Source organism: Rattus norvegicus, chromosome 20 (assembly GCF_021556685.1).
Source record: "Rattus norvegicus strain SHRSP/BbbUtx chromosome 20, alternate assembly SHRSP_T2T, whole genome shotgun sequence".
NCBI lineage: Eukaryota > Metazoa > Chordata > Mammalia > Rodentia > Muridae > Rattus > Rattus norvegicus.
Window position 1 is genome coordinate 54,617,514 of NC_141553.1, and position 144,179 is coordinate 54,761,692.

Sequence of the window (144,179 nt, forward strand, 5' to 3'; positions counted from 1 at the left end):
TGTCCCTCTGCTTTTTTTATTTTTACCACAACAAGTGGGGAACGAATGTTTTAGGCAAGAATCCACTAGACACTGAAGTTTTTCAGCCTGAGAAAGCTTTATTTTCTGTGTGAAAAAGGACTGCTCCATGTTGAGTCAGGTGATGGTCCCAGCACAGGAACTTTAAACAAAGGAACGGAGGGGGCAGTCTGTTCACAGTCTCTAGGTCCCCTGCTGTTCAAACTACAGAGTTTATCTGAATCACATGGAGATTTTACCCATGATTTGGAACAAGGTAGAAATAAATGAAATTCTGCAACACTAGGCAGAGTGAATACAGACATATCTTATAGAGTTATCAATGAATAAAATCTGAGGCTCCAAGTGGAGAGCTTAACAGATAGATGGTATAAAAACATAATGCTCTAATAAGTCTTATAGGATACTCATATTCTTTCTAACGTGGGCTCCATGGGAATTTTGGGTTAAAATCCTGTTCTGAAAGTTGCCTGCTTTCTAACGACAGGTATTAATGGAAATTTGATGAAATTTGTTTTTACAGTTAGAAGGACAGAGAACAGAGTTTTTCTGAACCATATTGAGATTTTTATCCATACTTCGAAATTTAGATAGGGAAAATTAGTCACTGACTCCAAGCAAAGAGTGGTGACATAAGTCTGATGCTCCAGGCAAAGAGCTTAATGGACATATTTTAGGCTAAAAAATCTTAGTTTGAGAGTTGCTTACTTATTGGTATTGGTATTAATAAAAGGCAATCAAATTGTTTTATGAACTACCCTGCTAAGTCCATATAGCTCGATGATGCCAGCTAGTGAGGGTTTGTGGTTATGTTGACATTTACCACAGCAGGAAGCTCATGTTCTCTTAACATGGAGTCCACAGGAATTTTTGGTTAATTTCCAGATAAGACAGATTAGAAAAGCCTAAACAGGATCATACACTGTTGTTTAGCTTACTTCTAAAAATAATGCTTTAATTTTCATAATGGGTGTGATTTTTGAGTCTGGTTATATTATTTCTCTGGGAGAGAATACAAGATACAAGTCTGGTTACAACCTAAAGAACCTAGTATTTTGGGAGAAAGGTTTTGTCTTTGTGTTCTTAAAAAAGATGAACAGGTTCTGGACACATTCCAGAGTAGGGTAGATTAAGTTCAATAAAGGGAGGCTGCCTGAAGTAGCAGATTCAAGAGAATAAAACAAAACAAAACAAAACAAAATAATGAACAAAAATTCATCCTAACCAGTGTATATTTTACACTGACAAATTCAATCCATACAGATATCTTGAAGATACTAATGTTTTCTTTAAAAATTATATATTACAGAATGTACAGTTTTGATGCAGTTGAATCCCTGATCCTCAGGATGCAGTCCAAGACAGACATCAGAAACTACAACAATTATCATTGTGGCCATCCTCCTCATATCCACCCCCACACATTCTAGATATATCAACACCCATAAACAGGTTGAAGAAGCCATTGAAGTGTCTTTGCCCCAATTCTCTGGACTTTGGTGGTCTAAAGGTGGTTAATCTAAGGTGGTTTTTCTGAGGAATTTAGAAAATTTAACAAAAAGGTATTAGCTCAAAAATTATCATACAGCCATATTATCATTTGGTAGAAATGATACCAGCTAAAGTTTACATGGCTACAGAATTTATTTGATACAAGTTTAGATTTTCTTTGATATAAATTTCTTATTGATTTAAAATTAATGCTGTTACTCTCATGTATAGGCAATGTGCCTATACAATACATTTAAGCATATAAGGCTTATACTCAGTTATTTACTGTTATTAAAAAACTAAACTGAGATGATTAAATATGTGGGCTAAGAGCCAGATATCAAATTCACAGCTCTGAGTTTATTGTTAGAGTGCTTACTAGATAATTTATTAAGATAATTGGTGAACAACAGTCCAGATAACTTACATAGTTAGATGGATTTCAAAAACATCAGAAATCTGACATTCAATGTTATTTATCTTTTGTTGAGACATGTCTCCCCTAACAGCTCCCCTTTGGTGGATTCAACAAAGAAATTGAATATATCCACCTCTGGGTGAAGTAATGTATGTGGTGAGACAGGCACTAAGCAAGAATTGCCTCAAATCATCTACAGACTAATACTGTTCAGAAAAGGACACATTACAGAAAGAGTTTACTGATAATTTCTGCCAAGCCAGAGTGATCCGTCCTTCGAAATTCTGTGTTTCAAAAGTCTGTCAGATGATTCTAGCCAGAAGGCTGAAGACTTGCTCTCATGCATTGCTGACAGGGGACTGTGCAAGCATAAAATTGTCTCTTTAACTTGCCTCAGTTCTAGAAGCTGTGTTAGGCTTCCTATATTTACAGATATATTGGTCTTTCTCAGATTTCTGATGGGGTTGAAGACTGATTATAGTCTCATAGCCTACTCAGGCTGTTTAACTTTGAGAATACATATTTTATTAGATAGTTACCAGATAGTTTACAAACTAGCCAGGATATAACATGGATTGTAAGCCTTTCTTAAGCTGTAATAGATAACTAAAAGTTCTGTTTAACTGATAAATGTTTTGCTAGGTGTTCAGTATATTTTATTCTTTTAAATTTTTTTAATTAGACAGAAAGGGTGAAGCATAGGTTGATGTCATTATGCAGGTGAAGGCAGGTACAGAACAGAATGAGGCCTGTCCTTGGATGAGAAGGAAGGATGAGTGGGAGAATATTTTAGAGAGGCAGAGAAGGCTGGAACGATGAGGAGGAAGGTAGCCGAGAGAACAGAGCAACAGATGTTAAGATTCTTCCCTGTACATTTACAGGTTACATTCTTCCCTGTACATTTAGAGGTTGTTATGACTAGCTAAATGAATGGATGTGTACAGGATTTCGTGTTTTCTCGATGGGCAAATTATATCTTATCTAGGTGGGTGGTTTACACCCTTATCAGTTGGTTTTAAGTTTATTGTGTTGATGTATTGTGGATTGAGAATTTAACATGTGAATCTGATTGTTGTAAAACTGATTCAACAGTTTGTTGAAATTTGATTTTACCGAGTGGCTGGAAGCAGAGAGTTTGCAACTAGAAGAGAACGGCTGGGAGAGATACTAATCTGAGATGAATTAGCCATAGTTCCAATGGCTGCTGGAGACAGAACTAGCGAGGGAGTGAGACTGCCAGGGTATGCATGGGAATGGCTCCGCTGCTTTTTTATTTTTAAAGCAACAGAACTAAATCATGAGTACCAAAAAAAAATGGGTACTAAATAAGCTAAGAGCTCTGGTGAATCATTAAAGTCAGGCTACCTTAAAGAAATGAAGATTAATATTTTTGCCTTAAAGAATTGATCCCTATTTGAGGTCATATGTATGATAAGTCTAACCTCATTTAAATATTGTACAATGTGTGCATGTGTCAGAACTTCCCAGGGTGGTACCATGTATATACAATTTAATGTTTTCATGTATCAGAAAACTTTAATAGGCACAAAGAAAATTAATTTCATAAAACTAGTAGACATAACAGTGCTTAGCACAGACTGGGGAAAGAAAGGCCAATGGAAGAAAACACAGGCTGGTCAAGAGCTCTCAGTCTCAATGAGAAACAAAGGTGTGTTCTGTCCTTCTGTTTTCCAGCAGGGTAACTGTACTGCAAAATAATTCCCTATGCTTTCCAGAAGAGTGACTAGAGGACTCGGAAAGCTTTTAAATGAGAAATGTGTGAGGTGACTGACATGCTCATTTATTTTGATCAGGTTGTTTTGTGTACATTTACAGAAGCAACACACCTTACACAATAAATATGCATATTTATTATGTTCCTTACAGCAAAAACAAATTATAATATTCTGGGCATCAAAGTTATACTAAACAATAAAAAATACACGTTCTTGCGGAGCAGTTTCATGCCCAAATTTAAATTCTCAGCTTCTCTTTCTGTATCTTCTGTCTGTCTGTAGGTTGTGGTTTCTGTCCTGTCTGTAAACATTCTATAGTATGCGTCTGGTCTGCCTTCCACAATTATCTGTCTGAATTACCTGTCTATCACTAACAAAGGATCTCACTCTGTCGCAATGAACAGAACAGACTGTATCAAGAAAGAATGAGGATTATTGTTTGTTTGTTTTACTGAGATATTTTAAAAAGTGTTGCATGAGATCATATTGTTTTAATGGACCACAACTAACTACAGGTGAACCCCAAAATAATGCACAATAATCTCATATGAGTGTTATTAATCAATAACCACATTCTGTTTCCTACAATTACAGTGGATTTGTTGTTTAAATTTCTTTGACAAAAATGATTGCCACAACCCCTCTTCCAATCTACACACATACACAAAAGAATCACACAGACAAAAGAATGAACACATAAGCTTAACGCTATGTATCGGCTTAGTTTGTAAAAAGCTGATTATTTGGTGAATCCAAGGCACAGAATGTTTGGTTACATTACTAACTTAATGGCATGTTGAATTTAAACAGGTTGAATACACAGTTGTATAGCAGACAGAATAGACAGTTCTAGAAAAACTCAAGACATATTATTGACTTGGCTACAAGTCCTTTCAAAGTTTCAGTGCCTTGGAAATCAAGGGGTCCTTTTTAAGGCTATCTTATTGTTCTGCATTTTAGTTCAATCCCTGCATTCATTCACACAATTTCAATATAACACAACTGAACTACTTATGCATTCACATTGTTAAATTTACTTTCGTATGTCAAATAAAATCATAGACAAAACAAAATACCAAAATCTCTGTGTTACACAGGCCACATCATTAGAGTAGGAATTGACAATGTTGACATAAGTTTCCCAGTTTAGAATTACTGTTTGGAAAAATCAGTTGCAAATTCTAAACAGAACACCTGTCTCTTGGCTTTCATATGTACTGTTTTGCTTCAAATGTCTGTTTCCCCAAACCTTCATTGTTGTTATATACCCCTGCCGTCTAATGAGATAATACTTCTTTTCTAATGAAGGAAATACAGGGTGGAGGCATATTCCACAGGAGGTCATTGCACTCCAGGAAGTATCATATTTGGTCAATTACTATAATTAACTGGGTTACATCTCAGAGGGAACGAGATTTAGGAGAGTTACATGTTTCATTCTTGATAAGGAATTCCAGGATCTTTTTTTTTTTTTTTATTAACTTGAGTATTTCTTATATACATTTCGAGTGTTATTCCCTTTCCCGGTTTCCGGGCAAACATACCCCTCCCCCCTCCCCTTCCTTATGGGTGTTCCCCTCCCAACCCTCCCCCCATTGCCGCCCTCCCCCCATAGACTAGTTCGCTGGGGGTTCAGTCTTAGCAGGACCCAGGGCTTCCCCTTCCACTGGTGCTCTTACTAGGATATTCATTGCTACCTATGGGGTCAGAGTCCAGGGTCAGTCCATGTATAGTCTTTGGGTAGTGGCTTAGTCCCTGGAAGCTCTGGTTGCTTGGCATTGTTGTACATATGGGGTCTCGAGCCCCTTCAAGCTCTTCCAGTTCTTTCTCTGGGAATTCCAGAATCTTATAAGCTCCCCTGCTTCTGTAGTAGTAGTAGTAATACTTGTGATGAATTATTAATTAGGTTCCAACGGCAGGACTCCTAAAAAAATCAATGTTTTCACAAACTATTACTTTTTATTAAAGATTTTTTTACCATTATTTTTTGCCATATATTTATCCTGTTCTGCTCAACTAGTCTGCTATGTTGGCTGATGTTTTAAAGAAAATAAACCTCAATTGTACAGTTTGGAAACATTATTTTGAACACAGGAAATAGATAAAAGAGGTATGTTTAAATGTGGAATTCCTCATGTAGGTAGTAAGTTTGATGGAATGGACATTGTTATGTGAACTGGTGGAGGTTTTCAGCCAGCACATTTGAGAACAATAGCAAAACCTTAGCATATATTAAGGAGCCATATCATCTTCAATTCTTACTTAGAAAATATTAGACTGTAAAACAGTCTAAAGAGGTTTGGAAGTGCCAATGAAGCGTTTTAAATATTAAATGTGTATTGTAATAACCTTTTATAATTATTTCTGAATTTCATACAAGGCATTTTGACATTTATCCTTCTAATTTCTCTAAGATTGACAGTCCTATTCTCTAGTCACCAAATTTTGTTTTATGTGTGTGTGTGTGTGTGTGTGTGTGTGTGTGTGTGTGTCTGTGTGTACCACCAAATGTATTTTGTGTTTTCCATATCCTCCTGGTTATGTGTTTATTCGCTAGAGTACATTCGATCTAGTAAGTACCACATTCTTTTATTTTATTTGCCATAGTTTAATATCTTGTGAGATAATGAAATAAACAGGTAAAAATAGCATTTTGTAGTATTATTTTAATTTTGAAATTATTTTTATTATTCATTTTATATATTTAAATTTTAAATGTTATCCCCTTTCCCAGGTTCCATTCCAAAGTACCCTATCTCTTCCTCCCTCTCCCCCTACCTCTATGAGGATGCTTCCTCACCTGACCACCCACTCCTGCCTCAGCGGCCTAGCATTCCTCTATCCTGGGTCATCAAGTCTCCACAGGACCAAGGGACTCCCTTCCCAGTGATGCCAGATAAGGCATCCCTCTGCTACATATCCAGCTGGAGCCGTGGGTAATCCCTGTGTAATCTTTGGTTGGTGGTTTAGACATTGGAAGCTTTGGTGGGTCTGGTTGGTTGACATTGTTGTTCTTCCTATGAGGTTACAAACCCCTTCAGGCCCTACAGTCCTTGACCTAAATTCTCCATAGGGGCTCCCACGCTTGGTCCAATGTTTGTCTGTATATATCAACATGTGTATTGACCCAGCTCGGGCAGAGCCTCTCAGGGGACAGCTATACCACGCTCCTGTCAGTAAGCACTTCTTGGCATTAACAATAGTGTCTGGCTTTGGTGTCAGCAGATGGGATGGATCCCTAGGTGGGGCAGTCCCTGGATAGCCTATCCTTCAGTTTCCGCTTGACTTTGTCCCTGCATTCCTTTTTGACAGGAGGGATTCTGGATTAATATTTTTGAGATGGGTGGATGATCCCATCCACTGGGTATGATCTCTACAGTTTCTATCTCTCCTTTGTTGGATATATCAGCTGAAGTGCTCAATGTTTGGTCTTCTTTATTTCCTTTCTTCAGAGGCTTGAAGTTTTTTTTTTTTTTTTTTTTTATTAACTTGAGTATTTCTTATATACATTTCCAGTGTTATTCCCTTTCCCGGTATCCGGGCAAACATCCCCCTCCCCCCTCCCCTTCCTTATGGGTGTTCCCCTCCCAACCCTCCCCCCATTGCCGCCCTCCCCCCATAGACTAGTTCGCTGGGGGTTCAGTCTTAGCAGGACCCAGGGCTTCCCCTTCCACTGGTGCTCTTACTAGGATATTCATTGCTACCTATGGGGTCAGAGTCCAGGGTCAGTCCATGTATAGTCTTTAGGTAGTGGCTTAGTCCCTGGAAGCGCTGGTTGCTTGGCATTGTTGTACATATGGGGTCTCGAGCCCCTTCAAGCTCTTCCAGTTCTTTCCCTGATTCCTTCAACGGGGGTCCTATTCTCAGTTCAGTGGTTTGCTGCTGGCATTCGCCTCTGTATTTGCTGTATTCTGGCTGTGTCACAGATCTTTCACTTGATTGGTTAGCTTCACAACAAGATGTTTCATATGATTTGTGACTATTGTAAAGGGTATAATTCCCCTAATTTCTTTCTCAGCCCATTTATGCTTTGAGTAGAGGAAAGCTCCTTATTTTTTTTCAGTTCACTTATCATCTGGCCACTTTGCTAAAGTAATTTGTCACCTGTAGGAATTCTATTGTGGATTTTTCTGGGTCACTTATGTATACTATCATATCATCTGCAAATAGTGATATCCTGACTTCATCCTTTCCAAATTGTATATTTTTGATCTCCTTTTGTTGACTAATTGAGCTGGCTAGAACTTCATGTACTATATTGGATAGGTAGGAAGTAGGCAGCCTTTCCATGTCTCTGATTTTAGTGGGATGGCTTCAAGTTTCTTTCCATTTAGTTTGATGTTGGCTATAGACTTGCTGTATATTGGTTTTATTATATTTAGCTATGGACCTAGAATTTCTATTCTCTCCAATACTTTTAGCATGAGATCCTATTACACACACAACAAAACTGGAAAATCTAGATGAAATGGGCTATTTTCTAGACAGATACCAAGTACCAAATTTAAATAAGAATCAGATAAACTGTCTAAACATTCCCATAACCTCTAAGGAAATAGAAGTAGTCATTAAAAGTCTCCCAACCAAAAAATCCCCAGGACCAGATGGTTTTAGTGAAGAATCATATCAAATCATCAAAGAAGACCTAATACAAATACTTCTAAAAGTATTTCATAAAATACAGAGGGACAACTACCTAATGCATTCTATAAAGCCATCATCACACTAATACCTAAACCACACAATGATCCAACAAAGAAATAGAACTTCACACCAACTTTCCTTATGAATTAATGCAAAAATACTCAAAAAATTCTTGCAAATGGAATCCAAGAATACAACACAATGATCATTCAACATGATCAAATAGGCTTCATCCCAGGGATGCAAGGATGGTTCAATATACAGAAATCTATCAATGTAATCCACTATAAAAATGAAGTCAAAGAAAGAAAAAAAGAAGTCAAAGAAAGAAAAAAACCACATGATCATTATAACCATTAGATGCTCAAAAAGCTTTTGACAAAGCACCACACTTTTAATGAATTATTCCCCTTCTCTCAAAAGCCTTAAGTTGCTAATAGCTCCTCGCTTTGCACTGGGACTTCATGTCGAACTCTTCTCTCAATGCTGAGATTATTTTTTCTATTTTAAGTTTGTTTAGGTGTTATACATGCTGATTTAACTGGTATGAAATCATATGTGAAATTAATCTGTTATGTCTGAACAGTATTATAATTTTGGAGTCATTTACTACTCTAACTCTTATAGTCTTTCTTTTTCCGTGTTTTTAATGATTCCCAAGACATTAAAAGAGGTATTATGATATGGACATACTATTTAGGACTTACCATTCTGCATTTTCTCATTCTCTGCACTTGAGCATGTTTGGTTTTGTGTTAATTACTAACTACACTTGTGAGAATGTTTGAGTGTAGAGAGAAGCACTAGTATGTATGTATAAGGATAAATCACTGGGAGTTGGTCTAAATTTGTATGCATTTAGTAAAATAACAGTAGGTTTTTCTAGGAAATAACATTTTAACCTACATATTTATTTTTTCATGTAGATTTGCCATAGTTAAATTAAATTATTTTAGGTAATATTTAAAAAATACTTGATATTTTAGCTTTTGATATAAAGGAAAATAGTGTTACATGGGGGCCAGTATTGAGATCCAGGCTGTTAGAACTGAGGCCCAGGCCTTAGCTTGTACTGGCACATTACTGAAATCCTCTGGATATGTCTGTTATTCCTTTCCAGTGGTTTCACTGCAATGTGAGGGTCTGTTAACCCAGTCATTCAATGTGAACAGTAAAATATTAATATGAAAATAATGGACTAACTTAATGGAAAATTATTCTTTCTTTTGCTTGCTGGACGATTTTAAATAACCCAATAATCACAAGTTTCTATCAAATTCCTATACATTCAACTCACACACATAAAGATGAAATCTAAATCCACTTATGTACAATGAACCATAATTCCAAAACTGACCAGCTTGTATTCAAGTACATAACTTTTTTTTTTTAGCATTATTCATCCTCTAAGGCTATTGATCTCTTCACAAACCCTGCTTCAGTACCCCATCAATTTTCCTTTATCCATTTTCAACTGATAGACTGGAGTTGACCTTTGCTTTACTCTGTAATTTCATTTCCCTGCAATACTTATAACTGCATACTTATAACAAGTATGTCCATGACCATAAATCTCTTCTTGAATGTATTTCCTGAATTAACGATGATTTTAACAGAGCATACTTGCTTATTTATCAAATTTTCATTTTGCATACTTCTATATGTTTAAATTAATTCTATACTTTTTTTTTTTTGGCTCTTTTTTTCGGAGCTGGGGACCGAACCCAGGGCCTTGCGCTTCCTAGGTAAGCGCTCTACCACTGAGCTAAATCCCAAGCCCCTAATTCTATACTTTTAATCATTATCTTTCTACTTTTATTCATGGAAAATATCGGAGAATCACTAAATAGCCAAACATTTATAATTTCTGTTAATGTATATACATAAGATTTTGAGAGCTATGGAAAAGTATGTCATTATATAATATTAAATGTTTTATTACATCTTTTTAACCAGATGGCTTTCTATTTTTCATAAATATTACACCATATAATAGAAATCCATTTAGGAAGAATTCTTTTTGGAATTATGGTAGAAAAAAATTTCTGCAGCTAAATATGAAATTATACTTTATTTCTACGGTGTCTTGTGGATTTCTAAAGGCTTACTTTTCCTTGACGTTAGTCATTCAGTTTTGCAAACCAGCTCTGAGATAATAAAATTCTATTCGTATCCATTACAACCCAATATTAAAGGCTATTGTACCATTCAATTTTCTAAGCATTCTATAACTATTATCTGAAGATAATATTAAGTGTACTTTAGAGTTGCACAGGTCTGTTAATAAAGATACCCTTTTCATATTTTCTAACAACTCTAGAAACCTTACTAATATCTAATTTAAGGCACTTCCAAACATTTAAAGTAATATCTGAATTTATTATGTTTTTGATTTAAAAAACATTTTTCTGAATAGGACCACTTTTGACCATCACTCTTTGGGCACAAAAAGGTTTGAAATTTCATGGACTCTTACTGCTTTCAAAGGGAATTTTGAACATTTTAGTGGGAGCTGGTTCTAAACTACAGCCTGTGTCTTTTACTTTGGGTAAGAGATTTATATTCAGGTTTATGCTCTAATTTATCCAATTTCAATCACAAAACTATATTTTCCTTTTAGAAAAATAAAGGAGAGACAGTATCATCCAAGTGAAATACAGTATCTTTGGTAATGTAAATAACCAAAAATGCTCATAAAATTTAAGTATTACTCAGCAAGTATATCTAAGTCTTCTCTAGACACCTTCCATAAAATTGCTCAAGGTGATCTGAACGATGTGTGTCAGTGGAAGATGGTTGATGTTTAATGTAACTCACCTGCCTTTACCCCGTGGTAGCTGGCATAAAAGTATGTGTCAATACCAAACCCCCATCTCTGTATATCAGTATATCAGTCTTACTTACTGTCTTTAGTCACTGAAAGTTGTAGGTACTTTTCTGTGTTTATACTGCTTACTTTACCTCATTTTTATAAAAGTACTTCTTAAATTTGTTTTCATTTGCACCTACGAAACTCTCATAGAATGTTTTCTCCTTTTGAGACATCGTTGCACTCTGTATCTGAGACTAGGTTTGAAGTTGTAATGAATCTCCTCTCCTGCTTCCAAGGTACTGGAACCACAGGTCTCTGCCATCACACCCAGCATACAATGTCCTTTTGATATGACAAAACAGCTGAAAATTCAGGGATGTCTTCTCACTTCCAATTATTTCTTCTGCTAGTAATTTTTAAATTTTCAGAAAGACTTACTAACTTTAAGCCTTTTTCACTTTTCCGGGAATATAAAAGTACTAAATTATGGTTTGCATACTAAATTTCAGGTGGAAACTTTTCTAAATAGGCCACCTGAAACATTGCTTATAGCTATAATCAACAAAGTGTTTAAAGTTTAATTTATTTATTCGCTGTTTATGTGTGTATGCATTCATATGTGTGCATGTGCGTGTGGTAATACCCCAGTCACAGTAGCTACAATTGACAGATTAAAGTTCACCATATTTCTTCTCTCTCAAACCTTCTGTCCTTCAACATATATCTTAATACTTCATTTTCAGGACACAAAGTACCTTTTATATCACAAAGTAAGCTCAGGGATCTAAACAAATATTTCAGATACCACATTCTGGGCAAAAGAAGTTAGACAACATTTACAAAGTATGATAGATAAGTCCTTCTAATAATAATTCTACATTGTAAAAAATATAGCCAAATACCAATTGTTACATAAATCAGGAAGGGAATTTTTAAACAAGCTATTTAAATATTTTCCTAAAGAGACATCTGCTACTGGCGTAATCTAAAGCAATTTTGATTTTATTGATGAACATGGCCTCTACTTTGGGAAGAAAAACACGCTTTTATACAATTACTTCCATTTTTTATCATTTTCTACAGAATGAACTCCTTTTGATGTTTTATTGAGTTGATCCCAGTCATTTTGAATGATTCTTCCGTCTTTGATCTTGGGTTTATTGTACACATCACTCTGCTTTAATGTTTTTCATATTTGACTGGATTATCTCATAGATTTCTTCTCTGGTTCTATTTCTTCACTTTCCTCCTCATTAAAATCATCACCATCTCCTTCCTCATTTCACCATAATTGCCATAATCTCCATCCGCAACTACTCTCTGTGCACTCCTCGTCCTACTTCCTGAGGCAGTTCTCTTTTCCGAGGTGTCATGTCCACCTTCTCATTCTGCCTCTTCCTCATAGCCACTAGGTGCTTTCCTCCAGTGGGCATGGGTCCTGGGCCTCACATCAAACTTGAAGTCACAGGTAGCATATCTATACATTTTCTAAGAGAAGCAAGTGTGTTAAAAACATACTGATGAAGTTCCCAGTGGTTCCTTACTTGGACATAATACTTCTTCATAATTCATTCTTCTGCTCCTATGCTGTATAATTTATCAAGTCTTTGTCCCAAGACTCAATCATTCAATTTTTAATAATAACCAGTACTTATTTTTAATCATGATCTACCATAAAGTAAACATCTTCATGTGCCTTTTTTTAAAGCAAAATGATAACCTCAAAACGTTTATGGCTGTATTAATGGCAACTCTCATGGAACAGTGACACCCACTTTGGCGTGAGAGGAGAATAACTATCCAGTAGTCTTTGAAACAGGTGAATGAAATAGAATCATTTCAGAGAAGGTCCCAAAAATACCGTTGACCTTCCACTTTCCCTGTCTTTTTCAGATAGAAATTCACAGTACCAAAAGGATACCTTATCTTTTGAAGGATATTTATATCATAATAGAAGATCAGGATTGGGTTTATTATATGTTTCATCCTCCATTCTCTCATTCCTTGTTTTTCCTTGGAAGCTCTCATCTAACAAAACATATAATATTCTTTTTTTTAATTTTTAATGAAAATATAGGCACAACATACCCAAACTTATGGAACACAATGAAAGCAGTGCTAAGAGGAAAACTCAGAGCTCTGAGTGCCTCCAAAAGAATCTGGAGAGAGCATACATTAGCAGTTTGACAGCACACCCAAAAGCTCTAGAACAAAGAGCAGCAAATAAATCCAAGACGAGTAGATGGCAGGAAATAATCAAACTCCTATAGACCTGTTTCCTTTCAGCTGGATCTAGGAACAGAGAGCTGCTCCCGGGTTTGTGTGACCTAAAACCTCCAGGTGGGTTGTTTTCCTCTGCTCTCAGGTCTGTAGGTGCGCCTGTCAACTGGCTTTGACTTTCAGTGCAGGCAGAAACTGGAGGGGTCCTGCCTCTCTTTGCTCCTAGGTTCCTGTGCCCAGAGGGCACAAGGGCACTAGGCCGATTCCTCTTGGGTCAAGAATGTGGGCAGAAGCAGTTGTCTCCTCTGAGCTCTCAGGATTGTCTGCACTTTGAGGGTCCAGCTCTCCCCCCACTCCCCAGGATTTGGGTACAGAGGGCTGTGGGAGTGGTTCAGCTCCAGGCACAGCCATAAAACGAAAGTCCAGTGTGTGCAATTCTAAACAAAGAAATACAGGGATAGACCCAGTTCAGGCTCTGAGTACCCAGATGTAAATAGAAAGAATATAAGTAAAGCTTCTTGCAAGTTCGATTCAGTTGTATGTATGTATGTATGTATGTATGTATGTATGTATGTATGTATGTATTTATTTATTTATTTTGGTTCTTTTTTTTGGAGCTGGGGACCGAACCCAGGGCCTTGCGCTTCCTAGGCAAGCGCTCTACCACTGAGCTAAATCCCCAACCCCAGTTGTTTTTAAAGATAGAATATGGTACAGATTTTGCCTAAGTCACATGAGGGATTCTGCCCACGGTTCAGTACTAGTGCAGGGAAAAATACAGTAGTTCCAGGCAGAGAGCATAAGTAAAAGCTGCCTGCTTCCTGTAAGCAGGTGTTAATAGATGTTTGATTTAATTGTTTTAAATTTTAATTGTTATAGAGATAAAATGTTCTAAAGTCTTACAGGGTACTCACTGGGCTCCACGAGAAGTTCAGGTTAAAAATCTTGGTTTGACAGATTAGAAAAGGCCTAAGATAGGCTCAGAAAGTATTTCATTTTCTTCACTTGTTTTAAATTGTTTAATTATCAAGATGGGTGTGAGTCTGAGTTTGGTGGTTATTTTATTATTTCTCTGGGAGAGAGATCAAGCTAAATGTTTTCTTGGTTACTTGCTAAAGGGTATACTAATTTGGGAAAAGGGCTTTGTGTTTGTGCTTTTAGAAAAGGTTATCAGACTCTGGACGACTTCCAGAGTTCTATGAATCAGATACGATAAAGGGAGACGCCCTGAAGAACTAGATTCAAGAGAATCAAACAAAAATGGTAATGATTCTTTGTGCCATCTTTCCCACGACATGAATGAGGACTTATGATTGGTTAATACTAAAATTGGCCCATAAAAAGACTGTCTTTCACATGTTCAAAAAAAAAAGCAGAATTTTATCCCAACTAGTCTGTACACCCAACACTGACTAAAACAATCCATACAGATATCTTGATGGTACTTAATTTTTGTATTTAGATTTGCATAATGCAGAATATACAGCTTTGGTGAGATTCATTGTCATACATGCTGAACTGACATGCTTGAACTCTTGATGTCATGGATTTTCAGACAGATCCAGTCAGAACACAGACATTAGAGATTTATAACCCAACTCCTCCACTTTCCCTACCCTCCCCGCTTCTTCAAAAATATCTCAACTGGGCTTGGAGCCCTGGAGGTGGTTATTCTAGGTTGTCTGTCTGGGGAATTTAGAAATGGTCATAATTTGAACATGGATTTCTACCAAATGAGGTTATTCCTTCACAATTCTAATTGTTACAAATTTGAAGTTATAATTTCTTACATTTGTACAGAATTTATCTGGATACAGATTTAAGGTTTTCCTTGGTATGAATTTCTTCTTTTGATACAAAAGTTTAAGACTACACAGTTAGACCCAGTTCTTCTTTTTTTTTATTTCTATATATTTTTTTTATTAACTTGAGTATTTCTTATATACATTTCAAGTGTTATTCCCTTTCCCAGTATCCGGGCAAACATCCCCCTCCCCCCTCCCCTTCCTTATGGGTGTTCCCCTCCCAACCCTCCCCCCATTGCCGCCCTCCCCCCACCAGTCTAGTTCACTGGGGGTTCAGTCTTAGCAGGACCCAGGGCTTCCCCTTCCACTGGTGCTCTTACTAGGATATGCATTGCTACCTATGAGGTCAGAGTCCAGGGTCAGTCCATGTATAGTCTTTGGGTAGGGGCTTAGTCCCTGGAAGCTCTGGTTGCTTGGCATTGTTGTACATATGGAGTCTCGAGCCCCTTCAAGCTCTCTTATACCTAAACCACACAAAGACACAACAAAGAAAGAGAACTTCAGACCAATTTCCCTTATGAATATCGATGCAAAAATACTCAACAAAATTCTGGCAAACCGAATCCAAGAGCACATCAAAACAATCATCCACCATGACCAAGTAGGCTTCATCCCAGGCATGCAGGGATGGTTTAATATACGGAAAACCATCAACGTGATCCATTATATAAACAAACTGAAAGAACAAAACCACATGATCATTTCATTAGACGCTGAGAAAGCATTTGACAAAATTCAACACCCCTTCATGATAAAAGTCCTGGAGAGAATAGGAATTCAAGGCCCATACCTGAACATAGTAAAAGCCATATACAGCAAACCAGTTGCTAACATTAAAATAAATGGAGAGAAACTTGAAGCAATCCCACTAAAATCAGGGACTAGACAAGGCTGCCCACTCTCTCCCTACTTATTCAATATAGTTCTTGAAGTTCTAGCCAGAGCAATCAGACAACAAAAGGAGGTAAAGGGGATACAGATCGGAAAAGAAGAAGTCAAAATATCACTGTTTGCAGATGATATGATAGTGTATTTAAGTGATCCCAAAAGTTCCACCAGAGAACTACTAAAGCTGATAAACAACTTCAGCAAAGTGGCTGGGTATAAAATTAACTCAAATAAATCAGTATCCTTCCTCTACACAAAAGAGAAACAAGCCGAGAAAGAAATTAGGGAAACGACACCCTTCATAATAGACCCAAATAATATAAAGTACTTCGGTGTGACTTTAACCAAGCAAGTAAAAGATCTGTACAATAAGAACTACAAGACACTGAAAAAGGAAATTGAAGAAGACCTCAGAAGATGGAAAGATCTCCCATGCTCATGGATTGGCAGGATTAATATAGTAAAAATGGCCATTTTACCAAAAGCAATCTACAGATTCAATGCAATCCCCATCAAAATACCAATCCAATTCTTCAAAGAGTTAGACAGAACAATTTGCAAATTCATCTGGAATAACAAAAAACCCAGGATAGCTAAAGCTATCCTCAACAATAAAAGGATTTCAGGGGGAATCACTATCCCTGAACTCAAGCAGTATTACAGAGCAATAGTGATAAAAACTGCATGGTATTGGTACAGAGACAGACAGATAGACCAATGGAATAGAATTGAATACCCAGAAATGAACCCACACACCTATGGTCACTTGATTTTTGACAAAGGAGCCAAAACCATCAAATGGAAAAAAGATAGCATTTTCAGCAAATGGTGCTGGTTCAACTGGAGGGCAACATGTAGAAGAATGCAGATCGATCCATGCTTATCACCCTGTACAAAGCTTAAGTCCAAGTGGATCAAGGACCTCCACATCAAACCAGACACACTCAAACTAATAGAAGAAAAACTAGGGAAGCATCTGGAACACATGGGCACTGGAAAAAATTTCCTAAACAAAACACCAATGGCTTACGCTCTAAGATCAAGAATCGACAAATGGGATCTCATAAAACTACAAAGCTTCTGTAAGGCAAAGGACACGGTGGTTAGGACAAAACGGCAACCAACAGATTGGGAAAAGATCTTTACCAATCCTACAACAGATAGAGGCCTTATATCCAAAATATACAAAGAACTCAAGAAGTTAGACCGCAGGGAAACAAATAACCCTATTAAAAAATGGGGTTCAGAGCTAAACAAAGAATTCACAGCTGAGGAATGCCGAATGGCTGAGAAACACCTAAAGAAATGTTCAACATCTTTAGTCATAAGGGAAATGCAAATCAAAACAACCCTGAGATTTCACCTCACACCAGTGAGAATGGCTAAGATCAAAAACTCAGGGGACAACAGATGCTGGCGAGGATGTGGAGGAAGAGGAACACTCCTCCATTGTTGGTGGGATTGCAAACTGGTACAACCATTCTGGAAATCAGTCTGGAGAATCCTCAGAAAATTGGACATTGAACTGCCTGAGGATCCAGCTATACCTCTCTTGGGCATATACCCAAAAGATGCCCCAACATATAAAAAAGACACGTGCTCCACTATGTTCATTGCAGCCTTATTTATAATAGCCAGAAGCTGGAAAGAACCCAGATGCCCTTCAACAGAGGAATGGATACAGAAAATGTGGTACATCTACACAATGGAATATTACTCAGCTATCAAAAACAACGACTTTATGAAATTCGTAGGCAAATGGTTGGAACTGGAAAACATCATCCTGAGTGAGCTAACCCAATCACAGAAAGACATACATGGTATGCACTCATTGATAAGTGGCTATTAGCCCAAATGCTTGAATTACCCTAGATGACTAGAGCAAATGAAACTCAAGACAGATGATCAAAATGTGAATGCTTCACTCCTTCTTTAAATGAGGAAAAAGAATACCCTTGGCAGGGAAGAGAAAGGCAAAGATTAAAACAGAGACTGAAGGAACACCCATTCAGAGTCTGCCCCACATGTGGCCCATACATATATAGCCACCCAATTAGACAAGATGGATGAAGCAAAGAAGTGCAGACCGACAGGAGCCGGATGTAGATCGCTCCTAAGAGACACAGCCAGAATACAGCAAATACAGAGGCGAATGCCAGCAGCAAACCACTGAACTGAGAATAGGACCCCCGTTGAAGGAATCAGAGAAACATATAATATTCTTATTTCAATGTGAATCAACATTTTATTTTGCTTTGATCAACATTATTACTTCACAGCTTCCACTAGTGAAGGTTCCAGAGTTCTATTACTCTTCACTACAAGATGATGCTGCAATTGAAACCTGATAAAGCATTTCCTTTTACATTGTGCAGTCCAAAAAATAAATAAAGCCAGGTCTTTCTTCATTGTTTATTTTATTATTGTTGGCATTATTTATTCATTATATCTACCCATTGTACACAGTACTATGTTGCATAAAGATACTTATAAAAAATTATTGTATTATAAGTATTTGTTAAATCTACAATTTACAAAATATGTATAAATAAAATGTGTAAAATTATACTTCTTTACCTGATCATGGATATGTAGAGTCTTTTTCTTTATCTTTGTCCTCCTACTACTATATCCATGACATTTTTATAATTTTTACTTATTTTGTTATTATAACTTGAAAGTATACAAATGCTAAATATTAATAAATTAATATATCTTGCAAACATGAGCTAGTACATTCCAGCTGTTCTTATTCCGGAGTAGATTAGTTTTCTACCTTTCTGTATTATATAACATGAATATTACCAGGTTTACTTTTGGTAGAATTAATTAAAGTGAGTTGAAAATGTTTATCTGGGAAACATATCAAAGGCTGTTCTGGGTCCATCTCTTCTCATCTCCATTATTCTTTCCATTCTGTTACTTTAAAAGAAAACTGATCAAAATCTTAGTTCAATATTATGGGCTCTAATACCCAAAGCTGTCCCTAGGAATTTTGAAGTCAATTTTAAAAAGAAGAGGAAAAGTTCCTCATCGTGTTCTTTAAGATTAAAACTCTTGAGCTGTTAGTTTTTCATCATTTTCCTCGCAATACTCTGCAAGAGAATGAATTGGTATATAGAGCAGTGAATGAAGTGTTCTGGAAGAGCTTATTTAATTTTGTTTCCTTGGTTTCTGCAGCCCAGCTGCAGCTTGGCTTTTCCTATGGATCTGGCTTCAGTTTTCTTGTCTATTATCTTAAGCTTTACCAGAATCCTTAAAATAAGCAAATTTTAGTCAACTTTGTGGGCTATAACCAGTATATGGAGATCCATGCTTAAGTTATCACATCCTATTCTATTGTAATTCAGCTCAGTGATGGTGTTAGTGGCTAATAGATTCTACATAGTTAATGTATCTGAATCTGCCTCCTTCTGATAAACTTGATGTTAATCTCAGCTCCACCACTTCAGAAAGTTTTTATAGCCAGACTTAATTTCTGACTCAAATAAGATAATGTAATTTTATTCTAGTTTTGTAAAACTGATCCTCAATTTTATTCAACTTGTTCTTAAGACCAAATATATCTTGCTAGATGCTAAAGAGTTGGCTCAGAAGTTAAGAGTGCACGTTGCTGTTGCAGAGTCTCTATTCAGTTTTAGGAAATATACCATCTTATCATGAGAAGATAGACGAAGTAAATATATATGAATATATATATGTATATATATACACACATATATGAACTATATGTGAAAAAACTTAAATCCTTTTAATTTGTAACAACCGAAGCTTAGAAAGTTAACATTATTAGCCCTTTATATTTCCCTTTCATGTATATTTATATATGAACATAAAGAATTTCTTTAAAATAAAAGATGCATCCATACTTTAAGAATCACGGACACTATATGTGGATTTTAGGCCATAAATTTAGTTATACATGCTTTGTTTGTGATAATATTTCTTTCATTTTTGTTTTTAATAAGTGACATAACAGAAATACCTCAATGATCATTTACGAGTTTTGAATGCATCAGTTATGAACTCTTGAATTTCCTCAGACTCTGTTTTTATGTCTCCCTTTTCATTTCTGACTTTGTTAATTTGGAGACTGTCTCTGGGCCCTCTGGTTAGTCTGGCTAAGGGTTTACCTTCTCTTACAATGGCTTTGCTGAGTTTTATACCGTTTCATAGCGCAAAGTTCAGAAATTTCTCTCCAGGTTCCCCACCCAGTTTTAAAGCCATTTTAGTGGTTAGTTTACTTATTTAACAAGAGAAGCTTAGGATTTTGAAAAGATCTCTTCTGGTTGTGTGCGAGTATTTAGGACTTTAAAACGTCGGGAATATTTTGCAGCAGAGATGTGCAAGGTGGTAGCGAGTTTATTATAGCAAATATCCAACCTTTGTCTGAAAAGAACTTTGTATCTTTAGAAAATCTGTTAATGTAGAGGAAACAAAAGCATCACAATTCTTTTATGGTGGTAACTTCATGTTGAAGGTATACTAGCAAAACCAGCAAACATAAAGGTTAAATTATCCATTTATTAGAACATGAATAACATTTGATAACATAAATTTAAAATTTATTTTGTAAAGGAACATTTAAGGCAAATTATTTTCAAACCTCTTTCACTTTTAATAAATTCATGAATTTAAAGATGGATCTAGGTTTGGTGGTGTGCATTTCTCTCCCGAGCACTGGAAGAAAATGCAGGAGGATCTCTGCGAGTTCCAGGACATCCAAGCTTACAAATTGAGAATGAGAACTTGTCTCAAAAAATAGTTATCACTTATGTGTTATCACATTTTTCTGCATCTGACTTGTGTTATGTGGTAGTTAAAGGCATATTACCTTTTACCAATCTACGACCTACATAGACAGCTTTTAAAATCAAGTGAAGAAAAATTGAAATTATGTGAATTAAGTGAATGTGGCTAGGTATATACTTTGTTTTATTTTCTATAAATGCCCTGTTTTGCAATTTCTGTTTGCGTTCCTTAAATTAACTCTTAAACCCTGTTTTCATCACTACTGCTCCTGTGAGAAAATTGGTTGAATGACTTTCTCATCTCAAGTTCCATTAAAAAGACATTTACTCAGGTGAATTTAATCAAAGGAAACAAACTCATCTTAGGACAGCTATTCTACAGAACAAAACCCAGAAAGGTTACTTCTCAGGCACCATGGTTTAATTTCCAACCCCTTCACAGCTGATATCCTGTCTTTGCAGCTTTAATTCACTGTCTAAATGACTGTATTTAAGTATTATTAACAGTGTTTATAAACATCTGCACTATGTTTCATATTTTATAGTGGATACATTGTTTCCCATTGACTATACAGCCTATGTAAAACAGGACTGCAAAAATAAAAATCAGTTGCTCAAAACATTAGATATAGCATGACTTAAACCTTTGTTCTTTGAAATAAAATCTGATGATATAGCTTAGAATAGTTTGTATTTATGATCCTCCTGACTCCACTTTCTGCATGCATGCTGCAATTACTCAAAAATGCTAAGATAAGTTAATTTCTAAAAGTAAAAACATACTCCCTCCTGGTTTACTTCTGTATGGTTTAATACTGTAGTATAAAGTTACTGCTACAATGAGATACTACATAAATGTGTGGTTTGTGATCACATAATATTTAAGAGTAAATATATATTTCTTAAATTTGCCCAGGTTTTAAAGCAATGTCTATCATTACCTATAAAAATGTAGACCAATAAAATAAATGCTTTATCTTTTCAAATTGAAAAATTCAGGATTTAGTGAGTAAGTGAAGAGTGGTTTTCTGATTTTCAAACATACTCTTTTCCATGGCTGACACGTTTCCTTCTGTAAACAGAGTCTCTTGGGAGTCAATAGCATAATGAATAATAGTCATTAGTATCAGCCTGCATTTATATGTGTGGACACATTTTTCATGTCACTGGTAATCTGCTAGTATTTTGCAACACAATGAAAACCTATTTGGGTAGAAAATTACAGAGGCAAAGAAAAGCAGATTATCATCTCCCGGGCAGCCTTTATTTATAAGGCAATTCCATCAGCAGTATCTCTCAGTTGATGAGTTTAATGCAGGAGTAGAAGAATAAATACTAAGTGCATTATGAAGACAAGGAGGGAGGTAATTATTGGGAAGCCTTTTGTTTTGATAATTAACTTCTCCTGAAAGGGGATAGTTATGAGAATAGTTTTGAAGGATGCAGAGTGCTGCAGGTTAAGAGGGCTTGGTATTTTCTGCTTTGCTGAAAGAGATAAAGGAAAAGGGCCTTGATGTATAAGGAAGAAACATTGTTTTGTTTTGTTTTGTTTTATTTTTTATTTTTTTGTAGCAAGTTTTCTTCCTTCATTAGGACAGAACATCTAAAGGTGAAGAAAGCAACATCTAGCTTTGTGAAATATCAGTAGTTTTGAAACTCTATGCACATCAGAAAGAGGTATGCTTAGGAATGCTTGTATGCTAATATTTAAATAGCTAAGCTTCTAGAATAAGCTGAGATTTCATAGTAATTGCTATAGAGTCTGTAATCTGATCTTTATAGCGTTGCCAGGAGAAAGCTCCACCTGTTTGAAGAATTACACAAGAGAAATGTATTCGCACTGTGACTACAATTCCAGAGAAATTCTGAAATTGCCCCAGTCTAGTTTAATAATGGTAAAATTAAAAATTCGCCTACCTCTGAAGAAAGCATGGTTGCTAACTGTGGATCAAGTGTCAAGAAAGAAAGACCAGATTTACTGTCACAGACTATATCCAAGGAAACAAGAAACAACATCAATTCTTGTATGTTTTTATGTCTGTGTTTCACGAACGTGGTTCATATGTAAAATAATAAATTGGTATAGAAACAGGAAAATAATCCAATTTTTATAGCCCATGGGAAAAGAAATGCTTTATTTCACTCTCTGTTTATAATTCTTTAAAGTATACTATTACTGTGCTTTCTAAAATGTACAGATAAGTGATTATCGTTGAGGAAATATAAGTATCAGATTCACATAAATAGTGCTACACATAGTCTCAATATTTACAAAATAAACGAATTGAGGGAATTCTCTTCAGAATTCATTTCACACAAAGGTAAAACATTAAAATGTATTCTGAGATCTATATGTATTTCAAATTAAAAGGTTTAATTTAAAATTGAGTTTGGTTGCTATCCTTGGAGGGCCTGCATCCTTCTGATGGAAAGTGAAGGGGTGGGGAAGGAGAGGGCGAGTAGTGGCTGCGTTGTAGAGATGGAGGGAAGCTGTAGTTGAAATGTAATATGTAAGAGAAGAAGAAATAAAAAAGAAAACCGACTATGGGTATAGCAATTTTCAACTATAATTTCTTGAAACAGAGATGCAAATTTAAGCACCAGGTAAATATTCATAAAGGTAGGAAGATCATGGAGGATATATGACCTCTTAGCAGCACTGACTGAAAACTTGAGAGACTCCTGCAGATTAAAGAGGAACATCTCCCACTGACATGTGAACCAGGAAAACACAAACCCCCACCAACCCAAGGGCACGGGTTTCTTTTAGCTTTTATCAGCTCAGAGCAAACTAGGGCTCTGACCTCCCCACACCCACTCCTGGAACACCTAGAGAAAGCTTGATTCCCAGGATCTCTGACATAACAGGACCTCAGGAGCTTGGCCATACCAGGACTTCAGTATCTCTAAGGCAGCCTGACTCCCTAAGATCACTGGTACTCTCAGGAACCCAGGATTACAAAATTCCAGGATCCCATGATCATAAATATACCTGGATTCAGAGGAGTTCTGACACAACCAGGATTACAAAAATCATAGGCTCCAGTAAGAGACAGCTAGTGCAGGCACTAAAGATAACCAGATGGTGAGAAGCACGTGCAAGAATATAAACAAAAGAAACCAAGGCTAGTTGGCATCAACAGAACCCAGTTATCCCACTACAGCAAGTCCTAGATACCTCATCACACATGAAAATCAAGATTCAGAGTTAAAATCATTTTGCATGATGATGATAGAGGACTTTAAAAAGGATATGAATAACTCCCTTAAAGAAATATAGGAGAACACAACCAAATAGGTAAAGGAGTTGAACAAAACCATCCAGGATCTGAAAATGGAAATAGAAACAATAAAGGAATCACATAAAGAGACCACCCAGGAAATAGAAGATCTAGGAAAGGGACCAGGGACCATAGATGCAAGCATCACTAACACAATACAAGAGATAGAAGAGAGAATCTCAGGGGCAGAGGTACCATAGGAAACATTGACACAAGAGTCAAAGAAAATGAAAAAGGCAAAAACTCCAAACACAAAACAGGAAATCCAGAACACAACAAGGAGAACAAACTTAAGAATAATGGGTATAGAAGAGAGCAACGATTCCCAACTTTAAGGGCCAGTAAATATCTTCAAAAAAATTAGAGAAGAAAACTTTTCTAACTTGAAGAAAGACATGCCAATGAACATACAAGAAGCCTACAGAACTCCAAATAGACTGGACCAGAAAAGAAATTCCTCCATCACATAATAGTTAAAAGACCAAATGTACAAAACAAAGAGTATTAAAAAGTCATGTAACATATAAAAGAAAACCAAACACAATTACACCAGACTTTTTAATAGAGACCATGAAAGTTAGAAGATCTTGAACAAATGTCATTCACACCCTAAGAGAACACAAATGCCAGCCCAGGGTACTCTACCCGGCAAAATGAGCTCTATGAATTCTGTATATCTATGCTCCAAAAGCAAGGGCCCCTACATTCATAAAAGAAACTTTAATAAAGCTCAAAGCATATATTGTACCACACACAATAATAGAGGGAGACTTCAACAGCCCCCCTCTCATCAATGGACAGATCATGGAGACCAAAAGTGAACAGAGACACAGTGAAACTAACAGAAGTTATGTACCAAATGGATTTGAGAGATATCTATCTGACATTTCATCCTAAAACAAAAGAATATACCTTCTTCTCAGCACCTTGTGGTGTCTTCCCCAAAATTGACAATTTAATTGGGCACAAAACAGGCCTCAACAAAAACAAGAAGATTGAAATAATCCCATGCATACTATCAGATCACCATGGACTAAGGCTGGTCTTCAATAACAACAAAAACAACAGAAACACATACACTCATGGAAGATGACCAATGTTCTACTCAATGATAACTTGGTCAAGGAAGAAATAAGAGGAGAAATTAAAGACATTTTAGAATTTAATGAAAATGAAGGCACAACATACCCAATTTTATGGGACACAATGAAATCAGTGCTAAGAGAAAAACTCATAGCTGTGAGTGCTTCCAAGAAGGAACTGGAGAGCATACTTTAGCAGCTTGATATCACATAGAAAGCACTAGAACAAAAAGAAGCAAATATATCCAAAAAGAGTAGGAGGCAGGAAATAATCAAGGTCGGGGCCAAAATCAATCAAGTAGAAAGAAAAAGAAGTATAAAAAGAATCAACAAAACCAGGAGCTGTTTCTTTGGAAAAAAAAACCAATAAGAGAGATAAACCCTTAGCCAGACTACCCAGAGCACACACAGAGAGAGTATCCAAATGGGAAAAAAAAAGGAATGAAAAGGGAGACAGAACAACAGAAAATGAGGAAATCCAAGAAAGCAACTGATTCTACTACAAAATCCTATACTCAAAAAACAAAAAGAAAAAAACTGGAAAATCTGGAGGAAATGGACAAATTTCTAGACAGATACCAGGTACCAAAGTTAAATCAGGATCATGTAAACATGTCTCACAACCTCTAAAGAAATTGAAGCAGTCATTAAAAGTCTCCCAAAAAAGAAAAAGCTCAGCAACAGATAGATTTAGTGCAGAATTCTATCAGATGTTCAAAGAAGACCTAATATCAATACTCTTCAAAATACTCCACAAGATAGAAACACAAGGAGCACTACCCAATTTGCTCTATGAAGCCACAATTATGCTTATATCTAAACCACACAAAGACCCAACAAAGAAATGGAACTTCAGACTAATCTACCTTATGACCATCAATGCAAAAATACTCAATAAAATTCTGCAAACAGAATCCGAGATCACATTGAAACGATTATTTACCATGATCAAGTAGGCCTCATCCCAGGGATACATGGATGGTTCAATATATGGAAATCTAACGATGTAATCCATACTATAAATAAACTCAAAGGGAAAAAAAACACATGATCATCTCATAGATGCTGAAAAATATTTGACAAAATTCAATACCCCTTCATGTTAAAAGTCTTGAAAAGATCAGGAATTCAAGGCCCATACATAAACACAGTAAAAGAAAAATATAGCCAAATAGTAGCCAACATCAAACTTAATGGAGAGAAACTTGAAACAATCCCAGTATAATCAGGGACTAGACAAAGCTGCCCACTCTCTCCCTACCTATTCAATGTAGTACTTGAAATCCTAGCCAGAGCAATTGAACAACAAAAAGAAGTCAAAGAAATACAAATTGGAAAGGAAGAAGACAAAATATCACTATGCACCGTTGATGTGATACTATACATTAGTAACCCCAAAAATTCCACCAGAGTGTTGGGCCCTACCTTGGGGTGTTTCCCTTCCCCCTCACTGAGCCTTTTAGCCTGCTATAAGAAGTTGTTGTACACCCTTGGCAGCTGCTTTCATCCCTGATTTGGGCCAGAGACCTTCCACGGCACCCTTCTCTCTCGCCGAGCCTTTAGCTTGTTGTTATTAAGAAATTGTTTACTCCCTGTTTTGGGGGCCGGGACTTTCCATGACACAGATTTTTCCTGTTCTCCTGTATTCCTGGTTGGGAATTTTCACCTGCTGTGTTATTATTTTTCCATGGTTTTTGCCTGTGGTATATAAGGAAATCTCAGTAAAGTCTTGGTGGCACTCTCTGAAAACGGGTGACCGTGTACATGTTTTCTTGCAATCCTGCAGACCTATGCCCGATATTCACACACTGGTGGCATAGGCATTGTCACCAGAGAACTTCTGCAGCTGATAAACAACTTCGGCCAAGTGACTCAAACAAATCAGTAAACTTTCTCAACTCAAGGGATAAACAAGTAAGGAAGGAAATCAGGGAAATGACAATCTTCACAATAGTTACAAACCATGTAAAATACTATGATGTAACTCTAACCAAGCAAGTAAAAGATTTCTATGACAAAAACTTCAAGTCTCTGAAGAAAGATATCAAAAAAGATCTCTGAAGATGGAAAGATCTCCCATGCTCATGGATTGGAGGAATAATATAAGAATAAGGCTCATTTTGCCAAAAACAATTCTCAGATTCAATACATTCCCCATCAAAATTCCAACTCAATTCTCTATAGAGTTGGAAAGAGGAGCAACTTGCAAATTCATTCATAATAACAAACAACCCAGGATAGTGAAAACTGTTCTCAACTATAAAAGAACTGCTTGGGGAATCACAATCCCCAACCTCAAGCTGTATTACAGAGCAAATATGATTTAAAAAAAAAGTATGGTACTGGTACAGATAGGCCAGTAGATCAATGACTTCTCAGGCAAATAAATGAAACTAGAAAAATATCTTCCTTTGTGAGGTGAGTGCACACATGGTCTGCACTCATTGATAAATGGATATTAGCCTAAAAGCTTGGAATACCCAAGATACAATCCAGAGATCACATGAAGCTCAAGAAGTTGGAAGACCAAAGAATTGATCATCAGTCCTTCTCAAAAGGGAGAACAAAATATTCACAGGAGGAAATACAGAAACAAAGTGTGGAACAGATACTGAGGGAAAAGATCATCTAGAGATAGCCCCACACAAGGATCCATCCCCTATACAGTCACCAAACCCAGACAATATTGTGGATACCAAGAAATGCATGATGACAGGAACCTGATATAGCTGACTCCTGAGAGGCTCTGCCAGAAATTGACAAAGGCAGAGGCAGGTGCTTGCAGCCAATTATTGAATGAGAATTGGGTCCCTAACAGAGGAATTAGAGGAATGACTGAAGAAGCTGAAAGGGCTTTTAACACCATAGGAAAAACAAGAATATCAACCAACCAGACCCCCAGAACTCCAATAGACTAAACCACCAACCAAAGAGTGCACATGGAGTGACCCACAGCTCCAGCCATATATGTAGCAAAGAATGGCCTTATTGGGCATCAATGAGGGGAGAGGCCCTGGGCACTGTGAAGCCTCAATGTCTCCATGTAGTGAAAAGCCAGGGTGGGGAGATAGGAGGGAGTGTGTGGGTATGTGAGAGAACACTTTCTTAGACCCAGGGGGAAGGGGGAAGGGATAGTGTGTTTCCAGAGGGAAAATAGGGAAAGGGCATAACATTTGAAATGTAAGTAAATATTCAATAAAAAAAGAATAAAACTGCATTATTTTAAACAAACCCACTCTACCCCTTCATTATACAAGTATGCTTATTTCATCTTAACTTCATTCAACTTAGAAACTAGAATAATGCTGAATTTACTTATTATTCATTCATTTCTCATTTTTTTATTTTCACTATTTGCACTTCCATGACCTCATATTTGCTATTTGTTTCGTTTTCTTTGTAAGTTAGATCATCTCACAAAATCCATGAATACTCTAAATTTCAGAATATGATCTTACTTTCAAAGAGATACTTTGAAATATTACTTAGGAGTTATGACATGAATCATTTATAGGTTTAAGGTGTAACCAAAATCTAGTGGCTGGTTTCTTCATAGGAAGTGGAGAGACTCAGATAGTAAAAACAATGACTTCAGGAAATTCGCAGACAAATGGATGGAACTAGAAAATATCACCCTGAGTGAGGTAACTCAGTCACAAAAGAACACACACGATATGTACTCATTGATAAGTAGACATTAGCCAAAGAGCTTGGAATGCTCATGATACAACTTACAGACCATGTGAAGCTCAAGAAGAAGCAAGAACAATGTGTGGATGCTCCAGTCCTACTTAGAAGGGGGAAACAAACAATCACAGGAGGTAAAGGGAGGGAGGGAGCTGTGAGGGAGAGAGGAGGGGGGAGGGAAAACAGAATAAGGTGTGGGAGGAGACTGGGGGAAGTGCAGAGGGTCGGGAAATTGAAAGGAGATGTATGATAGTGGGAAGTGGGTAACTGGAGATAGTCACTATCAAGTCCCATGCCAGGGATGCAAGAGGTTCCCAGGAGCCAACGGGGATTACATTAGCCAAAATACCCAACAGAGGGAAGATAGAACCTGTAGAGACCACGTCCAGTTATTAGGCACTGCCCCTGGTTGAGGGATGTGGCCAACCATCTGTCTGAAAAATATTAACCCCGAATTGCTCCTGTCTGAAGGAAATGCAGGGACAAAGAGTTGAAGGAACGGTTTCCCACAGATTACCCCACCTAAGGATCCATTCTGTCTACAGACATCAAACCCAGACACCATTGCTGATGCCAAGAAGCGCTTGCTGACAGGAACCTGGTATAGCTGTCCTCCAAGAAGCTCTGCCGCAGCCTGACCAATACAAATGCTGATGCTCAGAGCCAACTATAGAACGAAGAACAGGATCCCCAATGGAGGACTTAGAGCAAAGACTGAAGAAGCTGAAGGGGTTTAGAACCACACAGGAAAAACAGTATCAATCAACCAGATACACTAGAGCTCCCAGCGACTAAAACACCAACAAAAGAAGTACAAATAGAGGGACCATGGCTCCAGCTGCATATGTAGTTAATGGGAGGGGTGGCCCTTGGTCCTGTGGAGGCTCGATGCCCCAGCGTAGGGGAATGCTAGGGCAATGAATGAGGCAGAAACGGTTGGATGTGTAGGGGAGCACCCTAATAGAAGCAGGGGGAGGTGTTGGACAGGAAATTTGCAGAGGAGGATCTAGAACGGAGGATGACATTTGAAATAAATAAATGAAATAACGAAAATGGATGTAAAATAAAATGTCCGAGAGAAAGAAGGCATACAAAGGTAGCCTAATACTGAATTTTATACTCCTACAAACTCAAGATGTCAGGAACTATTACAGCTAGAAGACAAAAAGTTTCTTCCTAGAGAGATAGAGGTTTTTCTCGTCCCTTGGATTTGGATTTATGAGTTTGGCATCGTTTAAAGAATGAAGGTCCATTGTTTTAATTTTGCTGTCAACTCTTAAATGTTTGAGGCTCCTGTTTACACTAAAAAAGTTCTCTATGGACTTCCCCATTGAGCCTTGGTTTTTTGGTCTTACTGAGGATATGCTCATTGTTACATTTATGGAGACGTTACATCTGTTTATGGATTTGTACACGGAGATGTAAATTTTAATAAGTTTCAATATCTTTTATATTTCTTGAATCTTCTCTATTTTACATTCTTTCAATACTAATAATCTCTTTTTGTCTTTATTTAATTTTTGTATTTGTCTATTTTATATTAATACTCAGTAATTACAGCATTTGTATTCTTTTTCTGTACAGATGCTTTTTATGATGATTTTTCTTGTAGCTTGGATTCCAAAATTGAATGTCTATGGTTTTTCTTTTAATAAAAATAGAATTCTTTCATATGTCTTGATTATAGTTTTCCCTTCCTATACTCATTCCAAATCCTCCCCATATCACCTCCCATCTTTAGAAGCCCCTGTAGGTTTCTAAAGAAAAATGAATAAATAAATATTAACATGTTGGCATAGGACAAAAGAGTGAAAAGATGAGTCCAAGAAAAGTCACAAGAAACAAATATGGATACATAAATGCACTCATTTGCACACTCAGGAAAATCTAAAACTGGAAGCCATAATGTATACACGAAGACCCAATAGAATAAAAGAAAGAAGAAAATATATAAGTGAATTAAATTAAATAAGTAAAATTAAAACTAGAGTAAATATTAGATGAAGGAAATAAGCAACAGAAAAGAAACATCTCTTGTATGAAGTTATGAGACAAAGAATCTCCAACAATGCCACTAAATTTGTTTTCAATTGGGAATCCAGTGATTGGCAACCAGCCTATCCAATTGGAGAAAAAGAAATTTTCATTTTCAGGTTGTTATCAATTAAAGATTGCTTCTGCATTGAGGGCGAAGGCATATGTTCACTTCTCTTTTCAGCTCTAGAACTCCACCAGGTATAGACCTGAGTTTGATATGGGCTGAGTTGATATGTGATCAAATCTTGTTGATTTAGAGAACCCTTGTTTTTTTCCATTCCTCCTGACTCTTACACTTTTTGCTTCCTCTTTCTCTTTGTTCTTCCTTGTTCCCTGAGTTTGAGGGAATGGATCTGATGGAGACATCCCATTTACAACTGAGAAGAACAAAATTTTTCACTCTCTGCTTAATGCTTGTTCTAGAGAATGTGTGGTCTCTGTATTTGTTCCCGCATGTTGCAGGAAAAAACTTTTTAGATCACTATGCCAGCATGAGCTGTCATTTGTTTCATTGATCATAGCCATTTTGATTTTATAATATGAAATCTGAATAAAGTATAAATTCACATTTCCCCAATAGATATGTATTGGAATATCTTTAAGTGTTTATTAGCCAACGAATTGAACTTTTACTTAGTCATGTAACCAATCCATGCAATCAAATCATATGCACTGAAATATTTAACTCTGTGTATTTATTTGTTTCTATTTATCTTACCTTTAAGAAAAAAATGTAATTAACCTTACTCTATGTTTGATATCTCATGCAATCAACTTTTAAAAGTTTAGGTAGTTTTCTCCTTAAATTCTGTTCCTGATTGTTCTCAAATTTCTACTCTATGCACCTGACTCAGAGCAGTGTGTGTGTGTGTGTGTGTGTGTGTGTGTGTGTGTGTGTGTGTGTGTGTGTTGTAGTAACTTCATCTAAGACCACCCTAGAAATCAGTGGTTTTGATTCACAGAAAATGCTGAAAGCAGAGTAAATACTTAGGTTACCAAAATCTGTTCGTGGTTTTGATTACTCTTCTGGGTCAGTTAAGTTAGAAAATCAACTTCTGTTCTTGTAAGACACTAGCAAAAGATTAATTAAAACAAACTTCATTTCCTTTTCATAACATGATTAACATGTTGCTTGGTGAACAGAGAGAACAGTTCTCGGTTAGGAGCATTATTCTCATTCTTGATTAAACAATTCCAGGAATTGTGTCTTTTATGTAGAATGGCCACACTTGAGTGTCGGCATATTTACGTGCTTAGTGCAAGGAAAGACTACATTTCAACTTTATGGGAGGTTCCTGCAGAGATTTCATTAAACCTTAATAGTACATGTTCCAATCGTGGAAATTTTAATAAAAATTTGGAAATTTCTTAACTTTATTTACATCAGAAAATCTAGTTGCTCTCTTTCCTGTTTTTGTTCATTCTATATACATTTATTTTTATAAACGCCCTAGAGAAAACTTTATCACATTGTATATCCTACTTGTGGTATTATATGATTTGGCTTTCTTTCTGTATTGATGCCTAAATGCTTATATCTACGCATATACATGTATATATCAAGTTTAGTTTATCTTTTAATTATGTATGTATATATACCCATATAAATGTATAAATGATATATATGTATTATTAAATTGTCTGTTTAGGGCTACTATAAGATGAATGTGTTGGGAGTACATTAAATCATGAATAATGCATATATCTAGCTAACATCTACCTGCTTTTGAAATGTCTAAATATCATAGTAGCAATGTGTCTCTTCCCTTTACTTCTTCTCAGGGAAAGTCAAATGAATTTCCAACTGTCTTAGCCCATAATGTTAAATACATTGTGGCATTTCCCCAATAGGAGAGATAAAATACCAATTCTCCTTCCCAGAAGGCTGGGGATGTAGTCTGTTAACCACCTTATGACCTGTTTGCTATCTATGTAGGTAGATTTCACCTACCTTTTACTATGCAGCAAAGCAAACTTCGCCCAAATCCCCCAGAAAGATTATTCCAGAATGTTACCTTCCTAGACAATTACCCATCTTTAGGGGAGATGTCAAATGTACTTTATGGCCAGCTGGCCTCTGTGATGTATGTCAGAGACCACACTAGGTTCAAAGCTCTTTATGTATAGAACCCACCTTTATGGTTACATGTACTTTGAAAAGGGGTTTCTATGTGCTTATAAGTTAAACTTTATTGTTCACCTGCATTTGAATGATTGCTGCCTCAAAACCTTTTCCCAAATGAGAATGTGTCTGCATATGCTGACATTGAACTGTCTGGCATTAGACCCCCAAAGTTAGCTAAGTAAATTGAACCAGGTTTTCATTCTTATCCCTTCGCACCATTTGCTTTCTTTCCTGAATACATGGGGAGAAACTCTTGAATCATGATACCCCATGCGAAGCAGTTTAAGTATGTGGTTGAGGCTTTATTTCATGGCAACTGCACCGACTGACACTTTGCCCTAATCTGTTTCTATAAAAATGTCAAATGGACGTCTGTTGGTGGCTAACCAATTATTTCAATGCAATTGTTCTATTTCTTTTAAACATCTTTTAATTGTTAATGGTTCATGTACAATATACAATTGTGACAATTTTTAGTATCCATTAGATAATAAAATAAGAATGTGTATTTGTTGAATTTCAGTGGCATTAAAGTTTAAATTTCCTTTTGTTTCTAATAGTCTGCAAATATTCATAGGTACTTGACATAGCAAGAAGAACAGACATAAATTCTATGACTAAAAGCATGAATTCTACAGCACCTTTTTCAAAGAACAAACAAATGCATAACCAAAGGATTGAGGACTGAGAAGTCTTTTCATTATTGGTAGCCCTAAAATGTATTATAAAATTACTCAGATATATTTGTAATTAGTGAGTGTTACTTTTCTACTAAGCATATTATGTTAAACCAATCCTTCATAATTGAAAAGATAAAAGATAACATTTTAAAATACCATTAAATTTTAATATTCTTAAAGGATATAGATTACCTGAGTGATGGGAAAACCAAAAAACTTCTTGTTTCCAAGGTAACTAACCCAAATTAATCAAAACACTACAGAACTTTAAGATAAAGTGTAAAAGGTCCAATGTATAGATCAGACATTATGCCAAGTCAGACCTTAAGATTAATTTACAACATTTAAATTTTAGAAGCTTCAACTCAGAATTTTAATTTGGATTAAGTTGAATGAAGAGATTCTGGAGAAATGAAAATGGAGGCAGGAATATCAAAGGTTCCTTAATACGTTTGTTAATAATACATGTGTAATTATAGTCAACTCAAATTCCTAAAAGGTGTGGCTTTCTATTCATTTTAATTGTGTTCATCATTTTATTTGTATTTATATCTCACCAATCACCTCTCTTTTTGTGATGCTAAATTTTAGAGTTATTTTCACAAAGGCAGCAAATGTTTTATATGTGAGAATTCATCACATGAATTATGATTCTGGTGTCAGAATTCAAATTCTTACAGTAACGTCAATGAAAAATGTAGAAGGGTGAATTATTATAACATTTTCTGAATAATATTGTATGATTATATCAAAGTATGCCTGTAAAGAACGACTTTAAATTTTCTGAGTTAAATACTAACTTGAAATTAGTAGGGAGTAATTAGAAAGAAGTTAAACATTTTGAAAACCAACTTGTAATGCAAAATGTAGTCAGTCCAACATCAAATGTCCTCTTGGGCATTAATAATTCTAGCACTATAAATGTCAAAATTGCATAGGTACTATGAGCTAGTATAAAACAAGAAAAATAATTTACATTCTTCCAAGGTAAAATGGTACAAAGAAGTAAATATCCCAGCTTCATATGTTCCAAAGAAGAATACCTTATACATAAAAATGTATATTTAGTTCAAAGAGAACAAAAAGAGTTCATTATAGAAAACATCAAATTCTACAGCATGGTGTGTCATACTTTTAGATTATAATAAAATTATATGAGATCAGTTATGGAGTGGAAAACCAGTAGCTAATCCTGAAATGTTGCAAAGTAAAAAAATTTTTTAGGCCATGCCAAACTTTTAGACTTCTATAAGTAGGAGAGAAGCAACCAATACTAAGAGCATGGGAGCCTTTTTACAGTAAGTGAGTAAGTAGCTACACAAGCAGAATTTTGCAGCTATTTTTATGATCATAAGAAAAGTACGCATTGTGGGTTTATAGTCAGTTTCCAGAACATACCATGAAACATTTTATGGTTAGCAAAGTCTCTAAAAATACCTTGAAACAATAGAAATAGTGTATGATGTGTAAATCACAATGTTATAGAGGATGGCCACAGAGAATAAAACTTGACCACCATAGAGAGAAGTATAAAGGTAAATCAAATTCTAACATTATGTTTAACTAGGAAAATAAATTAAAAATGGAGTCAGCTTGCCTTTCCCATTCCTTTCCTGTTAAGGAAATGTCTAAATCATTAGAGATAGTTATTTTTAAGTGGAAATGGCCTCGAACTTTCATAGTGGCTACTCAGAATCATTAGTGTAACTGTATCGCAATGCTGGTTTATAAATTGTATAACTGCATTCAGAAGATATGGACTGAAAATGAGGGTGGGTAAAATAAGCAACAAAGGGACACCAAGGTTCTAAAAAAAAAAGGTTAATCATCGGGACTAGAAAGATAGGAACTCAGAAAAATTATGACTATTTGGACATAACTGTTTTCTTTCCTTAATTCTTTATTTAGCTAGGTTCAAGTTTCTTCTAACTATTCATGAGTGACTGGTACAAAAACACTGTTTTCCAAGAAGTAGGCTGAGTTCCTGCTTGCTACATGAAAAGAAGGTCAAGTCTCCTTCAATTCTCTAATTTGATTTGTGCCACTGAGTCCAGAATGGATGTTAGGTAGGCAGAGGATGTTTCTAGCTCAGATAGGTACGGGGATAATTTGTTGGCTCAAGAGCTTAAAGTTTTGATCACCAGTGAGAAGTGCAGCAGTTCCAAGTCCTGCTGATTCTTCTATTCCCAACCCTTTCACCATGGGTACCAACAGGTGGACTGCTCTGGTTGAGTGAGTGTGATGCATACATCCTTAGGGTTCTTGGCATCCTTCAGAATAGTAAAATGTTTGAAAAATCAGATAAACTAGAATGCAGAAATCAGAAGTTGTGGTAAAAGGGAGGGGATCTAAGAATCATCAACTTAATGTTGCCTAGACAGGAATTATCATCAATTGAAAGCACCAGTAATGCAAGAGCCAATAGTAATTAGCACAAACAAAAAGGCCAAAAGTCCTGTGATAGCGGACATCAGAGTGACTGCCTAAAAGGATCCTGGAAATGAATTGAGCACGAGTCATGGCACCTGTCACAATTATTTCATCTCAGGTCCCCCTTTTTTTATTTTTACTTTTACTTTTTGTCGTTTTGGTTTGTTTGTCTGTTTGTTTGTTTATTTAAGTACAGCCAGATTAAAATCTCAAATGGTTTCTACAGAAATAATTTTCTCTTAAAGCCATATAATACTTCCACATACTGAATAAATGAGGACAAATGCCCTATCATATTGCAGAACTATTTCAGTTAATGAATCTAACTGTTGATTATTCTGGCCCTACATTACTGTATGCCAATTGGCATTATAAAGTAGCCATTTTTACCCTATATGAGGGAATTTCCTTTTGACTTAGCCTTTTCAGCCTGTTAGGGGACAAGAAACAACCCGTTCTCCTCTGTAACTATTTCCATCTGAAAATAGGGTATTACTGGCAGCAACCAGGAAGGCCAAAAGGCTAGTCAAAGGCTGAGCAATTGGGCATTCATCAGAAACACCGGTGCGCTGAGCCAGCTAAAAAGACAGGGACCAATCACATGCACTGAAGTGCTTTTCATCAGCTTTCCACCAAGTCTAGAGCTCAGCAGTTTGTCGTCCCCTGGTCAATCCTGGCTAGTGTCTGTCAGCCAAGTGGAAATCAGCTGAGACAAATATAGAGTTAGGAACAGAAGGTAAAATTAAGGATTTGAAGAAAAATCTTACATTTGGAACTTTCTTGTCCAAACTCTTAGTAATTTGGGAAGAAGTGGAATCTCAAAGGCAGAGGAAAGAGCCCATTCTCGGGAACAGACAGTTGGGGAAACATAGACGGCACTTATCCAGAGCCTACTTGACAACTGTGATAGGTAGGATACAAGTTGTATGATTTCCTTGAATCCCTGAAGCTTACATGAATTATTCACTTACAAAAGGAGACAAAAGTTGTAGATTTACTACAATTAATCTTTACTGAACTCTACATTTTAAAAAGCTGGAGTACACTCATGCTTTTGAGCTCCAGCACGAACTATAGCTTTGGGTTTAAAAGCATGAACATTCTTTTTTCTTTTTCCAGAGAGTCAGATATGTTTTCAGCCTAATGAGAAACCACACTTAAGTCATTAGAAGACAACCATAAGACATTTAAAATTTATGATTGAATAGTAAGTAGTCAGTTCTCTACCAATTTATTAAAATCTCTATTAATTAATGTTAAAACTCTGAACCTATGCATTTTTAGTATAACAATAGCATAGTAGGGTGAGAAATCAAAAATATACTTTTAATTTTATATGCCATAAATCCTTTTGCTATACTATCAGAATTATATGCTAAAGTATGCTCTTTTCATGAAAAGTGACACCTGAAACTGAAAAAAACTAGCTCGATCCTTTAGTGTGAAACCTTTTTAGCAAGGCAATCCTGTCTGGATTTGCTTCACAAGAGATCTTGCAGTGTTAGATGAACTAAGAAAATGGCGGTGGGCTTGTGGAGAGGAGCGGGCTGCCTGGTACTGCCAAGCTGACAAAGCTAGAGTTTAGCCTAGTTGTCAATGCTGATATAGAGTTGAGAAGGATAAGTGGTCAATGTACTGATTAAGGTGACAAAGACCAGTCTATTACCTACATGGTCAAACCAGGCTCTTGTGGTCTTTGTAGTTTGTTTTAGGAACAGAAATAGCAGGTCAGAATCTTTCTTTGTCAACGAGACCTGGAAGATGAAAGGCTTTTCTGTGAAGGAGGAATATTGCAGGCAGAGGGTACTGGTTTTATTTTGTCTAGACAAAGTGGGGCATTCAACTGTTCTGTGTGCTGATTTTCCAGAGTTTGGGTAGGGTCCTAGTTGCAGGTCAGGCATTAGAAAAGTCTAGCCCAAAGTTTAGCCTTACCACAATCCAGTTGGAGTCATTATAGTGTCTCATCATCTTCTTGAAGACATTCGGGGGTCACTGGTAGGAACTGGGTCCTCTGTCATCGTAAGCTTAAATATCCTAAATTCCACACTAAGCAGATTTCTGAAAAGTTTGGAAAGCATTATTTATTAAGTGAATATGAGCTGAACAACCCTTGTTTCTATTTTTACTTGCTTAATCTGTAACATATACAAGAGGCTAAATTAAACGTTTTCCTATAATTAATTACATTAGTACTTAGCATGAATATAAGTGTAGGTCTGTACACATTAAAGAATTTGATCTTCTATGGGGTGGCTGACTATTAAGTTGCTTATCCTAATTATCTTTAGCAGCTTATAATATGTTAAAAGCTTGTATATTATTTGGATTTTATGACCTTAAGAAATCTGGTCAATGTGGAATTTAGGATATTTAAGCTTACGATGACAGAGGACCCAGTTCCTACCAGTGACCCCCGAATGTTTTCAAGAATGCATAACTAAAAAGACTGAGGACTGAAGAGTCTTTGCATTATTGGTACCCCTAAAATGTATTATAAAATTACTCAGATATATTTTTAGTTCATGACTGTTACTTTTCTAATAAGCATATTATGTTATACCAATCATTCATAATTGAAAATATAAAAACACCTTTTTAAAATACCATTAAATTTTACTATTTTTAAAGGAAATAGATGACCTGTTGGGAAAACTAAAAAAAAAAAAAAAAAAAAAAAAAAACTTCTTGTTTCCAATGTAACTCACCCAATTAATCGAAACCCTACAGAACTTTAAGATAGAGTGTAAAAAGTTCAATCTATAGGCTCAATCTGATAGGTCTGCCTGTATATGTTACTTCGCCTTTTTCTCTCACTGCATTTAATAATCTTTCTTTGTTTTGTGCATTTGGTATTTTGACTATTATGTGTGTAGAGAGCCTTTTGGGGCCACTTGCTTGTACACACTTGGAGGGAATTTGACATTACCAGGACAACAGAATTAAGTTAAAGGCAGGAATCTGACTTTGGACCTGGACTCAGGAAATAGGCCCAGATTAAGAACATTTACATTAGAGTTAACACAAAGCTCAGAGCAGGCTCAGTAGAGACCTGTGTGGCATTCCTTTTGTCTTGGTCATCTTGATTAGCCCCTTAAAAGGATTTTACAGGATTTTGTTTATTGTCTTACTTGTTCCTGGACTCAGAACTTATCTTATTATTCTGCATGTAATTAAAGTGGTATAAAAGAAGATTGGAAAAGAATAAATCTGCTTCAGCCACAGAACTGGCTGGAGTAATGTTATAGTTTTGTCAACTGTCTTTTTTCTTTCTAATCCTTACTCCTGCCTAGGAGAACCTATTGACTGACTAAGATGGCTTGGTCATTTCTTTTCTAGTCCAGTCTATTTGGAGTTCTGTAGGCTTCTTGTAAGTTTATGGGTATCTCTTTCTTTAGGCTAGGGAAGTTTTCTTCTATAATTTTGTTGGAAGATATTTACTGGCCCTTAAACTTGGGGATCTTTGCTCTCTTCTATACCTATTATTCTTAGGTTTGATCTTCCACTGTGTCCTAGATTTCCTGGATATTTTGGGTTGGAATCTTTTTGTGTTTTGCATTTTCTTTGAGGGTCGTGTCAATGTTTTCTATGATATCTTCTACCCCTGAGTATTGGTATTGCTAATACTGCATCTGTGACTCCTGATGTCTTTCCCACATTTTCTATCTCCAGGGCTGTCTCCCTTTGTGAATTCTTTATTGTTTGTACTTCCATTAGTAGATCCTGGATGAATTCGTTCATTTCCTTCACCTGTTTGGTTGATTTTTATGTTTCCTCTTAAAGGGCTTCTACCTGTTTTCCTGTGTTTTCCTATATTTATTTTAATAAGTTATTTATATCTTTCTTAAAGTCTTCTAACATTTTCATGAGTTGTGATTTTAAATCAAAATCTTGATTTTTCCAGTGTGTTGGGATATCCAAGGCTTGCAGTGGGAGGGGAACTGGGTTCTGTGGATGCCAAATGGCTTCTGTTGCTTAGTTTCTTGCTTTTGCCTGTTGCTATCTTCTTATCTCTGGTGTTAGTTGGTCTTGCTGTCTCCAACAATGGCTTGACCCTCCTGCAAGCCTGTGTGTCAGCAACACTAGGAGACCAGCTCTCTCTCCCCAAGGATCTGCATACATAGATCCTTGTATGCAGATGAACCTTATACAGGGTCAGCCCAGGGCACAAACAGAAACTGGAATGATCCTATCCAAGACTTCTCCTAGATTCCTGTTTCCTGAGTGCTCTGGGTGAGTTCTTCAGAGCAGAAGTAATGGTCTTGCCTGTACTTTCAGGTGGGGGTGACTAGTTTTCTCCCAGAGGCATCTGGGTACACAGAACTGTGGCACAGGGTCAGCTCCAGGCACAGGTGGAAACCAGCAGGATCCTGTCCCAGACTGCTCCTCAGTTCCTGTGTCCAGCGAGCTCCATGAGGGTTTCTCTTGGTCCAGGAATGTGAGCAGTAATGGTGGTCTCACCTGTGCTTTTGGGTGTGTCAGCGTTTCTGAGAAACCAGCTCTCTGCCAGCGGGATCTGGTTACAGAGAGCTGGGGCACAGGGTCAGCTCCAGGTGCAGGTGGAAACCAGAAGGATCCTGTCCCAGACTCTATCCAATTTTTTTAACTTAATTTTTTCTTTAAGACTCCAAAATTTCCTTTAAAATATGTTTAAAAATCTGTCAATGGTATGTTCCTTCAATAAAACAATGAAGTACTTTTTTTTTTACTTCAAGAGTGAGGTTAGAGGGCAAAACCATAATCTGCACAAGGCAAAACCAAGCCCCAACAGTGAAAACAATTCAATGCTCAGTATCTAAGATTCATTTATAATCCGCTGGACTTTCCCAAGGAGCTTGGGTCATTCTCTGACCTCACCCTTGGCAGTGTACCTGGCTTGCTTTGTAGATTCCAGCAGGTTTGATGATTTTTTTTTTATGTCTTTAAAGCCAATAACATCTGAGTCATTCTTATGTTACAAACTTGAGTTCAGCAAGGTACATACAGTCTTGTAAATGAATAGAGGTACCATTTTAATACAATTAAATAAGGACTGATTTTTATTGGATAGTTTATGTATTTACATTTTCAATGTTATCCCCTTTTCCAGTATCCCCTCTCCCATGCCCTTTTTTCTGCTTCTATGAGGATGCTCCCCCTCCCACCCACACAATTCACAGACAATCACCAATCCTTCTTAGAAGGGGAAACAAAATACTTACGGGAGGAAAAACCCGAACAAGCAGTGGAGCAGAAACTGAAAGGAAGGCTAGCTAGAAACAGCCAGCCCCACGTGGGGATCCATCCCATAAGCAGCCACCAAACCCAGTTACTATTGCTGTTGCCAAAAAGTGCTTGCTGACAGGAGCCTGATATAGATGTCTCCTGAGAGGCTCTGCGAGAGCCTGCCCAATACAAATGTGGATGCTTGTAGCTAAGCATCGGACTGTGTGAGGTGGCAAGCAGTGAAAGATATCCTGATTCCTGGTCGAGATGGGTCAAATTCCCTGAGGCCCTAAAAGGAATGGCAGGTGCATTCCCAGTCTTCCAGAATATTAGGGTGTCACATAGCTGTGTCCCCCAAAGACCCCTGTAGAGAGGTTTGAAGCAGACCAGTCATCTAAGGAACTGTCTCAAGCTCCTCCTCCACAGGTGAGGACATGAACACAAGTTACATAGGCTCAAGACAGTTGCCCAAGTCCCTCCTCCACAGATAAAGATGTGACCACAGGTCGAGTATGGTCAAGACAGATCAGATGTAGAAGGAGGACCAGTCCCCTGAATATGTAGATGAGGTCTTCCTAAGCTCTCAGGTCAAACCAATAGGAAGTACCTACTATCAGTCACTGACCCATCCAAAAAATATATGTAAGTGTCTTGTTTTGAATTAAATGTGTGCAAGAATTATTCCATCATCTGAGAGCTTTTATCATAAGAGCTGTAACACCGTCACTTGGGGAAGAGATCTGCTCTCCCAAAATTGCTGCCAGAAGCTCCCCTGCACCCTTCACCGACTAGTCTGTCTCCTGCTGGCTCAGCCTCGCCGGAGCAATCTAAGTTGCAGTCAGTGGCGGAAAGGAGCAAAACCAGCCACGAAAGCTTTTCCTCTTCCCTGCCTGAGTTTCCTTTTCACCTAAACCCACGCAGCTTTCCGGGCAAGAAATTGTGGTGAATAGCATCCTGGCACCAGGGGTCTACAAGACTGAGCATGGGGACCGCAATGGCGGAGTTAAAGGGCTGCAGGAGCTGAAGGGGTTTGCAACCCCATAGGAAGAACAACAATATCAAGGACTGATTTTAAATTCTTTTTTGTAGCCTTGTTTTAAGGGTGGGACAGGGATAATCATACAAAAATCCATCCCAACCCAAAATATTTGAAGACCTGTTGTTGTTTCCTTGGCTTACCCACATCATATGGTTGCCTTTAATCAGATGGCAATGAAGCCACAGAACATCTTCTCCAACCCTAGCAAAAATGGACGTCAGCTATGCAGACGCCTAAGGAGAACTGCAGACCACATGTTGCTTTTAAATATCACATTTTTTTAAGATTGCCTTAAGACAAAGTTTTAAAAACCCATCTTACTAGATTTATGTCAACTTTTTGCTACCAATCTTACCGATTTTTAACCATACCCAATAAACTTAACAAGCCAATCATCCCTCTAGCAGCTTTGCTTTACTCTTTCCTTCCTGTCATAGCTCTTGTTCCCAGACAAATTTTAAAACCATGGCTGGGTCTGCTGAGAAAGGTAGATGTATCCTAGTTTCAAACCCGGTTTTTCAATGGAGTAGCCCAGCATAAAGCAACTTTAGTATTATCCATACCGAAACGATGTTTGGATATTTATTACATTAGATGTAGTGGCCAGAAATCTCAGAGGTAAATTCTGAGCATGGGCAGCTGGCAGCAAGAGAAATGGTAAGCTTACTATTCAAGGAAACCAGTCACACAAGACAGACAGCAAATCTACACATTAAGTTCACACATTCAAGTAAGAATAGCCAGAAAACACATTATATTCATATGTCCAAAACAGACAGACAAACCTAAGCTTTTATGGCAATGAGAAGCTATAAGGACCAGTAGCTGTGTAACTGCAAGAGCTGCTATAGTAAGTGGCCTCGGGGCATGGTGTTGGAATTGAAGCATGGAGCTTCAGCTGCACTGGTTGCTAGAAAGAGTTCCAAGAGCATTCAGAGCCATTGGCCTCTGAAAGCACCTATAATAACATGCACCAATATCTCTCTCTCTCTCTCTCTCTCTCTCTCTCTCTCTCTCTATCTCTCTCTCTCTCTCTCTCACACACACACACACACACACATACACACGCACACACACACTTACTTGAGAGTAATAAATAATGAACATTAAAAACATTGACATAAATCAATAGTTTAATATAAATGAAGAATATTCCTTGATTAGGTATATGGAATTTATTTTATTTCTGGCAGTTCTAAATGTTGTGTTTCCCAATGTTGATATGTCTGTGCATGTGAGTAACATGTGTGGAACTGTGTGTATGAAATATGCTACCTATCACCTCTGTCCTCCATACCAGAAAATAAATGCAATCATAATAATTACATCTTAAAAACCTAGGCTTATCTCTAGTTGTTGACCAATTCTGTTTACATTTTTTCTTCTTATAGTTTCCTGTTGGAGATGGTTGATATTTACTTATGCCTAAGATGTTTTCAATATACAGAGAATCAATTTGCCTTCAGACATTATTTGTATTTTAAACAAAATAGATTTATTGAAATGTACTGAAATATTAAAACAAGTAAATACTGTTTACTTAAATAAATTTTATGTATAGAATATGCATGAAATCAACTATAGATCAAAATGATATTCTTGATTTGAGACCTTCAGGATTTTTAAATAGTATGTCTCCCTATTTGTTATCCTGTCAAACAACACTAAAATAATGTATAGCAATTATACACCACATCCATATATGTCTATAAAAAAATCAGAGAATTGCACGCATGTGTATGTGTATGTGTGCATGTACACACATACACACATCACGCATATGTAAAATTAAATTTAAAGGTCTGATTTCCTCAATCTATACTATTAATTGTATTTATGTTTTAAGATGATTAGATAGAATTGATTAACCAATTGGTACCAACCAAATACAAATACGTGCATGAATTTGAAAATGAGCATAGGCTATATGGGAATGTTTGGATAAAAAGGGAGTGAATAATTACATATTATATTCTAATCTAAAAAATAAAAGAAATAATTTTTCAGTTTTTGAGATTGTATGATAATTTGATATGAACAAAGAAAGATAATTTGATAAGAACAAATGTATCAATTTAAAGGGAAAATTTGATATGATTTGAATAACTCAGGGATACTTAATGTAAATAATATTTAATGGGAATGCATCAATCATTTGGTACATTGTAGATAACTTTGATATGGCCGAATATTAAATGGATTTATACATAATATGCAACATATATACAGCATAACTGTAGTACACATATACATTGTACCATACACATGCCATTATAAAAATCTTATGCATATATTTAGAGAAAAGCATTTGATTTAGGTAATCTTTGTCCAGGCTTGATCTATTTCCCACCTGTCATTTTTGCTGGTCTCTAAAAAATAAACAAGGAAATTATTTCTTAATTCTTCTGCCTGCTTACCATTCTCAGCCTATTTTCCTAATCCTTTCTTTATAACTACTTTGTGACATTCAAAAGCCAAGGTTGCCATTTTGCTTCAGATTCAGATAGGGAAGAAATTATCAGAATGCTGAGGAAGCTTTTATGTGATAATCTCAATTTGAGAGACAGGGGAGAAGCAAGGGAAGGGAAAGCCCGGATTCCACATCTCAATGTGTCTGTGACAATCATATTCAAAGGTATTCTGATTGCTACAGTGTCCCCAGAACAGAGACTTATTTTTTCAGCACATTATCATAAACAGCTTTGAGAAAGTGTGCTTATCCAAGTCTGTATTGAAATGTTTTGTTTTGTTTAAATACACTAGGATGGTGGTGACAGGGAAGGAAATTAAGAGTGGCATTATATAAGCCTATTAGGTAAGCCTATTTGAATATAAGCTGAGTATAAGTTGAGCAAACAAAATATTTTCCAATACAGAAAAAGACTCAAGAGTCTTTGTTTATATTTAAGAATGACAACCTACAATTAACTGTGTTTGTACAAAACAAACAAATGAAGACATTTTATTTTTTAAGTGCATCAAGAAACAGGTTTTCTTATGCAATTTCATGCATATTAAGTTTCAGCTTGGTCTTCTCTGGCTCTTCTTCTGCCTCTCCTGGAGTCCCACTCCTTATTCCCCTCCTCCACCAGCATTCTCTTTCCACTTTCATGTAACCTTATGTCTTGATGATTATCTCCAAGTAGTATTCATCTTAATAATCTATGAAGAGGTGAGTCTTATTTCAATAGATGACTGTGCCCTAACCCACAATAAGTGATGGAAAATGATAATATGATATTATAAATATATTATATTAATGTATCAATATAGTAAAGATAGCTCTTTGCCTCATACTTGTACTTATGAACAGCAAAAACAATAATGATATTCAAAATGTAAAAGCCATTTAATATTGTTAATCATTTCATGTGAACCAGAAAGTTTCCTGTGTCAGGATTGTTTAGTATTAAAAGAGATAATCATCAATTGTGAATTAGTGTTGATTTTGACCCATTCATGTTTAAGGGTGAGAAAACCTATACCTGAGAATCATAATTGATACATTGATTAGGTTGGTAATAGCTTCAGGGTGCAGTAGAACATGGGAGGACATGTGATATGAGAGTTCTTCCCAACCCTGCTGATGCATCATTTCCCATTCCTATTCTTCATGACTACTTCACCACACGTTCTTGTCTTGTCTGTTTGTTTTAGGTGTGTGTGTGTGTGTGTGTGTTTAAGAAGATGGTTTCCTCCCCTGTACTTCTCTATGCATAAATACTGTTTTTTTCCCTTATTTTCAATACACTCTCATAGCCATACCTAAATCTCTGATAGATATTGTGAAGTCTAGGAGTTATCTCTTCAGGCTTGCCTACCACATATATTATATAATTTGGGCCGTAACCCTTTAAACTTACGATAAAATTGGATATTCTGGTTGAGTTTCTGTATTCTGAAAAGTTGACAAATCAGATTATACACCACTCAGGCTATTCATGTTAAACATTCTTTTACCCTTCTGGGCAGGGCCTTCTGGTGGGACAGAACACCAGCTTGTCTGCTCCTCTGAAGACACCACAGTCTGATGGCCTCTGAGGAGATCTGCTGCATGCAGGGCAACTGACCAAACAGTCTGAAGGCCTCCAAGGAGATCTGCTGCAAACAAGGCAACAGACTCCATAGTCTGAAGGCCTCACAGAAGAACAGCTACACATAGGGCAACAGCTTGACAACTTCTCTGATAGCCCAACGGTCTGAAATACTCCCAAAAACGTCACTGCAAATATGTCAGCAAGTCACCAGCATACATACCCCTTTGAACCCCCTAATCTGAAGGCACCATAATTGTACAAGAAGCCTATACAATACCAAATAGACTGGAAGAAGAAAAAATACTCTCATCACATAATAATCAAAACACTAAATGCACAAAACAAAGAAAGAATATTAAAAGCTGCAAAGGATAAAAGCCAAGTAACATATGAATTTAGACCTATCAGAATTACACCAGACTTCTTAACAGAGACACTAAAAGCCAGAAGAGCCTGGACAGAGGTCATGTAGATCATAAAAGAACACAAATGTCAGCCTAGGCTACCGTACCCAGGAAAACTTTCAATCAATATTCATGGAAAAAGGAAAATGTTACAAGACAAAACCAAATTGAAGCAATATCTAGCAATCCAGGCCTACAGAGGAGCCTAGAAAGAACACATCACAAGGAAGTTACCTAAACTAAAGAAAAAATTAGATATTAATCATCTCACAACAAAGCCAAAAGGAGGGGATCACATGCACATAATGCCACTTACATCTCAGGAACTAGCAATCATTTGTCTTTAAAATCTCTCAACATAAAGAGACTGAATTCCCCTACAAGAAGACATAAGCTAACAGACTAGGTATGCGAACAGGATCCAGCATATTGCTGCATACAAGGAACAAACCTCAATGTCAAAAACAGACATTACCACAGAGCAAAATGCTGGGGAAAAAAAAGTCTTCCAATCAAATGGTCCAAAGAAACAAGGAAGAGTTGGACACCAGTATTGAATAAAATTGATGTTGAACCATAAGTTATCAAGTGAGATGAGGAAGGGCAAGTCATAATCAACAAACGGAAAATTCACCAAGAAAAAGTCTCAATTCTGAACATCTATGTCCCAAAGACAAGGGCACCCACATTCATAAAAGAAACTTTACTAAGGCTTAAAACACGCACTTGAACCATAAACAATAATAGTGGGAGTATTCAACATTGCACTCTCACTTACAAACAGGTCATTGAAACAAACTAAACAGAGATATAATGAAACTAACAAAGGACATGAACCAAATGGATTTAACAGATATCTACAGAACATTTCACCCCAAAACAAAAGAATATACCTTCTCAGCACCTTATAGTACCTTCCCCCAAATTGTCCATATAATTGCTCACAAAACAAGCCCCAACCAATACAAGATAATTGAAATAGCCCCATGAATCCTATCAGATCACCATGGACTAAGGCTGATCTTCAAAAACAACAGAAAACATGCATACCTTGGAAACTGTTCAACTCTCTACTCAATGATAACATGGTCAGAGAGAAAGAGTGTGTGTGTGTGTGTGTGTGTGTGTGTGTGTGTGTGTGTGTGTGTGTGTGTGAGAGAGAGAGAGAGAGAGTGAGAGAGAGAGAGTGAGAGAGAGAGAGTGAGAGAGAGAGAGAAATTAAAGACTTCCTAGAATTCAATGAAAATGATGAAACAGAATACCCAGACTTATAGGACACAATGAAAGCAGTGCTAAAAGGAAAATTCATAGCACTAAGTGTCTTGGTAAAGAAATTGGAGAGATCCTACAATAGCACCTTAAAAACACACCTGAGAGAGCTCCCAACTATGCCTCAAAATATGAGGACCCAAAATATGCTCCACTATTGCACAGGGGTACATGTTCCACTACGTTCATAGCAGTTATTAATGATAGCCAGAAGTTGGAAACAGCCCAGTTATCCCACAAAGGAAAAATGGATACAGAAAGTGTGATTCATTTACAAAATTGAATACTACTCATTTCTTAATAATGAGGACATCATGAGTTTTGCAGGCAAATGGATAGAACTAGAAAATATCCTGAATAAGGTACTCAGACCCAAAAGGACATGCCTGGTATGTACTCACTAATAAGTAGATATTAGGCAAAAAAGTACAAAATAACAAGGATTCCATCCACAGAACTCAAGAAGGTTAACAAGCCAAAGGGCCTAAATGAAGATACCTCAATCCACCTTGGGAGAGGGAAGAAAGCAGTCACAGGGGACAGAGGAAGGGAGGAATGTGGGTGAAAAAGGGGACAAGAATGGGAAAAGGAGAATAAGATTAGGTGTTGTAGGGGAGTGGCAACAGGACTGAAGTTCTGAGGGCCAGTAGAAAGAATGCTAGCAGGAAATGTGGGAGGGTGGGAGGTAGAAGTTAAGGGGACTCCATAAAATGTACCAGAGACCTGACAGGTGAGAGACTCTCAGGACTGAAGTGGAGGGATATTAGATGAATTGCTCTACAGTGGGGAGAGGGAACTTATAGAATCCACCTCCGGTAGAAAAACAGACACCAAGTGGAAGGATGAGGTTGCTATCTCACAGTCAAAAACTCTGACCCAGAATTGTTCTTGTCTAAAAGAACTGCAGGGAACAAAAATGGAGAAGAGCCTGAGGAAAAGGAGGTCCAGTGAGAGGCCCAAACTGGGAGTCAGCTTAAGGGGAGGACCCAAGGCCTGACATTATTACTGATGCTATGTTTACAATCAGGCATCTAGCATGACTGCCCTCTGAAAGGCCCAACAAGCAGCTGAAAGAGTCAGATGCAGGTAGTTACACACAGCCAATGGACACAGTCCATTGAAGAGAAGAGTGACCTCATAGGAAGACCAGCGGTTTCAACTGACCTGGACCCCGAGAACTGTCACAAACTGACCCACCAACCAAGCAGCATACACCAGCTGATATGAGGCCCCTGATACGTGTACAGCAGAGGACTCCCTGGTGTAGAGTCAGTAAGAGAAGATGTGCCTATCTCTTGAGATACTTGAGGCCCCAGGGAGTACAGAAGTCTGACAGAATTGGAGTTGGGTGATGAAGATATCCTCTTGGAGATGGGGCTGGGAAGGAGTTATGGGATGAAGAACAATGAGAGGGTGGACCAGGATGGGAAATAAAACCTGGACTGTAAAAAAAGAAGAATAAAAATATAATAACATTATATTTCTTTGAAAAAGAAAAATAAATATTTTTCCCTTCTGGAAAAAAAGTTCATTTCAATGAATCATATTTAATTCACTTTTCGAATACTAAAATATAACAGCAATTAACATAGCACTAACACCGTTCTCATATTTGTTATATATTTCTTCCCTAAGTACATTAGTCAGAATTAGTTGTTCCCTTATCCCTGTTACCTACACATTTTAACTGGATTGGTAACACTGTTAATCCTCTAAAAATTATTTATACACTGAATGAATAGCAGGAATAAAGTGATCATATATTCATTCAAATCCGTTGTGTTTTTAGAAATATGGTAGGACATCCGAATTGGACAATTGATATTTCCCAAAGCTAATGGAATTGTTCTCTCACTGTAATGTGTTTCTGTGACTTCTCAGGCAAGTTTCTAAATGGAGCCAGAAGACTCAACTCTAGAAACTGAGGAACCAAGGCAAATGCATGGAGATACTGTAAAATTGTAGTCTTTCCCCATGTTAAAATTACGCATTTTCTAAAATGTGCAGGTGGGTTCAGGACAAATGGCTCTGTAGTTAAGAACATTGACAGTTCTGCTAGAATACTGGGGTTCAATTTAGCCACCACATAAGAGATCAAATCATTTGTATCTTCAGTTCTAAGAAAATCTTTGCATTCTTCAGTCCTTCATGAGCTCCAGGTGCAGGTGTTTTACACAGACCTACCTGCAGGCAACACACACACACACACACACACACACACACACACACACACACACACACAAAATAGAAAATATTTGAAGCAAATTCATAAAGACATTGTAGAACATTTGAAAAAGATTGTAAAATGTGCTAATGAACACTATTATATAAAATAACCAGACTCTTCTTAAAAGTAATGCTAATAATATAGTTAAAGACTACGTAATTTCTCCAACGTAATTAAAAGGAAAAAAATTTAGAACATATAGAAAGAGGTCTGGAGACATTGGTCCCTAAGCACACTACTTACTACAATGAAGGGTACTTGAATTCAGATGCCAAATACTCATGTAAAAAAGTCTGGCATGTTAGTATATACCCGTGTTCTCAAAAATTGAGGTGGTCAGAGACAGGACCCCAAAGGCTTAATTAAAAGCCAGTCTAACCAAGATAGCCAATTCCAGAGTCAATGTAAAAATTTTCTCTCAAAACTATGTTGGAGATAAATAGAGGAAGAAACTTCAAGTCCACTCTGACTTACATACACTCATACATAACAAGCTTACCACATCCACTAGAGTACAAATATCATGTGTCATCTATCTACCTATGTGTGTTTATGAAGAGAGATATACACATGTGAAGAACTAAGCAATGATTACTTTCCAGTTGTAGACAGTTCATCTATGACCTTTGCCTTTCTCAATAGTACACTGTGCAACAAGTCTCATTAATTTGTATATGTTTAAATCTGATTACATTTTAAAAAACACCAAAATAATTCAGAGAATAACATGTACCAAGATAGGCGCGCGCGCGCGCGCGCGCGCACACACACACACACACACACACACACACACACACACACACACACACTACTTCTTATGTGCCTCTCAGGCACTCATGAGTCAATCAGTTCTATCCTTGAATCAAGAGTCTTTCCCCTCTTCACTACTAGAGAAAATCAATGAAGTCTTTGAAAACAACACAGATCAAGGAAATGTAAAACATCACACACTCTGATTCTACAGTGAGTTCTAAAACTGGAGTTTCTGTAAACCCCCTTTTCAACTTGTCGATAAAAAACCCTGCATCATTACCATATACTGATGACACTGAAGGATGTGACATCATAAACATTCATAGAAAATAGCATCTTTTTCTAAAAATCTGATATATGGTTGTCATTTTAATTATAAATGTATGATGCTAACATTTTGTTTATTATTGTATAATTTTTTAAAAAGATTAAATAATCTTATAGTTTCTTAGATCCTTCATAAACTGAAAGCCACATAATCAAAATGTTGTTTTCTTTCTGCATTTGCCCAGTCTCTGAATAAATTCTTCCCTTAATGTTTTGAGTTTGAGACTTGAGATTTGATTAAAATAAGTATGAATTTATTTATAATTTTATTCGACAAACCATCATTTTCAAAGTGAATAAGAAACTAATTAATTTCATACAAAAATCTATTATGTATCTGCTAACTTAAAGCATGACAGGAAAAAGCTGACAAGAAATAAACTACAACAAATAAATATTAAGTAGATATAAGAAAATGAAGATATTAGAGATGAGTGTGACTTTTCCCTACCAAAATTCATGTCAAAGTATGGCCCACAGAATGATAATAGTAAGGATATTTAGTTATTAATATGTTGTTAGTAATATGCCTGGAGGGATCATTTTGTGTCTCTTAGTAGTGTGTTGAATCCTAGCTAATATATTAACCCTTGACAGAGCCAGCTACTTTAAGGTGGGATCACAAAACATTTGTCCCCAGGCACATACTATTTTCATCTCTCTTCATTCTATGTCACCACTAAGCCAGGTGACCCTCAACAAAGGCACCAACCTACTTATTTGGACTTTAGATGCTCCAGAATTGTGAGCTAAACAAATGTTATTAAGCTTATCACCCAGTGCCAGGTATTTTGATATGATTATGAGAAACATATTGTTTTACTGTCGTCAACTTTCCTCTACGTCCAGGCACACAAAATTCATTTACTGATCTATTTAAATGTGTTCTTCAATAACACAGAGTTTGGTCTTTGAGATATAGGTTTTTCTCCTTTCTATTTGTATCAATTTGTTTTATTTTTGTTCCGTCATTTCTATTACATCAATGTCAATAAATGTTCCTCTTCCCATTTTTGTTCATTGATTTTTTTCATTTTACTTAAGTTCGTATAGATCTTATTCTGTGGAAAATCAAGTAGATACTGTAATTTTGGGTTATTGGTACTTATTTATTATGTTTAAAGAGTTACTTATGTTTTATAGCCTCTTATTTTTGTTCTAATTTTGAAACACTTTTCCCATTTGCAATATTATATTAATAGTTATATGTGATTATATGAATTGCAATGTAGTATTGCAGTATTATAAAATTCATTTGATTTTAGAATTCTAATTTACTGAGTCTAATTTACTGAGTTTGTCATTGCTTTTCTTCCTGTATGACTGTATTTCTTCTACATAATGCTACACTTCAGTTCATTCTCTTGCGTTTATTACTATTGTATTTATTTCACATGCACACACATGCACATGAACATGCATGTCAATTTTAGAGTCTCCAAAATGAACATCTAAAATTACTGACAGAGGCTGTTTTAAAGCCAACTTGGTTTCTAAAATTCAAGACTTATACACAATACATTTCATATAAACAATACATGATATATATGCAAAATAAATCATTATTCATGCTGTATGCAAAATTTTTCTTCATTATTTTTTAATAAATGACTCAACACTATCACGATTGACCAATAACCCTGCTTAACATATTTTGTTATATATATAATTAATACTAATACATATCAATTAATATTGTTATATTAAGGATTAAGTTATGGATTGGTATAAAGATGACAAATAAACATCTATTTTCTAAGTGCTGCTCTCACCATGTGTGCTGTCTGGATTAACTTCATAGCTCACACATTCTTTGATATTTGAGTTTGGCTTCTGAGAGCTCTGTCTAGAACTATATCCTCATCTTGGGCATTTTATCAGTCAATGAAATGCAGACTTTATAGTGCTGAAAGGGATCTAAAGGTATATTGGTTTTCTGTCTATTTTGTGAGAAAAAAACAATATCCAAATACAACTTGGGAGGAAAATGTTTACTCTTCTAAGAAGATAAGGGTCTGTCATGCCGAGAAGCCAAGACAGAAATTCAAACAGGGCAGGAATCATGAGGTTGAAACTAAAGCAGAGAAAATTTAGAAATTCTGATTACTTTTATACCTTTCGTGTTCATTTTTAAATAAATTTTTTATACATCCCAGAGTCACCTACCCAGGGAGCACAACAGCCAGAATAGCATGGGCACGCTTACATCAATTATTGGTCATAGAATTACCCACAGAGTTGGCTACAGTCCAATCTGATTGAGATATTTTCTCTATAGATGTTTTCTTTGTCCAATGATCCTGATTTGTACCACGTTGAACAAAGAAACCTAGTATTTAAATTAAATGTATATAACTCCAGGTTTTATTTTTTAAAATCTCAATGTTTGTGGTATTTGCAATAATAGTAAAAAAAAAACAAATAAACACACAAATAACAAAGAGAACCAGTCTTTTTGTGTGGGTATCCAATGGTCCATGCTTGGTGCCCATGACCATGAGACTCAAAAGGTCTGCGAAAGTACCGGCACGCCATTGTTTCTGACTGTTTCTTTTTATCCAGTTTTTCAGCATTATGTGCCTCACAATGTGGAAATGCTTTCTTTCTCTCATGCACATTCCAATTATCTCGTAGCTACTCGATGAAATAAAACTAATTTGAGAATACTTCACCTAATTAGCAGTTTTCGCCCTGGCATCACACACGGCAAGTGATGTGCCATTGACTCAAAACTATAAATATTGAAAACTGTGATTATCTCCCAAGGAATAATATATATTTAATATATATGTAAATGAACTCTGAATGAAGCATGTTGTGTTCACCTTATTTCTTTCCCTGATGTGCATCAGCGCTAGTACTGATTATGAACATCAAGATGTTTAACTTGCTTAGGTCTCACCCCCCAGTAATTCTGCTCATGAAAGAGCTCCCTAATGTTTCAAGCATTCTTACAAGTGCTAACAGACATCAAGCATAAAGAAGGCTGTATCCTCTAGACATATTATAATCCATATCATTATCAGGAGGGAAAAGACAGTTAAATTTTTTTTAGGTGTAGAAACTTTTTATTGTAAGGTCTAATTCAGGCTGTTAAAATAATTATGTATATAAGTAGACTTGAAAACTATGTATATTGGGATTTCCAAATAAATTCATAAGAAATGTCAGAAATTCCTTTGTTATTCTTTTGAGATTATAACATAACCATACATTTCCTTTTCCTCCAAACCAACCCATAAATGCATTTTAATTTACATATACATACATATATATGTATAGTTTATAGATATCATAAGTAAAATCTTTCCATTTAATTTTTTATCAATTTGGAAATTTCAGATTGAATATACAGGAAAGAAGAATGAAGCTTGATTTTTTTTTTGTATAAGAATCATTGTTTGATTCTAGGCTTCTTTGTCATTGATTTCCCTGTTCTCAATAATAGAGAAACAACAAGCAATTATTTTCAGCATAATTTCCATTGTACCAAAGCACATTAAATATTTACTTAACAGCTCATAGTCAGATGCTTAAACTTTATTCTTCAAAGTGGGCCATTACCTTCATAATTTCTATAGTCCTGGTGCATGGACTTAGTTGTTATGGTCAAGTTTTGTGATTTATTCTGAAGTACCTTCAGTTGAAGTTTATGCTTACAGTTGAAGTTATCCAATTATTAAACAAATAGATTAAATTTTAGAGCAATAATCTTGATAGGTAAGTTCTACATTTTTGCATGCATTTTTTGTGCTGAATAATAAAATCAAAAAGTTTAAAACCAGTGTGTCAACCCTGGTGTGTGAAGAAAACAGATTATACTTCTTACTGAAGTGAACTTTGGCCACAATTGATCTTGGATACGTCCTTTTGCCCTCTTTGGAGTGACATTAGCTATAAAATGCCATACGCTTCCAAGCTTTCTATCTCTCTTACATATCTTTGTACACATGAATGTATAATGAATATGTCATATGGAAGTTCTCATTGCTCATCAATATGCCTATTATTCCCATCCTTGTGTGTCTAATATTCTGTTTAATATCTTAAACCATCCACATCTTCCTGGTGAAATAAAGATCTAACCGTATCTCAAATGCAATAAATAAATATTAGATCATGCTTTTTTCTTTAGGATGTATCTGTTTTTAGGAGAATTACCACTCAACTAATTGTGTTAAGTAATAATAAATTATATAAATGTCTTTTGCATTAAATAGTGAAATGTTTGCTTCTCATATATTGAATTTCCCTAATTAAATAATTATTTAAAATCGGGAAATTTCCCCCATTGGGTGTTAACTGTATTGTGATCTTGCTGTCTTTCAGGTGACTTCAAGGTGATTTCAAGGGCACTGCTTCCTTCTGTGTTGAAGACAGAGACTTGAAGTAGGTAGGTCCTCTGGCTTTTACAATCATTCTAATCCCTCTTCCCAGATGTTCCCTAAGTGTTAGGTGTAGGGGTTATGTTGAAGTTGTATCAATTTTGGTGGGACACACTATAGTCAGTTATTCTCTGTGCTTTTGACACATTATAGCTTTCTATAATGTTCCTTATCTGCTAAAAACAGATTCATCTTTCTTGTGGGGTTGAAGAAATAAAATAACATTTTATAGATATATATCATTTAGGTACATGTGATAAAATAATTTAAAATAGATATATATCATTTAGGTACATGTGATAAAATAATTTAAAAATATAACAGAAATTTAAAATGAAATGGGGGCACATGAAAAAGAATGCTGGGAAATGACAATGAAAATTTTGTCAATTCAGTGTCAATGTATTAAATTCTCAGAAAGTAAAATAAATGTAGTAAAATAACCTTAAAGACCACCTCCAGCAAATAGGCACAGTCCTCAGCTGAGAGATAGGACCACCCACTCATCTCAAAGTATTTAACTCAGGAATGGTCCAGTCCAAAGGAAAGGCAAGCACAAAAAAGTGGAACTGAGACTGAAAGAAAAGCCATCTAGAGATCATTCCACCTAGAGGCCTAGAGATCCATCCCATCTGTAGACACCAATCTCCCACACTATTGCTGATGCCAAGAAACACTTGCTGACGGGAGCCTGCTATGCGTGTTCCCTGAGAAGTTCTACCAGCTCCTGACCAATACAGATGCTGATGCTCACTGCCATCCACTGGACTGAGGCATAGGGACCCCCAATGGAAGAGTTAGGAGAAGAACCAAAGGATCTGAAGGGGTTTTTAATCCCATAGGAAGAACAGCAATATCAACCAACCAGATCCCCCCCCCCCGAGAGCTCCCAAGAATTAATCCACCAACCAAGAGTATACATGGAGGGATCCATGGTTCCAGATACATATGTAGGACAGGATGGCCCTCTCTGGGAGGGGAGACCTATGGTTCTGTGGAGGTTTGATGCCTCAGTGAAGGGGAGTGGTAAGGAAGGAGTGAGTGAATGGGTGGAGAACCACCCTCAGTGAGGCAAAGTGGGGGGAGAAGGGGAGATGTGATGGGGGATTTGTGGAAGGATAATCAGGAAGGGTACATTTGTAATGTAAATGGATAAAATAATTAATAAAGGAAATAAATTTGAACAGCTACAACATGTTGTCAGCCATGTTTTCAGCCATGATGATGCATGATTCTCAGCCTTGGTTTAGCCAACGCTCCCCTATCTTTGCTGCTGTTTTCATCAGTAGGAAGCATTACACTTGATATCTATGACTGTTTTTCCTAGGGCTTCTGTTGCTATGCTAAAATACCAAGACAAAGGTGCTTGAGCTTGATTTTGCTTACAACTTTAGAGAAGTCAGTCAGAAAGTCAAAGCAATAACTTGGAGGTAAGAACCGATGCAGGAGCCGTGGAGAGTTGCTGTTTCCTGCCTTGCTCAATGTCACTTGCTCTTCCTGCTTTCCAGTAGTACTCAGAAGCATCAGACTATGGGTAGCACCACAGAGTTTGCTTGGTACTCTCCCATCAGCTGTCAATCGAGAAAATTCAATAAAAGCTTGTCCATAATCCGAAGTGAGAGTGGCACTTTCTGATTCGAAGTTGCCTCTTTCGAAATGATTATAAAGCGAGTCATTTGGCATCAAGCTAGGCAGCCTAAAGACATTCTTTCCTCCGTGGACCTGTGTGAATAAACAATGAATTCAATTTCCCAGAGTGTCCTCCAGTAAAATATGCATGCTTTATTTTCGGTGGTTAAATATTTACATACACTTAACTTGAGTAACTTCAGATAACTTTTATTCGTGCATAATTTCTGAGTAATGTATGGGGGAAGGCATTGAATCCCCTTTGTCACTCTGATCAGTAGAGGGTAAGGTCACTTCTCTGCAGTTAGTGTCCCTAAGAGCTCTTTAGTGTGAGAGGGAAGTTCATTCGTGGAGCTCAGTGGGTCAGCTGGGCGGTTACCTGATTCTATTCAATTTAGGGTCAATGTCCAAACTTCATCTTTCCAGCATGTGAATTTCAAAGTGGTAGAATATCTTAAATGGTTATTTTATGGGCCAAAAGCAAGCAAAATATTGAATAGGATAAAAGCTGCCTTGATTCTTATTGAATAGTGTGAAAATCCGTGTGAACTTCATGACTATCTCATTCTTTAGGTTACAAAGTAGTCACAAGTTTGCCCAAATTTAAGTGAAGGAAATCAAGCTCCTTGTCTGGTTGGAAGGCAAGTTGAAGAATATCTATCTCCTGAAAATTAATTCATTTGATTTATAATTTGCCATGATGATTTAATATTAGAACCAATCATCATATCAAAGAACTGTGAAAAAATTAATGTCTACTTCAAACATATTGTTTTTCAATATATTTATGAATTTATTTATTCATTCACTTTACATCCCTATCACACCCCCACCATCCCTCTTCTCCTCCCAGTACTACCCTTATAAGTCTTTCCACATATTACCCCTCCTCTTCTCCTCAGATAAGGGGAAGTCCCCCTCATGCAGCATCCCCTTCCTAGGACATTTGGTTGCAGCAGGACTAAGTACAGGCTCTCCTACTGAGTACCAACCAGGCAACGGCTTTAGAGACAGCTTCCACTCCAATTGTTAGTGGACTCAACCCACATCAAGACTAAACTACTTGACTGCTATAAATGTGAAGGGAATTTAAGTTCAGTCCCTACACGCTCTTTGGTTTGTTGTTCATTCTCTGTGAATCTCCATGAGCCTAGGTAACTTGACTCTGTAGGTTTTCTTTTGGTTCCCTTGACCGCTCTAGCCCCCTCAATTCTGTTCTCCACTCTTGTACAAGGTTCCTTCAGCACCTCCTGATGTTTGGCTCTGGTTCTCTGCATCTGTTTTCATTCACTGGATGGAGCCTCTCAGGAGACGGTTACACGAGGTTTCTGTCTGCAAGCACAGCAAAGGATCATTACTTGTGTCAGGAACTGGCAGTTTCACATGGAATGTGTCTCAGGTTTGGCTATGCATTGGTTGAACATTCCTTCAATCTCTGCCTCATCTTTACCCCTGTACATCTTGTAGGCATGACAAGTTTTGAATTTAAGATTTTTGTGGATGGGATAATTTCTTCTTCCCCCAACTGGAAGACATAGGTGGCTACAGGAGGTGGCCACTTCATTCTCCAAATGAAGGAGTCTCTGGTAGGGATACCCCATAGACTTTCCACAGTCTCCTCTACACCATGTCTCCAGCTAGTCCCAGGGATGTCCTACACTGATTTCTGTACTAACCCCTAGCCTATATTTTTGAGTCTGATATTTGATGCTATTGCCAAGAACCCTAATTTTGGATTTGACATATGATATTAAAAAATTACAGATTTGAATTATTTCAATGCTATGCCATTTTCATATTTATTTAGATACATTAGTTAAAATACTGTTTTTACTACTCCTTACTTGCATGAGTATTACTAGTACCAAGCAAAGAGATTAGAGAAAGAGAAGATTAGAGTTGGAAAAGGGAAGCATGTGTCCAGGTCAAACTATCAAGGTGCTAAAGAAGCGATACTTTTGACAGAGGAGGCCACTGATAAGCACAAGTTCTATAAGTTACTTTGTAACAATTAACTGTCACTCAGAATTAACAAGGAGGACCTTCTATGGAAAGAAGGGGAAATGGAGGCTCATTTTAATTAGTCAAAACCAATTTAACATCAGGAATAATGCTACTTACCCTATATTGGAATCAATGAACCCTTTTGAAAATTTAGCTGATTCGGTTAAAATTCGGCTGGTCAATGTGCTATCTTATAAATGAAAGCATTCCCTGAGATTTGTCTTTTAACAAACTGCTCCTGACATTGTCCTTATCTGGCTACCACAAGGGATAGCATCTTAGGTTTCAGGAGTATTTGATGGAAGAAATATAAACTAAGTATAAATTTAAAGATGAAAACATATATTGCTTTAAAGAATGAGATCAAGCTTCTATAGAGGGCTAGATTTTCATTTGAAAACTGATTCCTTTCTGTCCCCACACTAACTCAACAGTATATTAAAATTGGGTAGATATCCCACCCTGCTCATGAAAGTTATGGCAATTAAAAGAAATATGTCAAGGATGATGATCTATCTAGGAGTTCTTTTATTATCCAGAATTGTTTTAGCTATGCTGGGATTTTGTGTTTTTCTACAAGGCTAAAAATTGTTCCTTTAACATCTGTGAAGAATTGTGTTGGAATTTTAATGGGGATTATTAGATTGAATTTGTAAATTGCCTTTGGTAAGGTGGCCATTTTTGCTTTTTTTCTTACTCATTCATGAGCATGAAAGATTTTTCATCTTCTGATTTCTTTCAATGTCTTAAAGATTTTTATCATTTGAGTTACTCATTTGCTTTGTTAGAGTAAAAGTAGCATGTCACATACACAAAGAGAAATTAAAGTAGGAAGTAGGGAAGAAAAAGAATTTTAACAGAAATATGAGGATAAGCTGGCACATGCATATGAAAGTTACCAAAATATAGTTTAAAAATATATGAACTTGCTAAAAATCCAGAAAAGAAAAAGAAAGACAAACAAAAAACCCAATTCACATATACCTTCAAGTATATATAGCACAATTTAAATTTGTAAGTAAAATAACATAAATTTTAGAACCAAATGGTTGTCAGTAAAAAGCTTCATAAGAAAATGCTGTGAACTATATCTGATTCTATGAATTTAAACTTTATATTGCTTAAAAATCAGCTCATCCTAATGAAGATGTGATCTAAAACAAACACTCCTCCATTGCTGGTGGTAGTACAAACGTGAACATCCACTACGGAAATCAACATGACAGTTCCACAGATACCTGAAAATCAATCTAACTAAAGACCCAGCTATGCCAATTTTGGGACATAATTCATATACCGGACACTAATTCAGCTATGTTCAAAGTAGCTTTACTCATACTAGCCAGAAACTAGAAACAAGGTAGTAGTCCCTCAACCAAAGAATTCATAAAGAAGTGTGGCACATTTATACAATGGAGTATTTCTCAGATTTTTTAAAAATGAAATTATGAGATTCAGAGGAAATGAACTAGAAAAACTCATCCTGACTGGTGTAACTCAGATACAGAAAGACACATATAGCATATATTCATGTAAAAGTAGATGCCTGCTCTTAAGTAAAAGATAATTATTCTACAATCCACAGACCCATAAGGAAAGTAATAAGAGAGATCAAGGTGAGGACTAATAGAATTCCTTGGGAATAGGAAATATAATAAATACTGCAGGTAGAATGAGGGCAGGAATGGATAGAAACAGGAGGGCCTGGTTGTGGGGAGGGTGATGAGAACATACTGGTATAAACAACTGGAATTGGGAAGCATTTGTAGGGTTATGTGGAAACATAGTACAATACAATCTCACTGAAATCTACAAAAATGACCCTAGAAAAGGCTTCTATTAATGGGGAATATGGAGACTGTAATGGGCATCTTCTGTAATCAGATATGGCTTCCAGTGATGGGGATTAGAAACTTGCCAAGCCACAGAACCGTTGACCTAAAATTTTCATTAAAGGCAAAATGTTCTCAGGAAAATGGTAGCATAGAATTTGTAGGACTGTCCAACCAATGACTGGTTCAACTCAAGGGCAAAGCCAAGAGGTGAATCCAAAACATGGCACTGCTTGTGTGATCAGGAACCAGTGGCTAGATAATCCAGAGTCTTAGAATAAGCCTAAATACAATTGGCAAAAATACAAAATAAAATAAAGAAGGAGGAGGAGGGGATGGAGGAGGAGGAGAAAGAGAAAGAAGAGGAGGATGAGGAAGAGTGTGAAGAGGAGGAGGAGGGGAAGGAGGATGAAGATAAGGAGCAGGAGGAGGGGGAAGAAGAAGAAGAAGAAGAAGAAGAAGAAGAAGAAGAAGAAGAAGAAGAAGAAGAAGGAGAAGGAGAAGGAGAAGGAGAAGGAGAAGGAGAAGGAGAAGGAGAAGGAGAAGGAGAAGGAGAAGGAGAAGGAGAAGGAGAAGGAGAAGGAGAAGGAGAGGGAGAGGGAGGGGGAGGGGGAGGGGGAGGGGGAGGGGGAGGGGGAGGGGGAGGGGGAGGGGGAGGGGGAGGGGGAGGAGGAGGAGGAGGAGGAGAAGAAGAAGAAGAAGAAGAAGAAGAAGAAGAAGAAATAGTAATAATATTAGCAATAGTAGTAGTAGTAGCAGCAGCAGCAGCAGCAGTAGTAGTAATCATAGTAGTAGTCATTGAAATGATTTCTAGTGATGTTCTACTTTGTCTTATTGTAACTCGATATCAGTGATTGGTTGATATCCCTGGGATCCCTGCTCTTTTCTGAAGGAAACACAAGAGTGGATGTGAGCAAGGGAGGAAATAAAATAGATTTAGAGGAAAAGCTGTGATCCGTTTATAGTATATGAGAGAAGAGTAAAAGAAAGAAAATGTGCTGTATACACACATCAGAATTCCACTCAACTCCTGACTAAAAAGTAAAAATAAAGATGATCATAGAGATAAGAAATGCAACTTTGTGATTCCTATCAAGATTATTTTCCAGGAAAAGCCTTAATTTACTGAAAGAATTAGTCTAAGACTGTTTAATTAAGAACTAAGATCTAAGGAATTCAGATAGGAAATTCCAGACTCCTTAAAGGCTAGTGTAGACATATCATATGCTTGTTTGTATATTGATTGTGGAAAGAGTCACAGATTGGTTTTACTACAAGAGAAAGCAAGAAGGTATCCTACTTCGGTGAGAAGATGAAATGTAGATTTTGAAGTATGGGTCATTTTAAAGGTAAGTATGATTGTTGATTTCTTTTCTAATATGAGAAAATTAAAACTACTATTTAACTTGATAACAATAGAAACTAGATCCAAAAGTTCTGATGCCAGAGTCCAAATATTTATCCAAATATATTTGCTATCTCTGTAAAATACAAAAGCATAGGAGTCACTTTCCACTAAAAATAACCTAAAAGTTTTCTTCTAATCTGTATTACTAGTATTGTATTGATAAATAATTATGTAAATCATTTGTTTATGTGGCTATGAAAGCATATTAGAACAATTCACATTTATTTGTAGTCGCCCCTTGCACTGTCTTACATGAGATATTACTTTTCATGAAATACCTTCTTCCATACTTGGCTTATTTCAAGTTAACAAATGCCTGTTCTTTAGTTTTATTTCTTATTGCACATGATAGAATGCCATCCTTTTATATAGATCACATTTTTCTACTACTCATGGCAGACTCCTATGCTGATATCATATCTTGACTTTTGTTAATAGTGTTGTGCTCCTTAGGTATATATCTTACATATAATCCAATAGTTAATAGAGAATTTAATATTCTGCTATTTTACCTCATTCTTGCATCATTTTAACCTGTTCATGTTGCTAGATATTTTTTTTTCAAAATACAAAGCATGACTTCTTATCGTGAAATGCATATTATCTCTACAAGGTTTTCAAATAAAGTAATAAGGTAATAAAGGTAAAAAAACAATAAAGGCCAACTATAGATGACAATTATCACATACTGTCACTAATAAATCTACAAGTGTCCATCCATTAAGAACAGAAAGTAGAATATCATTGGTACCAGAGGCAGGGGGATTAGTGAAGAAAAATAAAGAGTTATCAGAAAAGGCCACACAAGAAGAATCAGGTTACAGTAATTCAGGAAAATATTTATAACATGAACACTTCAGTAGAAAGATTATGGGTAACAAAGACATACTGTCCTATAGTTTAATAAAATAAATTTTCTATCCTAAAACAATATTAAATCTTTTAGGAGATTAAATTGTATATACTGGATTATATATTTTATTATTTGCCTGTATAAAATATTATATAATACTCTGTCTACGGCATTATTATATATTTGTAAAGGAATTAAAAATAAAATAACTATTCATCAGAGACTATTGATAATTTCTTCTATTCCTTATTAAGTATTGAATCCCGGGCTTCAGCATGTTAGGATATAACTAAAGTGATCTTTCTGTTGACTTTTATTTTGAAACTAAGTTGCATAAGTTGGATGTAAACTGATTCCATAGTTCAGACTTCCTTCTACCTCATGATCTGCTTGCCTTAGTCTTTGAATGTTGGAATTACAAACTTGGGCCACCATGGCCTGCCTTGTAAAACATTAAAACTGTTGCTGTCTAAGCCAATCTCCTCTTCCCAGGCTATAGTGTGTTGAGCTCTGTAGGCATATATCTTACATGTGATCCAACAGTTACTAGAGAATATTATATTCTTCTATTTTACCTCATTCTTGCATTATTTTAACCTGTTCATGTTGCTAGACATTGTTTCTGTTCTTTCAAGTCACTTGGTGTTGATTCTAAACACTTAGATGTCTAGTAATATTAGAACTGAAATGACTGGGTCCTCAGGTTGTACTATGTCCAGTCATTTGAGATTTAATGTTACTACTACCTGAGGCTCCAGCTATACCACTGTAGGGCATATGCCCAAAAGATGCTCCAACATTTAACAAGGACACATGCTCTACTATGTTCCTAGCAGCCTTATTTATAATAGCCAGAAACTGGAAAGAACCCAGACATCCTTCAACAGAAGAATGGATACAGAAAATGTGGTACATTTACACAATACTACTCAGCTATTAAAAACAATGACTTCATAAAATTCTTAGGCAAATGGATAGAACTAGAAAATATCCTCAGTGAGGTAACCCAGTCATGAAAGAACACACATGGTATGCATTCATGGATAAGTAGATATTAGCCCCAAGCGCGGAATACCCAAGAAACTATTCACAGATCATATGAATCTCAAGAAAAAGGAAGAGCAAAATGTGGATTCATCAGTCCTTCTTAGAAGGGGTAACAAAATACTAACCAGAGGAAATAAAGAGACAAAGGGTGAAACAGAGACTGAAGGAAAGACCATCCAGAGACTGCCACACCTGGGGATCCAACTCATATGCAGTCACCTAACCAAGTCACTGTTGCTGATGCCAAGAAGTGCTTGCTGACCGAAGCCTGATATGGATGTCTCCTGAGAGGCTCTGCCAGAGCCTTACTGATACAGATGAGGATGCCTGCAGCTAAGCATCTGACTGAGCATGGGGATCCCAATGGAGATGTTAGAGAAAGGACTGAGGAGCTGAACCTCATAGGAAGAACAACAATCAGACCCCCCAGACCCAATCAGACCCCCAGAGCTCACAGGGACTAAACCACCAAACAAAGAGTGCACAAGAGGGACCCATGGCTTCAGCCACATATGTAGCAAAGGATGGCATTTTCTGGCATCAATGGGAGGAGAAGCCCTTGGTCCTGTGAAGGCTCATTTCGGCAATGTAGGGGAGGGATGCCTGTGCATTAAGGTGGGAGTATGTAGGAGTGGAAACATCTTCATAGAAGCAGGAAGAGGGAGAAGGGGAATGGAGGGGGGAAAGCAACTAACATTTGAAATGTAAATACCTAAAATCTCCAATAAAAAAAGAAAACAAATGGAAATGACTCTACAGTTAACACCTCTGGCTTTCAATTCAGTGATTATTTAGGATTTAATTTCTTCACTATCTCAATAGCCTGTAAACCAACGTTAAGGGTATTTAATATGTATCTAAATAATGACAATAAGGCTGTTTAAATATGTAAATATTTTGGATATTGTAATAGATAAGAATGTATCTATTGTTGTATTTTTACATGTCGTTAATATGTTCTGAAAATTCAGAGATGAAACTATTTAATAGTATATGTTGTTGCATTTACTTGGTTATTGTCAACATGTTGGAAAATGTGGTTGTTTACTTTCTAAAGTGATATATATATACATATATATATATATATATATATATATCTCATTAGACTCACAGTAAAGCTTTTGAATCTCACCAAATAAACTTTGTCCATTCTTCCATTCATTCGTTCATTCATCTACTTATTTATTCTTTTTACAGAAGAGGGTATAAGAGAGATCCACCTTTTTCAGTGTCAGAAAGTAAATGACCCAGCTCCCACCTGCAATGCAATCAATACAGGTAAGGTTCAATCAGCAAGTTGGATAAAGGAACAGAAAGACTGTAAAAACCACAAGACTGGGACATCATTTTGAGAGTGTTTTCTAGACATGAAAATGATGTAACACCCATGTCATATGAACAGTATTGCGTAAATAAGATCTGCTTAGTGAGGACAGCAGTCAGCATGTTAGTGTGGATGGGAAAGAAATTACAGGGCCCTAAGACTACATGAACAGTTCTAGGTTATCACGGTCTACAGAGATCAGGAGAATCAGTTGGTTTTTCTTTTTAAATTTTTTATTAGATACATTTATTTACATTTCAAATGTTATTTCCCTTCCTGGTTTCCTGTCCATAATCCCCCAATTCCCCCCTCTCCCTCCCCCATACGGGTATTCCCCCTATCCATCCCCCTTATTGCCCCTCCTATATTCCCAGGCACTGGGGGTCCAACCTTGGCAGGACCAAGGGCTTCCCCTTCCCCTGGTGCCTCAACAAGGCTATTCTCTGCTACATATGCAGTTGGAGTCCTGGGTTAGTCCGTGTATAGTCTTTCAGTAGTGGTTTAGTCCCTGGAAGCTCTGGTTGGTTAGCACTGCTGTTTTTATGGGGTTGCAAGCTCCTTCACTTCTTTCAACAGTTCCTCTAATTTCCCCCAAGGTGGTCCTGTTTTCAGTTCAGTTGTTTGCTACTAACATTGACCTCTGTGTTAGACATGCTCTGGATGTGTCTCTCAGGAGAGATCTATATCCGGTCCCTTTCAGCATGCATTTTCTAGCTTCATCGATATTATCTAGTTTTGGTGGCTGTATATATATGGGCCACATGTGGGCCAGGCTCCGAATGGCCATTCCTTGAGTCGCTGCTCTAAACTTTGTTTCCATATCCCTTTCTATGGATATTTTTCCCCCTTCTTAAAAGGAGTGGGAGCATCCACATTTTGGTCATCCTTCTTCTTGAGCTTCCTGTGGTCTGTGGATTGCATCTTGGGTAATTCGAGCTTTTTGGCTAATATTCACTTATCAATGAGTGCATGCCAAGTGTGTTTTTCTGAGATCGTGCAGTGTTTTTTAATGAAACTCTTTATAAGCTATCAGATTCAAAATGGTCAGCTCTAAAGACATGTTCACAGTAGCAACAGTAAATGGACTCAGTAGTAATTTTACACACACACATATAAACAAGTACAAATATATACACAAGCATACACACAGATAACACATAAACATATATACAAACATATTTAACAATAATAATAAGCAGGAGGTCATGAATTTAACAATGAGTTGGAGCTGGTGAAACATAGAAGTAATTGTAGTGGGTAAGAAGTATGGAAATGATGTAAATATAATAGTCACATGTAAATATCTAAAATTTGACTAATTAATTAATTAAATGTAAAGTAAATGTCCTCTTTCTGTTCAGGACTGAAAATCTTCCATCATAAAACTGGGATGCTTTACAGCAATAAGAACCAGAGAAAGAAGATTTGCTGCCATAATTTAAAGCACCCTCTGGTGACAACATAAAACCTAGAGCAACACAGTACAGTTGCAGATTGAGCAGTTTTTTTTCTTCTGTGTCTGTTTCTGTTACCTCTGCCCACAAAGCAAAGGGAAATGAAAAAATTCTAAGTAGTCTACATTGTGAAAACAGATTTAAAAGCATGAACATTGAACAATCTGGCTTATGTTATTATTTTATTTTTAAATATTTCAACTTAGCTACTATATTTCAAATAAACTAATACTTATTTGATATGAAAATAAGATCAAGAAATCATTATATTCTCCTGATTATGAGCAATGGGAATGCTTTTTCTACTGTTCCACATTTTCATTGGTTATGATTTTCACAAGGAAAAAAAGAAATGTCTCAGAAAGGAAAAGTCTGGACAGATATAATATAGTCAGTAATTTAAATTTTCAGTGATGAGTTTCAAAAACAATATTGCAGTTAGTAATGCACAATAGTCATAGAGTTTCATAAAACCATGATTTCCTTATTAATTTCTTTATTTTGCAAAATGACTGAATGGTTTTATTTTGTTTTTTTAAACATCTATGTTCACAAAGACTCCCCAGGGTAATTTAGAAAGCCACACCTGTGGTGAGAATAGAACAGGAACTCAGAAAAGATCTAAAAAGAATCACTGAACTTAAATGTAAACTTTACTTGATTTTGAGTAGCTTCACATAGCCCAGCCTGACTTCAAATCTCCTATGTATCAGGGAATGGATGGTCTTCAACTTCTGGTTTTTTTTTTTTTTTTGGATATTGTATTTATATACATTTCAAAAGTTTTCCCCTTTCCTGGTTTCCCATCTGGAAACCCCCTACCCCATCCCCTCACCCCTTGCTTCTTTGAGAGTCCTCCCTTACCCACCTACCCACCCACCTACCCCCAGCTCCCCACCCTAGCATTCCCTTACACTGGGGTATCAAGCCTTCACAGGACCAAGGGTCTCTCCTCCTATTGATGTCTGACAAGGCAATCCTCTGCTACATATGCAGCTGGAGCCATAGGTCCTTCTGTATGTACTCTTTGGTTGGTGGTTTAGTCCCCAGCAGTTATGGAGGAATCTGGTTGGTTGATATTGTTGTTTTTCCTGTGGGCTTACAAACCCCTTCAACTCCTTCTGTTGTTTCTCTAACTCCTCCATTGGGGTCCTGTGTTCAGTCTAATGGTTGGCTGCAAGCATCTGCCTCTGTATTTGTCAGGCTCTGGAGACAGCTATATTAGGCTTCGTTCAGCATGCACCTCTTGGCATCTGCAATAATGTCTGAGTTTGGTGTCTGCATATGGGATAGATCCCCCAGGTGGGGCAGTATCTGGGAGGCCTTTCCATTAGTCTCTGCTTCACTCTTTATCTCTGTATTTCCTTCTGTGAGTATTTTGTTCTCCCTTCATATCCATGTAATTGTTTTTTCAGGTAGCTTCTTGGTCACAGAGCATACAGTGCTTGATTAACTAAAATCTTGCCATACATGAAAATTTTTTTCCTTTTCTTTTTCCATTGGGAAATACCACATTATTTTTAAAAGCATAAAAAACAAAAACTTCATTACTTACACTAAAAATACTACAGACAAATGTCAAACTGAATTTTAGAAAACAGATATGCTGACAGATGAAAAGTGAAAATTAAAATGTTATACTCACTGATATGAGTAGAAATAACTAATACAACAGTCATGGACATCTAAGCACAAGATAGAAGCAGGAATAGGCTGGAATGATAACAAATACTGAGACTCTCCCAATTACTCAGTCCCTGTCTAGGGTCTAGCAATATTTTCTGTCTTTGACTCAAACAACTGTTACTAGGCATACCTTTCCAGCTTCTGTTGAATAACCTTATTCCAGGAAAAGTAGCTATTACCCTCAGAAATCAGTATCAACTTGAAAATAATATTTAGAAATGACACCATATGCTATCACAAGCCTGCTATATTCCTCCTTGAGACTACCTTAAGTGTACTTTGGTATGACCACCATGATATCTACTCTTAGTGACTTTTCTATCTATCAGTACCAAGTGTTGGACTCAGAGATTGTTGATATTTCCATAAAAAGGGAAAGAATGCCTAGATAACCAGGAATTAAAGACTGGATAGCTCAGAGACCTAAGATGGAGCCAAACATAACTCACTTAAAAAATCAATGAAACATTCTAATCAGAGACTGATAATAATAAAATTATATAGTCCACCTATGGTCACTCTGCCATGTACAACAATCAGAACAATTACCCCCCAGTGGATTGACAGACAACACAGCAGCTCCAGCTATGGGGTACTAACCATTCCTAATGCTGAAATTCTTGAACAGAGTTCCCCATATTGTAGTGAACCAAAATCATCAAATTATTTGTGTTACTACTTCATGTACTGTAATCTTACTACTGTTATGAATTATAAAATAAATATCTGTGTTTTATGATGTTTTTAGGTAATCCTGTGATAGGGTCATTTGCTAATCAATGAGGTTGTGACCATAGGTATAGAACCTCTGGCCTAGGGCAACACAGTTATTCATTGTTAGTATCCATACTTTTAAGCCTATAGATAAAGTTCTTGGTTTATATATTAATGCATAGGAATCTCTCTACCCCACCCAAGACTCTGTTCTTTGCTTTGTAACATGTCCATATTATTCCACATTCATTTCCATTGTCCTTTGTGTTATACAATAAGAAACGTGAGACAAAATTCTTTGTAAATTCTTTTTTAACTTATCTACCTTCTACATCAGAATTTTCTTGACATAATTAAAGTAAGTCAGTATACTAATTAACAGGGTTTATCCGCACGATGTAAGAAAATTTCTATCATAGAACAGAGCAACTGGTAGATCTCAAGCTACTCTTTCTTTCTTTCTTTCTTTCTTTCTTTCTTTCTTTCTTTCTTTCTTCCTTCCCTCCCTCTCCATATCCCTTTCCCTCCCCTTCCCCGCCCCCTCCCCATCTCTCTCCCCTCCCCCCTCTCTTTCTTCCTGAAGACCACCTGATTATTTGCAACTACCCAACATATATTGGAAGATATATACAATTTCTTGTATTTCTTTCTCATTTTATTTGGTTCTTTTGAGACATGGTCTCTGTATGTAGCATTGGCAGTCTTAGCATTCACTTTGTAGATCAGACTGTCCCAGAACTTACAGAGATCTGCTTGCCTCTATACCCCAAATTCTGGGAATAAAGGTATGAGCCACTATACCTGGATGAGATACACAATTTATGAGTCTGAGAACACCAGCATTATTCCACAAATTATTTTTTATTAAATTATTACATGATGTTCCAACAGAAGAAATATTAGTGTTATCTGACATTAAAAATTTGTCACAAATTTGTCAACTATGGCAAAAGTTAGACAGGAGGTGATGTACTTTCTGTGGCTCTGTTAGAAGAAAACAAAGTATCTTTTTTTCCTTGCAATGAAGAATTTTCAAATTATGCACATTAGCTAGACTTGAGAAGAAACAATTTTATATAGCAGATAACCATTGCTGACAGGTCTGACGCAGCAGGGTGGGTTGGGGTGGATCTCTGAAGAACTGCAGGCGTGGAAAAAGAAAGAAAATTAAAAAGTGAAGGTAGATTTATACTAAATAAAGAGAGTTTCTAGGGTACAGATGGAAAGGTAGAATATTGTGTGAAATATAAAAGGATGGTTTAATATTTTGTGACAGTAAAAATATCACACAATTAAAACTATTTTTGTTATGCATTAATTTTACTTTGAGACAAAACTTTTCCTATGTTACTGAGACATCATGCTCAAAATCTTCCTGCCTCACTATCCACAATGCTGAGATTGCATCCAAGTGTATCCATGACTTACTTATTAAGTTTCTTAATCAAAAATAAAATAAGTAATATGTGTGGACAATGTTGGGGTTAACCTTGTGAAGGAAAACGGGATAGAGAGTGAGGAACCACAGGCTCCTGTGACTCCTTAAAGAATCCTGATCTGCCACATAGGCCATAGATCTGAGATTGCTCCCGACGCATTAGTGAGACAGCAAAAAGGAACCAAGGCCAGGCCTGCATCTGCTTCCCTGTCTTCACAGATGCTCCTTGTCCCAGCTCTTTCTGAATAATCTCATTAGACAGCGTTTTCACTGGAGCATAGTGACAGTGTGGAAAGATATGATCAGTCAAGAGTATGCAGACTTGTGGTTGCCTCAAACACTGTATATCAGCTCATATGCTGGGCAATAAACTCAAATCTATACCCTGACTCTTGTTTATGGAGTTAAATTTTCCAGGAATCGTCATGCAATTCTGTAGCTTCTCAACACCCAACTTACAGTCCAATTCCCACAAATGTGCTGTGCAAATAAAGCTTTATTTGAAAATAAAGAGTGTTAACAATTAATGATAATATATAATTTAGGCTACATATTAATTTGTTTTATTACTATTTCACCTTATAAACACTTATAACATGCTTTAATTTATACTTTCATATGTTTCTTTAATTAGAAATAAATTGAAATATTTAATTGTCAAATTATTAAATATTCATACAGCATCATAAGTATGCTTTGTTTCAAATCACATATTTAATTCGTTGGGTTATTGTAACCTAAATTATTTTGTCCTTGGCATAATTTGGTAGGAAGCTTTTTACCTGATTTTTAAAAAATTAAGCATTTGATATATATCAAAGTTACTTGGTTAATAGCACTCAAACCATTATTAGGTATGCTCAGAGTTCTATAATAATTAATGCTAACATGCTTTATTGAGCTACTTTATGAATTATAGCAGAAGTATAGATGCTATATACCCATACATTAATCATGGTACAGATATATTCATATAGCAATGATGGTACAGATGTCACTGCACAGCAGTCACAAGACAGATGTGTAAGAACTGATTGTGGAACAATCCTCCTGTTCAGCAAGAGGTACACAGGAAATACTTAGGACTTGAAGACAAGAGAACTGTGACATCAATTGAGAATGAAGCAACATTCAATTGCAACAATCCACTCTGAATGTGAATGTGAGGGAAGCATGTCCACTTATTGCAAAAACCACGAGTAAAATATGTTAAACTCCATCTTCTCAGTGCAAACATCAACAATTATAGATGTCAGGAAAGTTGGCAATTATCCCAGGCCGCACATTACCTGAAGGAGTCTGGAAAAAACGGTTACACAGAAAAGAAATTTTCATCATCTTGGTTGTCAACTTTTAGAGCCCACAATTATTACTCAAACCCATAATGATCTAAGAATTGTTATAAAGCAATAATACCAGTACTGGAACCTCAAAGAAATTCTGCATCTGAGGAAGAAATATTTCAACCTCGTAGCACCATTATCTCCTAGCAGAAAACCAAGATCTTATTACTTAGCTGTACTTACAATGTGCATTAAGTCTTTCAACAGAAATAAAGATGGTTGGGCAACACTCAAGTATCAAAACCAGGAGTCTACAAATCTGTCCTAGCTTCCACTCTACTGAGAATAAGTACTCTCAAATGAAAAGCACAACATGATGTCCATGTATAGTTAAAACCAACACTGTATACAAAAGTGCTAACCAATATCCGCAAGTCCCAAGTGACCCTTCATATATATGTATAGGAGCACACATATATAGGAGCAAAAAACTGAATGTGTCTAAATGTGGTAAAGATACTAAATATTAAGAAAGAAGTCCAATGATATTCAAGAAAATACTCATAGAAAGTTGCAAAGAGTTATAATAACTCATGAAGCCAACAAGGAAACTCAGCCAACTCTTTGCTGTGTGTCGATGTAAACAAAGAAACATAAAATTGGAGGTGTTCATGAATGTCGAAGAAGAAGTAAAAAAAAAGAAAAGGAAAGGAAAGGAAAGGAAAAAATGTCAAAATTTAGAGACCATACATAAATGATAAAGAAAACTATTAGAATCACAGCCAAGTATATTTCTGTTTGTGAGAACACTATGGACATCCATGCACTGAAAGCAAATAGTATATCAAGTAGAGTTGATTAGAAAAATTACTTTTTTTCCATACAAGAATCAAGCCAAAAAGAAAAAGAAAATCAGACAGAAAAATCTAAAAAACAAAGGAAAAAGTCTCAAGTCATCAATTAAAAAAACTTCAATTTGACTAACAGCATTTTTTCTTTAGAAATCTTATACACAAGGGAATGGAATGACGTAAAACAAGTTCAGAGAAACATCTAACCTGACAATCAATAATATTATAGCCAGCAAAGCTGTTTTTCAGAGAAAAATCTTTTAATAGGTGCACAAACTCAGAAAACTTTGCACCCTAGGTTGACTTTCCTGAACATGCTTAAAAAGTACAATATTCAGAAAAGAGAAAACATCACATTCACAAGAAAACATGCAAATATAAACCCACTGTCCAAGACCAACTGCATAAGCTGAAGCTAAACTATTTAAACATGAGCAGCACAACAAACCAAGTGCAGGACAATGAGCAAAAGTGACTAGAAACTACACATGTGGAGACATTTACCAAAGTGGCATAGGTAACTATGTATCTACAGAGATCTTAAGTGCATTTAGACTTAATTCCTAAGTCACAAATCAGACTAGATGAGTGGAAGCAGAATATGCTAAGAGCCTGGTTTTCCGCAATGATTGGACCTGCAGGACAGCACTAAGTCTTCTGCATCCTGCAATAATTTCACATAGCCAATGGTAAATTTATCTACCACAAAGTGCCATTGTGGTTCATAAATAAGGCATTCATTTTGTTCTGTGTTTTTAAACTTTAGCTATCATCTTGATGCAACATTTCTTAATATATATAATATACATTAGATAGATAGATAGATAGATAGATAGATAGATAGATAGATAGATAGATAGATATAATTTATTTTCTTTCACTGTGGTACTGAGGGTTTTCTTATACATTCCAGATATAAACTCTTTATCAAAAATAGAATTTCGAGATATTCTATCCCAGTCATTAGATTTAGTGTGCCATTTGAGATCTCTAAAATCATGCTACTTAGATTTTCTTCTTTTATCTTTTTGCATTTTCCTGATTAACTTATCATTATTTTGAGTGACTGCTTAGTTTCTGTTTCATACTTACCTGTGCACTATCCAAAGGCTGTAGCAATAACTTTAGAAAACATATTCATGACCCATTATGTTACTTTCATCACCTTGGCAACAATATATCGACCACATTTATAGGAGTCAATGTCTAGAATTTTCTATCTTTTCCATTGTTCTGTATAGTAATCTTGTCAAAGTCACTTTCGTGTGGTTCATATTTCATGCTAACAATATGTCTAAAAATATTAAGCTTTTGTGTATATTTGTATAGATCTGCTAAAATAGTGCAAGGTATTAAACTACCCAAAATATTACACAAAAGAATGTTGAATCTGACTTATTTAACAGAAGAACTCCCCATTCCAAAAGTCATATAATGGATAAAGTATCAACTTTTGTCATTAATAAAATTGTTATAAATTGTCAAAAGTATGTGGATAATGAGGGTAGTTAATTGAACTAAGTGATTAAAACTGAATTACCTCTTATTCTGTTTGCTCGTGTTCTTCCAAGTGTACATATCAGTGTGGCTTTATTGAGTTTTATCTAAAGTAACTCTAAACTGTGTAACGTAAAATATATAAGCAATGAACTAGTAAAATGATGATTAATAGGATATTGTTCTTTGTTTAATAAAAGCTAAACGAATGATGTAAAGAAAAAGCAGCCATGATAAAATTTATCTTTCAACAGGAATCTTTATGAAGACATTTACTTTTTAAAAAAAAAATACTTCATCTAGAGCTCAGCACTCTTTCAATTTTGTACATGGAAAACTAATCTGTTTATTAACCTGTTTATGTTTCTCTTTTTTGTTCCTAGATATTTGTTAGTTTAAAGTCTCCTCTTTCAATCTTCAAGATACATTGTCCTTTCAGTTTTTAATGGTCATGAGTGGTAAAAAGAATCCAAGTACAAATCAGTGCTTATCTTAAACCTTCTGTCTTAAATCACTGTCTCTAGCTTGCTGAGTATATATCCTGATATTTAAATGTTACATGGTATTCATACATTTGTCTGTAAATGGAGTGGATGGGTTCAGTTGTCATTGCTCATAGCATCGGGTTGTGGTACATGAATCAGTATGTAGATATGGAGGAGGGATGAGTCAAATGAGAAAAAAGATAGGTGTGACTCGATACATTTAATGTTTGCAATCTTCATCCACATCTTTTAACAGAATGTGAGATGCTCTGAGGAGAGCTGTCTCCCAGCAACATTTTATAACATTTCAAAGTTCATCTAAGAGGAATCGCAGAGGCAAATTCAATAAATGGTATTTAAATTTTTAATCTAAGAAATTACTCGAAAGAAACCTTTAGTGAAATAAAGTATTTTCGTCCTTATTTTGAGCATCATGTTGCAAGAAAAATTTCGACCTTTCAGCGTGTGAAAACTGCTTTCAGATCCGATGTTTGGGACTGTTTTAGTTTATACTGAGATCAGATAGTGTTTGTGAGGAAATGCTGAGATTGTTATACCAAAAATTAAAATAACACATCTCTTTTTCTCTCACTACTCTTTACTTAGAAGCTTGTTCAAGGTTAACATTTAAAATAGTGATTTCCAAGCGTTGCATTAAAAAAACATATAAGGTGGTATAATTCCCATGTGTTATAAGCTTTCTTTTGTTCCACGTATGAAACTTTTGCTAGACATTATTATAGGATATGTGTGTATGTGTGTTTGAAAGTGTTTCTGTTTATACATGTATACATATTTTTTTTTCTTTTTTTCGGAGCTGGGGACCAAACCCAGGGCCTTGCGCTTGCTAGGCAAACGCTCTACCACTGAGCTAAATCCCCAACACATGTATACATATTTAAAACACATTATAATAAATGTAAATATAAAACAAATATATATTCAAAGAGGTATTTAGAGTACTTCAATGTTAATAAAATTTACTTATATTAAAATACTTGGGAAACAAATTCTGGTGGCAAGAAAAATGATTGCCAGTAGTTGCTAAGTCTCACCCAAGAGATTTATTGAAAAAAATACAAGAGGGCGACTGCTTCTGTCTACGGGAGAAGCAGCACAAAACTGAGCAGGAGTGTAGCTTCTATATGCTTTCTAGGAGTCGTGGTCTCAAGGTTGCAGATTTTCTTCACTGGGATTAGTGTGATGTCAATCCTAATAAACTCTATCTTTCTGAAATTTTAAGCCAAATATCTCCTTTCTTTAGTTTGGTATTTTATCTCAACATAAAATTAGCCAGAGACATTGCCACTGGTTATGGGATTGCTGCTACAGTAAACCTGATCATCTGGCCTTTAAGTTTTGATATGTAAAAAAAATTCAGAAGATTTTACAACTGTCTGGAATACATATTGAGGTTTATAATCATTTTTTAAAGTTGCACTCCAGTGAAAGTTATATAGAAGAATTGTGAGAGAAAGAGGCAGAGTAAAATTTTCATGACATTTTACATGTGAACAATTGTCCTCTCAGATATTGTACTTTGGGCTATTATTTTTAAAAAAATTGACAAATATGGGGGTACATTTACAAATATAATGAGAATTTGTATGAAATAGAATGAAAAGCAATAATCTGTCTTTCAGAGCAGACTTCAAGAGATCATTATTGTTGATTCTGTGGAATTGTTAATATCTAATACTCTTTTTAGATCACCAATATAAAGGAGCCAAAGTGAGACAGAAAGATTTTTTTTAAATGTACTAAAAAACAGGAAAAAATATATTAGGTAGCTGACGATTGTAGTTAAGTCATTTGCAGAGAGAAAAATGTTGCTATTGTTGAAGAGATTAGCACCGTTAATTAGTCATATCTTCCTCATCAGTGTAACAATAGGGCAGGTGATTTAAAGGAAACCCCTGCACCACAGCCAAGGCACCAGCTTTTGTGAGAAGAGCTTAAGTGGTTTGATGCCTTCAGAAAGCAAAACCTGTGCAAATGTTTTAATGGCTTTAACATCAGCTGCTGCAATTCTGTTTCAAGAGCGCCACATTTCATCTAATGATGGCAACAGAACTTTCCACTTGGTGCTCTTTAGGCCAAAGAAGTTTGCAATATGGCGGATCTGTGGATTATTACTCTTTAATTTCAGATGATACAGTGACCAGGCAACTTATGATGTTGTAGTACCTGAAAGGAAGCATCAAGTGGCCATTATATGACAACACTGGTTATAATTTAGATATCAAGATGTTGAAAATGCTTTATCTATGATGCCCTTGTCAAGATCTGTGGCCATGTAGTCACAGAGAGTGAAATAAAGCCACCAAGACATTTGTAATTGAAGCATTAGATACTGCACATTCATCTGGGGTTTGTCCATGATTTTGGTCCTGCTTTGGTCTAGTCCGTCTTCATTATGCTTCTATTGTTGCATTTTGGGATGGGAATGTACACTCTGTGCCAAGTATGTCAGAAGAAGTCCATATGAAATTTTCTTAATTGGGTTTACAGATAAGAGATGGTCTTACGTCCCAGAAGAAATTTTTGATTTGAAGAATATTGAGACTGTTAAAGTCTTCAGAGACTCCTGAGTTTGGACTACCTGCATTTTGAATGATGAGTAGGTTATGAGCCTAAGCGCACATACACCGGAATGCAGTAGTTTGAAAGGGAACTGTCCTCATAGGCTTGTGAATTTGAACACGTGGGCTTTAGGTGGTGGTACTTGTCAGAAAGTTATGAACTTATAATAAGTGGAGACTTGCAAAAGGAAGTTTGTTGTTAGGGATGGGTTTTGAGATTTTATAGTGTCCCCACACTTCTCGTCACTTTGATCCTGTTTGTAGATCATATGCGATCAGCCAATTTTTGTTTCTGGCATCATGCCTTCCTATTTTCATGCCTTCCCCACTGAGGTAGAACACATATCCTGTGTGGAACTATGCTCTAAAATATATCCTTCCTTCACTAAATTATTTGTGTTAAGGTGTATTTGAACAGTAACAGAAAAGTATTTACCAGGCATCCCTGATCAAATATGGTGATATATACATGGTATATGAATATATATATGTCAAGTAAAGGCTTGAAATAAGTTTAAGCTAAGCCGTGTAGGTCATTTATTATAAATAATATCCACCAATAAAATTTGTAAGACTATGGCAGATTTTGAATAAATTTGGGATGTGATGGTGTTGAGTATATGACCCAAAGGTGTCTCCTTTGGAACACTGACTAGCTTATGCTGATAGTTTTGAGATTTAAGTGTTTCATGAACTTTTCCTGAAACAGACCATAAAACCTCCACACATAAGCTACCCTATTCTACCTGGAGGAAAAGAAGAATCCTTAACTATAAAGATGAAGAGACATGGAAAAATACGTGAACAAACAGATCCTCGAGACTTTCTTTCATTATTTCACTATTAGGTGATATTCATCTTTTCTTTATTGCATTTGTGACACCTACAAATGACTTCTTCATTGAGTTTATTTTAAATAAAGTCCAAAAACAAACAAAAACAAAATGAACCTCATATGAAGCTTCAGGTCTCCTTTGTTCTCTATATTTGCTGCCACAGTACATATTAACAGTTTTGCATTTTCTTGATAATTTGTATTTTTTATATATTTGTCAGTAATGGATCTATAATAGGTAAGTGGAAATAAGTTTTTTCACTTTGTATAAAGCCAATGGAATTAACCTGAGGAGTTGTGTTCCATAATAATATGTAAGCACTTGCATGGAGGATAGTACATGTGGTTGGTGTTTTAAAGCAGGGCATTCTGATGACTGTGAGTGAGTTGATGAGAGAAAATGGAAGCAGTGCTTTCACTTTGAGTATAGTGTTATAATTTCATGTGATTTAATAATTAAAAATATGAGATGTCAGAGGCTCTTTCTTAATTTAAAAAAAATAGAGTGAGTAAGCGTCACTTTGAAAGCCTCCCAGGTTCATTTCCCATAATTACTAACAGAAAAGCATTAGTGGGAAATTGACAGTGTGTGTGAGGCATCTTACATTTGGAAGAGACTCTGAAAATCTCAACAATATGTGTTCTACAATCCTCTTTACTCATAGGTTAATAAAACTATGCATATAATCATATATAAAATAGTTTGCACTGTTCAATCCGGACAGATGACAACATGATAGTCTTACGTTTTTGAGCATAGCACTGGACAATGTAAATTATTAATAAGCCTTATCATCTTTATTGAACATGAAGTTCTTCCAAATTCACAGATTTTCTTAAAATAAGTTTAGACTGCACTACTGTAACTGCAGGAGAGTGCAATAGATTGAAGGAATAATGTAGTGAGAAGAAGGATTGTTTAGCAAGTATCCAGATAATTGATTTAGACGACTTGAAGAGTAGTAGTCAAACTGAACAAAAGTTTAATGAGTGGCAGAATATTTAAATAATCTCAAAGTTAGATCCTTTGAATTACTTTTAGTTGTGTGAAGAAGAGCTAGTTATTTTACAGTGACTTGACCAAGTGGTTAAAAATCTCAGGTAAATAATCAAAGGTAATCTTTCTGGTAATGAGACAAACTGACAGCATGTGCCACCTGATATAATGGGCAGCAGGGGATAGAAGCATTTATGGAATATTGCTGTCAGAAATACCCAATTTGAAAAAATCATTAGCAAGCAAAAGACAAACCGAATTGAAGAACATTGCAGAACATAAGAGGTCTAATTTTGAAAAAAAAATTGTTAATGTCATGATGGTCAAAGAAAGAAAATATAATAATAATTTTTACAGGTTAAGAGATGAGGGAAACATCGCAAATGAATTTAATCTCTGACATGATTTCTGTCTTATACTTAGAAAATATAGTTATTTAATTAGTTCATTAATAGAGAAACTCATGGAATAAGTGTTTTAACAAAGAAATACTCTGAAAAATTTCTAGAAATTTTGAAATGTATGGTGCTTACACATGCTTGGGAAATACATACAAACATTTTGGAGCAAAGGCTTCATATATTTACATACATTTCATGACATATTCATGTTCACCCACAGAAATAAATTCAAGCACAATACATTTTTGCTTTTATCAAGATATTTTTGGTGCTGACACACTAACAATTTTGAAAATGTCTAGTTTGATAAATAAGTAATGTTTTAATTATTTCCTTTTAATCTCACTAGATAAAAACAATGTGATCTGTAATCTATAGAATTAGTGATTGATAATTGGAGTAGTAGTGATTGCTTTACTACTTGTTAGTATTTCTTAAAGATTGGAACTGTAAAGAATGAATATGAACTGAACATAAGAATAAATAGAACAGAAATGAAACCACTTCATCTGTGCTCAATCAACTGCAAGCATTTGTTGCTGAGATAATACGCAGAATTTTGGTTAATTTCAGTATTTTTAAAATGCAACAATAGGCACATATATTTTATAAATCACTTATTGATGAACATCCAAATTATTATGAATGTGAGCTATTTAAGTGATTAGAATATGGAAAAATAGTTTACAGACTTTAAATTAATTGTACTAGATCTCCCAGATTTCAGTAGCATCATGGTCAAGCCTGCCATCTGTCATTCTCCAGTATCATTAACATGTCTTTCTATTTTCGCTGTGGGTTTTCTATACATAATAACGTGATTAAACCCAGACAGTGAACATGCCCAGCATTCTGTGCTTTTTAGTATTTTCATAGACCATTCAGGATCCATTCTTTTATATTTCATTTTTGAGATTATAATATCATAACATCTTTTATCCCTTCCCTTTGTTCCCTCCCAACCCTCCCACCTAGCACTCTGTCATCCTTTTCAAATGCACTGCTCCTTTTTTATAAACTGCTTCTACAGGCCGTTTACACTTTACATAGAGAGCCATTCTTTTAGCAATCTTAATTGCCATTTTTCTTTATCTATCTGTATAACTGCTGTGATTAATTAAACTTTAAATTACCAAAATGTAAAAAAGAAATGGTGTTGAGTAGAGGATGTGGCTTTCTTTTCCTTTCCAGAAGTCCTCTTCTCTGTGCTTACGCTCATAGTTGGGAGGTCTATGTGTCCTGATAATAATTGTATTCAATGAGAAAAAAATGAAATCTGTATAATGCTTCATGTGGTACATAAGTTCTAGTTCACTCATCACTTTTCACTATGATATTGCTCTGGCAACTTCTTTTCCCCAAGCCCATTTAAGAAAGAAGTTGAGTGTCTTGTATACAGAGTAGCAGCCTGACATTTGCTTGTGGTTCATACTTCATACCATCTATGTGAAGAATAGAGAAGTCTGTCCTTTTTGTTCCACATAATAGAATGACCACTCATCTCAGAAGGCATGTTCATATTCAAGTTCTCACCTGAAACTCTTCCCCCATCGAATATTTAATTATCTGACTGTGAAATAACAGCTGATCATACTTTCTAAACAAAGTATTGTTAAACTTAAAAATGTTTTCTATTTACTTAACATCATTTAAGGCACATTTTCTTTGATGTAAGCAGAAGAGTACATGGGGGATATCAACATATTTGCTTTGCTTCTTACTTAAAATAAATATTGTATTGTTTTCTGTTTCACCTTTGGGGAGGAGTACTTTCCCACTTCTCATCAAAACATCTGAGAGGCACGGTTTTCTTCTCACATTTTTCCCCTACACTTTTATCCTCTTTTCCTGTCCATATATTTTTAAGTACACAAGTCATATACAAAGTCCAAATAAAATGGGACCCCACTCACTTACTGCTCTGTCATAATTTATATTTCGGGATGGCTTCCTGACTTAACACCATTTAAAGAATTTCACATAGAAAACTCCAACTTAAAATGCTTTCATTAAAAAAAATTGGCTCTATAATCATGTAAAAACCATGCAATCTCAGTAGATCAGTACTTAAGATTTTAAGTTTGATAACAATAATAGGATAGCAAGGTTTAATATAGTATTGTTTGCAATGCTAGGCTGTGTCAGCACTTTATGTTGCTTTCCAGTTGAAGTATGCAAGTAAGGAAATAAACCCAGTATAAATGAACAAGCGTCTGTAGTTCTAACAAATATCAAAAAGCCAGAATCACACACACACTCGTGATTCTAGCAACTGGAAGGCTAAGACTCTGGGATTGTCATGATTCTGAGGCTAACCCGAGTTAGAAGAGCAATGGTAAGGGCTAGTTGGACTAAGTAGTAAAACCTGTCTCAAAAGAAAATTAGAGCTTTTAATTTGGATTGTGTAATAGCGACAGTATCAAAAGATAAGAATTTCTTATTTGAACTTCTATTAGCATATCTGAACTGAGAAGAAATGAAATACAAGAAATTATAAAAGTCCTATGATTATTTAAATTCATTTCAGAAGAACATAATTAATCATGAAAAATGGAATTCTTGCATATTTACATGTTAATCCTCATTTTATAATTAGGCTTACATGAATTTAAATTTGTAATTTCTCTGTTTCCAATAGTTTACCTTCTACTTCCTTACACAAATTGGGTAAGTAATGTGTTCTAATATTAATGAGATTGAGTTTTCAGAAGATGCTCATGTTTTACAATCCAGAGACTTTTGAACACATAATATTATATGCCTGAAGGGACTTCATAGGTGTTATTATGGTGAAAGACCCTATAATATGAAGATTAGCTATTTGTCTGGAACCAAGTCATACAACACTTTAATGTAGTTAGACAGAAAAAGGAAGACAGTGATTTCATGTGCTGCTGAGTGCCAAGTCAGAAAGAGTCTCAGAAAGAACCCAGAAAGAAATTATTGGCACTTAATGGAAGTAGGAGGGGTGTACAGCTGACGGATAGACCTGGAGCAGGGATCTCAGCCCTGAAAATTATAAGCAGCAAAATTCTACTGAAAAGCAGAATGGTGTGGGGGATTTTTTTCTTTTATTTTCATAACTTGACCATAGAGCCACAACATCTATGCAAGACTTCTGACTTGCAGAATAGCATGAGTAAAGTTGCAAACTTGTTCTTTTTTATAACGTGATAGAGTAACAATAGAAAACAAATATAGTTAATATAGTTACACAAAGAAAACTGGAGGGAAGCAAAGGCCTAAAGCAATTCAGAAGCTAGAAACAGAACAACATAAACATAAACATGAATGACTAAACTAGACCTGAACAGTTATGACATGAATGGACATGCTACCATGTTACTGGAACAGTTAAGGGGCCTCTACTATAGGAAAAGAAATGTTCAACATCTTTAGTCATAAGGGAAATGCAAATCAAAACAACCCTGAGATTTCACCTCACACCAGTGCGATTGGCTAAGATCAAAAACTCAGGTGAGAGCAGATGCTGGCGAGGATGTGGAGAAAGAGGAACACTCCTCCATTGTTGGTGGGATTGCAGACTGGTAAAACCATTCTGGAAATCAGTCTGGAGGTTCCTCAGAAAATTGGACATTGAACTGCCTGAGGATCCAGCTATACCTCTCTTGGGCATATACCCAAAAGATGCCTCAACATATAAAAGAGACACGTGCTCCACTATGTTCATCGCAGCCTTATTTATAATAGCCAGAAAATGGAAAGAACCCAGATGCCCTTCAACAGAGGAATGGATACAGAAAATGTGGTACATCTACACAATGGAATATTACTCAGCTATCAAAAACAACGAGTTTATGAAATTCGTAGGCAAATGGTTGGAACTGGAAAATATCATCCTGAGTGAGCTAACCCAATCACAGAAAGACATACATGGTATGCACTCATTGATAAGTGGCTATTAGCCCAAATGCTTGAATTACCCTAGATCCCTAGAACAAACAAAACTCAAGACGGATGATCAAAATGTGAATGCTTCACTCCTTCTTTAAATGAGGAAAAAGAATACCCTTGGCAGGGAAGGGAGAGGCAAAGATTAAAACAGAGACTGAAGGAACACCCATTCAGAGCCTGCCCCACATGTGGCCCATACATATACAGCCACCCAATTAGACAAGATGGATGAAGCAAAGAAGTGCAGACCGACAGGAGCCGGATGTAGATCGCTCCTGAGAGACACAGCCAGAATACAGCAAATACAGAGGCGAATGCCAGCAGCAAACCACTGAACTGAGAATAGGTCCCCTATTGAAGGAATCAGAGAAAGAACTGAAAGAGCTTGAAGGGGCTCGAGACCCCAAAAGTACAACAATGCCAAGCAACCAGAGCTTCCAGGGACTAAGCCACTACCTAAAGACTATACATGGACTGACCCTGGACTCTGACCCCATAGGTAGCAATGAATATCCTAGTAAGAGCACCAGTGGAAGGGGAAGCCCTGGGTCCTGCTAAGACTGAACCCCCAGTGAACTAGTCTATGGGGGGAGGGCGGCAATGGGGGGAGGGTTGGGAGGGGAACACCCATAAGGAAGGGGAGGGGGGAGGGGGATGTTTGCCCGGAAACCGGGAAAGGGAATAACACTCGAAATGTATATAAGAAATACTCAAGTTAATAAAAAAAAAAAAAAAAAAAAGAACCTGAGGCCACTTTTTATTGGGAAGAGAGGGAGAAATAGATATTCGAAAATTGGTTATCTAATACCAAGTGGTCTATCCTAATATCATGTAAATACAAGTAATGTCATATTAATGGACTGAACAGGTTCAATTTATATATTTAGGGAAACACACACACACACACACACACACACACACACACATACACACCTCCACTCACATCGCAGTTGGTGGAAAGGGAGAGTTTGAGGAAAGAAATCAAAAGAATAGAAATGATATAAATGTATTCTAATTTTAAAAATAAAACTTTTCTTCATTTTTATTAATTATTTTGTTTACATTCCAGCTTTTGATGCCCTCAGAGTCTCCCCCACAGTTCCTCACCCCATTCCCCCCCCTCTCTTTACAGTTGGGAATTTTGGCTAAGTTCACCCCCATTGAATGGTGAGAATCACTCACCTCCCAGGTTTCTGGGACTTTCTTGAGGGTCCTTACCTCACACCCCCAGAAACTGCATATTTCCATCCATTTTCTTGGTCCTCTGGGTTTCTCTTTTGTCAACCCCCACCCCCACACCTGATCCTATTCTTCATTTTTCCTCCCTTATCCCTCTCCCACCCAGGTCCCTCCATTCCTCTGCCTCCAGGAAATATACTAACAGTAACTAGCCTCACACCTGTGCTGGCTGTTACCTTATTGGTGGAAAATCAAGTAGAGTTAGGATCTCTTTGGGGGTCCTGACCTATTACACCTCCGAGGGACTCCACTAATATGTTTTGACATGTGTACTGCTATTCACTGCTAAAACTTTTTTCTCAAAATTTCTTTTCAGTAGCCACAATTGTTAGCGGTTGCCATACCTGATTTATTATTACTAGGAAAAAAAAAAAACACCAGATAACTACTTCCATACAGACAAGACACATGGAGAATGATAAAATTGATAATCTTAGAAAAGTTATCTGGTAAATCCTGGAAATAACAAGTAAATATTTCGTAGGTTGCTGCTCATTGCCAAAGACCCCTTTCAAGCATGAGATATTGCCCATAAAAATAATTAAATATAAATAGATAGCCATGAAAAGCCAGTTATATAACATACAAATTAGGAATGATTCAAACGATGAATGTGTGATTAGTGAAATCATCCTTTATATGAGGACATTTATCCAAGATCAGAGGCATTTATGAGGAATGTGATTGCTCAATCAACAGAAATTACAGATTTATCTTTCTACAAACCACCATGCAGAAATCATGCAGGACTTAAAATTCATTGGAAATCTATTTAAATGATCGTATTATATCGCCCTGGTATACATCTTGATTTAATACATGAATCTCAATTCATTATTCATTTACATTAAGATTTATCATTATGCTTAATATATACTGATATTTTTAAATTAAAATGCAAATGCTTATGTTGGCAATGTTTTTGAAACCTGAAATCTCACAATGTGTTATATCATTCTATTCTAGACTCTGTTTGCTATTAATCATCACACTGCAGCTTGGTCTTCATGTGTTTCCCCAAAAACTGAAGTGGAGCTATCACTAAATCTTTTACCTGTTTGTGGAATACATTCCCCTAACTCAGCTGTCTTGTCTGGCCTCAGCATGGAGAAGGGCCTAGCCAGGCAGAGACTTGAATGTGCTGAAAGGAGGATACCCAGAAGGTCCCTCCGCTTTCTCAGAGGAGAAGGGGAATGGGGATTGAGTGAGGAACTCTAGGAAGGGTTATGTGGATGGAGGGCAGTGATTAGGATGTAAAGTGAGGAAAAAAAATAAAATGTAAAGAAACAACATATGATGGAAGCAACATGTAGGCAATGAATAGAATTATTTAATTTTTGTTTGTTTGAGTTCTGAGTCAGTAGGTCCAGGAAACAAAATTTCTCTATTACATTATGAAAATTAAGAGAAGAAAGTTTCCTTACTTTCCTATGTCATATTTTTTTGTTAGTTTTTTTGTATTTTTGTATAGGTCAGTAGAGAGTTGTTTTGTCCAGGATGCTGAGATTAGAGTTTTTATATTAGAAGTAATAAGTCTCTTATTATTAGATTAGACAACTATTAGAACAGGAGAGACCAGTACTCTTCAGTAAAGAAGTGTCAAATTTAGTCTTCCTTCTCTTATCCAGGACTACCATTTATGCATAAACGTAAATATTGGAGGTAAAGAATATTTTTCATCAGTGTACATTTTCAAACAAATACTTTTAATTTAATAAAAGCAAGCAAGGAATGTCATACCGAAGAGAAGAAACACCAATATCACAGATATTCAACTAATATCTGTCAATGCAGGGAATTTAATAAGCATTTTCCTTACTCTTAAAAACCAGTATGAACTTACTCTTCCTTTAGGAAAAGAAAGCCACACACATTCTTGGCCCCTCCCTTCCAATCTTAGAACCTTACAAGGACAAATGATTCGGTTCTGTCAGCATATTGTGTCTGTAGAGAAAGGATGCCTGTGGGAAGAGTGCTGGACACTTAAAATATGTTTTATGATCATGTGTGAATTGGCCAGATGATTATAAGAGTGTGAAATTTTCAGATTAGCATTTTATTTTGTTTTTAAGAACGTAAAATATTAGAGTATATAAAAACTTTCTAAGAAAAAGCTCCCCCCCCAAAAAAAACACATTGAAAGAGTAAAACTTCTTTTAGAATGTTAAGAAAAACACTCAAACATTAACTATTAATTTTCTGACATATGTGCAGCCTGCTCTATTCTCCCAAGTGAGAGTGATTGCCTGTATTTGACTGACATGAATTAGGCCCAATTAAACCCCCTGAAAAAATGTAAAATCAAGGACTTACCTCCTGAATGTCAAATACCTAACTAAAACCATGTGTCTTGAAGTTGTCAAATGCTTCAATATTTAGAATCTTCTTCCAATAGCACCCACAGACTGCAACATTTTGAGGATATAGAACACAATGATTTCCATATCACTCTCCTCCATTATGATTGCAATTATTTTGAAAGTGACTTTATTATAATCAAATTAATTGATGCATTCAATATATTCAGAATATTGCTTGACAGATTAAATAGAGCATATGATTGTTAGTAAAAAGAAATTCATTTTAAACCTATGTCATTCTAGCATAAAGAGAGTTAATAAGTTTTAATGACACAGATTTATCGAAAATAATTTTAAAATATAATTTTCCTAACATGGCTTCTATTCACACCCATAAAACCTTTTCCATAAAAATGGAGTTTCCACTTAGAATAATATATGAACATGTTGTTTGACATTTTCTGTTTTGCATTTTCCACTGCTATATAAAGCCACCCTCTTATAGTTTACCGACTTTCAGGCACAATTTTCTTATGAATAATTTTTGAACTATATAAAATGGTAAGTATTATGAATCTGCCTGCTTTTGAAGGTTTATACAAGTGTGTTAATATAGTTTTTTTTCTTTGCAGGGCTAATAGGGATTTCTCTAACACACCAATTGCTGGAAATTCCTTCTTACCATAATAGAATATTTAGAAGCAAAATGTTTTCTTGGGTAGTCAAAGTTCCTGTTTACAATGTACCACTCAATTAGAACATGCAACTTTGATTTTATTGTAACTAATAGATATCATGTCATATTAATCTACATTTTTGTTTTTGTTTTTCTAAATGTACTCCAAAATATGAGTAAGAAAATCCAAACTCATAGCTTAGTACGGGGCACTTCTGAACAGCATAAACCCCTTAAATGTTATTTTTTAGCTTTGAAATGAGCAATAAAAAAATAGTTTGAAGATAAAGCATTTCTGCCTGATTCAAAGGCATGAAATTCTTAGCTCATGTAAAAAAGTTAAAATATTGGGATATGCAAAGAATAAAGAAATTATAAGAAACCTGAATTAAAGAGTTAAAATTTCAAAAAAATGAATAATTTAGATAAGTCAGATTTTAGTGCTTTCATAAACATTATGTACTCAAAAGACTAATATAACATAATTTATTTGTTTCCATTCCTCTTGGCTTAGAACATGTATGTAAGCAGTATTTCTACAGTTTTAGAATGTTCCCTCTAAACAGCTTTGCATCTCCGTAAGTAAATCACTCCATGGTGATCATCATTTATCCAAGTGAAATTGTATGAAATTCCTTAACATATCTATATTTTAAAAAACCTAATTATTAATCCTCAATAACAAAAACATATCACGATTCTTCCAAACCAAAAGTTAAAATGGCATGACAAATCCAAATCAGTCTTTCAAATTTGTTCGATGACTCAGTTATGGTACTAAATTTTGGCTTCGTATACTTATGTTTTGGGTTGCTTATTTTATTTCTGTTATTTCAATGTAGCAACAAGCTGTTTATAAATATTAACAATTGTTAAATTAATTAAAAGTGAATAAACTAAACTTTTTTGATTACTATTAATAGTGTACTGGTGGGGTTGGGGATTTAGCTCAGTGGTAGAGCGCTTGCCTAGGAAGCGCAAGGCCCTGAGTTCGGTCCCCAGCTCCAAAAAAAAAAAAAAAAAAAAAAAAAAAACCCTAAACAACCACTGGTGAGTGCATGGAGATCCTGACCAGGTGATCTGCAGAGAAAAGGAATTTTCTTGGATTGCCAGCTGTCTTCATGCTGGGCTGGGATCTCTGGGGTTGCAGGATTTCATTTGTTTTTTAATGAAACTGCATTTAAGCCATTCAGGCTCATTGCAAGTAACTCTTCTCACATAATTCTGTTCGAAACTCAAAAGAATACATTGGTTCGACAAGTTAGACTTTGATGCAATTGCTGTTTAATCTGTTATGGGTTCCCTTTATGGGGTGAATTAATGTGTGTGTGTGTTCATTTACTGAAGAAAAATCTATCACATTACACTAATAAACTATGCTCAACGTATTTTCATTCAGAGTTTTTCCCTTCCTTAATTTGTTCCTTGAAGATGCCCATATCTACTTGACATCAACCCTCATGAAAAAAAGAGTAACAGAGCAATTAGATTTAATTCATTGCACTTCAATTATTCTGTTTTGAAAACTTTACAGGAATTGATGTCTGTGTCAATAGATTTTTACAGGCCTTATAGAACTACATAAAGCCTGTACAGATATAGGTCCATCTGTTTAATTACTGAAGTAAGTCTCCAAGTATTGCAGAAGTATGAGCTCTCAAATCTTCTACTAGCACACCACTGGCTTTTAGCTGATCAAGTCAGCTGAAGTAGGGCCTACTGGCACTATTTACGCAAAATGATGAAAGCTTTCACTGCTTTTGTGTCTAAACTGGCTAATCTCAGATTAAGGAAAAGAAACCCCAAACCATCCACTTACTATATTTAAAATGTTTAATCCCCCAATAGTATGTGGAATTGAAATTTTTAGAGCCCCATTCTACTGTTTTGCAGGGAGTTCTCTTTCTGTGTCTTTCTGTGAATTCTGTGGTATGTTTCCTTAAACTTCGTAAAAGTAGTTCCAATCAGTTAATTCTGCTGCTGTGTCTATTGCTTCTAGCCCTTACACCTAAGATATTCCTATCTTTCCGTTCTTAATCTACAAGAGAAAATTGATTCAATACCGGCTTCTAGGTGATAACAATAACCTGGATTGTTATTTTTTAGTGTAATTCCCTTGTATATAATCATGTTAGTTGAATCTGTAAATTCCATGTTGCGTTTTTGTAAAAGGGTTCAAATGCTGAACCCCGTGTCTCTAAACTGGTAGAGGAAATGCGTTTGGACATAGGTGGCGAACACCACCATAAACAATAGAATAACACATAACAAAATTTGACTGCGGGATCCAATAAACTGAGTAGCTTGTACACAGTGAAGAAAATAATCATGAAGTAGAAACACAATGAATGCCAAAGATCTTTCGTTTAGCAATCTGAAAAGTATCAATGGAATAAAAATGGGCTCCAAAACCTTAAGAGTTATTGAAAACACAGGAGCAAACTGGGCAGTACCCTGCAGTGGTGCTGTTTCTCCCCTTCATATTCTGGTGTCAAATAGAAATCAGACAACGATATTATAGGGACTAAAGAGGTTATTACATTTGGAATTATAAATGTATATGCACATACATACATGCAATAACCATTACTTGAAAAGGTGAACATGAATTTAAAGGGGATCCAAACAGTTCATATGGAATGGATAAAAGGGAAAAAATGAAGGGCAGAAATGTGGTAATTAAATAATAATCTCAAAATCCCCAAAAGGAGACAAGCATCTCTATGAAACAGTTGGATTTTACCATCCTTCTCCATCAGGGTTTGTAAATCAAACCAAAAAGATAGATTTTTTTTATTCCAGAAAGAATCATGTATCAAAACAACTAAAATTAACAAATGTTGATGAGTCTTAGAGGAAAAGTCAGGGCCAAGGAGACTTAAATTGCTTCAGACACCATGCAGGCTTTATGGACGGCAATCAAAGCTCATTGATAACTAAAACTAGAGTTACCACTAGTCACAGCACTAGTCCCTAAACTAGGTCTATGCAAAATAAATAAAATTGACATGGCTAAGGAATGCTTTTTACTCTGAAGTTTACAGAGGCTAAGAAATGAAAATAAGCAATGGATCCTTCAGAGAGGATGAAGAGGATTGGTAGAGGTACACAAGCTAACACTAACCAGCCAGAGGAAAGAGGAAATCTTTGGCTTGCTACAAAGTAAGTGCTTTTCCAAACTAGATGAACGACAGGCTCATCCACTTCTCCCTCACTGTCTTCTAAGTTTACACATGGGATTTGTAGGAAATTTACTCAGAGTAGTTGTCTCTCACAGTGCTAATTTTTCACAAGTCTTTCCTAGACCTCCATTGATTAAGAACTTCCCCAGTTTGTCTAGAGAGTATTTGAAGTTTTTAGAATACACTTCTTGTGGCTAATTTTTGAATACATCTCTAGGCATCAGATTTTTAGTTAACATTTAATGACTTATTTTCATTATAGTTTCTATTAATATTTCATAATAAAATTAAATTTATTTTTGCATTTACTTTGTAGCATGCTCTACAAAACGCGTTCCGATAAACCCAAAGCTACACAGAGAAACCCCATCAACAAAACACAAACAAACAAAATAACAACAATACAAACAGAAAAAAATCTATTAAGGGAATCATATTCTTTGAATAAATAGGAGAATAATTCTTTTTATCCAAATATGCCTGGATTTCTATTTCTGCTTCTCTCAGACTCTCCTGTATTTACTTATTCTAAGGTTGATTCTTATCCCATTTTTGTAATGTTTTTGTTTTGACATCTATTTTCCACTAAAATTTATGCACATTTTATTAATAGCCATATTTCTTTTTAAAAAATTATTTACTTTATTATATGTAAATGTACTATAGCTGTCTTCAGACACACCAGAAGACGACATCAGATCTCCTTACAGATGGTTTTGAGCCACCATGTGGTTGCTGGGATTTGAACTCAGGACCTCTGGAAGAGCAGTCAGTGGTCTTAACCTCTGAGCCATCTCTCCAGCCTGTCATATTTCTTTTAATTTGCACTTTAATATTTCCACTTACATCTTTTCCAACTGTAACTGTTGACAAGTTTGCGACTATGCTTTGCATCCATCTTTTTTATTATAGATACATTTTTAATCGAAATATTCTGGTCTTGTTTTCCTTCCTCCACCTCTTCCCAGATCTCCTCCTTTGAGAGAAGAAGCTGGGTGTTCACGGCTGAGCTTTGTTATGACTCACACACTCTGAAACTGATTTTCCTCATTTGTTCTCTGTCCTAATGGAAATAAACTGCAGTAATGTTGATGGTCCTTGCATCAACTACAGACAATTTGAAAGGCTTTTCCCTCACAGGATTAGAAACCTAAGGTTCAGTTGTGAGAAATTGGCTTCTATGTATAAATCAAAATGAATAAAATTCCCTTTTAAATGATAAAAGTGAGATAGGTCTCAACATTTAGATTGAATAAAAGCAAAGAGTGTGCTGGAAACCAATGTTGAGGCAAGGCATCCTTTACATACATAGTTATGATGAATACCCATCGACACTTCGATGAACTGTCATTTTGACGAATTTTTATTCTAGGTAATAAATGTCACCATAAAATTATAATTTAGTTAGAAACCACATGTACCACTCAGATTTAGTTTAGAGTTTAGGTGGGAAATACAGATCCTACTGTTTTCAACTAGAGACATAATTGTGTTTAAATGTCTTGCAATATAACAAAAAATAATGTAAGAAAAAGTAACATTTGGCATTTAGTTTTCAAAACTTATGTACTAATTTCTTAATCAGTCGCATGCTTGCCTTGAATATAAACTTTATTTTGATTGACTTGAACTTTACACCCTTTTAGAAGCTTACTCCCGCAGAAGATGGGAATAAATGTAGAGTACCACAGTCACAAAACACTAGGGGCATAAGATACCTTGGAATATGCAATCCTAAATGAGGTACCTTCATACCTCTGAGATACCACTCAGACCCCAACCTGCAGAAGAAGATGCTCAAAGAAGTGTAAGAGACCGGTGGGAAGAAAGGCGTCAGGAGAACATGACATTCTAAATCTGCATGAGCAAAGCTTGTATGAAAGGTCCTAAATGAGAAAACATATGGGAAAGTGGTCCCTGATTCTTATGCTGTCTCTTGAGTTCTTTTCCTGTCTAATTTGGATAGTTTTTATTCTATGCATTTATTCTGTTATTTTTTTAAATGAATGAATGAATGAATGCATGAGTGAGACATGAACCAATGAAAGAAAATCTAATCACTAAAGTAAAATTAACAACTTAATGGGTATTTATGCTTAATGGGAGAGGAAAGATCAGTTTTCTGCAGTGGAGTGAAATAGAGGATATCAAATCAAGCATAGATCTCATGGAGTATTATATATTGGAGTAGTTGACCAATGTATAATTGATTAAACAGGCTTTGTTGTTATTGTTCTAGGTTTTTGTTTGTTTGTTTGTTTTTGCTTGTGATTTTATTAGGTTGCAGTTTGGCATTGTTTATTTTGTTTTTGTTTATTTCTGTTTGAATGTTGTTTGTTTTCTCCATTGAGGAGTTGTACTTTTTGTTTTGTTTTGTTTTTAGAAAACAATTATAATTAGGTGTGTAGGGAGGAGAAATATCTCCATTTAGAAAACTGGATGTGACTAAACAGGTCATGGGTCTTAGGAGAAAACATACTTCTATCATTTTCCTAAATAGGCACAAGATGAAATTGATTCCTGGTGATTTATTACTATATCTTCAATGTAGTGCATGTCTCAAATCTTATCGGAAGAGCATCTTTCTTCAATAGATGATGGTTAATTTAGAGACAAATAATTCACCATTATGGGGAGAATAAATGACTTCAAAAGTTTTAGTCTATCTGAGACATTTAAATCACACAGACACACAGACACACACAGACACACACACACACACACACACACACACACACACACTCACAAACTCATACACCTTCCCAAGTTCCCAGGACTCAGTGATTAAGTGATAATTGCAAAAGAATGAATAGAAAGATTTTAAGAAGCATAAATGGTGGATAATCACAAGGAAATTGTATATTCAATCAGCCTTAGGGTAGAGTATATTATTTTATATACATTTATTGATATGTGTGTGTGAAAGAAGAGTACTGATGTTTAGAATGCTCCAGTAATTTTTGAATTACTGAGTCATCTACATAGTATGCATTAAGATATTCAAATTTCTGTGAATACATCTGCTACTTAATGTACTAAAAAGAACAAATTTTTGTGAAATGTCAGTCATTTACTATTTATAAGTATTCATTTACTATTTATTAAGAACACAATAGTGGGTTTGAGTGTGGCTGTGTGCTATTATTTCCAAGGATTTTAAGTACATACATTTACAGAATACCTGTAACCTAGGTTATGAAGATGTTCTAAAGTCCTGAAGCATCTTTCTTCTCCCCTCTCCTACACTGGCCTTGACAGAGCAGACAGAGAAAAAATGTACCTTGCCATGGTTTATTTTTGTCCTAAAGCTGTCACACAGTCAGGTGCGTACATCTGTCACTAAGTGGAATCCTGTAGGCATGCAGGAGAATGACACATGGAGATATTTACATATCCCCAGACCACACTACTATTACCAGCAAACTGACAAATAGCAGAGATGACAGACATAGTCAAACATTAAGTAGGCCACTTGTCTGTTCCAGGCAGGCATGTCTTTTGTGACCTGGTAAAGCATTTTGTTTGGGATGCATGTCTGCATTATGTCCATGAGTTATGGCACAAAGTAAGCTATTAAACCTTTTTAAACATACTGACATATAAAATTGAGTTCATTATTTTAAACAATATAAATATCTTATTAATATTATGTCTCAAATTAAGTTCCTAAAATGTTTGAATAAAATCACCACTACACTATTTGTTTTATTTCTAAATGTTATAGCATTATTATATACTTCTAATTTCTACAATTGTATCTGATATAACTTTTTATCTTAATTTTTCTTAAAATTTGCATATGTATGTGTCTGCGGATCTTTTAGCTGTAGCCAAGCTACTAGTTATGTTTATTGTTTATGCTTGTTTTCCTGGATATTGTACTGTTTCTGCTTCGAGAATATGTAGAACATAAAAAACAAAAAACAACAGAATGTTGTTTAATGATTACAATATATATATATATATCCAGCTACCCAAACTAGATAATATTGGTGAAGCTAAAAAGTGCATGCTGAAAGGGACTGGGTATAGATCTCTCCTGAGAGACACATCAAGAGCATGTCCAATACAGAGGTCATTGCTAGCAGCAAGCCACTGAACTGAGAACAGGACCCCCTTAGGGGGAATTAGAGGAAGGATTGAAAGAGCTGAAGGGGCTTGCAACCCCAGAAGAACAGCAATGCCAACCAACCAGAGCTTCCAGGAATTAAACTACTACCCAAAGACTATACATGAACTGACCCAGGGCTCCAAATGCATATGTAGCAGAGAATAGCCTTGTTGGGGCACCAGTGGAAGCGGAAGCCCTTGGTCCTGCCAAGGTTGGACAACCAGTGCAGGAGAATGTCAGGGGGTCAGTAAGTGGGAGATGGATGGGGGAAACATCCTTATGGGGAAGGGTGGGGGGATAGGGGGCTTATGGACAGGAAGCCAGGAAAGGGAATAACATTTGAAATGTAAATAAAGAAAATTATCTAATAAAAAACATTATTTTATTCAGGTAGAAGGTGACAAACATCTTCTACTTGAATTCCCCCCCTCTCTGTATTGTTTGTGCACACGTATGTGCCTGCATATAGAGAACAGAGGTAAATGTAGGGTGCTGTTCCTTATGTTCCTTTTCTTCGTTTTTTATTTGTGCTTTTGTTTCTGAGGCAGTATCTATAACTAAACCCGGATTCAGTGATCTGATAGGGTTGAAGAGCCAGCAAACCCCAGAGAGTTACTGGTACTTGTGCCCCCAGCCCAGGGTTACAAGTGTATTCCAGTAAGACCAGACTTGATTATCTATAGCCTACAGATTGAACTAAAGCCCTGAAGTATACATTTCCTGCTGGATTATATGCCCAAACTGAAATTTATTATCTCAATATGACCAGACAAAATAATAATAGTAAATAGATTGTCTTCTCAAACAAGTTTTGTGCCAAGATTACCCTGACATATCTTGCAAGTAAGACAGCATTGTAGATCCAAAGATTTCTGGCCAGGTTGGTGCGCAATACCATCCTGTAATAGATGCTAGAAAGTAAAGCTGAAGAGTCTATGGTGCCACCAGCTCTACTTCTCCATGTTCAATAAGTTGTGTAGTATATATTGTTTCCAGCAATGAGACCTTGGGGTCAGTTTGTGATAAAGAACTTATATTCCTAGAAACAGGTTATATGGTTTAGGGAATTCCCATTGGTCTACAAATCAACTAGACATAACCCATTCCTGATGTTGGAAGCTTCGTTTGGAAACAAGCGATGGACAGATGGGGCTTTGTCTCCCCAGCGTATTACATTTCATTTCTTTAAAGAAATATTAAAAATTTATTCAATAAAGGTTTTATACAATTGCAAAATAATTATCAATTTTATCCTGATCTTTCATTTATGTTGATATCACAAAATGCATATTAATTTTTAGTGTCATTTTTTAGATTAGAAAATATTAACCCTCAAATTGTTTTTAAGTTTAAAAACAAAAATGATCAAATCAACTACATGTTCTTCACTTTCTCTTTAATTCTTCTCTTACACTGTTCACCACAATTTCTTCCCAACACCTCCTCTTTCCTCTCCTCATTTCCCTCCTCCACTTCTTCCTTCTCCTCTCCCTTCTTGCTCTCAACCCACTTTTGGCTTCTAGTGTGTGCTATTTATGAAGTTTATATGGTTTTTCTCATTTTACTGTTTCATTATTTGATTCTCCCTGGAACTCATTTTATAAAAATAATCTTATCACTGTTAATTGAAATTTTGCCTTCCACATTAAATTATTTATCTCAAATTATGCTTATGCTTTAAGCTTTCCTATGGGTAAATTCCCTTTTTATTAGATTTTAGTAAAATGGAATTTAATTTACATGTATAATCAAAATGGAATTTACATCTATGCAAGGTCTAAATATAAATGTGTTTTATATTTTATAAATCTTAATTTATTGATGCTGAAATAGACAGAAGTATACTTATGTATACTTATGTGCATATATGTATATAACTTATGTATATATATTATGTACAAATGCATATATAAGTATGTATATATAATACATGTATATATGCAATAAGAATTGACTTTCTGACTATGAATGTGTCAAAATTCATTAATATTTCCTTTGCAAATTAGAGATAATAAAATCTTTAATCATAATTTTCCACAGAAATGTAAAAATATATCCATATAGCAAACCACCCTTATAAAAAACTATGTTCATAATTTTCAACAAATTTATAACCTTTTAACTTCTACATTTCTTCATTGGCAATCTGCTTTCATTTTCTCTTATAACACTTTTGTACACATTTCTGCTGTGCTTTCAAGTCTCTATCTCTTTCGTTACTTTAAACATTTTGTCCTTTTGAGTCATATATTTTTCTTAAGTCTGATGTTTCACAGTCACTCTCTGTCTTTGTCTTGTCTTCTCTCCCTCTCCCTCTCCCTCTCCCTCTCTCTCTCTCTCTCTTTCTCTCTCTCTCTCTCTCTCTCTCTCTCTCTCTCTCTCTCAGTCTCCCTCCCCCTCAACACATATGCACAGGTACACACACACACACACACACACACACACACACACACACACACACACATTCCTTTGTGTTATGTTTTATTACTTTTGTGAGTTATTGGCTTATTATTTGATTGCCAAATTACTGCACTCTGGACAGTTTCATTTCTGGATTTGCATGCCACTACATTGATTTTAAAAATCTAGAATAAAATCTTTTAGTTGCCTATTAGTTACCTATTAAAAGCTTGTCCATTTAAGTTTCATGGCTTCTCGGCTTCCTGACTGTGTAGAATGTCTCAGCATTATCTTCACTTTATTCCGATGATGTTTTCTATACATGTTTATGTTTTCAAAGACATATTCTAATTCTAACATTTTACTTGGAGACTAACACGCTGCAAACATGTTTTGACACTATTAACAAATTCATTCATCAATTTTCCACCTATCTTCATTGTTGCACTTCTCAATGTCTAAAAGCATACGAAATATATGCTTGCACCAGAATGTGATTCTAAACTTTATGACATATTCATCTCAAACTCTTCAAGAACATGATTGATGGCGTTTTAGATATTATTCTGTCATCTATTAATTTTGGACAGTTTTAAAAGAAGGAAAACAACTTCTCTCATTTGAAACTATACCAAAAGTTCCATTTCTAAAACTTTATTCCACTTTTTCAAAGAAGATGGTTATATTTTCACAATCTCCAAGTTCATAAAAAACCATCACCACGGATATTTTTGCGAAGTGGTTTCTAAGAAAGTAAAGCCCGCAGTTAATTTGAAGCTGCTGCTGGTAATTACGTTTTGCCGTCTGGGCCACATTTTATTTGACTTCACACGTTTTCCTTCGAATAGCAACTGTTACGAGGCATATGGACATCTCCAGCAACCACATATGCTTCGGAATGACTCACCGCTGTCTACTTAGGATTCAGACAATCACAAGATGTCACAATGATTGTGAATTAGAACAACTTCAAACCCTTTGTGGAGATTGTGGGGAGATTTGCGTCGAGATGCCAAAGGCATGCAGTCATGCTTCTTAGGTTGTTACTCAATCTTCCTTTTGTACATTCAGAGTTTGAGGGAACAAATGCTTATGAAATATTATAACATTCAGAATTCTGCCATTGGAAGTTTCATGCTTGAAACACAAAATTTGAGGTCTAGAAACATTTCAATTATTGGTAATAACCTTATATCATTTTAAGTGGAAAAAGAAATCCAGATGGTAGAGATAACTTGATATCATATCAAATAAATATTTCAGAACTGCCTAGTGAACACTGCGTATAATTTTCTCACATGTCTAATGTAAATATTCCATAAAAGACTCCCTAAATAAGACAATGCATAATGTTTGTAAAGGTTTTAAACATTTCCTGATGAATGCCATCCTAACTGCTTACATCTGTGAGAGCCATTGCACAAACTATAAAACTCTGAGATTTGAACTGAAAATTTTCAATCATTAAATCATAATCACTCAAGATTTAAAATGATTAAAATTTGGTGGCATGGTGCTGTAGTGTAACATTTCTCTATAATAAAATCTATATGAAAATCAATCTTATTCTATTGCTGAAAATACCATTTTTGGAAATACCAGGCAATTGCTTGTCAGCTACACTGGAGCATCTGGAGTAATTTCATAAATGATTCAATTCAGGCATGGATAAAATGTATTTCTTTTATTCAGAGCTGAAAATTTGTTCAAAATAGTCTTCTGCAAAACAATTTGAATTTCAATCCTTACAAATTTCATAACAGTAAAATGAACTGCCAGAAATATTTTTCCTCCATAGCAAGAGATGGACAAAACAGTGGCTTTTCCATCCAAAGATTCTAAATTTTAGAAAAATGTGGAAAATGAAAAAGCCTAAAAAATAATTAGTATGATCCATAAATTTATGTCATAAATTACAGTAATATCAGTCTAATTCAATATAAAAATATAAATGGGAGACTGGAATGATATCTACATCAATGAATAAAATTTTGTCAATGTATACTTTTATGGACCATGAGATGGAAAGTATTATTCCTACATTTCTTCCAGTCTCTACACTGCACATCACAAATCATGTTTTCTTACGTATTTTAGAGAGCTTCCTTGAGATTTTTTTCACAATTTCACACACTTGTACTGTATTTACGTAATTACCATCAGTCTCTCTTCCCTCTCCAATACTCTCCATGTCTCCTTGACTTCCTCTCAATTTATAACCTCTATATTATGATTACAATAGTGTATATAAACACAATCATAATAGGTTTTATATATCACATTATATTTTATGTATAAATATATTGTCGATATAATACAATATAAGAAACAGATATAAAATATTTATATATGAATATATAAACACATTATACCTTATGACGATAGAATCAATTTTAATGTTTATTTATGTATAGATGTTTTTAAGTCTTAACACTCAGGGGCATGTAAGTAGTTTACCTATCAGACAAGCCATCCCTGAAGAAAACTTATTCCCTCTTTCTCGGCAGCCATTCATTTCTTGAAGCTATTCACTCAGGGGTGAGACCTTGTACAATTTTCCTCAGCCACATTGACATGCTATCTGTTGTTGTTGCTAACAGATATTGATGAGAAAACTATATTGTTGATATATCATTGGTGCAGTGTCCCTTTCATGTCTCAGAGGTGCAGCAGATATTTTGGTCTTATGACTCTATATCCTTTCTGGCCCGTCTTCTCAAATATCCCTGAGCTTCAGGTGTGGTAGATGCATTGTAAGATGTACCAATTGGAGCGGAATGTCTCATAATCACTTATTCTCTGCATTTTGAGCTGTTGTGTCTCTGCGACAGCCTCCATTTTTGCAAGAATAAGCTTTTCTGATAAAAGTATTTATCTCCATGTATATGAATAAAAAATAGAATACAGTTAGAAATGTTCTTAGTTTAGAAAGTGCCAGTACAATGTTCTTCTCTAGGAACAATACCTCTCCAGCAATGCCTAAGTTTACAGTACTAGACACCAGTGCCTTCCTACTTACGAATCCTTAAATCCATTTAGAACACTGCTGATTACCCCAACGGAGTTCCATCACTACACAATTGCAGTCTTCTTGTCAAGTTAATTATTGCTACAACTTCTGGGTTTTGCAGCTTGGGGACTTTTTTTCTCTCCCTTAGCAGCTTGCATAGTATTTACCAATATAATGAGAGCTACTTTGTTGATAGGAAGAATATAGGTCTGTTTCTAATGGATTCTTCTACTTCTCTGTTCATAATAGTAGGGTCTTCAGTAATAGGGATTTACTTTTAATTCTGAAAAAAAACCCTGATAATAATAGTATTCTATACTGTTTGGGGAGTCTCTTGAATGCCCTGATGAACAACTTAATGAGTCCCATTCATGGCACTGAATTTTTTGTAAGTATGTGGGTTTTAAGGAACATTACAACCCCTTGATGTATAACCCATCAGGATTATATGTATACATATACACATGTACATATGTAATTTTCTGTATTTTTAAGTGAACATAAAACATTATGTTTCCACATGGCATTTTGAACATCCTTAGTTGGTGTTTATTCTCTCTCTCTCTCTCTCTCTCTCTCTCTCTCTCTCTCTCTGTTTCTCTCTCTCTGCATTTGTCTTACCCTTCTTCCATTCACTTGATGTTAAGCCCCCACACTTTTTCCATTTCTTCTTTTATTGCACCTGTGCCCCACTATCTGCATCCTTAGAGCTCTTACTGCTTTTTCCCTCCATTGTCTCCTTCTGCTTTCCCAGATGCTTAGGTTAGTTTTGGCAATTGAATCACATGTAAGGACTCAAAAAGTAGAAACCACAAAAGAGGAACATGGAGAGCAACTGAAATCTGTCATTCAGGGTCCACTTTATGATGCTTTCATTGATATTTTATCATCTATTTTTCATTTTGTATTCATGTTCTTTATATGCCTTAGGAGGGGTTACTATTGCAGGGATGGAGCAGCAAAACAACTTGGGAAGGAAGATGTTTATTTGGCTTGCATCTCCAGAGTCACAGTCCATTGAGGAAAGCCAATGCAGGAACAGAAACCAGATAGTAACCTAGAGGAGGAAGCTGAAGCAGAAGCCATAGAGGATCATTGATTATTTGCTTACTTCTCATGACTTGCTCAACCGCTGATTAAAACATCCAGGGCAACCAGTCCAGGAGTGACACATCCACAATGGGCTGTCCCCTGCTCCATCAGTTACTAATTAAGAAGATGTCCTATAGGCCTACCTACAACCCTAATTTTATGAATATATATATATGTATATATATTTATAAATTTGAGTTTTACTCCACTCCAATGACTCTAGCTTAGCTTGTATGAAATTAGTCATCATTTAGTTTTACAATTTTTAATTGAAGTGAATTCGAAGCACTATATATTATTAGCTTTTACTATCTAAGAAAATGCTTCTTTCTGTTAGAATTTATTTTCCTATACAAAATGAAAATACCTTTATCACTTCAATAACATTGGTTTAATAAATATAATAATATAAAAATGTAGATAAATCTATCTTCCTTTAAGTGTATATGACATAAATTATTGAATGACAGATATTGAGGTCATGACGCATTTTCTACCCTGTTTTCTAACTGTTTGATAAGTAGTCCTTTAATAACAAAGGAAATGTCTGACATTACCCAGCCCAGGTATCTTGCTATTTCTGAGAGTTTGGTTTCTTTGTGAATTAATGTAAAAAATGTTTTTAACATTTCCTTCAATATCAAAGCTGATGTCTTAGAAACGCAATATAATCACAACCATGTGTGTACTAAATTTGGAAACAATTTTTATGATAAATAGCAATACCTTCCTAAGTAGTATAGTGCAAAGACAGCTGGTGTTCTGATTCTGAGATTTGAAAGGTTTGGGACCATACCACAAAGGAGTAAATATTTCAGAGTAGAAAAGGTCACATAAAAAGTTCTATGCAGGCTGGGGATTTAGCTCAGTGGTAGAGCGCTTACCTAGGAAGCGCAAGGCCCTGGGTTCGGTCCCCAGCTCCGAAAAAAAAAAAGTTCTATGCATTAAATGTGTTTTCTATTCAGAAGACTTTTGTGGAATATTTAAATGAGTATCTTACTTTTGATCCGTAAAAGTCTAAAAATAGGCTATTTTGTAGATAATTGATTAGTATAAGGTGAGATTTACATAACTTTAAAATTCATGCAATAGTATAACATTTCTTTAAAAGTGAGCAACACAAATTTAAGTTGTCTCTTTTATATTTGGTCATTTTGAGTATTCAAAACCCATTCTTCCTCTAAATGGCCACAATCTCCCTCTGTGGGTTGTCTGTCAGGGTAAAGGCAAACTTTTCCATACAAGAAGAGTATGTGGTCATGACGAGGGAATCAGCTAAGTAGGATTTAAACCTGTGCCTCATTAGCTTTTTTTTTCTTTTTCTTTTTTTCAGACCTGGGGACAGAACCTAGGGCCTTGCACTTGCTAGGCAAGCGCTCTACCACTGAGCTAAATCCCCAACCCCTCATTACCTTTAATTATGAAAGGTATCTGTCTGAGGAACTGTCCTATTGCTGTGAAGAAACATGATGACCAAGAAAATATAGAAAAGGAAACATTTAATTGAGGATTTTCTTGGAGTTTCAGATTAGTCCATTGTTGTCGTTTCAGGGTGTGTGGTGGCTGGCAGCAGACGTGGCGTTGAAGCATGAGAGCACCACAAGTTTCAGCAAGCTTCACTCAGAGAGAAAACAAAACACACACACACACACACACACACACACACACACACACACACACACACACGCACACGGGGGTCTAAGCCTGGTGTGAGCTTTTGAAAACTCAAATCTCATTCCCTTATGGTATACCTCCTCAATCAAGACCATATCTTCTAATTCTTCCAAAACAGTTCCACCAACTAGAAACCAAGTATTCAAATAGGCCTGTGTGAACCAGTCTATGTCAGACCACCACAGCATCCGTCAGTAATATTTTATTTTTAATTAAATATCTCAGTACATGAATAAACACTGAATGCCTAACCAAGCTACAATTTTAAATCAGGTGTTGGGGTTCCAGCTGCAATAGCAAAATGTCTTAATTTCCATGATGCTTATACACAATGGTTGAAAGTCTAGAAGAGGAGAACACACACACACACACACACACACACACACACACACACACACACTCAGCATCATAGATTCAATGCTCTTTTAAGTGTAAGAGTATTTTTTTTTTGCTTTAGTATAATGACGCATTGCAGAACTTGGAGTCCAGAAGAGACTGTAAGAGCTCCTGGAGCTTTGATTACTCAGAGTTGTGGGTACTGGGAACTAAACCACTGGTTCCTATATATGAACAGCAAACGCTGAGGCATCTCTCTAGCCCTAAGATTGAATTAATTATTTAACTATGATTTAGTTCTAGCCATATGATTGAATTAATTATATATCTCACTGAATGAGAGATAACATAAGCTAGGATATGCACTATTTGAAAGACTGCAGGAAAAAACACCCCACAAATAATAAAGAAGACACAGGACTGTCTACTCATGAGTTAATTGAGCTTGGCCATGAAGCCGAATATGGCCTACTGTGTCTGAGGGGGAAAGTAGGAATGGCAGGCGGCTCATTTAAGGTACTGAGCTGAGAGAGATGGGTGTGTGTGTCTGGGGACAAAGCTAATAGTTAGCTTAAACATCAGAACAAGATTCTTATGTTACCATTTAAAACAACTACAAGTCTTTCCCATGGAGGACATACCATAGGAAGGCAAGACGGGAAATGAAGAAGCAAGTCAAGTAAAAGATTCATTAGACAGCTCCAATGAGAGATTTTTTAGAATAATCACAGTACAAGTAAAATGTGGAAAGAAACTGTCACATTTAAAATACTTATGTGCTTTGAATATGAATCCAGTGTAATTTGCTGACAATTATTTGATAATTGTAATTTGATTCAATTGGTAAGTTTGAAGAAGAAAATTTCAGAGAAAAATATAATTCACCGAGCTCATTTCCTCTTGGTACTGTCTGAGGCAAATAAAATCACATTAGTATTATGTCATTTTACTTTAGAGGACCTAAAATTATTACTATGTGTTTTTTTTTCAAATTTCACAGTTTTCGTAAGTAAAAGCAAATGTGAACTAAAATGGGTAAAATGAAGACCTGGCCAAGTGAGACTAGAGTAAATGAGATAAATCTTCCAACCTGTTAGCAAAGCATTCTGTGTAGCAGCAAAATAGGATCCCCGTGGGTCCATGTTTTTTTTTGCATTTTTTGCAGCTCATGCACACTGTGGAAATGGAAAGCACTAGTGGAGAAACATAGCGTCTGCATAGTCAGATGGAAATACAAATAAGAAGTGACATAGTTGTATCACCACATGAACAAATCTAGGAAGCAGTGCAGAGTGGAGAGTGCCTGCCTTACTGTAGTGCCTGTCTATGTGAATTCTAAACCTAATCTCAGGACATTCTAAGGAATATAGAGCAAACCTCCTTACCTTTTTCATTATCTTTGTGACCTGGTATCATTAAAACCAGCAATACCTTTCCTGGACACGTTTTATTGTCAGTATACAATTTTATAACCCATATCACTACTTATAACTAATAGTATAAGACGTCTAAGAACTTAATTTTCTCATTAGCATTTGAAATTTGATATTGAAAATTTCTGCCTGTATTATTTCTGGAGACACCTACGCAAATATTTGGTGGTCTCATTTTTCTGGCGACTATAGGGGTTTTTATTATTTGTGATTCTTCATCTTGCATATCTATAGTTCTGCAGTTTCTGTTGAGCGGTTCTGACAATATAAAATAAGACACTTGAGGTCGCAATACTTGGCATTCATTGTGTTTTCAAGAGTGCAATCATGTTAATATTTATATTCTGAAAAAAGCTTATGTGTGTGTGGGGATGGGGTATTGTAGGAAAAGATCATTATAATCAGTGAGGGATGGCCTTCTTGGTTAAAATGTGTTTCACTTACTGCTTCCTGAGGACCAAGATGTAGAACCCTCAGCTTCTACAGCATCTTGTGTGGCTACAATAGTCTAAACCTCTGAAGCTGAAGGCCAGCCCCATTGAAATATTTTTCTTCGTAAGTGCTACCACAGTCATAGTGTCTCTTCACAGTAATAGGAAACCTCACTGAGAGAGCACGCGTTCTGCTACGAAGCTGGAACTGAGACGTGGGGGCTTAATTTGGAGGAGTAGAGAGAGAGATGATGACTTTCAGCTTAGTATTTTTATGGGGCTCCCAAATATTTGAATGAGTAAGTCTGTTGTTCATGTGCCTTCTCTTCTGCTCTTTTCCTTCTGTTTGTTTGCTTTGTCAAAATTTAATATGATGTTTGGGTTTTCTTATTATATTTTATTTTGTTGTTATCTATCAGAATCCTGTTCTTTTCTATTGAGAGACAGATAGGGAGTACATCTGGATAGAAGGGGAGGAACTGAGAGGACTATAAGGAGTAAAACTTGAAATCAGGTTGCATTATATAAAAAAACAAATCCATTTTTAATTATTGGAGAAAATAGGAAAATTGGTAATTTTCAACAAATTTTTCTGCAATGCTGATTTCTGTATAAGTAGAGGATGCAAATTTCCAAAGGATGGACTAATATCCTGGCTCCTCTCAAATAGTACAACCCCATTGAAATCCATCTGTGTAGTGTGTGTGTGTGTGTGTGTGTGTGTGTGTGTGTGTGTGTTTTAGTAAACATTCTATCTATTGTGTGATACATTTCACAAATACTTTAATGTTGTTAAATCTTAAGAAATTATTAGTTATATTCTGGATGAAATAAACAGTAAAGTAAACACCTTGTCTCCCAACAAGTTTTTAAGTGTTCCCTTTAGTTCTCACCTTCTTAGTTCAATTTGTATCTGTCTGTAAGAAAATAGTGTCATAAAAATAATCTCTTGTGTTGTTAGCAAGAACCCCTAATATTTCATTTCATAAATGTAACTATTACATATGCTTCTCTTATTTATCATTTCCAATCAGAAATACTGGATTATTTCCTTTATACACTCCAAATTACACATTTTAAAGATTAAATCCATGATTATTTTCTAATGTTTTCAGTTTCTTAACTCACGCATTTGGAAAATTTAATGTAATTTCTGAAAAACAACATAGACTTGAGAGATAAGCTATCTTAGCTTCAAATTTCTTTTTTGGTATGCTAAAATTGATTTCCTGTGTTCAACTGAAAATTTGGAAGGCAATTGAAACCAACAAATAGAGATTCTGTAACTATTTCAAATTATTCATGCAATTGATTTGAGAAAATGATTAGATATTAATAATTATGACTAATATAAAATAATGGCTCTGTTATTGCTAATCATTTCTGGTAAAAAATTTACCTTCTTTCAAATATTTCAATGAAGCATTTTATGTATACTCCTTAGCTTGTTGCTTGTACTAGAATTCATTTTTCTATTTATATTCATATGTAATTGACAAATTACATATATGTATACACACATAGAGAGATAGATAGATAATACATGTGATATATATGTGCACTGTGTAATGATTACCATACTCAGTTAATTAGCATGTTCATCTTCTCACAATTATTCCTTTGCATTAAGGTGAATGCTGAAAATTTGATGCCATCAAATATCATGTAGAAAACTGTTGGGAAAAATTGCTACTAATATTGCAGTCCCGCATGATTGAATGGCCTTCCAAGATCAACACAACATGGAGGACTTTCTTTCTGTCTTCTTAACTGGCTTATCTTTGTCTGGAGAGTGTCCCTGAACACATGTGGCTGACCTCGTCTGCAAAGTGACCATATACAGAGCTCTCAGCAAGACCAAATAAATTCAGCATACAAGTCCCACTCTGGCTTCCCACCCACATGGTAATTTGGTGCTGTACCAATCAGCCCTTCCCACTTGCTTGATGTTGTGACCCACACATACCAACTCATACCCCTAAAATAGGCCTTATATACCCTATCCCTGAGAGAATAAAGTAGAATACTCTTGCTGCAGCAGTTTCAGGAAGCCATTGCATAACACATACAGTCCATACTTATAACTGTCCAAACCCCTGCTCTTGGCTTCCCTTGCTCTTGGAGGCTGATGGCCAACAGTCTCCAGGGAAACTGTGGGTAAAGCACAAGCAACAGTATTGTTACTTATTGTTGGTTTATTGTGACCAAGCTATTTGCTAGATCTTTGCAAATGTTTATCTCATTATTTATCCTTAATCAAGCTGAGGGTATGTCCTGGATTATAGATAAATTGTCCTGTGAATGTTAGTAACTATATTTCAAATTAATTAAAATGTTCTTTCTCACTCATAGTTACCGTTTTCTGTATATACTGGGGCTATTTAACATCTCTTTCCGTATTTATAGTGTTATCTATTAACTATGGGAATTATGGTATACATTGGGAGATTAATATTTACTGCTCTTATCATTGAGGTAAGTTTACCAGCATCTTCTTATTTCCCACTTTTACTGCCATCTCCAAACAACTTCCATCATTATTAGTTTCTCAGAACTGAGTGGGGACAGACTTGATATACCAACATTTGTTGCCCTATGTTCCTAACTGTGCCTGATTTTAATATATGCCAAATAATTATTTCTTTATATTCATTAAAATAAAAGTAAGAAATAAACCTCTTCATTAACTTTATCATATGTATACATCCTTAGGTATATGATTAAATAGATTTTATTTACTTTGTCTAATTTGGATCACAAAATTATATTTTGTTTCATTTAGTAATATTTCCTTGTAGAAATAATAGCATTAGTAAATAGACTTATATTATCAATAGGAACTATGAGTTTTTTTCTTTCTTTTAGTGCAAATAGTACATTTACTTTCTAGAGTTTTCATCAAATTCAGTCACAGTCCCTGCCAAGAACCTGCATACTTTGCTTTTGGAAAAAAATTAAATGTTGACAGTAAGTGTCAGAGAAGCTTAGTTTCATGAAAAGTAATGGAATGTCTTAGAATTGGGTACACGTGAGGGGAAGCAGAAGAGATTTTGGAAACACCTTTCTATAGTGTTTAACAGCTCCCAGGAATGGTGTGGAATCTTCTCTGTTTTGTGACAGTGAAAAACAGCTTCTCCATCAATATAGCTTATGTTGTTTAGGAAAGCGAAAGAATTTGCAAAAGCCATCTGTAAATTGGAAGGTGGTAAATGCCATGCTTGTTCTGCTTTTGTGTTAAAAGCACATGTCATTTTGTAGACTAACTAAAGCAAGCTTCACAGCTGATTTATGAATTCAACAGTCTCTACTGACTGTCTAGAACAAATTATATTTGTTGTTAGGGAATTATAACTCTGTGATTTTCTTTCTTAGCAACGACTCTTGAAATTGAAGTGGAAAAGTAAAAGTATTGCATTAGAATAACACACAAGAATAACAGCATAGTTGATCAAATAGACTGCATTTTTTCCTCCATCTTTATTAACTTGGGTATTTATTTAAATTTCAATTGTTATTCTGAGTATTTTCTGAGGAACCTCCAGACTGATTTCCAGAATGGTTGTATCAGTCTGCAATCCCACCAACAATGGAAGAGTGTTTCTCTTTCTCCACATCCTCACCAGCATCTGCTGTCACCTGTTTTTGATCTTAGCCATTCTCATTGGTGTGAGGTGAAATCTCAGGGTTGTTTTGATTTGCATTTCCCTTATGACTAAAGATCTTGAACATTTCTTTAGGTGTTTCTCAGCCATTCGGAATTCTTCAGCTGTGAATTATTTGTTTAGCTCTGAACCCCATTTTTAATAGGGTTACTTGTCTCCCTGCAGTCTAACTTCGTGAGTTCTTTGTATATTTTGGATATAAGCCCTATATCTGTTGTAGTATTGGTAAAGATCTTTTCCCAATCTGTTGGTTGCCGTTTTGTCCTAACCACAGTGTCCTTTGCCTAACAGAAGCTTTGCAGTTTTATGAGATCCCATTTGTTGATTCTTAAAGATTTATTTATTTATTATATATAAGTACACTGTAGCTGTCTTCAGATACACCAGAAGAGGGCATCGGATCTCTTTACAGATGGTTGTGAGCCACCATGTGGTTGCTGGGAATTGAACTCATGACCTCTGGAAGAGCAGTCGGGTGCTCTTAACCGCTGAGCCATCTCTCCAGCCCCCATTTGTTGATTCTTGATCTTAGAGCATAAGCCATTGGTGTTTTGTTCAGGAAATTTTTTCCAGTGCCCATGTGTTTGAGATGCTGCCTTAGTTTTTCTTCTGTTAGTTTGAGTGTATCTGGTTTGATATGGAGGTCCTTGATCCACTTGGACTTAAGCTTTGTACAGGGTGATAAGCATGGATCGATCTGCATTCTTCTACATGTTGACCTCCAGTTGAACCAGCACCATTTGCTGAAAATGCTATCTTTTTTCCATTTGATGGTTTTGGCTCCTTTGTCAAAAATCAAGTGCCCATAGGTGTGTGGGTTCATTTCTGGGTTTTCGATTCTGTTCCATTGTTCTATCTGTCAGTCTCTGTACCAATACCATGCAGTTTTTTTTATCACTATTGCTCTGTAATATTGCTTGAGTTCAGGGATGGTGATTCCCCCTGAAGTCCTTTTATTGTTGAGAATAGTTTTAGCTATCCTGGGTTTTTTGTTATTCCAGATGAATTTGCAAATTGTTCTGTCTAACTCTTTGAAGAATTGGATTGGTATTTTGATGGGGATTGCATTGAATCTGTAGATCGCTTATGGTAAAATGGCCATTTTTACTATATTAATCCTGCCAATCCATGAGCATGGGAGATCTTTTCATCTTCTGAGGTCTTCTTCAATTTCTTTCTTCAGAGTCTTGAAGTTCTTATTGTACAGATCTTTTACTTGCTTAGTTAAAGTCACATCGAGGTAGTTTATATTGTTTGGGTCTATTATGAAGGGTGTCGTTTCCCTAATTTCTTTCTCGGCTTGTTTCTCTTTTGTGTAGAGGAAGGCTACTGATTTATTTGAGTTAATTTTATACCCAGCCACTTTGCTGAAGTTGTTTATCAGCTTTAGTAGTTCTCTGGTAGAACTTGTGGGATCACTTAAATATACTATCATATCATCTGCAAATAGTGATAATTGGACTTCTTCTTTACCAATCTGTATCCCCTTGATTTCCTTTTGTTGTCTGATTGCTCTGGCTAGAACTTCAAGAAATATATTAAATAAGTAGGGAGAGAGTAGGCAGCCTTGTTTAGTCCCTGATTTTAGGGGGATTGCTTCAAGTTTCTCTCCATTTAGTTTAATGTTAGCAACTGGTTTGCTGTATATGGCTTTTACTATGTTTAGGTATGGGCCATGAATTCCTATTCTTTCCAGGACTTTTATCATGAAGGGGTGTTGAATTTTGTCAAATGCTTTCTCATCATCTAATGAAATGATCATGTGGTTTTGTTCTTTCAGTTTGTTTATATAATAGATCACATTGACGGTTTTCCGTATATTAAACCATCCCTGCATGCCTGGGATGAAGCCTACTTGATCATGGTGGATGATTGTTTTGATGTGCTCTTGGATTCGGTTTGCCAGAATTTTATTGAATATTTTGTGTCGATATTCGTAAGGGAAATTGGTCTGAAGTTCTCTTTCATTGTTGGGTCTTTGTGTGGTTTAGGTATAAGAGTAATTGTCGCTTCATAGAAGGAATTCGGTAGTGCTCCATCTGTTTCAATTTGGTGGAATAGTTTGGATAGTATTGGTATGAGGTCTTCTATGAAGGTCAGATAGAATTCTGCACTAAACCCGTCTGGACCTGGGCTCTTTTTGGTTGGGAGACCTTAATGACTGCTTCTATTTCCTTAAGTTATTGGGTTGTTTAACTGGTTTATCTGTTCCTGATTTAACTTCGGTACCTGGTATCTGTCTAGGAAATTGTCCATTTCCTGAAGATTTTCAAGTTTTGTTGAATATAGGCTTTTATAGTAAGATCTGATGATTTTTTGAATTTCCTCTGATTCTGTAGTTTTGTCTCCCTTTTCATTTCTGATTTTGTTAATTTGGAAACACTCTCTGTGTCCTCTCATTAGTCTGGCTAAGGGTTTATCTATCTTGTTAATTTTCTCAAAGAACCAACTTTTGGTTCTGTTGATACTTTCTATGGTCCTTTTTGTTTCTACTTGGCTGATTTCAGCTCTGAGTTTGATTATTTCCTGTCTTCTACTCCTCCTGGGTGTATTTGCTTTTTTTTGTTCTAGAGCTTTTAGGTGTGCTGTCAAGCTGCTGACATATGCTTTCTCCTGTTTCTTTCTGCAGGCACTCAGAGCTATGAGTTTTCCTCTTAGCACAGCTTTCACTGTGTCCCATAAGTTTGGGTATGTTGTACCTTCATTTTCATTAAATTCTAAGAAGTCTTTAATTTCTTTATTTCTTCTTTGACCAGGTTATCGTTGAGTAGAGCATTGTTCAACTTCCACGAATATGTGGGAGTTCTTCCCTTATTGTTATTGAAGACCAGCTTTAGTTTGACTTAAGTTTAATTATTACTTATTAATAATGATTTATTCCACTTGTTATAGACTGATAGACAACAGTAAGTAAGTATAAAAGTAAGATGAGAATAACAATTTAATGTTCAATCTTCTAGTTTTTGGAGTTTGCACATAATCATAATGAATGTTGCATTTTCTCTTTCTATTATCTACTAATAAGGATATTAAATTTAATCTCATTATTCTGACATTGAAAGGTAGATTTTTTTTTTAGAGTTGAGGTAATCCAGCTCAAAGTTATATATCTTCATCAATCCATGCTTATTTCGTATTTCTTGGCATGTTTTAAATTGGTAAATGAGAAAGTGAAGAATATTTTGAATAAGCTCTTAGTCAACTACAATATCATAATTAAAGTAGCATATGTGTTCCCCTCCCCAAGAAAAACTTTATATAGTGGATTATTGAGTTGAATGTAGAAAATATGAGGAAGTAATGTTCAGTCATTAAATTGATTTCAACTACAGGAAACAACATGAACTTTGATGTTTCAAAAGAGTGCACTTCACCAGCTGAAACGTGGGTGGGTGAGGGAGCACCTTCATAGAAGCAGGGCAGGGGACAGATATCGGATTACTGTAGGGAAAACTGGGAAAGTTGATTTAAAATGTAAATTAAAACCGCAATTAAAAATTTTTAAAAAAGAAAAAAAAGAATCTCACAGAAATAATTTTGAGTTACTGAAAGATTGCAAGGTGCACATCTTACACAATGGACTGAGTCTTAATATGATAGGGAGACAATAAATCAGTGTACTATCATGATGTCTCCTTTTTATTATTAGATAAGTTATGAGCTATCAAGGACTAAGTGGCTAACGACACTGTTGAAAGCTTTGTTACTCAGTTGTCATGGAAAATTTGGCCTTGGCCTCACACTTGTAACTCTGACCAAGCAAATACAGTCCTTGAGGGGATTTCACCTACTGACCAAAAAAATAGAAGTAACAACCATTAATCTGTGCTGAGCATTCTCTCTAGATGTGATCAACATTCTATTTATTAGCATTCCTCCCAAAGACAATGATATTACCAATGGGACTCTCAGAAATCCTTTGGTCATTCTGTGATTTTTGTCTAAGTATTAGTAACTTACCTTTACCCTACAATTGGTGACTTTACTTTTACCATTTGATCTTGGATGCCACTCAGTGCCAGGCATTCATTGCAATACATCTTTATCCTAACTATAAAGACAGATAATCTTAAAGAAAAGTGTCTAGACTGCTAAGGAGAAACCTCCAGAAATTTGACAGTGCACTACTATTGTTCAATTGGTACAATGAGGCAAGCATCAAACACGGTAAAAATTTAGGCCTCTATTATGACTTTATACTAAAATTCTGGCTAGACCAGACCAGGCAATGTTTTTCTTTGGTCCAAGTTTAAAGAGCCAGGACTGCTAATGTAGGAAAGTGTTCTGAAACCCTTCTAAGGTTCAGAAGATAAACTTTAACACTTGTTGTTAGCTAAGTATTTTCCTTTGTTGTCTAGGCTTTTCTTGATGCCTTCAAGGCATGAGATTCTCCTCAGTGGCAACAAATTGTGGCTTACTGTTTGCAATGTCTGTTTCTGGGATTGTCTCTGGATTCCTTGACAGAGGCAAACTGCTGAGAAGTTAGTAAAGAACTGAACAAACGACAATTTAAAATTAATATTTATTATTTTTCTCTGACAGATGTATTGAGGTATCACATTAAATGTGGTTTGTAGGCTAGCATCAGTTTCCTGTGACTAAATGATTTATTTAAGTAGTACATTTTCCTATGCTTATTCTCACTCCGTTTCTGTTTCTTTCTCATTTTCTTTCCTTTGTAGCTTTTTGAAAATGTATAGTTACTAATACACTTACAATTGATTTTTTTGTCCCTCTCTCATTTTCTATAGATCCAGTGATAAACAAAAATTAGAAGTAAATGGAGATAACTGAAAATTGCTATAATCCAGGCAAACCTAAGATGTTGAAAAAGAAAGAGAAGGTGGATGGAATTTGCCAATTTGAAGAAATGCAGAGCATAGCCAGAGCAGCTGTACATACTGAAAATAAGAATGGGGACACACATGGTATGCATTCACTAATAAGTTGATATTAGCCCCAAAGCTCAGATTACACAAGATATGATTCACGGCCACATGAAGCTCAAGAGGAAAGACAACCTAATGTGAAGCTTCAGTTTTTCATAGAAGGGGGAAAATATTCATAGGAGGGGATACGGAGAAAATGTTTGGAGCAGAGACTGAAGGAATGGCCTTTCAGAGCCTCCCCAACCTGGGGATTCAGCCCATATACATACAGCCACCAAACCCAGACAATATTGATGATGCCAAGAAGTGCATGTTGCCAGGAGCCTGATATAGTTGTCTTGTGAGAGACTCTGCCAGAGCATGACAAATATAGAGGCAAATGCTTGAAGCCAACCATTGAACCGGAGGATTGAAGGAACTGAAGGAGTTTGCAATGCCCTAAGAACAATAATATCAGCCAATCAGAGCTCTCAGGGGTTAAACCACCATCTAATAACTACACATGGACAGACTCATGGCTCTAGCTGCATATGTAGCAGAGGAAGGCCTTGTTGGACACCAATGGGAGGAGAAGCCCTTTGTCCTGCCAAGGCTGGAACCCCAGTGTAGGGAAATGTCAGAGCAGGGAGGCAATAAGGTGTGTGTGTGTGTGTGTGTGTGTGTGTGTGTGTGTGTGTGTGTGCGTGCGTGCGCGCATTTGAGAACACCCTCAGAGAAGAGGGAGTGATGGGATGGGGGTTTAAGGATAGGAAACAGGGTAAGGGACTAACATTTGAAATGTAAATAAAAAATAAAAAAAATAAAAAAAAAGAGTGGAGCAATGTAAAGTTTGTAGTTTTTCATGTCATCATGAGTTAGTATTCCTTGAAAGGCTCATGGAAGAGAAACTGTCAGGAGCCAAAATGGGTGATCATCCTGAGATGGCCTGCCTTGGATTATTATATAATCTGTGACTGGTTCACCCTTATTCACAAGGCTGTAAGGAATTCATTTTAGGAAAGATTCTTGCTATTAAAATGTTTTTCCTGTTTTCATTAAACACATATAACCATCATTAAGTAATAGCCCACCCCTTTGGAGCAGATCTCTGTAGATCTACAAAGATATACTGCCTTGTAGTGATGCTATATAGACAAATAGATGATTTCTTAAGTCTTAATAATGATCCTATAATTATAGGATTTAGAATTCCTAAAATTATAACAGTGATTATTAAGTGCTTTTATAGTGGGGCTGCTATTGTCTTTTTTTCTGACAGTCAAAGCTGCAGTGAGGACTCTGCCAGTCTCCCAAGTGTCACCAGTTCATGGCTCTTAGATGGTAACCAGACTTTCTTCTTTTCAGAGCACATTCCAAGAGTTTGTAAAACAATTAACCAAAGGTCATAAAATGGGAACTAGCAATTTATTATAGGTGCTAGGACAGAGGATAAAATATTGACTTGGTTTATATAGAAAACTTAATAATAACTTAGTTATAGTTTTAAACCTTCAGTGAACCTGTAAAGCTGAGACAGGTGATGGATGTTTAGCCAAATAATTACTCCTAATAGATATGCATATAAACATTCTCTGTTGTAAACTTCTACTTCAATTTATGATTTGATTTTTTGTACAAACTTGTGATGAACATTGTAACATGTGATCATGTATTCTGAAAGATGTTTAAATGCTGAGGGCAAAGAGAAGTGTCAGATCTGAGCTGAGAAGAACTGAGCTGAGAAAAGACCTGAGCTGAGAAGCTTTAGACAGAACACTTTTTAGACAGAACTGAACTCAAGAAGAACTTAGAAGTATAGGCATGACATTGAGAGTAAGAGCAGTGCACAGAGCAGGAGTAAACTGAAAGATCAGAAGGAGAATGCAGAGTGGCATAACATTGACACTGTAGGTAACATAAAATACAGAGATCAATGTTTAGAATGCAGGGGGGGAAAGGAAAAAAGAAGAAGCTGCAGAAAGCAGAAGAAACAGGCAGGTTTTTTTCTTACCATGGGACATAACAGGTCCTTTCTTAATAACAAGGCAGATTTATTTTTTTTTCTTACAAACTTGGGTTTAATTCATTTAGCATTAAAGAGGTAGAGTCTTTTTCTTTCTCTATGCAATAAAGAACTGAGCTCATTTTTCATCCAGAATGAGTGAGTTCTTTCTGCACCAGTGCTTGCTCTTATGCTCCATATGCATATGTAAATATGGATGTGTGTATATGTATGTAATTGTAAGAATGTATGCATGTGTATGTGTAAGAATGTAATTGTGAGAACGTATGTAAGTTGAACCCAAAGGGTTTGAGTGGAAATGTATAAATGCCACTTCACGAATCTGTACATGAACTTACATAAGTTTATTTGTCTATGTAAAGGTTTTTCCTTCTGCAAGTGCTATTCAGTTCTCTTGGTTCAATACAAGTTTATTGCCTCAAAATCCCCCATAGCCTGACAATCAAGAGGCATAGGGACAAATGAGTAAAGGCTCTAGCAATTAATACTTTATCTCCTGCTGTTTTGGAATGAGGTGCTAAGTACCAGATTCTGGCCTCAAAGGAAAGCAGAAGGTAGGTCAGCTATAGTAGCCTAGTAACTTAGACGTAGACAAGTAAATCAGCAATAGTAGTATAGTAACTTAGACTTAGATAAGTAAACTTATTATTATACAGAAACCCTAAATATCTAGTAGGACAAAGTTTGACCCTCAGTCAATGCTCTTTCTCCTCTGCTGCCCCAAGAAGAACCAACCAGAAGAAGACACCCACTGGACCTGGCCGAAGGAACAGTAAGATTTTTTTCTTTGTTTTATACAATGGTAATTACTCTGTTTGCACCTTCTAAATTTCATAGTTTGGGGAAATTATATGCTCCCTTAGTGGTTGAAAAGTAGAGACTTTAGGAAGTAGACTAAGATAGAAAAATTAAGCAAGACTTTGATATTTGATAAACAATGTGAGATTCATAAAATGAATACTTTTTAATTAGAAAATTTGTTCCTCAAAATTTGGTTTATGTTGGCATTATTATCTATGGGTCAACTACTAAAGTAAGAAAATAGTACTTCTATAAATTAATAAGGTAACTATTACACTGAGAAGTGTTAATCATTGCACCTCAGGACAAGACAAATTTTTATGATTTTAGCCAAAAAAATCAAAATATAAATCATCTCTATTAATTTTTACTATTTCTTTTGAATTCATGATGTCTTGATATTAATCATGAACCTATTTTGCTTCATGAGTGATTAATTTCTTTAAGGCCTTGTAAGTATTTTTTTTTGTTAATTATGTTATGCATACTTTTTATTGATTGTGTTAGATCTAGACATGAATATAGTTTTAACAACAATCTAAGCACCTAATTCACTAATTTTCATGATTTATTTTTGTTTTATGTTGTTAGATATTAATGTAATTTTGCCCACGTTTGTTATATGCAATGATAAATTGTCTATTTATAGGTAATACAGACTTTATTAGTGACCATATTAAAGTATAAACATTAATTAGAGGAATTACAGACTTTATAAATTACAATATTAATATATATTAAGATATATTTGACTAAAACATGGAGAAATATGCAATTCATAAATATTATTTTTAACCTATGAAAATTGTTCTATGTAGTTTTTTCACTTTTTATTTTCATGACTTTGCTTCCATATGAGTCATTATTTTATATCAAATTTTCTAACACATTCAATACTAAAGGATAACAAAATGAATTATTGCTAAAATGTTTGAAACAGAAGAACTGATTTTAGAATTGGTAAAACTAAATTTAGAAATTCAGGCTTTACCAATATACAACCAGGGTATACTGTTAACTTCATAAGTTGCCTGTAAAACCTATTGATCTGATACTTAAACATGACTGGTAAGATAAGCCTGTGAGCAACTGTACAACTTTTATAAGGAGAACTGAAAGTTGGATTGATTTTGGCAACCAGGAAAATAAAACAAAACAACAAAAAAAGCAAAACAGCTGTCAATAAACAAAAAAGTTGAGTTTCTGATGGATTAATTATATAGACAAAATGAAGTATAGTATAGTAAGTAAGTATTAAATGGAAAGATGATTCAAGAAATACAAAAGGGTTCAGAACTCCAGGTAGTCCACCTTTATATTGACAGTCCTGATACTATCAGTGCCTAGCCACTCTATTCCCCAAAACACCCCTTCCCTTCTTGTCACAGTATCCTATACCACAACTCATGCAAAAGCTTCATGCAAGACCAGAGGCCACACCACAACCAGAACTATAGGTAGGCCATACACCAAAGAACCTCCTATGATGTCTCAGTGTACACACATTGTACACTCAATTGTTTTTCCCTTCCTCCCCAACATATCCTGGTCCCCAACATGGAGAACCTTTACTCAAGCACAGGACACATTGTCCAGGACACCAAAATAGAAATAGAAAATAAGGAACAAAACAAACATTCAAAAAAGATAAATCAAAACTTGGTACCTAGACTTATAATCACCACAAGGCCAAATGCCTAGGCACCAGTGTAAGAAAACAGTCAATGTTTCCAGTCTGCTTCAATCTGGATATTCCTCAAAAAATTGGAAATAGATCTACCTTAAGATCCAATATATCACTCTTGGACATATACTCAAAAGATTCCTCACCATGCCACAGGGGCAGGTGTTCCACTATGCTCATAGCATCTGCACTTTGGTCTTCGTTATTCTTGAATTTCATGTGGTCTGTGGATTGTATCTTGGATAATTTGAGCTTTTGAGCTAATATCTACGTATCAGTGACTACATACTCTGTGTGTGTGTGTGTGTGTGTGTGTGTGTGTGTGTGTGCATGTGTGTGTCTGTATGTCTGTGTGTCTTTGTGCGATTGGGCTACCTCAGGATGATATATTCTAGTTCCATACATTTGCCTATGAATTTCATGAAGTCATTGTTTTTGATAGCTGAGTAGTACTCCATTGTGTAGATGTACCACTTTTTTGTATCCATTCCTCTGTTGAAGGGCATTGGGAGGTAAGAGGCTCTTCCAATAGGGGATACCTTAGACAAAATGCCCTACAGTGGAGAGGGAACTTGTAGAGTCCACCTCCATTAGAAAGACAGGGCATTAAGTGGATGGTTGTGGTTGCCATCCCACAGTCAAAAGCCCTGACTCAGAATTGTTCCTGTCTGAAGGAACTACAGGGACAAAAAATGGAAAAAAGCCTGAGGAAAAGGAGGTACAGTGACAGGCCTAAGTTGGGATCCAGCTCAAGGGGACACCCCAAGGCCTGACACTATTGCTAATGCTATGGTGTGCTCACAAACAGGGTCTTATCCTTACTGCCCCAAAAGGCCCAACAAGCAGCTGAAAGACTGAGATGCAGATATTTACCCCTATCCAATGGACAAAGGCTGGTGACCCCTCTGTGAGCATTATGGAAAAGCTGGAAGAAGCTGTGGAGGAGGGTGACACAATAAGAAGACCAGCAGTCTCAGCTAACGTGGACCTCCAAGATTGCTCTGACACTGACTCACCAACTGGGTAGCAAACACCAGCTGATATGACACTCACAACACCTTTATAGGAGAGGAATGCTGGGTCTTGACTCAGTGAGAAAGATGCACCTAATCCTCAAGAGACTTGAGGCCCCATGGAGTAGGGAGTTCTTATGAGGTTGTGGTAGGGGTTGCAGACATCCTCTTGGAGACCAGGGTGGTGGGGAGAAAGTATGGTATGTGGAACAGTCAGATGGCAGACCAGGAGGGGGATAAAGACTGTACTATGAAAAAGATTAAGGAATAAAAAAAGAAAAAAACAGACATAAATGATTTTATACCAGCAAAACTAAAAGAAGAAAAGCCAACAAAACACACACACACACACACACACACACACACACACACACACAGAGGCACACACACCACCACCACCATCGACAACAAAATAACAGGAAGTAACAATCATTGATCATTGTTTTCTATCAGCAACAGCGGACTCAATTCCCCCAATTAAAAGCACAGGCTGACAAAACAGATGTGAAAAGAGGATCTAACTTGCTGCTGCATACAAGGCACATCTCAACACCAAACTAGAAATTACCTCAGAGTCAAGTTTTAGAAAAGGATTTTCCAAGCAAATGAACAAAAGAAGCAAGATGACATATCCATTCTAATATACAACAAAATCGGCCTTGAAAAAAATTAAGCAAAAGAGACAGGGAAGGAGTCCTCATCATAGGAAAAATCCACAAAGATGACCTATAAATTCTTATCATAAGGGCACCCACATATGTGAAAGAAACATTACTGAAGCGTAAATCACACATTGCCCCCTCATACATTCATAATGGGAGACTTCAATACCCCACTCTCACTAATGGTCAGGACATCCAGATAAAAACTAAGCAGAAAAATACTGAAACTCACAGATATTATAAAACAAATGCCCCTAAGAGATATCTACAGGACATTTCACCCACACCCAAAAGAATATACTTTCTTCTCAGCAATTCACGTAAATTTCTCCAAAATTAACTTTGTGACTCCAAAATGGTCACAAAGCAAATTTCAACTGATACAAGAAAATTGCCATAACCTTCCCCACACTAAGAGACCTTCAGAGATTAAGACTGGATTTCTACAACAACAGAAACAACAGAAAGCATAGACATTCATGCAAACTGAACACCTCTGTACTAAATGACTACTAACTCAAGACATAAATTAAAAAACCAAAAACCAAAAAAACAGGTAATTCTAGAATTGAATTAAAGTGGATATACAATATATCCAAACTAATGGGACACAATGAAAGCAGGGCAAAGAGAAAAGTTCGGAGCACTAACCACCTACATGAAAACAATTGAGGTCTTCTGTTGTTGTTAGTGATTGCTTATTTTACTTAATCACTTATATACTGCTCATTGCCTGGCCACCCACTCCCACAGTCCTTACGCCCCTCTCCTTCTCCATCTCCTTGGAGTGGATGGAACCTCCTTGCTAATACCCCTATCCTGGCGCATCAAATCCCTGTCAGGTTAGGTTCTTCCTCTTTCACTGAGGCCAGACAAGGCAGCCCAGCTAGAAGAACATACCTCATAGACAGGCAACAGCTTTTGGAATAGCCCCTGCTCCAGGTGTTCAGGACCCACATGAAAACCAAGGTGCTCATCTGCCACATATATGTGAGGCAGCCTAGGTACAGCCTGTGTACCTTCTTTGGTTGGTGGTTCAGTCTCTGAGAGACCCAAGGGTCCAGGTAACATGATTCTGTCTGTCTTTTTGTGGAGTTCCTATCCTCTCTGCAGCCAGAGATCTCCCATTTTTCTGTTAGTGTTCCCAATCTCCATCCACTGTTTGGCTGTGAGTGTCTGCATCTGTCTCAGTAGGCTGTTGGATGGAGCCTCTTCGAGTACTGCCATGCTCTACACCTATCTGGAAGCATAACAGAATATCATTAATGGAGCCAAGGATTTCTGCTTGCCCATGGGTTGGGTCTCAAGTTAGGCCGGTTATTAGAGGTTGGTTATTTCCACAGCCTCTTCTTCATTACCATCCCTGCATTTCTTGTAGACAGGATACATTATAGAATGAAAGTCTTGTGGATGGGTTGATGTTCCTGCCTCTCCATTGCCTGTCTATAGGAGGTGACCTCTTTAGGTTCCAATGCTGTGAATATTCAATGCTGAAAGTCACAGTTAAAGATACCCCATTGATTATTAGGTGCCTCTCTTATTCTAAGTCTTGTTCTGGAGATGTTTCCTAGCTCCCCATCCAGTCAGTTGCTGATTACCATTCATTCTCATGTCTATTTACCATGCTCCTCCCCACTCCTGATCCTTAACTCCCCCACTCCCATCCTTCCACCTACTCCCCCCTTCATCTTCCTCTTTTGACTACTTCATCACTCCTACTAAGAGAGATTCAAGCACTCTTGCTTGTGCCTTCCTTTTTGTTTAACTCTCTTGGGTCTGTGGATTGCAGCAATGATATCCTGTATTTTTTGGCCATTATTCACTTATAAGTGAGTACATACAGTGAATGTCCTGGAATGATATTACCTCACTCAAAATGATCAATCCATTTGACTGCAACATTAATGATGTTTTTGTTTTTAATAGCTGAATATTATTCTATTGCTTAGATGTCCCACATTTTCTTTATGTATTTTTCAGTTGAGGGACATCTAGATTGTTTCCAGAAACTGACTATTACAAAGAAACCTGCTCCAAACATAGCCAAGCAAGTGTCTTAGTAGGGTGGTGGAACATTTTTTAAATATATGCCCAAGAGTGGATTTTGCCAAAGGCTTTTTTCAGTATCTAATGAGATAATTGTGTGATTATTTTCCTTTAGTTTGTTTTTAGTGGAATAAATTTATGGATTTTCATATATATTCAACTATCCCTCTATCCCAGGATGAAGCTTACTTGATCATGGTGGTGATGTTTTTGATATGTTCTCAGATCCATTTTAGGAGTATTTTATTGTGTATTTTTACATCAATGTTCATAAGAAAAATCGCTCTCATGTTCTTTTTTCTTTGTGGGAATAATTTCTGTCATGAATATATATGTAAAAATACTCAACAAAATACTGACAAATCCAAGAACATATTGAGATCAGCCACCATGATCAAATAGGCTTCAACCCAGATGTTAAAACCTGAAAATGAGTGAATGTAATCCACCATGTAAAAAAAGGGTGGAGAGAAAAATATATAATCATATCACTAGGCAACTAGGGAAGGCCTACAGCTGAGAAAAAAACACTTCAGCTGTGTGACTGGATAAATCAATAACCCATAACAATCAGTAACTGTATATACAGGTGGCAAACAGACTGAGAAAGAAATCAGAAAAATAATACACATCACAAGATCCACAAACAATATTAAATGACTTGGAGTATCCCTAACCAAGTAAATAAAAGACTTGTGTGACAAAAATATTGAGTCTTTGAAGGAAATAATTGAAGAATATATAAGAAAATAGAAACAACTTCCAGACTCATGGATTAGAAGAATTAACACAGTAAAAATGGCCATCATGCCAAAAGCAATCTACAGATTCAATTTGCAATTCCAGTTAAAATTCCAACACACTTCTTTATTGACCTAAAGAACAATACTCAGTTTCGGACAGAAAAACAAAATATGTAGGATAACTAACAAAATCCTAAACAAGAAAAAAAAATACAAAAAAGAACATCCAGAGGTATCATCATCCCTGATTTCAGATTGAATTACAGAGCTATGATAATAATAACTTTGTGCTACTTGCATAAAATCCATTCAATTATTAATGAAGTCAAGTTAAAACTCAGACATCAAATCACACACTATAGACATCTAGTTTTGAATAAAGAGGCCAAAAATACATCCTACAAACCATTTTCAACAAATGATTGAGTCAAAATTAATATCTGCATGTCCAAGATTGCAATTAGACCCATAAATATTTCCATGCTTAAAACTCAATTTTTTTTAAAGATTTATTTTTTATTTTATTATATATAAGTACACTGTAGCTGTCCTCAGATACACCAGAAGAGGGCATCAGATCTCTTTATAGATGGTTGTGAGCCACCATGTGGTTGCTGGGAATTGAACTCATGACCTCTGGAAGAGCAGTTGGGTGCTCTTAACCACTGAGCCATCTCTCCAGCCCTCAAAACTCAATTTGATATCCAGAGGACCTAGCTCAAACCCATGCAGGTTCTGTGATTGTCACTTCTCTGTGATCCTATAAGTCATGCTTAGTTGATTTTTTTCAACCTTGTTCTGCTGTGTCTTCAATCCCTCTGGCTATAATAATCTCCCCACTGCCCACTTCTGCAGGATATAATTCCTAATGTTTAGATGTAGTCTCTAAATCTGCTCACATCAGCTGCCAGATGAAACTTCTCGTATGACCATTAGCCTAGACACTGATCTACAAGTATAGCAGATTATCTATATGAATCATTTCATTGACCTTTGATGGGTCAGTCTTTGGTGATTTTATGCTAAGTCTCTGAGCCACTCAACTTTCAATTTTTGTCCATCCAGCCAGTGTCAAACATGTATTCCCTCTCATGGATTGGTCCACAAATTTGAACTGGCATTGGTTGTCCACTCTCAAAAGCTCTGACTCACCATTGACTCAACACATTTTGTAGGAATAATAGGTGTGGGCCAAAGTTCTTGTGGTTTGGTTGGTATCCCTATCTCACCATTGAATGCCTTCCCTGGTTACTAGAGATAGCTATTTTTTCTTTCATTTTTAAACAGTATTCCACTATGTCTGTACCACATTTTTTAATCCATTCTCTGGGAGAACATCTAGGTTAGTTCCAGTTTTAGCTATTATGATTGAAGCTGTTCTGAACATGGTTGATCAAATGCCATAGCAGTAGGATAGTGTCTACTTGGGCAGTAGGATATGCCCAAGACTGGAATAGCTGGGTCTTGAAGTAGATTGATTTCCAATTTTCTTGATGAACAACCATACTTATTTCCATAGTAGTTGTATAAGCTTGTACTCCCACAAGCAGTGTAGGAGTGTTTCCCTTGTTCTACATCTTTGCCAGCATGAGCTGTCACTTGTGTTACTAATCTTAGTCATTCTGACATGATTAAGATGGATTCTCAAAATAGTTTTGATTTTTATTTCCCTAATAGCTAAGAGTATTCCACATATCTTTAAGAGTTTCTAAGCTATTTCAAATTCTTCTAATGAGAATTCTTTGTTTAACACTGTTCCTTGTTTTTCAATGGATTTCTTGATGCCTAGTTTCTTGAATTCTTTATATAGTTTGCATACTAGCCCTCTATCAAATACATTGGTAAAAATATTTTTTCATTCTGTGAACTGAATTTGACATTTGTCTTGCACAAATGTTTCAGTTTCATGAGGTTTCAATTATTAGTTGCTGTTCTTAGTATCTGTGTTAATTTTTTTTTGTGATGTTGTCTCTTGTACCTATGTGCCTACTGCTTTTTATATCAGGTTCAATGTGTCTAGGCTAATATTGATGTCTTTGATCCACTTAAAATTGAACACTGGAAAGACAATGGCCAGTAACTGGGTTTTCTGGAGACGGCCCACTGTTTTGTAAGGCCACAATGGGTGAGCTCTGAAAATGGATGGATGTTAGAAACTCTGTCCATTGACTGTTTCTTGCTCTTGATATGCCCTTCCTATCACTATTACATAGCCTAATGATTCCAGGGCATTAGCCTACTCTATTGAACAAATGTCCTGCAATCAACAAGAAGAAGAATTTCATAAATTAATGCTGTTTAGATCTATTAATGACTTTATGGAGCTCCTGACTTGATTCAAACAAAATAGGAAGAAAGGGGGTTGGTTTTAGTTGTCGTACCAGAAAGATAAAATAAAATTAGAATCAAGAACATTCTTGTGGGAAGATAGGGGCACTCATCGTTGCAGTCCAGACACCGCCCGGATCTGAAGGGTCCCAGTCAAAGAGCTCCCTGCACCCAAATCCCGTGGGAGGGAGAGCTAGACCTTCAGAGGGGCAGAGACACCTGGGAAGCCATAGGAGACTACTCTCTGCCCACATTTCTGACGCTAGAGGAAAACTCCTAGCGCCATCTGGGCCCCCTGTGCACAGGGTCCCGAGTTAAGGCAGGACAGGCTCTTCTGGTTGAAACCTGGATCTGAGATGAAACTCCAGGCCTGGGACCAGAGGTAAGACCAAGTTTTCTGCTCCAAGTGACATTCCTGGTGGACTCAGTACACAGGCCCACAGGAACACCTGAAGACTAGTAGACAGGAATGACTACACACCTGAAAGCAGAACATGCTGTTCCCATAACTGGCTGAAAGAAAACAGGAAAACAGGTCTACAGCACTCCTGACACACAGGCCTATAGGATGGTCTAACCACTGTCAGAAATAGCAGAACGAGGTAACACCAGAGACAACGTGATGGCATGAGGCAAGCGCAGGAACCCAAGCAACAGAAACCAAAACTACATGGCATCATTGGAGCCCAATTCTCCCACCAAAGCAAACACCGAATATCCAAACACACCAGAAAAGCAAGATCTAGATTTAAAATCACATTTGATCATGATGCTGGAGGACTTCAAGAAAGACATAAAGAACTCCCTTAGAGAAATTCAGGAAAACACAAATAAATAAGCAGAAGCTTATAGAGAGGAAATGCAAAAATCCCTGAAAGAATTACAGGAAAACAGGATCAAACAGGTGAAGGAATTAAAATTGCAAATAGAAGCAATAAAGAAAGTACAAAGGGAGACAACCCTGGATATAGAAAACCAAAGGGAGAGACAAGGAGCATCACCAACAGAATGCAAGAGATAGAAGAAAGAATCTCAGAAACAGAAGATTCCAAAGAACAGAATGTGACCCCTCCTCATAAAATAGTAAATGCTGCACAATAAAAAGTACAATAAGCTTTCATAAATTGCACTAAGAAGAGAAATAGGCTTGGAACAAATATGTGAATAAAATCATTCATTTTAGATCAGGTCCAAGGATAAAGCCTCAGGCACATACTATGACAAAGCAAGATCATGTGAATGTGTTGCTTTGAACTTATAATGAGCTTACAGAATGAAACATGGCTTTGAAGTTACTATCAACATCCTTCAGTTACTCTGCTTTTGTGTAACATTTCATCTCTTAAGTAATCTTACAAAGAACTTTTGTCTAAGAAGCTATAAAAAGGCCAGAGAGAAAAAATGAAGTATGGCATTGTGGCTCAGTCCCATTCACCAATTATATGTGTGTGTGTGTGTGTGTGTGTGTGTGTGTGTGTGTGTGTGTGTGTACATATATATCATATATATATAATATATCATATATATGTATATATGACTGTGACTAACTAAATGTATATACATATGTATGTGTGTGGGTTAATGTGTATGTATGTAAGTATGCATGAACAATTGTGGAATTACTGAGACAGATGTCCGTGTGTGACTATATATGTGCTTGAACTCTCCCCTTCTTTCTGTTCTTTGTTCTCTGACTCATGAAGTGTTAATGAACCCCAAGATTCTCAGCTGTCATGAAAGGAGCCCTTGAGTCAGAGAGAAATTAAGCCTTTGTTGTTGTTGTTGTTGTTGATGATGATGATGATGATGATGATGATGATGATGACCCTGAGGTGCTATCAGTATTTGTTAGCTAAAGAATAGCCAAAGACAGTTAAATTGCAAGAGGTCATCAGCTTCTGGCTTCCAGAACAATAAGCGTTACAAGGCCAGAGGTCATCATCAGCATTTGGTTTTCTTTTGATGCTGTGTTTAACCTCAGTAACTGACTCTGCTGGGCCTTCTCTTATGGGAAGATGAGCTGGGTTTGCTTTTTCCAGGCAGCTCCTCTGGCTTAGGGACTTTTTTGCAGATTGACTTGTCTAGTCTTGGGACAGGATCTAGTGAATCTGGTCAGTTTCAAGGAGTTCCCAAAGCTATTTCCAGGCAGTTATCTTCCTCCATAAAGAGCTTCTCTGCAGGGTGGGATGTTACTGTCTCAGAGAAAAGGATTCACAGCAGTGATGCACAAAGTAACTATTTTAAATATTTGAAATATATTGATATACATATTTCATTATAATCATAAAAACTGTGAGTTTTATAATCATGAGTTAAATTGTAATATCATTTGTCTATCCCTTCTTCATGCATTTTTCCAAGATCTATAACTTTTTACAAATATTTATAAGTAAACGGGATTAATTAATCTTCATATAGATTCTGTGTATCAAACCTTACAGAGGATATAATGTGGTTTGAAAACAGATTTTCCTAAGTGACTGTGTTTCTGTTAATCTTGAAAAATAATAGTAATTATCTATTTAAATTGTTGGTTCAAGAATATATTTGAAGAAAAAGCAATGTAAAACAGGAATAGTTTTCGTTTGTCCCCAAACACCCCAAGGACATATAAGAATGAGAGATGAAATGTGATTTCATTCTATTGAAAGCTCTTGTCAAATCTACCCAGTGCTTTCTCCATTCACCCTTGGCCAATATGTTTGTCACCTTTCCTGAAACTCAGCAGGTGTGGATTTATTTATGTAGTTTCTTTTTGTATTGCCTATGTGTCTTTTTTATACCTCTTCATAGGATAAAAGTATTCAACAATAATTCATTTTATATTTCAAATTAATTAGAAGCAAATAAAGAACTTGAAATGTTGGTGACATATACAAGTGATAAAATTTTAGATAATGAATGTGGCAATTGCCATGTTTTGATGACTATTCACTATGCCTATGTCAATACTTCAGCTTATACCCAATAAATATGTATATAATAAAATGTCATTCAAAATGAAATTATGAGCTTTACCAACAATACATAAAATAAAGATCTGATCTTCTGAGTTAAGGGGAAATATAACTGACTGATATGAAATGTGGAGCTTCCTTCATCCTGAGTCTTCTCTATCTTAGTACAAGCAATAGTCAGACTTATACCTTTACTTCTCACTGTGCCTTGATATATACTATTTACTTGAATGCTCTTTGTGTGTTGGCTTCTTTTGATTCAAGGGCTCATGTGTTCTGTCAACATCCAAGATATTAGATTGCTTACATTTCAGACTGCAATCAACAACATCTCAAATCATTGAAGATTGAAGCTGTTGTTTGTTTATATGTTCCATTGGCTATACTAGTGACCAAAGTACACTGTAGGAGGCAAATATTCTGCCACCGAATTATGGTCCTACCCTATTCACTGCTTCTCAATAACCCAGTTATTACTGACCATGAAGAGTTGATCACATGCAGATTTTCCAAGTCAGTATTCAGTATTATATGGAAAAAATTTTCATGGTTGTGAATATTTAGTTCATAGATCTTGGTAAATATTACAAACAATGAATATTTTATTCTATAAAAGTTACTGAAAGAAATTCATAGGTCAATACAAGATTTAAAATAGAAACCTGAGCTACACTCTCTTCAAAATATTATAGAATATATTTTTATAGTATTCCTAAGTATCCAAGACTGCCCTCCACTCCACATTGTTCCTGCCTCTATTTCAGTGTACTGTGATTACAAGTATATGCTAAGAGAGAAGATAGCATTATTTTCTGCAAAGTATTTAATATAAAAAACACTTAACATGATAAATGATCACAGACATACACATTTAATTTAGACTGATTAACTCAGAGTTATGTCACTAGCTTACATGATTTGACCAGTCATTGTTTTGGAACAGAGAAAAGTCTGGATCAAATGTGCAAATGAAGTGTTGCTACATTCTCTACCACTGTTAAAGTAGAACAAACTCTTCCTGACTAAGAGAAACGTGCTTATGGATCAGAAGGATTTACAGAGAGAAAATGGTCATCTTACCAAAAGCAATCTACAAATTCAATACAATTCCAATCAAAATTCCAACATATTTCTTTTCAAACATGGAAAGAGCAATTATCAGTTTCATATGGAAAAGCAAAAACCAGAATAGACCAAAAAGTTCCGAAGAATAAGAGAATTTCTTGGGAAATCACCATTTCTGACCATAAGCAATAGCGCAATAGTCATGAAAACCTCATGGTATTTGTAGAGACAGACAGTTTTGTCAACAAAAGAGAATTGAAAACCCAAAAATAAATCCACACACAACCACAGGCACTTGATCTTTGACAGAGAAGCACAAACCATAGAGTGGAAGAAAAAAAAGAAGAAAGCATCTTCAACAAATGGTACTAGACTATCTTGTGTTCTACATGTAGAAGATTGCAAAATGATCCTTATTTATCACCCTAAACAAAGCTCAAGAACAAGTGGGTCAAGAATGTGCAAATAAAAGCAGATACACTGCATCTAATAGAAAAGAAAGTGGGAAATAGCCTCGAACTCATTGGCACAGGGAGACATTTCCTAAGCAGATTTTCATTGGCTCAGACACTAAGATCAACAGTTAAATAAAAGCACTTAGTGAAACTGAAAATCTTCAACGAACACTGCCAATAGGACAAAACACTAACCTATAGAATGGGAAAAGATCTTCACTAACCTTGCATCTGACAGAAGGCCAATATCCAAAATACATGAAGAACTCAAGAGGATAGATTTCAAAAAAAAAATCAAATTTAAAAAAAAATAGAGTATGGAGCTAAAAAGAGAATTCTTAAGAGAGGTTTCTCAAATGGATGAGAAGGACATGAGGAAATATTCAACATCCTTAGTTAACAGGCAAATGCCAGTCTAAATGACCCTAAGATTCCCCTTTATACCAATCAGAAAGGCTAAGGTGAAAAACTCAAGTGATAGCCCATGCTGGTTAGGATGTAGAGAGTGGGAAACACTGCTCCATAGCTGGTGGGATTGTTATCTGGTACAACCACTCTGGACATCAATCCAGAATTTCCTCGGAAAACTGAAAGTAGTTTTACCTAAAGACCCACCTATACCAATCCTCAGCATATCCCCAAAAGATGTTCCACAATAACACAAGGACATGTGCTCCTCTGTGTTTGCAGCAGCCTTATTTGTAATAGGCTGAAACTGGAAGTGAACCAGGTATCCCTCAACCAAAGGATGAATACAGGAAATGGGTTTCGCTTATGCAATATATGCAGAACTGTATAGTTATTACAAATGACAACAACATGAATTTTGCAGGCCAGTGGATGGTACCTGAAAATATCCTCCTGATTGAAGTAGCCCAGACCCCAAAGGACGTGCATGGTATGTACTCACTTATAAGTGGCTATTATCTAAAATGTACAGAATACCCATGATGTACCACACAGACCATAAGACCTTAAATAAGAAGGAAGCCCCAGATGAAAATGCTTAAATCCCACTTAGAAGGGGAACAGAATAATCATGGGAAAAAGAAGGATGCTGCACATTTCTTTATGAAAATCTCAATCTCTAGAGTCACAGCTTACTAGATCTTGATCATGCAACTTCATGAATCTACTTTCTGATTGAATCAGTAAAAAAAATAAACAAATAATAAAATAAAAGTACAGCTGTTTTCATCTTTTTACTCCTTTGCTACATTTGATTAATACTGTGGATTTGGTCAACATTGAGCTTTCTTACTTTCTAAAGTCTCAGTTCTGCTCATAAGGCTAGATATGTACCTTATGTCTGACCTTCATGCCAACTTAAATGCCATTAGCTCTATTCCCTTTTCTACTCCAGGCAATTTCTGAAGTTATCCAATTGCCTACCATATTTTTTAAATTATAATAAAGTTGCCTTTGAACTCCTGTTTGAGTCTATTCTTCAATTATTTTATTAATAAGATAAGAGCCTCAAGAGAGGGTCCTGATTTCCTCAATATCATCAGGCAGTCTGAGTCAGGAATATTAATATTTGACAGATATTAATTATAGAAAGTAGGTCCAATGTTTGCCTTGCATTCTGTCCTTGGAGATTATCAACAGAAAGAAGAAGAAAATCTGATCAGTCATGATTTATCTTGGACTGGAGAAGTCACAACATAGAACTAAGAGACCATGCACTTTTATTTCCAAGGCAGATATTAGAGAGTGAACTCCATAGAGAATGTGCTTCAGTCATCCACAGAAAAACTAATAGGATTTTCTAGGATTCTGAATAAACCCTTAGCTCCAACAAGATGCTAGAATTTTATTAAATTTAGGAGAATAAAGTAGAATATCTCATGCCTCATGAAAAAAATGAAAGCATAAATTTTTTGAAAATACTATTTGTGAGTCTAAAGCTTGATCTGAACACAAACATAGTCCATAAAACACATGATTTCTTCATGTAAATTAACATATATTATGTGCAATAGACAACAATGAAATAATTTTTCATTTATATTTCCTTGGGCTGGGCATATAGCTCAATTGAAGTCTTCCCCAAGCCCTGTTTACAGGAATGAATATTGCAACAACTAACATGTTCTAGTTGTACTCCTCTATTACGATGATAAACAAAACAAAACAAAACAAAAATAATCAAAGTAACAAAAACCAAAACCAAAACAAAACAAAAAACAGCAACAAGGAAACATGTCCAAAGCAACTTCAGGGAGGAAAGGATTTGTTTGGCTGGCACTTCCGTATCATACTCCATCATTGTGGGAAGTCAGAGGGGAACTCGCAGAGAAAGAAAGAGACAATCACTGAAACAAAAAGCTTCCTTTTACCTTTGTCCATAGGACTTGCTCAATTTCCTTTCTTAAAAGACGAAAAACTACATACCCAGGGAAGGCAATAGACAGACTATGCTCAACATTAACTTATCAATAATATATCAAGAAAATACCAAGACAGACATGCTAATAGGCAAATCTGATTAAGATAATTCTTTTGTTGAGGCTTCCTCTTCCCCAGTGACTCTAACTTATATCAAGGTGACAGCAACAAACCAAAATAAATGTAAAGATATCAAATCCATTTGGTTCATAACTTCTGTTAGTCTCATTCTGTCTAGTTTCCATGATTTGTGCATTGATAAGAATGATGTGTTGAAGTCTCCCACTATTATTGTGTGAGGTGCAGTGTATGCATTGAGCTTTAGTAGCATTTCTTTTATGAATGTGGGTACCCTTGCATTTGGAACTTAGTTGTTCGGAATTGAGAGTTCATTTTGGAAGATTTTTCCTTTGATGAGTATGAAGTATTCTTTCATATCTTTTCTTAGTAACTCTTTGTTGAAAGTCAATTTTATTTGATATTAGAATGGCTACTCCAGCTTGTTTCTCGGGACCATTTGCTTGGAAATATCTTTTCCAGCATATTACTCTTAGGTAGTGTCCATCTTTGCTACCGAGGCATGTTTCTTGTCTGCAGGCAAATGCTGGGTTTTGTTTACATATCCAGTCTGTTAGTCTATGTCTTTTTATTCGGGAATTGTGTCCGTTGATGATAAGAGATATTAAGGAATAGTGATTGTTGTTTCCTGTTTTGTTGTTAGAGATGGATCTATGTTTGTGTGTCTCATTCTGTCTAGTTTACTAGAAGATTACTTTCTTGCTTTGTCTATGCTGTAGTTTCCCTCCTTGTGTTGGAGTTTTTAAATCTATTATCCTTTGTAGGGTTGAGATTTGGAAATATTCTCTGTAATTTGGGTTTTGTCAGTGAATATCTTGGTTTCTCCATCTAGAGTAATTGAGAGTTTTGCTGGATACAGTAACCCGGGATGGCATTTGTGTTCTCTTAGGGTCTGTATGACATCTGTCCAGGATCTTCTAGCTTTCATAGTCTCTGTTGAGAAGTCTGGTGTAATTCTGATAGGTCTGTCTTTATATGTTATTTGACCTTTTTCTCTTACTGCTTTTAATATTCTTTCTTTGTTTTGTGTATTTGGTGTTTTGACTATTATGTGACGGGAGGAATTTCTTTTCTGGTCCAATCTATTTGGAGTTCTGTAGGCTTCTTGTATGTTCATGGTCATCTCTTTCTTAGGTTAGGAAAGCTCTTTTCTACAATTTTGTTGAAGATATTTACTGGCCCTTTAAGTTGGGAATCTTCACATCCACCAAAATAATAATAATAATAATAATAATAATAATAATAATAATAATAACAACAACAACTTTCTTCTTTCTCCAGGCTACATAGATAATTTTAAAATATTCATATAGAAGAGCGTACATATAAATAAATATATAACCTGTAAGACATCCTTAGCAATGGAAATAAGACAATTCAGTAGAATGTGTATACTGCAATATATATATATATACATATATATGTTTATGCATATATTATGTTGAAATCAAAACATAGGAAACATTAAAATTTATGTTTGTTATTAAATGAAATTTTGATGTTAATTATTATTTCAGAGGTAGTTTTATAAGAATCCCAAGTCCAAACTTTCCAGTGTCTATTGAAACTCCTCTAGTTTTGAAGGCCTTAAAGACTGATTGGCAAGTTTACATGATACATTTTAATGATTGATATCTTTAAAACCTACAAAGTTTAAAATACAATTTTCTAAGAAAGTTACTTGGTTTAAGAATAGAGCTACACATAATTTACTGGGAATGAGGTATTGAAAGTCTGTGCATTATTTATGTGTGTTTTGCTCATCTGTCAAGGGAAGAAGGGAAGATAATGCTCTATATTGTACTAATTGATTGTCTTTGGTAATAAGCCCAACATTTGAAGTAATAAAAACATCTTATGTATTCCTCTTTTCAAGATTTTCATATCTACTTATTCTGTTCTTGAATCATTAAATGCAGAATTTAACTACTTTCTTGCATACATTATTTATGCTTTATGTTTGCTGTTATGCTGTAGGATTAAAGAATTCAACGATCTACAAATTATTGTATCTACCTTTTATTAAAGAAATAAAACACTCTTCACAAGGAAACTGTAAAGCTACCATGTACTTGCCAGGAAAGTAAACTTCAGGTCAGTACCTTTAACATGTACAAGTGTTATTTTGACCACTTAGGAGAAGAATCTAAAAAAAATTAGTGAAGCAATATGATAAAAAACACTAAATAAAACTACTTCTTATTTATTTTATTTTTATACTTTTATTTTATTTTTGTACTTTAGGTAGAGTCACTTAAGAATTCAAGTGGCATGAAAATGCAAAGAAAGGAATAGTAAGAGGTTTTAATTGAGGACAGGACAGAGGTTCAATAAAGAAGTACAAAGGAAAGGAAAAAAGGAGAAAGATAGCACTAAAGATGTTTTAAAAGGGTACAAGAAGTCAGATGACAGTAGAGCTGGTGAGGATGTGGAGAAATGTGAACACTTTTCCATCGTTGGTGGAACAACCATTCTGGAAATCAGTCTAGTGGTTCCTCAGAAAATTGGACATAGCTCTACCTGAGGACCCAGCTATATCGCTCTTGAGCATATACCCAAAAGATGATCCAACATACAATAGAGACACATGCTCCACTATGTTCATAGCAGCCTTATTTATAATAGCCAGAAGCTGTAAAGAGCCCAGATATCCTCCTACAGAGAAATGGATACAGAAAATGTGGTACATTTACACAATGGAATACTACTCAGCTATTAAAAACAATGAGTTAATGAAATTCTTAGGCAAATGGATAGAACTAGAAAGTATCATCCTGAATGAGGTAACCCAGTCACAAAAGAACATGCTTGGTATGCACTTACTGATAAGTGGATATTAGATCAAAAGCTTGGAATACCTAAGAAAAAATTCACAGATCAAATGAAGTCCAAGAAGAAGGAAGACAAAATGGGGATGCTTCATTTCTTCTTAGAAGGGAGAACAAAGTACTCATGGGAGGAATTACAGGGACAAAGATTAGATCAGGGACTGAGGAAAAGGTCTTCCAGAGACTGCCCTACCTGGAGATCCATCCCATATGCAGTCACCATACCCAATCACTATTGCTAATGCCAATAAGTGCTTGCTGACAGGAGCCAGATATGGGTATCTCCTGAGACGCTCTGCCAGAGCCCTAGTGATACAGATGAGGATGGTGGCAGCTAACCATTTGGACGGGATAAGGGGACTCCAATGGAGGAGATAGAGAAAAGACTGTATGAGCTGAAGGGGCTTGCAACTCCAAAGGAAGTACAACAACATCAACCAACGAGTCCCCACCAGAACTCCCAGGGACTAAACCACCAACCAATGAGTACACGTGGAGGGACCCATGACTCCAGCCTCATATGTAGCAGAGGATGGCATTGTCCAGCATCAACAGGAGAAAAAGCCCATGATCCTGTGAATGCTCACTTCCCCAATGTAGGGTAATGACAGGGCATTGAGTTTAGAGTGGGTGGGTGGGAGTGGGAGCATCCTCATAGAAGGGGTAGGGGGAAGGTTTATGGGGGAGCAGATAACATTTGAAATGTAAATACATAAAAATCCAAGAAAAATAAAATTATAAATAAAACTAGTATATGAAAAAAGAAGTCATATAATTTTTACTTAAGTAGTATATATAATTATATACATAATTATATATATTTAAATCATTTAAATGATGTTTTGCCATTTCATATGACAAGATTCATCACACAGAGTAAGAAACCTCTATAGAACCAAGTATGAAAAATACACCTTCCAGTTTGTAGTCAGGGGAATCCAAGGGAATTTCAAACCAATGCAAACTCTTTCTGTTGCCCTTGGTTTCTTCTTATAGCTTGAAAGTAAATATTTTTGTATACCATTCACTTCAGAAACAAGACTCAGAGAATTTAACCTGGAAATGAGCTGAAAGCCTCTTTGTTGATGTCTAGCTTTCTAGTTACCAAGAGACAATATGCAAGCTTCAAAGGAAGGAATGCGAACAATAGTCTGAACATGAAAATCTCCAACAGAACAAGGTATCCCTGAGGATACAGTACTGACACTCATGTCTTGGCCCATAAACAACAGTTGTCTAATAGGATTAAAGCTCAACAGGAGGGCAATTATGCCTAGTAGTAGGAACTTAACACTTGAGCAGGACTTGTGAGGTCATGGGTTTTAGAGGAGAACCTCCTACTGCCATTATTACTAAAAGAGAAAAATTCCTAACAGCATTCTAAATATCCAGTGTTAAGTGGAGCTTTCACCTTTTATTGAAGAAGGTTCTTTCTGAACCAGGAAACAATTGTTACAGAAAAGTATAACTGGTACAAGTACAGAGTTCAATTGATCATGGGGTGCCCAGTTGCAGTTGATACATTTATTACACAGCTCCTGAACCTAAGGCTCACGGAATATGGCAAATGAGGAGGCAGAAATATTGCTAGGGCTAGAGAGCCAGAAAATCTTATACATGATTGTGTCTTCTGGAGATTGTAGTGATGTTTCAGCCAAGAAGTAGGATGGCTGTCTGAACAAGAACCAAACAAAGACAATATCAAAAGACATGCTACGATGAAAAGGATAAATTCAAGCGATGAATCTCATGAGGCCCCACCCACTGGCAAAGCATTGTTGGGAATTAAGAACTGCTGAAGGTGGAAAAAGAGTCTTCCTAGGGAATGAGCCTCCTAATTACTTGCCCAATACCAATTAATTAACCCCGAGGCAACATTAAATGTTTCCACCAGGATTTATATATATGTTTTTATCTATATATAACTATATAGGTGATAATAACAATTAAAGAAAAAGCAACCATGAATTTAAGGGAGGGTGCATCGGAAGGATTGGAAGAAGGCTAAAGGGGGAATGCCATTTTAATTTAATTCTTATTTTATAGTTACTGCTTGAAACAAATGTAAAATCTCTAAAGTTATTACATACTACTAGAAAAATTTATTAAATATTAATTTAAATATCCAAAGAAAAAGTAAATAAAATTTATTTTTTTAAAGAAATTCTTTTATGTTTATTAATGGACTAATTAGGTTCCTTCTTTGTTATCTTCAAGAGCAATGAATCCTGTAGTTGTCCAGTAATTTGTTCATATATGAACATAGAAAATATTTTCTCATTCTATTTTCATTAACAAAGTGATACACATTTTCAGGGATTATAATTGTTACTCTAATATTAACAACATGTTTGTAGAAATATACGGTATGACTGAATGTACTGAGAAAGACTTCAAGTCAGACTTATCAGACACACAAGACATTTGCCTTATTTTTATTAAAATAAATTGAGTTATATACAAGTGTATGTTGCTTCTGATCTAAAGATACAATCCATTCCATCTTTATTATTTCTCAAGGACAACATCAGCCTTTAAATTCTACTAGCTATACTTTTCATACTGTATTTCCAAGACTCCTAATCTAAGCCTAAAGTCTGTTGACTAAGTAGCATGAAAATAAAATAGAGTACCTAAATTCCGCATACTATTCAGGAACTGGCCTATTTCCCATTATAATTACTCTATTGAATAGAGGACATTTTAATTTAAAAAATTTTTAAAAAACAGAAAATTAAAAATTTGTTTTGGCATTTCAATGAATAAGTTTTAACCCAATCCCAGGATATGTATCAAAGTTGCTAAATCTATTGCTCAGGGAAGTTCAAAGAAGAGGGAGCACAAAGATGTAAGGACCAGAGTGTTGTAATAGAGTGTAGTTTAAAACACACACACACACACACACACACACACACACACACACACACACACACACACACACACAATCTGGCTATGTGCTGACATCAGAGGTTTTGCCCACACCCACAGCTAGCTCCCTCACGGCCTTCTTACCCTGGTTCCTGTGCTAGTTTGCTAGGCTAACCAAACCAGTTTAATCTGAAATGTCAGGAGCTACTGCTTGCATTTCTCAAGCCACCCATCCCTCTGTGGCTGGCCTGCAGACCGACCACCAGCTACTGCTTAACTCTCCTTAGCCCCGTGAAAGGGAAACACTAGAGGCTTATATTATACCAGGCAGATTTATAATGGTAAATCTCCGACCCCAAAATGCCCATGCAAAGAACACACAACTCCGTTACTATGAATGCAAACTGCACATCCAGATTGGGCAAATATACCACCACACTTCTCTATTGCACAGCTATAAAATCCCTCGCTACCTGCGGCTCCTCCAAGCCAGGCGAGTCTATTCCATCTTCGACCTTTCCTTCTTTCAGCTTCTTCTCTCTCAGTCCCCCGTCTCTTCTTCTGTCTCCTCCTTCTCTCTCCTCTCTTTATTTTCAGCTCCACCTTTTTCTTCCATGGCCCAATCACAGGCTCTAGCCTTATATGGCGAATTAAGATTTCACCTGACTTCTGAGCATGTGATCTATTACTCATTAGGGCACCCGTCTGGAGGGAGCAGAAAATACAAACAGCAATCCACAACAGAACGCCAATTGTTTTGTGGTGTAACACTGCTACAAATGGCTATATAACAAGGGCTAAACGATGGCGAAAGGAGTAGATATCGCTTGGGACACAGCCCAGGAATGGAGGCACATGAAGAGATTTTTGAGTGCTTGTGAGAACAGTCCAAGAATGAGACAAGGGGTCTTGTGATCTCAGGCTTTTATAAACATAGAATTGTCCTTGGAATGTGTTTTCATGCTCCTCCCGGGTATGTCAGATGGAAGTGAGTTTATTCAGACCACTCACTATTTTCTGCTGTTGTTATTTCATTAAATGTTTAATTTATCCTTCGTAAATCTCTATGGGAAAGCCTTCTGTCGCATACAGCTCATGCACGTAAACACAGTTTGAATTCAAGTGAGACCTGTATTCCTACGATCTTTCTTAATACTCAGAGTATAAATTGTTTGATGCTCTGAATAAAGTTGACTATATTGCATGAGACTTTAACCCACCTCATTGGTGGGCTCCGTTTTTCCGGATTCCACTGCCTCTAGAGATATGACAGGCAAGCCAACGTGGAAGTCTAAAAATATTTTGAGATTCTATTTTTTTGACAAATAATTACATGCAACAAATGGCTGCTGAGAGGAGGATTAATTTTTCCCACGGTTGCTCTCCCTTATTAGTTGGAGAATGAAAAGTGGTCAGCAAAAATTGACTCAGCCAGTTCTATTTATATATTTGTAAATACACAGATGCATACATATAGATTAATATGTTGTTATGTAATGACAACATTAAAAGTAAAAAAGGCTGTCAATTTGAGAGAGGGTAGGAAGACGAGAAGAGTTGGAGGGAAGGGAGGGAGGAAAAAAGTTTAATTCAAATTTAATAACAGATTATTAATAATATATTACCCTAGTACAAATATGCATGATAAATTTATTTTTGTGGAACAGATTAATTTTACTTTTAAAATAGAAAATTAAAAGACTTCTTAAAGAAAATATCTCTAGTAAAAGTTTTTTATAAATATAAATAACTACCATCCGTGCTATAATATTTCTGAATACATAACCTGTGCCCAAGGTTATGTATAGAAAGGCATACTATAATTAATTGGCTAGATAGGCAATTAGCTTTTTGTTACCAACATTTTTGTGTATGATAAAACTTACGATGAACTTCTTTTGAAACTATAGATACTTTGCAAATTTATCAATAAACAATTATTTTCTTTCATTTTGGTCTTATTTTTTTGACAGGCTTTAACGTTGCACTGTAACCTCATACTTTCAAGCCTGTCCTTAGCTCCAAGATTCTAAAAAAAGGTTTTCAATTCTCTACCAAAATACTTTCCTAGAGCATAATTTAAAAAATAAAGAAATTTATTTTTCTGTTCTCACACATAGTTTCAAAAATCCCTTTAAAATGTATGTCTGTTTGCAATATAATCACTTATGTTCCCATGTAATTTAATTATGTTTTCTCTCTCCTCAAACAATGACCAAAGAGAGGGCTGGTGGACCTAAAAGTGGCATTGGATAAGCATAATATACTACATTATTAAAAATAGATGAAATTGCCAATAAACAAATTTTAATGAAAAATATTCAAAAATAATTGTAAATACATCTCTTATGCTTCTTTAAATGAATTCAAATTTATTCATTTTATTTGTTTCTGGTATTATTATATGTCAGAGTCTTTGGAAAGAATACCTAGCTATTAGTGTTAATTGATTTGATTAACATCTAATGCAGCCTTTAGTGATCATCAAAATCACATTTTTTGCTTCCTGTGCATTGAATTTTTCTTTCATATTTCATTTTCATAATATTTATATTTACTGTATAAAATTTTCATACAATATACTTTGATAATATCCACTCACTCTTGACAGTGTGCCTCTAACTCTCCAGTCGTCCCACAGCAAATGTCTTTCTGAGCTTCCTTTCCTTTCCTTTTGGATTGGTTTTGTTTTGTTTTTGTTCATTTTATTTAAATTGACAGAAACTCCGATATAGTCACAAATAGAAACATGCTTCCATAACATTGGCCTATATATAATTTTGTGAGACAATTTCTTACATAATGATTGACATAGGAAGACACAAACCACTGTGGATACTTGTCATTTCTGTGTAGGTCACCTTGAATTGCATAAATAAGCAAGTTTGGCAAGCTATTGGCACAACTGTATGTAGCATGATGCTATGTCTTGAGTTACTGTCTTGAGTTCCTGCCCTGATATTTCTTCATGATGGACTATAAGCTGTAAGATGCTTTGTTACCAAGTTTCTTTCAGTCATGGCATTTATTAAAGCAATAGAAAACAAATTTGGGCACCAGTCTTTATTTTCTCTTTGAAATAGAAAAGCGTGAGTTCAATTAGTGCTGCTGTAAGTGCATTGAATGTGGCTAGCCCTTGGGGAATGGTCAACCTACAAGTGGCAATTTACAATGGAAATGTCATTAATTATTCCTATCTCAGGAGCCATAAACTGCCAGTTGTTCCTGAGCTAGGATATACCTAGTGCTTTCCTCTAGTATTAAAACTGGTGTTTTTCTGACTTGATTATTTTCAGGTGTACCAATAATTTATGGGGCCGTAATACATGCCTGCCACTGATATTTTCCTTAATATTCTAGCTCTGAAGTTATAATTTTGCCATTTTTAATGGTTGAAGCTTTCTTCATTTTATACTTACTCATGCTGTGAGTCATCCTGTGACTTTTCAAATACTTCTAAGGATTTTAATTTCAAAACCTGTTTTGATTAAATACATTCAAATGACTTTGATTTGTCATTTCTCATGCTGTCAGTAAGGGACTTTAAAGTACTCTCCTCAAATATCCGAACATCCTATGGGAATACTTATGCAGGATAACTATTCATTGTATATATATACTTCAAAATACCATATTGAAATGATAAACAATTATATTTTTACCAATTAATTATATTTATACCAATTAACATGAATTCAGTAAATTATATACATAATGATAGCCTATGAGTGTGAACACAATTATGTTACATCTGAAATAATCTTTTAAATCCCACATTCTGATACTTACACAATGTAAGTTAAGAATAATAACAAGAAACATTAAGTTTTATAATGTTTTCTTGTAAACATCAAGTCAGTCACAAATGACTTATCTAAAATACTATCATGCCAGTAAAGTATGCTAGGTCTATGCTAGCCAAACAATAGTTTATTGACTTAAGGCCTACTCAAAGACATTGAATCCATACACAACACTGCTTAGGTGAAAAGAACCTGAAATGAGATAGCCCAGGGACCTAAGGTAGAACCAAATACTACTGGTCTCAAAAACAAATAACAACAAGGTAACAATAAAAAATATAGTAATAATATGACTCCTAACGACAGTCTACTGTGCTTAAGGATCAATGCTTTGCTCAATGATTGTCAGAGAACCTTCTTCCTGACGTAGATGGTAACAAATAGAAAAATACACGGCCAATTGTTATTAAGAGAATGAGTGACCTTGGAATACTCCGGCCTCTATGGACATCTCTATCAAATCCATCCCCTTGAGGCTCAGAGAACTCCAAGAGAGAGGAAGCAGAAAGAATATAAGAGCTAGAGGGACATAGAAGACACAGGAAAAAAAAAGGCCCTCTCAATCATCAGAATCAAAGCTCGCAAGAATTCATACAGACAGAAGCAGCATGCACAGGAGCTATACATGTCTGTCACATGTCCTTTGCATATTTATTATGGCTTCCAGTTTATGTTTTATGGGACTCCTGAGTGTGAAAATAAGTAGGTCTCTGATTACTGTGCATTTTACAGGGCTGTTTTTCCCATTCAACTCCTATTTATTTAATAGTTTTTAAAATCTTATTATATTTGACTATTACCTCTTAGAAGTTCTTTTTTCTAATTAAAGACAGAGAGGAAGTGGATCCGAACGGAACAGGAGGTGGGGGGAACTGGGAGGAATAGTGGGAGAGGAAAGTATAATCTGGATATATTATGTGTGAAAGTAATCAATATTTATTAAAGAAAAATGATGAAAAAATGTTTCCTGAAATGATTAAGAGTGAGAACTGGCTGTACTAATTGTTTATTATTAGCTCAAGATTGTAATTTGAAGGGTCTATTCCACTTACGGACTTCAGCAAGTGTCCATTTTAGCAGAACTAGCAGTGAAAACCCCTTGTAAACTTCTCATATTTGTAATCTCACGTTCTGATCAAAAGGAAGAAAACAATCCTCCCATTGTTCCTCGTGACAGGAAGTCAGATTTATTGCTGACTTTCACAGCCTCCTTCTCTCATGGCACCTACAAAGTTAGAGTGACGTGACCATTCTTGGTAAGGGGTGGACCAACCTGAAGTGGCTGCACCTCCCCTTAGCACTTCATTCTCAAAACTATGAGGATGGAGAGTAGAAAGATGATTTGGAGTATTATATAAGACCCTGTCTCAAAAGAAACAGAGGGGATGGTATGATTGCCTAGTAGGTAAAATCCTGAAATCCTGCATGCAAAGCCCAGAACCAATCTACAGACAGAAAGACAAAACTTTCTCAGTGAGGTTACCTCAATGTCCCCTGCCTACTACCAACATTAATAAAAAATAGAATAGCAATTAAAAAATACAAGTAGAAAATTATTGACTTATTGTAGCTGATTTGTTTTCAAAAGTAGACCAGGAACAGTGGAAATGTTTTCTACCTTTGTTCAACTTGCAGGATAGAATCTATTCTTTAGAATTAATGAAGGAAAAATATTTAAAATACTCTAATATGCTCAGAACAAATGGTGTTCATAAAGATAAGTAAAGCCAAGGTACCCAGGACATAAACATTAAAGTCTGAAAGAAAAATAGAGGAGACCTACTAATTCTTTGGATACATGCCAAATGGGAATATCAGTAAAAAAAACTATAAATCACGTGATATGTACTGTGTATATGAAGGAAAGAACAGGTAATGATAGACATATTTTATCCTGAGATATTGGACAAAAATAATCTGATCATGCCAATTTTCATTCTGGTGAAATATCCATTCAACCACACCATTAGCACTTGATTAAGGAAATATCATTTTAACATAATGAAAAGATTTTGAAAATGAATATTTAATATGTAGGTC